Here is a 120021-nt window from a genome sequence, read left to right on the forward strand (position 1 = left end):
CGTTGGGCTCGGCTGATTATAATACTGTACCGGGACTTCGCCCTCGCCCGAAGATTTAATGTACCAAGCGGACTGTGTTATCAAATACCGGTGTGGCGGTCCCAAAACCTGGGCATGATGCAAGTTGCGCAAGCTGACATTTGTTTGGGCGGAGTGAGGGAGTGAATGTCAACTTTATTATTAGAGGAGGTAAGGGAGGCTAAGGTCTCTTAGGTCTCGGAACTGCCCAACGCCAGGCGTTCCCTGCACGTATGGCGAATCCCGCGCTTGCTCCGCTACAGGGCTTCCCGAGAACTAAGGCACAACAAATGCTCGCTGCCCAAGCACCTAGGGGATACGTAGTAAAGAAAAACATTTACTTATGCGGTCACTATATCAAGAAAGAAAATTTAGCTTCAGCTATACTTTTGCTGGACTTTCCAGCGTGCAGCTGAAAGCACCCGCTTTCACAAGTGTCTGTGTCGGGGGAGGGGAGCGCAAATGACATACTTCCCTCCCCACACTTTCGACAGTGCAGTATACATACCCCTGTGAATTATTTTTCTTGTATGTGCAGCAAAAGGTTACGTGATAATTCAATCGGCACACGTTAATTTTTCTTTTAAAAATATTACTGCTTTGAATTGATTGGGATGATTTATGATAAGGAGCGGACTGGGGTATAGATATGTGAGGTGATATCAACTTGCCGGTATAACTCCAGCGTAGCACCCAGCCCGGTTCCCATAAACACTGTCTCATTCAGCACAATGCGTTGGCGGGCTAGTTGGTGCGAATCCATAATTACTTTGTTTAGCGCAAGACAACGGACACAAGAAAGACGACAGGACAAGGCGCTTTGTCCTGTCGTCTTTCTTGTGTCCGTTGTTTTGCGCTAAACAAAGTCATTACTGTGTCATTAATTGAAGAAGCACGTCATTCAGTTTAGACGCCTCTAGTGGCGCAGCTAGGAGAGGAGGGGGGGGGGGGGACTGACCGGGCTTCAGTCCCCCATCCCAGAAATGTTTCCGGTCGCCGCCCTGCTCTTTTTTATGCCTGGCACGTCGCCTATGAACAAATGCACATATCCTCCGAACGTCCGCCCCAGACAAGTACAGGATGGTACAGGCTGACCAAGGGCCGGCTCAAGGTAATAGTAGTATTATTATGCACCGAGCATGGGAATTAATTAGTCTTTTTTTTTTTTCCGCACATGAGATGAACATGACGCTACAATGACGTTCGAAACGCGCGCCCTATCTCATGGTGCGCTGTTGATGATCGCTCAGATCAAATGACGACGTGCTTATTAAGGTGGCGCACAACTTGGCGTACAAGAAATTCAAGTATGGCTCAAACATCGCCTCCTATGTCTCAAAGCACTGCATGCAGTGCAGAAATCATGGAAGAAGGAACAAAACTCCATGGCACATGGCAGAAATGTGAGATTTACACGCGTAGTTCCGGCGCCCAGCCCACTTCCTGTTGCTTCTGAAAGTGTCTGAATGTTTGGTGCACCGACGTTAGGCATCAATAGCTCCATTTTTTTGCACAACTTTTTTTCGGAACACTTGTTTTGCCGCCCCATTTACCAATGTTTAAAATTACCAAAAAATTTGTTTTAGGAACAAAGTATTGTTAATATTAGTTTTATAGTTTGTCCACAGGTAGCGCAATGCACAGTTAAACCTAAAATTTGTTTCAGAAAGTGCGTGACATTTTGATATACAATGTCTGCCAGAGGTGAAGCTACTGTTTTGTTTCATAAATTCCCGCGGGCCACTTGCCGACTTGACGTCTTCGCGCTTTGCGCCAGCTGGCGGCAAATAGCGTGGTTAGCGCACGGCTGCCAGGGAAACCTAGGCCCCACTGCCCCACTCGCTAGCGCGCAGCGGTCCGCGGGGGTAGGACATGTCGGGTTACATTAATTTCGGCTGCCCGAACGGCGTCAACGGCGGCACCGACTTGCCGGACTCCTTCCACCGGGCACCACCCGAACCCAAGAGCCGCGCCAACGTCGTTCTCGGCGCGCAGTGGGGCGACGAAGGCAAGGGCAAGATCGTCGATCTCCTGGCCAGCGAGGCTCACATAGTGTGCCGGTGTCAGGTAAGAGCGGATTCGCGCGCTGGCGGCGACAGCAGCAGCGGGGCTTTCCTTCTGTATGCTGCCCCGTTTAATTATTTTGGTGCACGTGGGGACGCCGCCCGCACCGTTCTTGCCGCGGTCGCAGTAAATTTCCGTTAGCGGCGACCATACCATCCAGCGAGGAGGCAGCATCGCTGGCTCAACCGCTGCGGAGGCGCGTTGTCGGTCTAGGGCAGGTGGCGAAAAAAAAAAAACGATGCGGCCTAGTACCACGTTAGCGTGCCGCGTAGTACAGCTTCGACGGTTTCATCTGTGTGTGTTGCGTGCGTGACCAGATTGTGTTTCTCTCTCTGGTGGGAAGGCTCTGTCAGATGAGCTAATTGCACGGTGCACTGCTGTTTGCGGTCCGATGGAACCGCGCGGACACAACGGTGACACACAACCTTCGCGCTGTTTTGCGCGTGCGTGACCACGTAGATCGAGTCGTCTTCGAGTATGCTTCGTGTATGCATACAAGCCGTTGCCTGGACTTTTCTTTAAATGCGAGACTCTGCTTGTCTGTCAGCGAGCGCGCGATTTTGCAGTGAAGCTCTCGCAGTGAAGACTCCGTCAAGGTGCCGGTGTCGTTCGCCCCAGTTTCTTTAACTCTGCTTATACTCGTCGCTTTCCGGCGATTTTGGCAGGGTTTAATTCGTTCGGTTGCGGTAAAATTGGGCAATGTATGTGTATCCCTTTGAAAGAATCGTGCAATCTTCGTAACTGTATCCTCGCTCGTGATGACTGAAGTCTCTTTCACGTGACCTTGATTGCGGTCGGGCTTTTGCGGCCACGCTATCCGTTTCCACTGCTTCATTCCGGTGGATGGACCCCTCTTTGCTTTCGTGAGAAGAGAAAAAGCGTGGGAGACCGGGAGAAGATAATTTGAAAGCGTGGCGTAAAGCCTCTGTTTGTTTTATCGATTGTGTTAATAGGACCACGGCTTTCGGATTGTGCTTTTTGATGGGAGTGATTGGTCATACCCGGGCCTTGCAAGTGCCTTGGCGCCATAGATCTGTATGTGCGATAGCAAAAAAAAAGAGAGAGAGAGAAAATGGCGCCTTTTGCTGTTTTTGTTCGTTTTATATTGTCTCCACAGCGCGTGTTGAAGGGATGTTTTGAGCTCATCCGCAAATCTGCATTCAACACCTCTTCTACTGTGAACGTATTCACTGCAGCGCCTGTTTGTCTCTGGCTGTTGCTTCTAATTTTAGTGTGCCTAGCCCTTCTGACCAGTTCAACAACGGCGTGGCATTGCCGCCTAGTCATATATTTACGTCTCTACGCTTTGTAGGCATTGCTGAGACTACAAAAGGCGCGTAGGGTGCTCTAAGGGTGTCGGGGAACAGCAGGAGCCAATGAAGTAACGAGAAACTTTCATTGCACTTCACCAGCACTCCTCCAGCACTCCTCTATGATGAGGAGCTTCTTGATAAACACTCCTTTCCTACACCTTTCAATAGTCTCTGAAGGTGCCAGGCTATGAAATTTTAGCACAGGCACTGACAGTGTTACCAATGCTGTGTGGCTGCTTGGTGAAAGAAACGTGGTTCCCTCCTCCAGCCAGTCAAATCTGGGCTAGAACATTTAAACACAAGAGCAATGAGTGGTCTCAAATGCAAGGCCTTTCAGCAGAGTCGTTTCAGTGAAATGCAAAGGAGGCTGGAAGTGCTCGGCTGTTAAAAACACAAATTTCATTTCGATCTTGGGCTCCACAGTGTTAAGTGGTTGTTTATTGAACTATGCAAGGCTAAGGAATAGTCGAAATTTCAATGGAGGACAGAAATTACTGGCTGGCCACACTTGTCTAGCTCGAGCAGCCGACACCTGAACAGCAGCCAGCGAAGAGTGAGGAATGTGGGAATGCAGGACAGGGAGAGGGGATAGCCGAAATGATAAATGATGAGATGTTTAGAAAAGGCTATAAGATTCTATATTACAGAAGTTTGTGGCTGGGTGATGTTTGCCATAGTTCACAAGTGTAGCATAGCACGTAAGGTTCACAGCTACATACCCCTATGTGCTATAGGTAACACGACCTGCTTCTTCACTTCAAAGTAATAGAACTCCGAAATTACCTCTGTACCCAAGATTGTCGCTGAAAATTTTTTACTAAATAGTGCTCAGCCGCGACTGTGTAACAAGTTATCGCAGTGAGTGGCTTTTGGCCTTTGCAACCATGCAGCTTTCATTGCGGGCCCTGTTGTTGACACATAGGGATGTTTTTCATATCACTCACTTGTCCTTAGACAGGCTGTCATTATACTAGACAACCAAATGTCATGGAAATATGAAACATGCGATTGTTTGCCTTTTTGACTTTGTCCAACTTGAATTATCTCATGCTGCAAGCATGGCTCTTTCTTTGACCTCATCCGTTAGCTAAAGCTATGTTACTATCTCTGCTGTTAGTTTTATCCTTCACTTTGCCTGTTGTTTTCCTGAAATAGGGCATAGGATGAAGTCTGCTGACACAGGACAGGGCAACGGATATCGCTGGGAGAGGCCTTTGTCTAGCAGTGGACTAAAACAGGCTGATAATGATGTTGAATTAAAGAAGCTTAATTTTATTGAGGTGCCATTGTACTGATCTGCAACTTGGCTGCACATATTGCAGTCTGGCACAAAGCCATTGCAGGGGGGGGGGGAGTGAAGCCTTGTTCCAGGAAGCATATTCTATCAGACTAAACCATGATAATTTTTTTTAAATTCTACTGCCATTCTTGCTTCAATGTCATTGCAAAAGGCTTATTGCAGCCAGCATAGAAAGTTGCAAAATCTACCAAGTAGATGTCTTTTCCTTCCTTCTACAAGAGAAATACATCAATCATCCAAGCATCTTGTTTGGAAAGTAATTGATCACACCTAGGGAAAGTGTCACTTAATTCTTGAAATTATGAATCTTAAAGTTTAAGTTAACTAGTTTATTCAGTTTATTCCTCATTCAAAAAACAATGAGTAAACAACAAATAGTATGCAGACGACATGTAGACATGTATGTAGACATCTATGTGGACATGTGCAAATAAAACACGTTTAAGAGTAGCTTTAGCTCACACCTGGTGTAAGATAGCCTCAATTGATTTTGCACAAGAAAAAAAACCTCGACCTAGCTTTTTTGCATTACATTTAATAGAGCAATTACTATTTGTGTACATTTTTTTTCCTCTTTGTGAAGTCTGAAAACATTCGATGCACCCTTCAATTAGAAAAGGAAGGATTGAAAAACTCAGGCAGGATAACATAGTGACTGTATTCCAGTTCTTTTCCTTCTAGTGGTTTGCAAGTAGTCTGAGCAGTGGCGTTGGTAATTCTTTTTTTTTTTAGGTTATGACTTGAAATGCTCCATCTTTAACGAAAAATAACCAAGTGATGGTGAAGGTCCTTTGCAACCTCACACAGGTTTTGTGTACGTGGGATCTGGGTACCTATTGGGCCTCTTGGTTAAAAAACAGCATTTTCGCACCTCCAGAGTGGCATAGTGAGTCTCAAAAAGTATCATAATGTAGGTCTCAACGAGACAAGAAATGTGAATTAGTCACAGAGTCGATAAAATTAATGGTACGGTCGTAATTACCACCCGTATAGTTGAAAGTTAACCACATTGCACCATAGACTGCTGTATCTCCGGGATGAACCCGACTGGCTTCCTGGTAAAAGAAAGTGTCAACCAAATTCGACACAAAAAAAGACAACATTGACGTACATGCATTTGAAAAAAAGAGGAAGAGAGAAGGGAAAAACTCTGCATTAATAAAACAAATAGGGGGTCCAGAAAAATCTAAGGTCTGACAATGTAACAAAGCAAATAATGTAAAAATGCAAAAATGTCACGCAGTTATGCAACATTGCATCATCTTTAATATCCCAATTTTAGTTCATAAAAATCGTATACCATGTACGTTGACCTTGTCTTCTTTCGTGTCGACTTTGATTGACGTGCCTTTCTTTTTTTAAACTGGAGTTGTGCCTATATATCTTCCTTATTATTAAGCTGTAGCTTTCAACAACCCCTGTTTCCTAAAGCTGTGTCAGATCTTAAGATTTTATTTTGCATAGAAAAGGGGCATCTTACCCAGATGGCTCACCAATAACCTTTTTGGGGTGTCTATAGAAGTGACAAATGAAGGCATATATCCCCTTTGGGACAAAATGCAGGCAAGACATTGAAGTTACCTAAATTCCTCTGCGGAATTTTACTGGAGCAATTTACTGGCTATTTGCATCACTGGAAAAATTGTCAAGGCTGTACTCTAGGTCACTAATAATCCACTAGATTTAATTACTTTCTCGCTAAGTTGCCAACTCTGCTTAGCCTATGTTATCACCGGGGGTCTTGAGCAGCGGACTATAAGAAATCGAATTGTGCAAAAGGAATCATTACATTATACTGGCCCTGAACTGGTCTCCATGATGTTGACCTGCCAGTGGCCAAGATGAAAAATTTGACAAGAGCGCTTGTTATGTCACCAGTGGCAGGCGAACTCGACAGCAGGCTTCTCAGCAATTTTATGTCGTTTCTTAACCCTTTCTGGTCCAACGATACCTGTGGTAATCGTTGATGTTTAGCGAAAGAAAAAATATCCCACAGGGAGAAAAGCAAACTCGGAAATGGTTATCTGAAATCTGAGCGTCAGCAGCCCTCCTAACATAACCTGTCAACTTCATGCCACAGATAAACATGAAGCTCGCCAATATCTAGCAAATGGCAGCGCATCACGTCAGGCCTCTGCGAAATAGCTTTGCCCAGTCTGTTGCCTAAGCATGTCGCCTGCCTTGGCTGCCACAAAAATGGTCTTCCATAAGCATGTGGTCAAAAGCTCCACCGGGAATATTCTCCTTTATTATGACTGGTCCTTTGTCATCAAGTTGCACATTATATAATTTTTTTTTCATTTCAGGGGTAAAATTCGAACCAAAAAGGGTGAATTGGTCAACCTGTGACATATGAGATTAAATTTGAATTAATGCACGGTCATAGAACTGAATGGGTACTTCAGAAGCAATGTGTTATTGACCGGTCAGCTCTGTCGTGCCGGTCACGAAACACTATGATAAGTTGTATGCGAGGAATTTATTGTCTCTGTTATCATTGAAATGTAGCCACCAGGTCAGTGAAAAGCCTTGCTTAATATGTGTATTAAGGGTAAAAGATGCACTGACCTTTGCGCTCATTAAAGAGTATAACAAAGTACACTTATTTTACATTCACGTTTCCAGACTTGTCGGCAAATGTAGTTTCCATACTTTTTCTTGTGAATAGCTTGTTTGCAGTGGTAGATTACTTACGGGTTCATTCAGCCCCTGAGGTGTCGTATGTCCATCCATGCTATGCTGGAAAACTGTCTACATTGCGCAACCTCCATAGTTGCTTTGGCTGGCAGTTTGAAGGTTGTCTAGATGTTTCTTGGACACTTGTAACAGTTGTTAAACAATGCAAAGAGCAACGAAAATTTCCAGTGCAAAAATATTTCTTTTAACATGTAATGTTGCTGTTACTGCAAAGCCTGTTACCCTTTGTTCAGTTTTGTAGGAGGTCGTGATGTTTTAAAAGTGTTTCCTGAAAGGCGGTTATAGGCGATGAGACTAAGCTGATGAGACTCGACTAGAACTTGAATGGAACAAAGCACTCATATCCATCCTGCAAAGGATGCGATGGTACTGTGGTAAACTAGAAGGGCACACAGACTATGGCTAGTTTTATAAACATTCTGAGGGTGCAAAGCTACTGAAGCAGAACCGTGGTGTTACCACTAAGAAAAGCGGCTGTTTCCCCAGATGATTCCATAAGCATGTTACCATACAACAAGGTAACCAAGGTTCTCTGGTTGTTGTTGTTGTTTATTTTTCCTTTCTATCTTTGAGCACGGAGTAGTGTGTCACTTGGAGAGAGATGCTTTGACGCTTTGTCAGGGACATTTTTGCCTTTACCTCAGCTCCCTGGCAGCTCTGCTTTTGTTGAAACTAAAATAACTTACACGACTTGACAGCATAACAGCAGCAAGCCTCAAAAAGAAGCCATTGCAAAAGTTAAGCAGGGCAACAACTCACCTGTTCCTATATTTGTATGACAGATTTTTCACATTAGAGCACACCTATGAAGCGTGTGTGTACATGCGTGTGTGTTTTATATTCTGTACTATCCTTGTAGCATTCTTAAACAGGGTGATGGATGGAGTCATTTTTTTAGGATAGGGTTTTGTGTGTGAATACGCAGCCTCTCACTTGTATCACCACCCAAATGTAGTAACTAAGTAGCTATGGCATTGTGCTACTTAGCTCAAGGTTGCGGATTCGATCACAGCCACAGTGCCCACCTTCCGATGGGCGGGGAATGCAAAAGACGCTCGTGTATGTGCATTGAATGCACATGAAATAACCCCAGGCAGTCAGAATCATTTCAAACTCCCCCACAACGGTGTGCTTCATAATCATTGCTCGATTCGGTTGAAATTTTGCTTGCACAGACTTGGCAGCAATTAATGGACGTTTAATAGAAGAGAAAATTGGATGAATTGGTAAACGTTGAACATGGTCGGGGGAAAAGGACCGCGTGAACAACAGAAAGCACAAGAAGGTAGAGACGGGGGCAAGCACTGAATGGACGCTGCCATACGACAGCTCGTTTTGCATGTTTGCTCGGCCGGCAGTGTTTACCAACAAAATCGGGGGAAGCCTTATCACCAGCACTCCGCCACACTTGCTAGCCATCCAGATAGAGCGGCGACGGCAAACAGCTGTCTGCATTCATAGCGCTGCTCGCATGTGAAGCTACTCCTGCTTAGGCTGTAAGGGTGTTTCCCAACAATATAAGCAGTAAAAAACAGGCAACTCTCCCACTTGGAATCTTTCCAGGCCGTCTGGAGACTTTCTGCTGCGCACGTGTCTTCTGTTTGAAGGGAGCCCCACTACTTAAGCTTGCTGGACGCCCCATGTGGCGTTTGGCCTTCATACCGGTGTATTGTTGAGCTTTGCTGTTCAGGAGTTCAGTTGGGCAATTGTTTGTTTGTGCAACTTGAATGCTTGGGTTCGCTTGTCCCTGCCTCCCCCTTTGAGATGGAAAAATTTTAGTCCTACCTTGACTAGATCAGCTGTTGCATCTGTTATGTTTGGGGCATGTTGCCTTTTTTAGTCTAGGCACCTGTGCAACTGACACAACTTATCACTTAGATACACAATTATACAGTTAGTAGCCTTACAATATCTACAAAAGCTTGAACAGATAACATAAGTGAATTTTTTGTCATTTACAAGGTGTCAGTACCAGTCTTCAGTTAAACATTTTTGAGGTGTTCCAAAATTTTCTGTAATGGCTGTTCTATCTACAGCCTTGCATTTGAGGCTGACAGTGTCTCTTATAGGAAACTCTTACATAACCTAAACTTTATTTAGGCTGGGAAACTTGATAATCCGATGCTGGCTCTACCTGTGGAGAGCCTCTCCTGATGCCTCAATTGATTTCTGGCGTTTTTATTAACTTTGTTCTTATTTCATTTCATTGTGCCACGCCTCTGCTAAAGCCTTCGAAAAGATACTGAGAGCCTTGCCTGTATAAAATAATGGTGCATTGTATCTACAGAGTAATAAGACCCTCATTGATTGTATGGTTCATTGATTGATCAGCCAGTGAGCCCCAATCTCCACTGCTTTATCCTCCATCTTCATTCTTGCTTAAACAGTTTATTTGAAAAGATACTGCTCTTTAGCAAGTATTGCATTCTAGCATGACGTCGCAAGATACTCGCTTCTTTTTTCCACAGTCTACGTTTGTTCATCATCATACACAGTCTGGCACACAAAAAAGAAGGGCGCAGCTATTACATATTGATTTGACTAGGTCTATTCAACTTGTGTAGGTGTTTACGGGTGTGTAATGAAAGTTTGAACTTGTGTACAGATTGCTTATGCAAGATAATATGGTAACTTGTTTTGCTTCTACACACTGCTTCAGCAAAGCTTCGACAGTGTAGATGTTGTGTTTGGCAAGCAGGCATTGGGGGGGGTCTGCTTCTTAGAGCTGCTGCACCTATCCCTGTTGTCGTCTGCTGCAGTTGTTTTTCAATTAGCAGAGCCCTGTTGACAGGCTGTTATCTCCTGCGTCCTGGCGGTAACGTTTTTAGTTGCCTCAGACGGACATCCTGTTGGTGCTGGCTACTTTCCATTTTCTTTACTTGTAAATTCAAGCATTCTCAAGCATCTGCCGCTTGAACTGTGCATTGTCAATTCTGCTCTCTGCACAAACAAATGTGGCTGAAGGAAAGAGAAATACCAGGTCTGTGCTGAAAAATACCCTAGCATACTGTTGGTATGCTGTAGTGTTATGAGACAGGAAAATAAGTTGTGTGGATTATAGAGGAACATGGGACGGCCAATAATATTCTAGCCAACTACAACAAAATTTTGCTCTGGCTAAATTAGTCAAGAGAAAGTATGTGCTATTGAAGCCATTTTGGCAAAGCTGCATGGCGGGCAATTGTCTAATTGTCTTACTGCATGCAACTGGTGGTTAGCAATTATGTTAGCACTACTTAAATCCCTGTGCTGCCTAATTTTAGTGGTCATGCCAGGGTTCTCAGTGTCTTGGACTTTGCGTCATTTGTGACAAGTGGTATTGGCAGCACTTGGTTCTTCTGTCTCTTTATTATTTTTTTTTTAATCAAAAATGTCCCTTTTTGATGTCTAGTTTTGAGAGCTTCTTTGATGGGTCCACCCATGTTTCAAGTGCAAAATTTTGCACGAAGGCTACTTTATGCTTACTCTACCTGAAACTAGGCATTTTATGCAGTCAAAAACTTTTTTGCAGTTTACCTTTAAGAGGCAGAAATAGAGTTGGCCAAGCTGTGTAATTATGTAGTGGTCTGTTAGAGTTTTGGAAATCGGTGCTAAGGAATGGAAAACACACTCAAGGATGGGAGAGAATTAGGTTGTGTAATGAAACTCTGAAATTCGCAGGCACAGGATGGCATCAGCTGACGCACGATGGGGGCTAATTGTAGTTTGCTCGGAGAAACCTTCGTCCTGCAGTGGACATAAAAATAAGCTGATAATGATGACTGTTGGCACAACGCTGGTACTGGCTTGCAGCTCTCTGTGGCTCGGGGCTATAGCGTCCTGCCACTGAGCCCAAGTTTTTGCGTTCAGTTTTCGGCGGTGGCAGCCACGTTCCAATGAGAGCGAGATCCAAAATGCTTGTCTACTTATATTTGGCGCATATTAGAAAACTCCGGGTGATCAGAATCAATGTGGAGCCCTCCAGTTTAGTTGGTTGAGGGGGGGGGGGGCGCACTAACTAACCAAACTGCAGCTGGTACCACATCTGTTGCCGTTGTAGGGGATTTCCTGCTAGATTTAGCCAACTTTTACTTGTTCATTAGCAAAAATGTCTCCTGAACAGATAGCAGACATGTTAGTAAATTCATCTTATTACACAGAAACCTCCTGTTTCATCTCAAAATGGCAACTATGGTTTTTTTGTGCCTGGCTTTCACATTTGAGGCATTGCATCCAGATAACTATCCATTCAACTTTTATGGCACATTCTGTATCTTAGAACACTGAAAAATTTTTGAAAGGTCATTGCACACTTTGCCGCCGACATAAGTAAGTCGGACTTTCAACGTTTATTGAAAATATGCTTAGCAAAGCCTTTCACCGTTCATTGTGAGCCAATGGTCACAGTGAAGGGGGGATTGCAGGGAAATCACACATACTTGTAAGGGGAGACTGTCTGCCAGTGGCAACACAAAAAGCTTCCTACAACATCCGTGACACTAATTCTCAATCTATAATCCAAAAGTTCATGCCGATCGTAGGGTAGCAAATGAGGGCAGTCCTATTTGGGGGAATTCCTAATCTGACTGAAGTGGCTACTAGAGCTCACTTATCACACATTGTTGCAGTTCCTTGTTGGCTCTTCTGCTCTCACTCAATCTCGCCGACATCATGACCCGACAGCTTGCCGGTATTTACGTCACATGCCAATGAGTGTGTCGCAAGGTCAGTCAAATTTGCACAACGGGAACTTGCCGCTGTGCAATCGCAGTCATTTCATTGCCGGCATCTCCACAACTGCTTCAACATCGCAAACAGGCTGCAACACTTCCTTAGGCTGAAATATTTGCTTTCCCATGCCCCCTTGGACATTGCTCAGGTGTGAGAAACTGTTTTTATCAACTCCAGATGGAAGGGCTCAGGTAGATGCCACTTGTTGTCTTTTTTGTATTCCAGGACCCACTGATGGCAATGCAAGCTAGGAAACACTTAGTGGTCTGATAACAATCTAGCCTCATGGAATTTACAACCTTTCACAACGTACAGCAAGAACGTACAGCAAGAATGTACAGCAAGTGCAGATGAAATAATAACATCTCATGGTGATGAGAATAAGTGCAGTGTTATCCTTGATGATGGTGACAAGTGGTGTTTCCTTGCACAAGGGCCAAGTATGGGCAAGGAGCACCATGCATTATCCTTCAACACTACTTTGCATATTTAGGCCTGCACAGAAATATTAGGCGTGAAGACTGGCGCGAAACAACACTGCAGTGAAGTGTCGCATCCATGGGAGCTTTCAGGTTACTGGGACAGCATGGTTGAGTGATACCGTCAAGAAGCGATAAGGAATAGTCATTTATTGCCGAATGCAACAAGGGAACTCTAGCAGGCACTGAGCTCTGAGAACATGAGATGTGGCATTTCCCTTAATCTACACACCTCAGTCCTTGTTAAATGCACTGTTTTTCATTCTGAAGATTTCCCAGTTAAAATTAAGGCTTTGCGACGTTTAAATCCTTTTCTTTTGCTGGCACTGCCTTTCAATCACTCAGTCTGTTTCAGAATCAAATTAGCATGCGCAGTTATACAGGCAAGGGTCCCATAGTTGATGACTACGCTGGGACCCTAGATGAAAGTTAGGCAAAGCAAACTGATGTAAGCAGCAGTACTGCAAAGAAGGCAAAGTTGCAACTTTCCAAGGAAACACAAAAATATATGAACCTATAAAGAGACAATTAAAGCCACAGTGCACCACAAGATTAATACAGTGAATATAAAAATTACATATTTAAATGCTCCACATATTGTCACATTGCTGATGCTACACAGCCTGTTGTCAATTATTCTCCACGTAGGCTTCTAAACTAAGTCTTATCTCCCCTCTGGACCCCAAGGATTGTGTTTGTCATTTTGCTTGCCAGCTTTCTGGAAGGACTTATTGGCATCCAAAAATTGTCCAGTGCCTTCCCCTATTGAATATGTGCCAAGATATATTACACCATTAATCTTCAAAACAAACGTGCACAAGTGACAGATCTCACCTATTTACTCTCGGGGTCATTCAAGCATTAGAGAAAGCTGCTTATGATAGAGAAGTGCATGACTGTATATAGTGACTCATCTAATAGCGTTAACTTTGAAGTGCAGAGGCTGATGCAATTATGAATGCTGCTTGTTTTTGACATCCTTCGAAAAAGGAACTGGCTGTCAGAAGAGAACGCAAGCTTGTTCTGCATAGTGTTGCACATTTTTACAAAGATTCATTTGCGTAGAAGTTCTTGTCGACCTTCGTAATCCCATGTGCAACAGTACTAACGATGTAAAAAGGATGACATCTATGTCAGCACATCTTTGTCTGCATATACTGACCCTTGATGCCTTGTGAAACCTGATATGGGCCAAGATCAGTTCGTTGCCCCTTTTAAGGAAGACCAGAAATAAGAAATGAAAAATTATCTCCCAGCACATTCCCGTCTACTGGGTCTCAGATATAGCCTGCATCATATCAAGAGCTAGGGCAGTATGCAGTTCAGTGACTCATTGGGGCAGCTGATAGTGTCCTTCTTGAAGATTGTAGTGTGTGGCATGTCAGATTGAGAGCACGGTCCATGATCTCTTCATTTGCTTCAGCACACGTTTAAAAGAAAAGACACAGGGTTCATGTAGCTTCTATATAATGGGCAAAGCCTATTCCAAGGGGCTCCAAACGAAACATTGACTGTGGCTGGTTGCAAAAGCAGCTTCAGTAGCACTTTCAGCCACATTACCATGTGGTTTATTACCACTTCATCTTAAAAGGAAGCTTTAGCTTAGAGCCAAATCCAATTTGCCTATTCAAATGCATGTGAAATGCAGAAATGTTTTTATGAGGCGACCACTCGACCGATTTGAATGACATTTGATTCATTTGAGAGAGAAAGTTAAGTTCTAGTGACTGTATGAAACAGGATTTTGATGTAGGGTCTGGAATTTTTTACAAAAGTTTCAGAAAATTGGCCAGTTAGAAAAATTGAAGCGCGAAGTTTGCAACTTTGCAACGCTGCATCGGTTATAACATTTAAAACAGACACATGGGATATACAAATTTACAGCTTACATGACACTGTTACATTTGGGAAATGTTTGGAAAAGTCTTACAGATTAGTTGCACATGTCAGAGCATGGTAATATTTTTATTTATTCAGAATACCTTACAGGTCTGTTGAAGGGCATTGAGCAAGGGGGTAACAGTTTCTACAGAACAGAAAAAAAGTTAGCATCAAAGAAAGAGGTAACAAAACATAGGTTACATAGGTTACAGTGGACCATCATTATACTATGTTATCAAAGAGCGTATTCAGGCTATCATGAAAGGTTTTGTGGCTTGACATGGAGATGATGTGGTCTGAAAGATTGTTATAATGTGCGAGGCAGTGATGATGAGTTAAACAGCTGCATTTGACCAATGTGTGCCCATGAAACTGAGTGTGTAGTAAAAGCCTCGTGACGTGGGCACACGTGCGTGAATTGGCAGACGGTCAGATTTATTGATATAAATGTACCTGTGAAACAGACACAGAAGAGTGATCACGTCACGAGTTGCCAATGACTCCTGTGAAGTGCCTTTATTTTTTTTTTTATTCAAGTAAGGCTAGAAAGATGGTCGTCCTTACTCAAGATGAATCTCTCTGCTCAATCCTGAGCTTTCAACATGCTGATATGGTACTACATCATTTTGTCAGCTTTAGATGTGTTATTAGGGGCAGCGTACAAAACAGGGATATAGTTTTTCATTGACGAGTTGCAGTTGCTAACTTGATACTTGGGTTTTTGTAAATTTGCAATTTTCAAGTATATTTAAAGATGGATGACATCAGTAAAAAAATTGATTCCTAAAGTCACTAGGTTGTAACCTTTCCTTTTTTAAGCGAAACAAACCTGATCAAAATCGGTGAGGCTGTTGCAAGAAGAAATTATTTCTCTGTTTCCATGTATTTATATATGAGCGTCCGAGCTAAAGCTTCCTGTTGAAGAATCCTCAGAGTTATGATTTAAATCATACCTTTGTAAATTTTTTCACTCTATGTAATCTTTCTACTGGTTACTGTTCTGTGTTATTGAAATAATTTTTCATTTTATCAGCTGACCTCGGAAATGCGCTGTTTTTGTAATTGTGTGTAACTGCAGCATTATTAGGTTTTTCTGCACTATACTAACAGCAGGTCCTCTTTACAGTCTGTTGATTCTGGGAACTCCCTCTTTTATGTGTGTGCAATCCACATTTAGCTAAAACTGAACTAAAAAAGAGAAAGGCCCCTGTATCTACAGCTGTTGGATAGGGCTGGGTAATTGTTATTTGATGGTTCAGTGGGATGAATAACTTGCATCTGGCAGATGGACTTCCATTATTTTACCAGTGCTAAACTATGTTCGTAACCTATGGTGCAGAAGCTCGGGACAGCTGCCGCAGCGGCTTAGTTGCTATGGCATTCTGCTTCAGAGCATGATGTCACGGATTTGATTCCCAGCCCTTGCAGCCACATATTGCTGTGGCCAAAAGGAAGAATACTGTTGTACTTTTGACGTAGCTGCATGTTAAAAAACCGAGGTGATTGAAGTTAATACGGAATTGTCAGGTAGCGGTGTCCATCATATGTCGTGTTCTGCTTTGGGACAACAAACCCCATAATTTGATTTCGATTTCAAAAACTTGGACTGTAGAATACCCTTCGACAGCATCCCTTATAGACAGCTGGGCAGCTTCAGGACACTAGAAGGACAGTAAAGAGAAACACTGAATCACTTTAGATTGTTAAAATGTTCACTAAGAACTCTACTTTCGTTGGTTTTACGGTTATAGGTTGATTATTAAAAGGTAAAATGACATTCAAGGCGTTATTTTTCAATTTCGCTTCGAAACCCCAGGGCCGGTACGTCAGTGTGACATCCATGGATTTCAAAGTACCTTCTCATATCAGGGTCCTGTGGTTAGTTCTGTACAAGTTCTTGAAACAGTCCAAGTTCGGTCTTCAGCTCTTTCAGGACACAGTGCACTCCATTCTTACCTAAAAAGACGTTTAACTATGCCCCAGCAGACGGTGTCAATATGTCACGGAGAGACGGTGCAGGAATTCCAAAGCGACAGCCCCACACCTGTCTTTTTGTTTTTCATTTCTGGCTTGCCAAGGGTCTTCTCTTCGTAGGAGGGGCATTTTTGGCATTGTGGAAGGGTAACTAACTAACACGGCTCAAATCCTTTTTCACTTTGGTGTCCGTCTAAACTTTATAGTTAATTTTATACATTTATCTTCCCTATGAACTTTAGCCTCTCAGCCTGGTGCATTGGCCAACAAATACAGGCATAAGAAAAAAACGTAAATGAATTGGATGAAACGCATGTGGGCAACACATGTCGCTCTGCCGCTTCAGCTGGCCTTTCCTTACTTTTGTGACCTTTTTGGCTGCTGCTGCCTGGAACACATGCCTGACTTTAAGAGGGCGGCTTTAACCTCAAGGCCAACTCCAATTTATTTTTTCAGTGAACATACAAAGCGCAGAAACGCGCTCATTAGACAAGTGCTCAGCTGACTTTATGACATTTGTTGCATTAGAGAGAGCAAGCTCAATTCTACCAACTTTTGGGAGCAGGCTTTGGCTTGAGGCTTGGTAGCTTTTAGAGAAATCGTCGAAAATTGGCAAGTTTCCTGAAACAAGTCTTCAAGCAAAGCTTACACACCCAGAACTCCGCACCAAAAGCAGATAGATCTGAATCCGTTGGAGCTTCTGAACATAATGTGACATTCGTTCACAGCTTACACGAAATTTTGACAATGACAAGCATGCTCGCAAATAAGTGGTGTACATCGGAGGGGTGTATAATACATCTATTTTGTCTGCATTACTTTTCTCAATGAGCGCGGTTTACCGCATTGTGGCATGGTTTTCCATTTCGGAGTCAGAGTTGGAAATTGGGTGCTTGTTTCTTCTTATTATCATCATCATCATCATTATTAATTTCACAATTTTCAGCTATTCTAAGACATTTGATGGCTTAAATAGGAAATCTACTCCCTACAGTTGATAGATTCTAACATTTTATCTTTAAATGCGACAAACCTCACCAACATCTCTGTAGTGGATGCAGAGAGAAACAATTTCTCCATTCCCACGTATTTAACTAGGTCTCCTGCAGCAAAGTTTCTTCTTCCCCTATCTTGGTTGTCAGCTAGTCGGGAGATCCAAGTGTAACACCATATTTCTTTTTTATTATTATATTGGTGTGCCTGAACAAGAAAAAAAAAACTGAAAAAGCGAAATGAGGCAACTGGTGGTATATGACCTACACACGTGTTTGCTGGACCTTGTAGCCTTTGGCCAAGCAAACAGTTGCTTTTCTCTGGGGTTTACACACTACCAAGCTGCGCCTGTAACTAACTCGAAATGTTGCCAGTTGGTGCTCTGCTACTACTCCATGCCGTAAATTCAATTCACTGCTTTCAAGTTTTTCATGACTCCAATGACCAGACATTTTTCTTTCTGTATTAGATAAAATATCATTACATTGTTATACTGTGCTTTATATAACTGTGTTCGCTGACTCGCGTGTGCATTATTTTTGTCCCGCACACAACACTGAGGGTACCAAGCCGGTGCCAATCGCTCATGCTTTTATAAAGTAATAACGCAAGTGCACCACTGAATAAAAGAAGGCATTGGGTGAAATGCTCGTCCAGTTCAGGCCATGGTCGTTCCAGCTGGCCTGTTGTGATTCTGTGGTGCCCCCTCGCTGCTGCATTCCACCTCATTGTGGGGTTGGCACACGCCACAGCTGGATTGCCAGGTTTTATTCTTGGCTCGGGGGGGATGGGGGGGGGGGGAGTGGCAATGATTCAAGAGGAGTAGAAAAGCTGTGTATAATCTGCAGCCCCTCATTGTGGGCTTGGCCTTTCTATTCAGAGCTCTTTGTCCCTCCTTGCGGCTCAGACCATTGCTGGTGCTGTTTGTACTCGGTTCCTGCCCTTGCACGTAGAGGCCATTGCCAAGATTGACAGTGCTAGGCATAGTTGAGGGTGCATTCACGAAAAACGTGCGTGGTGTTCTTTCATTGTAAGCGGTGCAACCAAACGGTGTCTGTGAATGTGGACTGAATGACGGGTGATGGCTGGAGCACTTTTCCAGCGTGCCAATAGGAGTCAAATAGATCTAAAGCTTGTACAATGACCCAATAAGCTGTGCTGCTGCTGACAGTATATTCAGGCAGTGGGATGTGTAATGCCCGTTATAAACTTGAGTGCACTGTTCAGAATCTACGTTGAGTTCCCTATCTGTTTTCTAGTGTAACAATAGTTTTCACTCTGCAAAGTAGTCCACGAAAATGTCTGCCTTCCTAAGCAAAGCCTTGTCGCTTTCACATCTTAACCAGAATACGGTGCTGGAGAATGCCCATTTGTAGTTTCTTTTGGTGTGGGTTATTATTATTATGTAATAATAGTTTGCCCCGTGGCACATATTAAAAAGCAGTAAAATGCAGAAGTCTGTTGTGGGGATTTTATTGCAGCTATTTTTAGCCTGGTGGCAAGTAGTGTTACAAACACTGGTGATTAGAAGTCAAGCCCTATCTTTTTGCTTTTTCTTTCTGTGTGCATTTTTATGTAGTAGCACAATAACAAATTTGCTAGCCTGTGTTATTAGAAAAAGTACTTTCCTAGTGTCTGATTTTGATGCCAGAGATTAATGATGTTGGGACAAATATTTCAGTGGACACAATTGTCACCTAAATTGGATGGCACGCGCGCGCACACATACACACATGCATGCACTCAAGCAGCACACTACTGACAACCCACCACACTGACATAGTGGCTATGGCGCTGCATGGCTGAGCTCGGAGTCATGGGTTCGATACATTGCAGTGGGGATGAAAAGCAAACACCCTTGTTTACTTAGCTTTAGGTGCACGTTAAGGAACCCTAGTTGGTCAGACTTAATCCAGAGTTCCCCCACTTAAGCATGCCTCACTGTCAGATCATGGTTTTGGCACTTAGAACCCCAGAATTTAATTGCTTTCTAGTCAGATAAGTTCAAACCAAGTCTCTCCAACTGTTCTCCAACCACCAAGTCTCAACCAAGTCTCCAACCACAGTGATTGCTGTGCTGAGCAACACCATCGGCCTCAAACAAAAGGCTAGTGTAGACATACCACAGTGATCTCAAGTCTACTAGACTTGAAATGCATGAGAACGATTCTGGTGTATCACAAATATTTGATAGCGCCTGGCGCCTAAATGTTTCGGGGTTGCCTTATGTTGGCCGTACACAAGCATGTGCTCTTATGTTTTAGTTCCTGCAACAAGCGATCGATAGTGAGCAGATTTCCCATTTTGGGGCAATACACAGACGCCGGTCCTCTTAGTTGAATTAAAATCAATAAACCCCAAAAGTTCATAATACATACACACACTCTGGCTGACGATGCGCGTCGCATGTTTGCACCCTCGAGGGATATTTCCGCATACTGTTGTTACCGATGTATGAAAGGCTACACTGGTTCCCCGAGGACCTTGTATGAACAAACATTGTGTAAATTTTGCAAAGCATGTGCTAAAACATCTCAAAATCATTCCACGGCACGCAACTGCAATACTTTCAAGCAGCGCCGTGCCGGATTGCACAAGCCAGAGAGGAGGAAAGGCTCACCGCGTGCCCTTTCCTCCTCGCCCGATGAAAGGGTCTATACCCAATACTTTCAAGCATATGGGATTGCGCCATGAAGTGAAATGCGTGCGTGTATAACTGCTGCAATACATGTTCAGGATTTTCTTAACTGGCCATCTACATATTGTAACCCTGCCCTCTCCCACATGCACACCCGCGCTTCATCGGCTGTTGCCCTCTGGAAGTTTGTGTTCCGCAAGACTGGCTTCTTGTGCTTGTACGTCAGTGCAGACTTGGCACGCTGCTGAAGAATAACAACTTGCAATGCCAAGCAGCCTTACCTGCCCCGATCTGATATTTTGACAGTCGAGTCTTGCATCACATAGCTCACGCAGGGCAATGCATTGAAGGGTGACAGCCCTGTTTAAGTACAATGGTCTTGGCGAAGTTGTGTCGCCTTATTTCCTGTCACCTTTTTCTGAGTTTTTGTTTGTGCGCACATGAATATAGCTGCTGGCTTTCTTTTTCTTTTTTATTCTGATGCATTGCCTGCATCTCGTACTCTGGTACATTGAGTTTACATTAGACTCTCCTTGAATATTGGTGCATGTTGTCAAGGTTTTATGCCTGCATGCATGTCTGCGTGTTCTCTGGTTGTTTTGCTGCTGCTAAACAAAAAAGGGCGCATGTTGACAGGTGCATGTATGTTACAGTTGTCGTACCAAATAGGTCAGCTGGCAGTCAATGCTGCACCTCAGGTCGTTAAGCCATTGTTCCATCTTTGCACTGCTTCTTCACCGACGTGCGTACTTGGCTCTGTGAGCAGTCACTTCATATGTTTTTTTATACAAAGTCGTGCAGTTTTATTTGAACAGTCACTACATTTGTCTGCAGGGTGGCAACAACGCGGGGCACACGGTTGTGGTGGAGAATATCTACTATGACTTCCACCTCCTGCCCAGTGGGCTGACCAACACAAAATGCACAGGAGTCGTCGGTGAGTTGTCCACGTAGAGCACACTGGTTTGTCTTGCACAAACTAGTTTCAAGAAAAAGACTGCAGAAACAATTCATGGTGAATGTTAACGTAAATGAACGACAGAATGCTTCTAGAAAACTATTCGCTTTATTAAAGCAATCATGTGTACATTCGTTACAGTGAAGATATATAGATGGCGTTTGTTGTTTCGTTTCACAATTTCATAGAGGACAGAGCTGTTAACCAGCAGTATGGGTGGTATATGCACAAAAGCCAATTTGTTATGTGTGTGTTGACTCCAGCAGCATGAGCGCCAGCACTGAAAGTGACTGGCATCCTCTCCCACAGCTGCCACAAGGGGAGAGGGGGGAGCAGAGTAGAAGGGGGTGTCCTTCCCAAGCACTTCACCGTAGCATCTAGACCTTCGCCACTCTTGCACAACCGCTTGTGCATCTCAAAGGGCTATGGTAGTCGTCATTACATGACAAATGCGACCCGCAGCTCTTGTCGCGCTCATGTGCCCTTTATCAGCACCTTTGTGTCGATGGCGAAAGCTTAATGACCATCTTCGAAAACGAACAGCGCAGAAAAGACGACAACGATCCAGACAACACGACCAACCGTAATAACAGGCGAAAGGGCCAAAGAAGTGTATTCACTTTAAAAGAAGGAATTGGCAGACGGCAGCATTGCCTGTTGCACTGAACTTGTTCACTGCAGCTAAGGCAGTTGGCTCCCAGAGCTGTAAACCACCATATTCTTAGGAACTTGTCATCACCGAACACCTTCTCTTTGAGCCATCCTTCCATGTCATTCGTAGGCAGCATGGGTGATGGGTAGGCGAAGTTTAAACTATTCGGGTTAATTACACGTTTTGTGGTAAATTACGTATGTGCTCAGAATTTATGCAGCCATTCCAGGAGAACAGTAACCGCCAGTGAGGTCAAATTTAGTGAACATCAGGACAATGTTATGGCTGATGTGCGTGTAAGTTAAATCTGTATCAATGAACCGATACTTTCGCATAAATTTTCAGTTTGCACAATGTTGTATTTGTTTGCTACAGTATGTAGTGCCTGCTCTGGCCTTTGAAGTATATGCACACCACTCACTGTGTTGGACACCAAGCCTTGCAAAAATATTGAATTGAAATTCTGGGGTTGTACTAGCCAAAACCACAATTTGATTATAAGGCACGTCGTACTAGCGGGGGTCTTGGGAATATAATTTTGACCTCCGGGGTTTCTTTAACTCGTGCACAGTTTATAGCACGCACAAATGTTCTACAGATGCGCAGTGGTTATAGTAGGATGCAACTTTAAAAAAAAAGATCAGTTGGCAACCAAGGCACACGGACCACGTCGAGTTTTGCTACTCTGCCAGCCAATCACAGAAGCAAACAAAATCGTCGTCGGGCAACCTTTTCAAAAAATGGTGTCATACTTGATATCTTCGGAGCATGTGCCATTCTTGAGTGTTTTTAGCGTCGTAAGCGATGAGGTGCACAACAGACATGGACAAAGTGTACGGAGTCGGAGCATCTCATTTTTCAAAAGTCCGCAGTACAGTTCATTTCATTGCTGAGCCCGTTTTGCACATGGAACTTCACAGCCAGCTGAAGTGAAACTTGACGATAAATAGTTGCAATGAAACAAGCATTTTATTTCAGTTCAATAAAGAATTAGGCTTTAACCTTTCCACTGTAATTTTCACTCATTAATTATAATGAGTGAAAACATATAATAAGCTAATAATTTTTGTGGTTACTGTCTTATTTAGGTAACAGGGAAAGTGTGAAGTACAAACTATATGGGGCCTCTCGGAGAAACGGTGGCTGGCGGTTATGAGGGTGTGGGCGGGGCTTCACTGCAGACTTAAGTTGGATCCGACTACAGTGGATCCTGCACCACAGTACACATTACTGCAGGGACATGAGTTCAAATCACAGTGATGGTGCACAAGGTTTAGTCTTAAGCACGTCAGTGTTTATTGGGCTACTCCCAACATTCGTGTCTCATATTTGATGTTCTGAAATAATGAAGTTGTTAAATGACATGTGCACTTCTATTAGCCAGTCCGTATGCTTAAAGTGTTGTTGTGCTTGGGATTGCAGGCAACGGCGTGGTCATCAACGTTCCACAGCTCCTCGATGAGATCAAGACTAATGAGGAGAAGGGACTCCAGATCTCGTCTCGGCTACTAATTTCAGACCGATGTCATATAGGTTTGTCGTAATTTTGTTCAAGTGTTTGTTTTTTAATGCGAAAGCATTATATGCCCCATGACATGAAAATCCGGTGGCGGCGGCATAGCTGAAAGAAGGTACCAAAAATGGCCGACACCACGAGCAGTGAAAACACATAAAAAAATGCTTGGATTGACGTCAAATTTCTTGGGGAGGCTCCTGTAAACAAAGTAAATTAATGGCTTTGAGAAGAACATTTTGTGAATTTCAATTTAGGTGAAAATCGAACCTGGCCCTCCTGGGTGCGAGACGAGCACGCTTCCCTGATGTCAAAACGCCTCCACAGTTCTAGCTGACTATGCCTAGTATGTGCGTCATTGGACATGTCACGTCACAGCCATGTTGCTGACTAAAGGTTTTGGCCTAGTGTGTGCATAATTGGGCAAGTGACAGCGCAACCAATGGGAAAGAGGCAGCTCCACATCATGAGTATATAACCTGACTGCGTTCATGGCGTTTCAAGGTCTACAAATGGTACAATTCTTTCGCTTTCCTACACGTAAGCAGTCTTAAGTGTCTTTGCCAAGTGTGTTTGTTTGTTTGTTTGTTTGTTTGTTTGTTTGTTTGTTTGTTTGTTTGTTTGTTTGTTTGTTTGTTTGTTTCAACAATTCCATCATCAGGCTGTGTTTCCCATGTTAAGATTTCAAACATAGCTTTTTCAGCACTAGAAGGCAAATGATAGCAATCAATGGCTTCAATAACAAGTCGCATGCTTTAGTCATAGCAGTCTGTGATGCAACCCGAAACATATATACATATATATAACTGTTTCTAACCTAGTCAGAAGTACAGAACTATCGCCTGCAGCCTGGATAGCTTTTGGTTTTTGCATGCCGTGCATCACGTACAGAAATATGCCCCTCCATTTTTGCTTCTTTTCAGTTTTTGATTTCCACCAGGCGGTTGATGGGCTCCAGGAAATTGAAAAGGGTGCCAAAAGGTAAGCTGATCGCATATGTGAATTGCTTTGCGAGCCGGCCCTGATGGGCCGCTGCTGTTAGACAGTAAAGAGATAAATAAGTTTAGCTGTATTAGTGTATTACACTTCTAAACCACCTCAAAAGCCACTCCCACTGCGAAAGATGGCATGAAGACTGGCAAGGCTGCTTTAGGTTCCTGTACGCAGTTATGTTAGTGGCGGCTTTGAAGTAATATCTGAAAGTAGCAGAAAACTTTTTAGTGGTTCTTAGTTGTTGGGCCACAGACAATACTCGAGCTGCTCTTGTTCAGCTTTCCGTCTGTATTCCATTTGCTTAACAGGACGAAAAATATAGTTATTTTAAAAAATATATGCACTATGAAATATTACAAGTATTGTTAAGTGCCAACAGTTCAACGTTAAACCATATGAAGACTGGTGCGATTATTGTTCGTCAATGCTTGAAAGCTGTCGTCTCGCCCTTACCACGAGATGTTTGTTTGTTTGTTCCTGTTACCTTTTTTGTTCCAAAGTTACACATATGAAAAAAAATTTCAAAAATTTAGTTGGCCTGCAGCTTAGTTACATGCTGACATGTGCTGTTCACCTTTTAATGTTATGATGAACGCATTAGCAGTGGTTTTTTTTTTCTTTTTTTCTATTCATAGCTCCAGTGTTCCATTAACTATTGCTATCTGTTGTATGCTGGGTTGTTCGGGTGTGGGATACTGTATTTGGAATTTCCATCTCCATTCCAGTCTTGGTACCACAAAAAAGGGCATCGGTCCAACCTATGCATGCAAGGTAAGTGAAGACAAATGTCATGTCAAGAATTTGTCTGAATTTGGCGTCCAGATGAGTAATGGTTCATGCAATTTAAATAAGGTTGTGCTTGATGAGATATGCGTACATTACTCAAATGAAACCTCTGATAAAGGAAACAATTTTGGGATCCTCTTCAAGTTCCGTTTAACAGGAGACCACTGTACATATATATTTCTTTTAAACTGAGTAAGCCAGCGTCGGTGATCAAATATGGGGTTGTGCTCATTGGTAGCAAGCGTTACTTCTACACAAAACCATTCAAAGCCAACACACATTGAGGCCAAGGATAGCATAGGCTAAATAAACTCCCCTTTGCTTGCTTTGTTTGTTGGTTGGAGGGGGGGGCACGCACTGACTGAATTGCAGATTAAGATTCAATTTGAAACATTCGTATTCTTTGAGAAAAGGAAATTACACTGGGATGAATGACAACTTAGTTATGTGCAAAGCCAATTTACCTTCTTAAGTTGCTTACTTGATGCATGATGTGAATTTTCAGGCTTCAAGGACAGGGCTGAGGATGGCAGATCTGGTTGGCGACTTTGCTGTATTCGAACAGAGGTGAGTCCAGTGGGTTCCCAGTTCTGCAAGCTCGATGCGTCTTTTCTTATTTCTGCATTCACTCTGTAGGCGATGTGTTTGGCATCACGAGAACATGGTGACGTTCTTTGTTATCGCACTATTTAAAGGTGGCTGCCATTCATAAGCACTCTATTAAGCTGACTTCTCTAATAAGCTGTACTGCTCAAACTCGTGTGCGTAAGTTTCCCCTAGCTTCAGTGGCCTTCGTTACGCCACACTTCATATAGGGTAAAGTTCCACAGTCCCTTCGTGTCCATCTTGCATGAAAAGATCATGACAATCTCAACTCATCATGAGTGATTGTCACTGTTTGGCTGATGACATGCCTCCTCAAAATATGCATGGTAGTTGACATTTTGTCATCATCGCTTTTATTAAATTAAATTTCCCACAACATTTGCCAACATATTTCTCTGTTCTAACCATGTTATTAACGTATATCACATCAAAAAATGAGCCATTGTGACTTCTTTTTAAAAGAAATAGTCCCTAAAAATTAATCATTCATTAAAGGTAATTTTATTGAAATGCTACTGTTAAGGGGTGGTTCCAAATCAAAATCTAGGTATTCAATGGCATTAACAGGTTTGTATAGCTAGCGTGCTATTGGATTTCGGTTACAGTGCAAAAACTGGACGTGAGCAGAGAATCGAAGATAGAAAAAGGCCTGCCATTGACTGCCTTATTTCATTCTTAGCTTAGTGGTTTATGTCCATTCCTTCACTAACACAACTTTAATATTAGTATCTAAGTTATTGGAAACAGAAGTTGCCAAACATGTCACACCATTTTCCATGTTCTGTTGTTTGCTCCCCTGTTGTCATGTCTCCAAAGATATACAGTGCGCCCTGCCAAACTATTGACATTACTGGGCTAAATTTTTATCCCTTTGGTAGTGCAATAGCTCATTGTTCTCTACCTTTTAGACCCCTACAATTGTAGCCAAACAAAAGCGTTACGCTCGTCCAAGCCGCTGCGCACACAGGTGCTTCCCTCTAACAAGGTTGTGTCCAGGACGTACACGCACACACACGTGCAATGTTATCATCTCCTTTACGCAGGTGTGCACGCGAGACGATAAGACCGACGCGTGTACGTCCGTAGTCAAGTCGGGGAGTGTCACAAGCATTTCACAACGAGACCACACTCTTTATCTCGCCTTCGGTTGTTACGGAGTGCACACTTGTTATCTAGCACGCGTCGCCACCAGCTTGGCGAGACGTTGCTGCAGGCCTCATTTCGTGTTGATATACCGGATGCCCGAGAGCAGTGGTCGTCCCTAGATGCAGTTTATTTTTATGTGCATGATGGAGAATTGTGCAACCTTGGAACACAGTGTCACCGCGTTAATGGAGCTTGGGGGCAAATTAGCTTGGTAATTGTTTTTGAACCCGTGCTTGCCGGCGATTACTTTGGCAGAAATGTGGGAGGCGCACATGTGACTAGATTGCAGTTACAGCTAGCTGCATTGCAAATTTGTGGGCTCTTGGCATGCTTCAGTTGTTTTCATGGCAAAGGGAGATGTCAGAGTCCGTGTCGTGCTATTGCACTATAGTGATAAGTGTTAACGAGCAGTTAATGACATTGCATGATGGCAACAATGAATCTTGGCCATTCTGCTGCAGTTGCATCAGCAGGCATTTACATTGCAATTGCATTGTCTCGCATATTTTGTGCAACTTGTTATGGGTAGTACACTTTGTAACTTTCACATGCTTATTTATGTGTGTAGAAGACAAAAATAATGATAAATAGCCGGTCAAGGGAAGAAGAGTTCAAGATCGCCAGTCAGCCTCCAGAGTCTATGAAGGAGTACGCATACCTAGGTTAATTACTCACTGGGATCATGAGAAGGAAATTTACAGAAGAGTAAAAATGGGCAGACATTGTCGGATCCTGACTGGAAGGTTACCATTATCATTGAAAAGAAAGGTGTACAATCAGTGCATTCTACCAGTGCTGACTTATGGGACAGAGACTTGGAGACTGACAAATAAGCTTGCAAACAAGTTAAGGACCACGCAAAGAGTGATGAAACGAAAAATGTTAGGCGTAGCATTAAGAGACAGGAAGGGAGCAGTGTGGGCCAGAGAGTAAACAGGGATAGCCGATATTCTAATTGACATTAAGAGAAGAAACGGAGCTGGGCAGGTCATGTATGCGTAGGTTAGATGACCGGTGGACTATTAGGTTTACGAAATGGGTGCCAAGAGAAAGGAAGTGCAGTCGAGGACAGCAGAAGACTAGGTGGGGTGATAAAATTAAGAAATTTGCAGGCACTAGCTGGAATCAGTTGGCACAGGACAGGGGTAATTGGAAATCGCAGAGAGTCGCCTTCGTCCTGCACTGGACATAAAATAGGCTGATGATGATGACGATGATACCTCAAACACTAAAATACCTTAGTTATATCCGATATTCATTATATGCATATACACAGATATCTGCAAAAACAAAATGACAATGTCTATGCAAAAGAAATGCAATTGGGGCCCTTGAACAAGCGAGCAATGGGTCTCCTGCAGATTTTGATGGCCCGTCGGTATCTTGGCGTGTCGATATGAGACACAGGAACAGCCACAAATTTACCAGCTTCACACATGCACTTTTGATCGCGGTTTAACTCAAACGAGGGTCAAATTTCTCGACCCTGATTGGCTCTTTTCTACACTTTGCGCAAAGGAGCCAGTCACAATAAAAAAACTCGATCCTGACCAGGGTTGATCACTATTGAAAGTGCACCATGTGACACCCGTATTATATACACGCACTTCACCACTACAAATATGCAACAGCGCGCTCTGTATTATCACGTGGGATCAGCACATTAGCTTGCAACTGCAATCCAACTTAGTCAAGCCGCTGGGGAAAACACGTTTGCCTGCTGGCAGTATTTTCGGACATTGAAAGCATAAGTGGGTCTGTACTCTGCTCGTACAGCCGGCAGTCTAGCTTGTGCACCTGATCTCGCACTCAATCGCCAATATGGCCTTTGAGTGCAAACACATTGACTGCACGTTTCCTGCGATGGCTTGTCACCAACTGCTTCATCGGGAGTTGGCAACCAAAGTTGCAGTTTCGTGCCAAGTGACAAGACAGCAACATTGTTCATGGCCACCATGTTTGCGACATCACATTCTGAAAACACCACGCAGTGTCTGAAATATTGGTTAATTGCCATCATATGTTGGTGCCCAGGGGTAGGCGTCAGTGTGATAGGGAAGTCTGAATAATCATTCTGGTAAAAAAAAAATCGGGCATCTGAAAAGTCAGTGAACAACTGTATTTGACATTTTGCTACCAGAACATACATTTTGAGGCATGTGCAAACGAAAATTTGCTTCACTGAAACCAATGCCGTGTCAGACCCTGCATATTAAAGTTCATTATAGTCGGACTCCTTCGAAATAAAGTATGACCAACGAAATTTTATATTTACTGTATTTTATTCATTAATTTAGTATATTCGTGTTCGTTAATGCAAAGCCTGCTGCTCTGTAAAAAATTTTGAAAGTAAGAGTTCTGAGTTACCCGAACAGAAGGAAAACCCCAGAACAAAAGGAGCAAGAGTGCAACACATGCATGTCACCTTTATTTACCGTGTAGCAGGACTACTTGATGTAATCGTCGATGTGGAATTGCTTGGTACGGTAGTTCACTACACTAAGGGTCATAATCTCTAGCCCTCTAATCACGTGCAGCATCTCTCACAGTCATGACTGCTACACTCAGCAATGCTGCGGATGACATTCGGGGACTCGATAACCGTCTCTAAAAGCGGGCACATGAGTGGGCTCACTGTCATCCCTGCCATCGCCTACCGGCACACTTTCGGCAACTTCATGCTTTACATTAACCTACGATGTCGGCACTTCTCCTATGTCTAAGTAGTCGGTGAAGCCTAGTCAGCATAGTTTGTCACTCTCGCCACTGTTTTCACACAGTAATGGAAAATTGTACGGGGCAGCAATTTTTCATGCAGTTGAAAATTGTACACATACAACACACCAGCAATAAAGGCAACAAGACAACACATGCGAACAGCTGGCATTAACGCAGGAAAGACCATAAGAGGGAAAATAAGATTGCCATGTTTATTGAGGAATAAACCGAGGTCGAATTATCAAAGTTTTACTCATTGTGTATCTGTTCTGTGTTCATGTGCAAGTTCTCTAGCATATCATGTTGTGTACAATGCTGTGTGTCGTATGGTAATAGGCAGAGAAGGCTATTGCTTTAATATATTTCTTTATTTTCAATATTTATTGGCAATAAACTTAAAACAAAGCTATATTGGAAGACTAAATTGGCATCATTCAGAATAATTTAACAATTTGAGCTTACTTGTATATGTATTACTATTTGTGGCATCCCTGAGTAATGGAGACACACTCTAAGCAGCAATGCTAGTGGCGTCATCTTGTTGCGTTGGGTTCAAACAGACTGCAAACAACTATTTTTTCAACTAAGAACTATGTGCTACTTAGCTGCATGTGTACAAGCATTGCGTGCAACATTGTTGTGTACATAACAGTGCTTTTCTTTTCGCAAGAGCAGTCTTGCAACAAAACATTTCGTGATGGATTGTGGTCGAACAAGCCACCACAAAGTGCCATTATCAGCGCTACTGTTGCCGTCGTGGTCCCTGCTGTTTCTTAAACTATATTATACACACACTTTAAACCTCTTTTAACGCATCATGTAGCGTGCTTAAGGTTCTTCCCCATTAAAAGGAATTGTGCAGGGCTGGGATCCAAAATTTCTTTTGTAGAAACGACTTATATACGCTGAATGCTTCCCAATTTTGTTTGCGTTATCAATTGGTTGCTACAAATTGTTGTGGCCGTTTTGTCGTGCCTCCTAATTGTGATGGTAACAATGTCTGTCTTCTGGTTGTCACTTCTCTTAGGTTCCGGAGTCTGGTGTCCACGTACCAGCGGCTATTTCCTGCCCTCAAGGTTGATCTCGATGCGGAGCTCGTCAAATACAAGGTGCGTGCACGTGCGCTGAGTGCCCTTTCAGTGAATTTTGCGCTGCTCCAAACATTTTTTATGCCATCTCTGGCACCAATTAACAGCAAATGAAAGATCCAGTAGCAAGAAAAGAATCTATGAAGGAGGAGGCTGAGAAGAGTAATTTTAACTTGTATGGTTGATGTTATGGTCACGCACAATAATTGCAGCAGTCCTGAAGAATTTGCGATGTCCAGGGAGCTTTCGTTGGAAAGATTTATGCAACTTGCTTGCTACATTCATCATTTAAAAGATTAATTAGTGAAATTGTGTTCATCATTTATCGCACAAACGTTCATGTCCACCTCTTCTATGAAGCTTTGATGGCACAAATAGTCACTTTAGCCCAAATCCCGCATTCCTACAGTGAAACTGATAAGATGGGTTCTACCTGCCAGTGCGCTGTTAATGCCTTCAGCGTTGCACTGCAAAGCCCAAGGGCGCGGGAACGAATCCAAGTTGAAGCAGCCACATTGCGATAGGGGCAAAATGCAAAAAAAAGCACCTGTGTACCATGCATTGGGTGTGCATTTAAGAACCCCCGTGGATCAGAATCATTGCATAGTCTCCCCTTCCTCCTTACGTCGTTCCTCATAAGCTTATACTGGATTTGTCACGTGAAACCCCAGAATTGAATAAAATTAAGGGGACTTTCGCAAAGGTTTTTATGAAGTGGCAGTGTGGTCTGTATCAGATGTCAAACAAAAAGAATTACGGGCTCTCCCGTAATCGAGAGCAGACGTAAGCATGAAATGGCAACCGGCAAAGCAGATTGGTTGGAGATGATACTAGCCACAATCTCGAAATGGGTGTAGTACATGTTCGCAGCGGCACACCCCACTGCGCCGCACCATGCCATACTGTGCACTGGTCCATGTGGACGCTGCCCAGCTAGAAGAAATCCGGCTGAATGTAACACGATAGAGCGCACCCTGCTAGAAGAAGAAAATCGCCTGAAAGAGACGGCACGCACATAGTGACATCTCTCGATGCGGCGCAAAACTTGCGCCACGGAACTCGCGGGCCGCTGGCATTCAGTGAGCACAGGCAACCCTGTCTTAGCGCGAGAAGATGACAATGAAGTGTATGGTGCCCCGTATCTGCATTTTGAACGTCACTATTGGAAGTGACAAATAAAACTTCAGTATACTAGAAGTTCCAGCTTGAGTGATATTGTGAAGAAACATTAGGAAAAACTCGGAAGCAATATTTTTTATAACTTGTTTGGTCAGTACCGTAATTGGTGTATGCAATGCAGAGACCACGTTTTCTCTAGTTTTGACTGGTTGCCCGGATGATCTCGTTTTGTTCTTGCAACTTGCTTGGATGTTCTCGTTTGAGTGCTTGGATAATGGCTCGGGCTTTTGGCTCTAGGTCACTTGAAGGTTGCCAACAATGGGTGCTAAAAACGTTTCATACTCACTACAGCCAGCAACAGCCTGCATCAGAGCCCCAAATTTGCTTTTAAACATAATTATCAAGAGTTATGAAATAACAATTGCCTTGCATATACGGCACTCAAGTGTACAACTTTTTTGTGTGGTTTGTCTTAGCCGGTAACCTGTAATTCATTGCTTTTTGTGTCGCATTTCACAGTCTCCATGTCAGCTAGAAGGGGCCAATGTCGACAAACATTTTGTGGTTATCACATCTGCGCCTTTTAGCTAAGATCAACTTTTGTATCTTAAGAGCATGCTTGTGCAATATTATTATTCTTTCTTCTTTATAATTAGGAAAAATTATATAGTGAAACATATGAAAAGGCTAGGGTGTAGCAAAGGAATTGCGCTAGATTTAGTGTATGCAAAGTCTCGAGTTGATTTTGGGCAGTGGCAAAACAGACCCCCAATACTCCTGAAAGTTGAAAGAACTCCCTCATATAGCTTCCCTATCTTAGATGCAAGAGTTGCTTGAATTCACATATATCTGCAGAGGTGATGTTTTTCTTCTTTCTTTGTTGATGAGGCGGTCATTGAGAAGCAATGCGCTACAGTCAATGTCCGATTTTTTGGACTCCCTAGGGACTGCAAAAACGTCCGAAAAATCGGGCAGTCCGAAAAAACAAATGGATGTCATTTACTGCCCCCAAGGGCTCAAATCGCCACAGGCACATCTAAAATAGCTCTAAAGGCCTGACAATGCACTTATTAGGCGTGTCGTCGCTCGCACTGCAATAGGAGACGGCGTGTGCACGCGTGTACAATTAAGGAGTACATACCTTGTCACATGACACTTGCCCCTTCTCAATATTGCTATGCTTCACCGTAATACTTCGCATATGCTTCACTGCTTAAAGGCACAACCGCATGCACGTGATTTTCGAGCGACAGCAACGAGCAACAAGTTTTGCCGTTGTGGAGGACGATCCGTCGCGTCGCCGGTTTTTGGCCAGCCACAAAATATCACTTGGCGTCCGGAAGTCAGCGCGGTGACATCTGGAGGCAGCGATTGCACATCAACATGGCAGCAACCAGTCTGCCCTGGTCTGCCCGCTTTGATCTGGATTCACTCTTGCAGTTTCCTCTCTGCCGTGACAGCAAGAAATGAGTAGTAAAATAAGTCATCGCTTCGTCTCATCTCAAGCTGAGGAAAAAGTATCAGCACTCTCTTGTCGTTATTATTGAGATCAATTGTTTTTGACGCTGTTTGGCCTGAGACGCCACCGAGAGCTGTGAAAGTTTTTCTCACCAGATGGTGCCACGGTATTTTACGCTGGCTGCATGCCTCTGATTTCCATTAGGGATGATAGCATGTTAAAGCTAGATCTAAGCAAAATGTTGACCTCTTCATATGTTTGAGATTTCTTCACGAGCACACAGTAGCATGTATTCACGCAACAATGTAAATGTGTTGCTGTTTTTTTTTTTTTTTTTCGCAATGTCTCATGCATATGGTTGCTCCACCCTGTCGCTTGTCGCAGTCTCTTGAATATCGCATGCATGGGGTTGCCGCTGAGCATTGCTATAATTAGGTGAAGCAGACTTTCAGGAACTAGCATTATACAACACACAGCTCTTTCCAAGCTTCCAAGACATTGGCAAGCATTTCAAACGCATATTGCTAACAATGGCGAATTGCTTCAATGAAAAATACTGCGCTGAATAGAAAAAAGCTTGGTAGCAAACGTCGGAAGTAGCTAGGCCTAGAGTTGCTGCAGTAGTGACTACAGCTGCCAGCAGATCTACGTGTTAGAGCGCCAATTCGAGGAGGCAAAATAATCAAAATGGTAATGGTGGTGGCTACAATTAATGCAGTTACAGATCTGTGGTCATTTCAATACGTCCGGAAAATCGGACGGTGAAAGTTCTTTGTGTCCCAAATTTCAGATGTTCTATGCATTCACTCTTTCGGGTATGTGGAGGTGCCGTGAAGGTGTCCGTAAAATCGATCGTTGACTGTATATGTACCCTTGCCGGCTGTGAATGAAACGTTAGCCGTAATACAGCAGTCTTGCAGTCTGCTTCGTTTCTGTGCCATTTTCTTTGCATGTCTTTTCTATTCCTTCTCATCACTGTGCTCAACTCCGACGCCACTCTTACATCACATGTGCTGTGTGCTTCGCTGCCATCTTTTAACGCAGGATCTGGCAATGAAACTGCGGCCATTCGTCATTGACACTGTGTCATACCTGCACGACGCCTTGTCTCAAGGCAAGAACGTCCTTGTCGAAGGTGCCAACGCCTGCCTCCTAGACATTGACTTTGGTGAGCAGCAGCAGACACCAAAACTTCTAGAAGCGCAGTGTTTGTGCATGTCGACGCACTCTGTTTCAGTGCTGAAAAAGTTGCAGTTTCGTCCAAAAGGCAAAGCATCGATTGCAATAGCTAATTAGTGGACAGCCATACGAAGTAAGGATAGTAGTTTTATTGGCCGTATAAACTTGTAAGCATAACCAACTAAATTAACAAGCATGGTGCCACGTGTGTGAAAGCAAACATGAGCGCATCTTACTCGATGACCGCGGAAACTTGCTGTCAAAACGCTGTCATGAGAAAATGCAGCAGCAAGCGAAGTGATCTTCGTGTTGCCATGGCTTCAACGCAAAGTGGGTGCCGAGAACACACAGCACGCACAAAGCTGGGAGCTGCCAGTGCACCTAGACTCTGCCATCAACACAGATCGCTCTCAAGATACGGCCGGGCTACCGTGCGCAGCCGCCACATACGCAGTTGCAGCCAGGCTAGAACCCTCCTCTTTCTCCCCTCTCCCCGGTGCCTCAGAACGTTGAATGCCTCGCACATGATTAGAGACGGCACACTTTCTGACCGCTTTCGTCTCTCTCACGCGGGTGAGATTGAGTCACGATCGTCGGCTCCCCTTGCACACCTTCACTCGCACGTGAAGTGTAGGGCACACAGCGACTATGTTATCACCCTTGGGCTTTGTACGGAACATCACGGCGACGGTGGAAATGCGCTTGGAGTGTCTATATAATTGCTGCCGCAATAAAAGAGATGTGGTGTCAGACACGTGGTGTCACCGTGGCTCATTGCCCTGCGTGTGCTCATGAAAATGTGCGAACACCTTTCAGTTAACTAAGGGTGATTGAATAGAAAAGTTCTATATATATTTAAAGTGCTCAAACAAAAAGAAATACTTTTAAATTTGAAATTGTAAACAGAGCTCTTGCTCATTTCATAACAAAGGTAAATTTGTGTGCGATACATTTTGTAAGACGAGGGCTTATCCTCTTTATTCAAATATAAGACGAGGTTTTTCCCTTAATGTTTAGTCTTGAAGATACCCCCCAGCCTATGTGAGACTGATATATTTACTATTTCAATATGGTGGCAGCAGCGAAAATTTTAGTTACTGATAACTTAATAACCCTTGGAAGGTGATGCAGTATCATATTGTTGCACATATAACCCGCACCGAGAATTCAAAAAGATTTGCAGTAAAGGCAGGGTGTGGGTTATGTGTTCACCTTGAGGTGGGACGTCACGGCAGCGTAAATTTTGCCTTATGATGTAACTTTGCAGCAGCATGCTGTGCAGCTTCTGCATTTTGCTGTGGAACATGTTATGAACCTTGGTGCAATAAAGTTGGCTGTAATCGCACATTCTGTCAATGTGGATGAAAAAGTTAGTAGCTTACTTCACTAAGCCTCTCTTGAATTCTTTTTAAGTAAACGTTTGATTTTGTTCAACATTCTTAGCCTGCTGAGTGCCATGGTACGCTGTGTGACCTTCACAACGAAGGATTTAGGAGGTCCCAAGCACTTTGTTATAAAGCATTCGACTGTATTGTGTTCCCACGAAACCTTTGTCATTCCCTGTGGGACAAAATATGTGGTACACCACTGTCTGTTGTCGCAAGTATTGGGGACATGCTTTTCTTTCCTGCTTGTAAAGCAAAGCGATCCCATTGCCACTGCATGTTCGTGTCGTTGTATTTTGCAGCTTGTATATAGAAAGGCCCAGTATACCCTGTTTGAGTCTGACAGTCAGACATGCAGGTGAGTGTGCGTGTGTGTGTGTTTCAGGCTTTCTTTGGTGGATAGTATGTATTAGGTTCTGGAACACATTCGAATGAGTTCCCCAAACTCCTTCAATCGCAAACACACTCTTTGTCTAGCGGCATTAAATGTCCCCATATGGCAGGCAACTTAGTGTTTAAGTGAAGGCATCACTAAATACTAGATGTACCTGCCAAGCCTCCTGAATTAGCTGCACAGTGTACAAATTTTGATGGGTTTTTTTTTTTACGGTTTAACAGATGAAAAAGGTATATCTACTTCAAATCGGGCTCTCGCATTCTCATGAGCAAGGACAGTTATTGGTGTTGCCACATACTAGGGGGGGGGGGGAATAGATGTAGCTAGTGTAGCTGAACCAAGCTGACCTGTTATTGTGGAGCCATTGTGTGACTGTAGCACTGTCATTTCACCTACATACATAAGAGCATACAGCATGCAGCCATCAATAAATCCGTTGTGGCCCTCGCCAAGCGCAATGTAGAAATATAGATAGGTGGCCTAACAGATGGCCTCCTAGACCTTTGCAACTGTGCATTGCCAATGTGCAGTGCATTGAGAGTCTCGGAGGCCATGCTTAATAGTAGATTTCTCTGCAGTGTCCCTCCGTGTACAGAGGTATTGGCAGCGATCCTGATTACCACCTTAATTACATAATTTTTTTTATTTACCGAATACATTATTTATGCCAATTACAATTATTTGACATCACAATTAATGGTGGCAGCGCTCTTAGAAAGGTTCATCCTCAACATCAGCAGCAGCAGCCTATTTATGTCCACTGCAGGACAAGGACCTCCCAGCGATCTGCAACTAGCCCTGTCTTATGCCATCCTATTCCTGCAAATTTCATAATTGCATCACACCGCCTAATAATGTGCCTTTCTAGACTGTGCTCCCCTTCTCTTAGCAGCCATTCTGCAACGCTGATAAGCCACCTCCTTCTTGACTCTTGCAATCACCCACGATAGATTTTTGGTAAAAGTAATTAGGTAGTTTAATGAATGGTGCTGTGTGTGTTTTTTTTTACTTGTGCTATTTTCATGGTAGCAGCCACTGCCTCCCCCCCTCCCCCACATTTTACCAACAGGTCTCCCTAATTCTCTTACATTTGGAACTTGTCATCTATTATGCAAGTGACTTCGAATCATCTCAACAGTGGTCAGGCAAGAACTGTCTCAGGCTAGCATTGTGAAATCTCTGGTTCAATCAATGCATTCGCACTGGTGATGGAGAGAGGTCGCACAGCCGACCAAGACTGGTGACCAAGGAGCAACTCACTGCAGCCGATGTTCGCACCAGCAAGCATGATCTGCCTGTTGCCGAATCATTATGCCTCGTGATGGGTGCCGTTCCTGTCCGCTCGCACCACTATTACCACGTAAAATAAGTGCCAGCGTGTACGGATGTCCTGATCGTGTGCCACTACTGGTTCAGTAAGTTTGTAACCGCATTTGCAAAACTGAAAAATCAAGCAGCAAGCGACTCCCCCAAAACCGTCTCTTTTTCGACCATTTGTGACCAACTTCGTCTCACAACCTCTGCGAGTTGCTGGTGTGGGAGAAGTCTCAGTCTCCATCTTCGTGTCAATTTCTGCCATGCTTGCACTCCATGAATAGTGGTGCACTTCTGCCCATTCTGCTTATCTTCTGCTGGCAGCCCCCGCATTGTCATCTTACGTATGGCTGCTCTTTTATTGCCTTGTTAACAGGGACATACCCGTTTGTGACGTCTTCAAATTGCACTGTGGGCGGAGTCTGCACAGGCCTCGGCATTCCACCACGAGCCATTGGCCATGTGTACGGAGTGGTCAAGGCCTACACAACACGGGTCGGCGATGGCCCTTTTCCCACTGAACAGAAGAATGTGAGTAGGTGGCATGTTTGCCTAACACATCTTGAGCACAGTCAGAAACCTTTGCCCATCTATTAATGAGGCTCCTGTGAACATGCAATCCAAATGTTATTGCACCGCATGCTGCAGGAAGTTTACAATTTCATGTCAAGAACAGTGAAATATTGCTTGCTCTCGCTTACGCAATGTCCTGCAGTGTCGTGGCAAGCAGCTGGACCCACTTCAGCTGTTCGCTGATTTCATGATCGCGAGAACATTCTCAGTGATACAATGATTGCTTGTTTGAGTAAAATAAATTAGAAGTATATGTCTGCCATCTCAAAAATTAATAAAAAACCATTTCATCTTTGCACTGCTGGTCTAAACGCGACTGTGCAGCCTCTGAGATGAATATTTTAGCATCGATACGGTGGCCGCCTTTGAGAGTGGCTGGCGAGGCATTTCTTCCTTGCACCTCTTTGTCGTCTCTCCTTTGTAGCTTCCAGCGCACTAGCAGAAATGAGAGAAGCTGGTACCAATAACTTCGCTTGTGTTTGAAGGATCAGAAAAACTTTTGCAGCAGGAGATTCACGAGGTGGCGCAATTTAATGGTCATGTCGTCCTCTGATTAGTTTCGGGGCCCCTTTAGTAGCAGCCTTTTCAATTGGCTGTTGGTGAGCACAGAAAAAGTAGCCTGCAGTCTGGAATGGAAATTCGAGAAATTTGCAAACAGATGGCGAAAAGTCCATGTGTTGGCAAACTTGAATGCAGTAAAACCAGTTCGACATAAAACGCGAACCAAGCATTTAAGGCACCTCGGCAGGCTTGGGCATCTCAAGCGGACAAGCATAAATGCGTCGATCACGCGGTGACAGTCGTGTCTGCACAGTATCAAGCGACTCATAACACAAAAACTAATGAAATCTGCAATGAAATCATAGTGAAATATTTAATGCGCATAATCGACAAAGACACAGTGAAGGGGGACATGCGTGTCCCCCTTCACTGTGTCTCTGTCGATTGTGCACGCTAAATATTTCACTATGAATTTGTACCAACTCACCCAACTATCAGTTCTGCTGCAATGAAAGCTCAGGCACATGGTTTTCAATTGAACTACGATCGGGAAATGAAAGCCGTTCATTACATCGTGGGTTTCAATAAAGTTAGGTTTGACTGTTCATATTTTCAGACAATTGATCAAATATTATGCTGTTCTGTATTCACTTTGGTTCAAATTTCAGTATGCAGAATTTTTGAAGTATTCAAACAAACGAATATGAATTCAAAAACATATATAATCATCAGTTTCGGCTCAGGCAAGCAAGTCGCTTTGCCAAAGACGAAGCATTCGTTTATAGTCTGTCGAGTTTTTTTTTTTTTTTTTAAGCATGTTGAATTATTCAAACATTCCTGGGGCATTGTAACATTCTCTATTGCTCTATGAGTAACGGCAACCAAAGTTTTGAACGCCGCGTGGCGTCTCCCTCAATTATTCTGACGGGATCCGCGCACGCGATGTCGTTAAACGTGGCAGCCATGAAGAAAGACTGCGCCATTCAGGTTGATCCCTGCACTCGCTTTCGTAGGCAAAGTGGTTTCTTGTCTTTTTAAGAGCCGTAATAGATGTGCGTCAACTCAGTGACAACTTTGGTTACCAACACCTGGCAAAGCAGCTCTATTTAGGCTTAACAACCATGTCAGTGTGGCCATGTAATTTAGCTGCTGACTTTCGTGGTATCACGCAGACAGCCATTGCGAGATGCGTGCCACTTATTGGGTGGCTCATCGGTTATGGGCCTGATATCATGTGTACGGCCAAGGGGCATAGGAGTTGCGTTCGAGTCCGCAGGTGAAGAGGCGACAATAACAGCGAGGGCACCTACTGAGTTCTTCTGCTCACTTGCTGAACATCCCAGAACGGGTAAAGCTTGCGTGTAGGCAGATAGCACCAAGCTGAATTTGCACAACAAAGCCTGAACTTCCAGTGTTCCAATGCCAAGGTCACACTTCACAGCGATTAGGGTGACATGCAAAGCACACCGGGCAGACAACGGGCGAATGCGAAAAGTTCCCACGGCCTTGACAATCGCGAAATTTCAAGTAGGCTGAGCCACAACAGCAAGAAAAAGCCCATAAATTAATTCTCTGTGCTGCTGGCACTGTGAAGAAAGGTAAAGCTTGTGTTTTTGCATAACATTAAGTGAATAACACTAACCCTGTAATGACCAAACATAGTTCCACGTCAAGGAAAATTGGAACAAATTGTTGACATTTACTTTTGTCCATGGAGAGTACATTTGTAGAAGAAAATCAAAAATATTTTTTTCAGCTATGACCTAATTACAGTGTGAAATATTTAATTAGCAATTAGCTTTTTAAACTATTAACAACAGAAACTTCGCTCCAGCATATTCATAATGCAACTTTTAGCTTTGCTTTAAGTTTCCAACGCTTAAATTCGCATTTTGAGGCCTCAAGCTCCAGAGTAGCATTTATGATACTTTGGGCATTATATGGTGAAGAAAAAAAAAACAGAGTTCAGAAAATGAAATGCTTTTCATCTTTGCTTTGCAAAGGTATATTTTTTAGATAAGTCAATTTCTGTCTGTTGTATCAAAGGTTTTGTGCAAATCCCTCAGCTTCTTGAGCTATTTGCTTCGGAATTATTCGACTATCTTATATTGCTTTTGACTTTGCTTTCAACCAAAACTTTTATATTCGCACAAGCCTAAACCAGATCAGTGAAACTAGGTTGATTGTAAGTGCAACCAAGTAACTCAGTTTTTCTCCTTGCATGCTGCAGGAAATCGGTGAGCAGCTACAAACTATTGGTGGGGAAATTGGAGTCACGACCAAGCGAAAACGGCGGTGCGGCTGGCTTGACGTAGTGCTGCTTCGTTACTCCAGCATGATTAATGGATACACTGCGTAAGTAGGCTATTTTTCGTGCTGTCTGTCTGTTCATCTGACTGTCTGTCTAGTTACGAGAGAAAATAATTGCATTAAAGGGAGGTCGACCAGTGAAACACAGTCAACGTCCGGTTTTTCAGACTCCCTAGGAGCCGCAAAAACGTCCGAAAAATCGGGCTGTCCAAAAAATTGAATGCATGCCTTTCACAGCCCCTAAGGCACCTCACAGGCACGTTCAAAATAGCTCTAAAGGTCTGCCAGTACATTTATTAGGTATATCAGTGCTCGTACTGTGACAGAAGACAGCAGGTGCTCGCGTGTATAATTAATAGATACATACTGTGTCCCGTGACTGTTGCCCCTTTGCCGCTCCATAGTATGCTTCGCCACACTAATTCACTTACGCTTCACCGCGTAACACTGCTGTATTGAGGTGAAGCTGAGCTTCGGAAACCAGTATTAAGCAATGTGTTGTGCTTTCTGAGGTTCGAAGCTGTTAGGGAGGATTAAAAAGGCAGAGTCAGCGCCGAATTGTTGCAATGAACAGCATGGCACCAAACAGCAAGAAGCTTGGTAGCAAATGTCGAAGTAGCTAGGCCTGGCGTTGCCGCTGTGGTAGCTATGGCTGCCAGTGGATCTGCGTGTGAGAGCGCTGATTCGAGGCGGTGAGATAATCAAAACGATGATGGTGTTGGTGGCTTTGGTTAATGCCATTTCGGACCTGTGGTCATGGATAAAAGTCAGAACAATCAGACGGCGAAGGTTTTTCACATCCAAATTTCAGACATTCTTTATACATTGACTTTATGGGGTATGGGGCAGTGCCACGAAGGCATACGAATTATTGGGCATGTCCGAAAAATGGGGCGTCCAGAAACTCTGTTGTTGGCTATTGTGTGGTTTTACTACTCTGTGCAGAACAAAGGCAATATGGGGACCCCCACATCACAAGATGCTGACCATGTTGATTAATGCTGTTGATTAATTTATCTTTATGTATACGAACATTTGGCATACCTAAACATTAGTTTCAGTTTTAATGTTGAATAATCCTGTTGTTTAGTTATTAAATGTCTTAATGTAAAGGTCCTTTTCACTAATCATTAATGTATCTTAGTGTCAGCCTGCACTCAGCCTATCTAAAAATTTGCCTGAAAAGAGTTTAGTGTGGGTTTACCGAAATTTGGAAGCATTAGGTCCATTCAATTCACCCCACATTTCGTGAACTAGCTCCTGCCATCAGTGCCAGCTATTGCTTCTGCAAAACCGCCACGGCACCTCCTGCATGAACACTGCACTTGCTGTCTGACAAGCGCAGGAAATGCTGTGAACTCATTCTGCATGAAGCCTGCACTGAGTGAAACAAATGCCGATGTGCTGATGCAGCCCGTTGAGCTGGTGAAGGAAATATCAAAGTGCGGCACCCGGTGAACCAGTTCAAAAAGTGCAGAGGAATTGTAATGACCTGTTGTTTCATGGTGTGATAGATTTGACAATATGTCATCTCACTTGCTGCCTCCCCCTACCCGCAGGCTGGCCCTGACCAAGCTCGACATCCTGGACACCTTTGAGGAGATCAAGATTGGCAACGCCTATCGGATAGATGGCAAGGTGTACAAATACCCACCAGGTGAGGTTGCAAACCCTTATGCACATAACGGATAGCACTGACTGCAGACTCAAAAACATGGTGTTTAAGTTTGATGTTAGGGGTCCTCTCGAATTACTAAGCATGTTGGCGCTCTTTCCAACAGGTTCAATACCTAGGGCTTCTGTTTCCTGTGGTTATCCTATGCCACCACTTAGTGCTATAAAGCTGCATGTCTTCACTTGCTAAAAGCTGCTGTCGTTTTACATGCCCCATGTGCTCCATGAGAGTCAAATTCACCGTTAACGATGCAGTAAAACTTCGCTAACTCTGATTTAATTGAAACAAAAAAATGTCCAAATTGACCACATGTCGAATTATCGCATGTATCAAGAAAACGGTAAACAAATGCATGCTACATAAACATGTCCTTCTTTTCTAAAAGAAAAAAATCTGCAACCCTTGTTTATATCTAATGCAAAGTCGGTGCACCAGCTGCAGTTCTTATCTCGTGACTGGTAAGGGCTCATAGCAGCAAATGCCTCGCAACTCTCTGCGCAGTGAGACAGCAGCACAAGACACGCCTCTTCATCCAAGTAGACACGCTCTTCACTACCGCGCACGCATTGCAGTTTAGCCGGCGCATTTGACACTAGTGCTCAGGCCACATTAAGTCACTGTTTACCAATAGCGTTCGCCGTGTTCGTGACATTGCGCACACCGCACATTGAATTAAGACAACGCCACTGGTCACTATCAACGGGATTATTCATGCCAACCATGCCATCCTCAAGATAAGCAGCTAATGTGGTGTTGTGCACAGTAGAAACACAAAGCAACAACTTTTTCCTTTCATGCAAAGCAGTTTTATGGTATCATATCATTTTTGTACAGTTTTCACTGATGACATGGCGATTTGACTATGGCAGTTTTTTTTTTTTTTTTTACGGTAGTCTAGACGTAGCGATGATTGATTATAACAAGCATATTTTTGATTCTTCTTGATGTCGTTATAAGTGAACTGCACTGTACTTAGAGTGTGCAATGTATTCTGCGTACTTATTGAGACTGAGTTAATGGGACCAAATTTGGGGGACACCACTCCCTCTTTATTTTGACACTAGCGCACAATAGTTCCCCAGCAAATTAATGGTTGAGGACTGCTGTGTCTAGTAAATTGTAAGAGCCCTCTGCAACAAGCTTTGCAACTGTTTTTCTTCCAGCGAGTGCCGACGAGATGTCCAAGGTGCAAGTTGACTACATGGTCATGCCCGGCTGGCGGACATCGACGTCTGAGTGCCGGAAGTACTCTGACCTACCTGCCAATGCACGCCTCTACGTTGAGACCGTCCAGGAGCTGCTCGGCGTTCCGTGTGAGTAGTCCTTTCTGGCGCTCTCCACACCTTGCATGCGTTTGTTAAGGGATCGTCCGGTTGCAACTGAAGCATTCCGATATATTGAGCATATAATGTTCTGCTGGATTGGTTAGTTACAAGGTACAGGTGATCTGGAGTCGAGAGAAGAGTGTCTGTGGATTTACTTGGCTTTGAGCGCATTCAGCAGGCACACCCAAGTCGAGAATGGCAGCTTACTGGTGTCCTCCAAAAGCGTACAGTCACTGCATTGTACAAGTACTGAGCTCTAAATTTCAAGGATCACAATGAAGCTAGAGAAGTTAAGAACCAAACTGCCAGTAACTGAACGAAAAAATGGTATAAAATCAAGATACAGGGAGAAGGCATTATATTACGAAGCAGATTGGGGGTAACATTGTACATTCAGTTCTATTGGACGAAAAGCTGGATGTTGAAGAGGACGTATTATATTCGGTACTACACTACAAGTTGTTTCCTTATAAACACTACAGGGCATTCTATAAGGTGGCTTCCCCACATGCATGGTCCAGTGTAGCCATGACAGTGGCCGTGTGGAGTTCATTTGTTATTTGCACTTGTCATATTATTCAGCACCCATAGGCATTATCGTAATGAGATTGCCTTGCTTTACATATCAGAGGAGATGCCATTGAGAACCATAGACAGTTGTCTATGTGAAAGATATTCAGATATCCATGCAATTACCCAATTTATAGGCGTGTAATTCGCTATTAAGTAGGTCATGAGCCACAACGTCAAACGCTTTACAAAAATCTAGAAAGACGCAATCAATGATCTACCTTTTGTCTATTGCTAGCGCCAAATTGTGAGTGAATTCTACAAGCTGTATAGCACAAGAAAAACCCTGCCGAAATCCATGTTGGTTTGCATTTAATGGATTGTGTTTAACTAGGTGCGACATAATACAACTATATATAATGTGTTCCATTAGGACACATTATATACACTGGACACTGACCTATATACACAGGACACTGACCTATAGTTCTCAATGCAGCAAGCACGCCAGGCACGCTCGCCACTTCCGGCAGCAAAGTTCGCAAGGCGAAGTTTTTCTTATTGAGCCAGGTCGGAGCAGGATGTCTACCAACCGGGAAAACCGGGAATTCTCAGGGATTTTGAGTAGTCTGGAAAAAGTCGGGGAAAACTCAGGGAATTTGGGCCTCTATCAGGGAAAATTAGCGGCAATATTATTGAAAGGGTCGAAAGTCGCGGTAATACTGGATTGAGTAACAGACAGGAATCGTAATGAATCGTCTTTGATGCCCTGTCGTCGGCAGGAGGAGTTGCCAGTGTACAGTCAACGAGCGACTTTCCGGATTCCCGATAATTTGGACGGCTTCGCGGCACTGCCACATACCCCATAGAGTCAACGTATAAAAACGTGTAAAATTTCCGACGCAAGAACTCTTTGCCGTCCGAATTTCCAGACATTTTGCCGTGACCGCAGGTCCGAAGCGGCAATAATCAAAGGCACCACCACTGCCATTTTGATTACTTCGCCACCTCGAACCGGCACTCTCGCACGCAGATCCGCTGGCAGCCGTTGCCATCACTGCGGCAACGCTAGGCCTAGCTGCTTCGACGTTCGCTATGAAGCTTCTTGCCATTGGGTGCCGAGTAGTTTTTTATTGAAATAATTAGCTGCTGTCAGCAATGGCACGGACTCCGCCTTTGTGGTCCTCGCGATTGGCTTAGAAACTTGGAAAACACAGTGCGTTGCATAATGCTGGTTCCTGAAAGTCAGCTTTGCCTCTGTACAGAAATGTCACTTGGTGAAGCTTACGCAAAAGTATTGCAGTGAAGCATAACAAGCGTGGGAAGGGGCCACGGAACACAGTATGTATTCCTTAATTATACACGCGGGCACCCGGTATTTCCTGTCACAGTACGAGCACCGATATGCCTAATATGTGTACCAACAGGCCTTTAGAGCGTTTTCGAACGTGCCTGTGGCGGTTTGAGCCCCTAAGGGCAGTAAATGACACGGATTTATTTTTTTCCAACTGGCCGATTTTTCGGACGTTCTCGCGGCCTCTAGGGAGTTTGAAAAATCGGTCATGGACTGTGCAACTGACCAAGATGCTTCAAATGGTCCTTGGGGCGAACGAGTGGCGGAAGGCGGATAAGAACATAAATAACCTACGCATTGAGGAATAAACAGGAATGGAAGCTTGCTGTCGCCATTTTGAAGGAGCTTGAGCTCAAAAAATAAAGTTTTGGCTGATGCCGAGTTGCAGGTGTCCCTCACCCAAACCAAAATAAACTCTTTAAAGCAGTGAAACTCAACACTCGGGCGTCGTGCGCGGGCTGAGAGTATGTCAGGACAGTTGAGGTTGACTTTTGAGCTGTTGAGAGAGAATCTCAATTGTGGCAGAGTTCGGGGCTCATCCCACTGAGGTTGCTATCAGTTGATAGAAATAGCTCATATTCGAAAATATTTGCTTCTATATGCATCTCCTTTTTTTTTTGTATTTGATAATGTCCTACCCGATTTTCAATTTTTTTCGAAGATACTACGTTATTTTCTGTGCATTTTACTAACCCATGCTTTCTATTTTCTTTTTGGATTAAGTCGCGTTTTTATTTTTTTCATGTGCTTACTAGAGAGTGACAGCATCAGGCGATATGGTTTCAGTCCGTCTTGACATAAAACATAGTTCTGCATCACTCCGGGAAATTTGCAATGGCACTCAGGTAAAACCTGGAAAACTCGGGGAATTTGGAAATGTCAACTTGGTAGACACCCTGCGGAGGCAGGTGTCAAATTTTTGGTCGCCGGCTATCGGGCGTTCACCGCCAAGTGGAGTTTGTCGTGCTGACACCGGTTTTTCGCTCCATGTAGCCGGGCTTTTACTTCAGGCATATTTTTCTAATCCAATCACGGTTTAGTTTTCATGCCTGTCGATGTGCTTTAAAAAATATGCGTTTCAGTCTTGCTGACTTGTTTATGGCAGTGCTTCTTCGGCAGCACAGCTTGTATACAACCAAGCAATGAATAAAATATATGTAGTAGTCAGCCCGTACAAGCACAAGTGCTTGTGTGGGCACACAAGTCACGCACAAGTCACGCACACAAGCACATGTGCTTCTGTGCATGACTGGGCAGTACGGAGCTAGCACTGTATTGGCTCATTGTGTTGGGGCAAGCAAAAAACAAAAGGAACAGAATAACAGAAAATTGATAGTCTCACTTATTTCTTTATTCCAGTCAAGTGGATCGGCGTTGGAAAGTCTCGTGCAGCCATCATCACAATTCCTTGATGAGTGGCACAACGACAAGACTGCGCACTGCACGTGTTGACGATGAACTTAGCACACTTAAAAGAGCCGAGCTGTTTTATTTTTTCTCTTTGTTTCCCTGCCCTTGTTGTTTTTAATTCATTGTTGTTTTAAAACGAAAATATCCAGTCATTGTTGTTCACCAGTCATCGTTGATGTGGTTGCCGCTTGTTCAGGTCAGCCCTCAGCAGCAAGTTGCATTCAACAAACGACGTTCTCCACACTTTCTGATGCATTTGTGTGATACACAGCTTGGCAGAATGCTGCGGCGTTAAATACCACCCCACCTGTTCCACAGCAGCCATTTGCCGATGCATTGAATTGAGGGCTGTGTTAAATTTCCCACTGCCTTGCACAAATTTGTTAAATTGAGAACTTCAGTAAATCTAAATTGCCTATAACATTCGTGATAATGTGATTTCTTTGCAAGCTAAAAAGGCCATTTTTGCCTGCACGTGCACCTATTGTAGACAGAGAGCCCTTTGAGCTTGTCTTCTGTTCTATGTGGGAGAAACAAACGTCCTGAACAAATCAATCGCATCCACCGCCAAATTGAAACCTGGCATCTCCGTGTTACCCCTATTTTTCCCCCCAAATCCTTCAGGCTAGACGTAGACTTCACTACATTGCTTTCAGTTTTTAGGTTTTACAAATATGTGTCTGGGAATTGAAAGCATTTTGTTAAATCGAAAATGTTGCATAATTGGGTTTTATTAAATCGAGGTTTAACTGTATAAGGTTTTAGTGACAGGGTTATTTTGCTTTCTCACACATATTCAAGGTCGAACATCAAGCCTGTGATAATGACCAGGCATTGTGCTCACAAGACTACATAAAAGCATTTGCTCATTGGTTGGTGCAAAGGTACCTGCCATTCATAAAAGTGACTGAAGTGATAACAACATGGCCGCCACTTGCAGGCAGCACTTAACGAAAGAGAAGCTTTGTGAACACAGGCCTAGATTAGGTTTCCTGGATATCTATGTGCAGATTGCATTGTACAAAGACTGTCATTGGGACTTTGTGGCTGTTTAGATCGAAATGAAATCAGCTGTTATAATGGCAGTTGAAAACATTAGCAGAAAGATGGTTGCTTTGATGGAGAACTAAAATTTGTGTGCTTTGTTTCTCCACGGGAAATGACATTATCGAGAGTCCAAACCCTTATGTAGCTAGGAACAGGCGTGCATAAATTCGCCGAGAACTGCCAAGAACTTCTATGAATCAAGAACTTGTTACTTCCTTGGTGTGGCATACACTTTATTGGATGGGAGCACCAATAAATATGGGCTGCAACATACCTAGCTAATCATTTGCTGCTATGCCATCCATTTCTCTGTGACTGAAATGTAATCATTTGAGGATCTCCGAGTTTGTACTTAGTAGTATGTACTTATTAGGGAGTTTTAGCATGTCGCTTTTGTTACCAACGCACCTGTCAGCTTTGAGTATGCTACTGAGTCCATGCTAGGTGTATGTGTGATGCGGCATGCCTTGCACATGCAGAACTGGCAGCTGGCAACAGTAGAGCATTAGCAGCATGCTAAAACTCTCTAAAAATGTCTGTAACCACCAGCGCTGCATAAGTTGGCATTGCGCTGAACAGACAGGTTCAGTTACACCGCGGTGATAGAATTACAGCCCAAATGGTGAATACACAGTTCTGGTGGTGCGGTAAATCTCGCCGCCATTCGTCTTAAAGTGCCATAGAAGTGCACCAGAAAGATTATCCACAAAGTTGGTCATTTCTTGCAAATCTTGTCTTATGTAGGAGCACGTGCGAGACAGTTACAGGGATTTGCTTGTGGACGATAAGTTCATTAAGCCACTACTGCAATGTCTACCTGAGGAGTGCCCACATGCTTTCATTTAAATACGTGTCTGTGTGGCAATTGCCTGAAAAAGAAGTGTTCACTGGTAGGTGTTCAAGCACCTCCCACTTATGGCAGTAATTGGCATGATAAAGAGACGATTTCCACAGCAAGGGCCAATTGCAGATTGCACTAACCTTAGAGAAGTCCTCAGAGTCTGAGGCCTAGTCTGGAAAGGAATAGGCCTTTTTTTTGTAAGCCTGGCAGCCTGTGTTTGAACAAAAAGCATAGCCATGTGAATGCAGTACCTCCATATGTCAAATTACACTGGCCAAAGCATGAATCCTGCTTCACGTTATCACTTGTTAGATCTGTGTTAATAGGAAAGTGTGGATGTTTGCTGCAAAACTGTGATGTCGCTGCAGTGAGACTGACCTGGGAAACTCTTGTGTAGTCATCTGTGTGTGTTCATTCTTTGTATAGGGTGTTTCAGTGACAATTCGTAAACTTGCTGCATGTGTCCCCATGCAGCATTGAAATGAGTCGGTGAAACAAATTGCCGCTCCACACAGTTATGGCCTGCATTGCTTGAGAAAGGCATTGTGGGAAAATAATGCCAATTCAATTCACAAGCTCACAGATGGGTATCTGCAAATTGGTGTCAGTGTCAGGAATGATTCCTACTAAGTGGCCATGTGTAAAACACTGACCGGCTTCATTTCGGCAGTTCCACATACAGGAAAACTAGAACAACTTGTTCGCATTTATCTCAGGCCATTGAGAACGCATTTGCACAAAAAACAGTGACTTTTTTTTTTCTATAGAACCTTACTTAGTACGGTAATTAGTAGTTGGCTTGCTGAACTATCCAGAACTGAACAAAAGTTGCTCCAGCTTATCAAAAACATTCATTTGAGTTGTTTCCTGTGCTCAAGTCACATTCATCAGGTATCAAACTCAGCATAGCATTTAAGATACCTTGGACAGTCAAAGGTTAAGGCAATAATTTTTGAAGAGTTAAGTGAAATTTTATTGCGATTGAGAAGCAGTGTTTTCACAGTTTCTGGTGTCTGTTACTGGCCAGAAACTCGGGCCAGCAGAATTTATGGGTTTTTTCTAATTCGATTTTTCTAACCACTGCGGGTGGGCGTCACTGAAACAGCCACTACTTTCTTTAAGCAATTTTCATTAGTGTACTGTTCGCTCTGCACTTTTAAGGCATTGCACACTGTACAGCCAAGAGCCCGAGAGGAACCCTATTTTTAAAGTTTTCTGCAGCGCTTTGTGAACGGTTATGCAATGCTTGTTGTAATCGTAGCTGCCTCAAAGGAGCATGCAAACTACTAGCTGTGATGGTTGCCTTTTTTTGTTGTTGTGCTTGCATACAAACAGCTACAGTTTTGATGTCATCATTTTTTTCCTTGTGCATCTAGAAGTGTGCAAGTTGGGCTTGCCATAGGGTTCACCTTGGAGAGGTGTTCTGTAAAGCCTCAGTCGTGATGCATGAAAAATTATGTATATATAAAAACAGTTCTTTTATGTGGCCTGCAAAGTGTTAGTGTGATTACCGGGGGCTGTTGGAAGGTAGCACACAGGAGACATTATCTGCCACCTCTGTTTGTTGCATTACGAGCTAAGTGGCCTCAAAGGATGTGACCATGTAATAAAGTCGCTTCAAGCCTTTCGATAATTAGGCTGTCTGAATATGTATCTGGAAATCGAAAGCACGTTGTTAAGGCTTGAAACGGTTTCGACTAACTTTGTAGACGCATAGGCTACAGCTACAGTAAAACATTCGCATGTCAATTTAAGTGTTTCATATTAATAGAGCTATGGACGATTACAAGTTACCCTCCTCCCTAGCTATGCTTTTTCTCCTCAACTCATTCGCCAAGCAGTCGGGGCTAAGCTCCACCTTCACTGGCTCTGCATCGTGATGCAACAATGTCATCTACTTCCGATGTGTTGGAGCCAGCGCACAAAGCCTCTCCAACCGCTCCGCTAGCTGCCTGGCCATCAATCCCCAGCGAGAGCTATCCAAGCATCGAAGCTATCCAAGAGCTGGGACGGAGGCGTTGACTAAAACTCCTCCATACTACTACCGCTGTGATGAAGGGGCTTTAGTTTAAATGTGAGTGGCCAGCAAAGTGCAGCCATGTGGTGGCACAGAGCATAACCAGCCGAACACAGAGCTAATGTTGCTTGAAACCAAGTGTAAAACGTTTTAAACTATGAAACAGACAATGTGTTCACAACTACACTGTTGCCGAAAATTTACGCCAGCAACAAAGTAGAATACACTTGGTTACTGTATACTATACTGTATAGTATTAGCTGTATATTAGTATGAGCTTTGTGCCTCCTCCCATCTGGCAAAACATCCAGTCCACCTGCATTTACCGGAATACTGGACACACAAACTATCGCGGTAGTAATCCTCCGTGTGAAGCAATGGCTGCAAATGCATAAATCCTGGTGCCGATCGGATGCCGACAGCTCGACGCGCTTGCAACGGGACACAGAGCCACAGCTTGACATGTCGCCATTTGCTAGGTTTGCAGCCCACAATGCAACAAGGGGGATTCATAGTCTTCATGAAAGGAAACCTCGAGACTAACACTGACCACACAGCTTGCTGTGTGCCGGAAGTGCTCGAGTGCAGCGATACATAAATGGGCGTGTATTCTCTTTCTCTTACTTTTTCTTTTACTGAAGCAAGTTACCAACATTCAAGCTGTCATGAACATTTGTCCACCATAAAGTTGGAACAACTATCTGACGAAACCTGGGTGGCCAATTGGATAGCTCTTCAAACTGATGTCACGTACGCCAGCTATGTAGATTGTAACGGGATGACTGAAAACTCAGGTGGTGCGGCACTGCTGTGATCAGTAGGAATGCACATTTTTGAAACTTTACAATAAATTGCAAGCTTTACCCACAGAACTTAGATATATCACTTAATCAGAAGGACCTACTCCAATGACTCATTATGTTTGTACAAAATCCTCAAAATAGTTTCAGGGTCCCTTGAAATGGAAATTTTATAAATAGTTGATGTGAGGAGTGTGACCAAGTCTGAGGACACCACGAGCACCACTGGCACGCTTTCCTTTTTTTTTTTGCATTAAATGAGGGTCTAGACTCCCAAAAATAAATGACAATCGTCGGAGCACTATATAATTTGCTACAGTACTTGTCTCAACACACCAGTTTCGTTTTTGGTGCTTAGGGGGTGGGTGCATTGTAGCGCGATACATTTTTGTGCTCCACTCCTGGAATCGCAGCAGCTGCCAAATGCAAGCACAGCCAGAAAATATGTGCGCTTGTTTATTATTAGCAATGTCATCATGTCTAACCTCGTTGCTACACATCAGATAATTTTGCTTTCTGTAATGGCTTCATGATAATGTCGATGCCAGCTGTTGCGGCATCTCAAGACCACCATTAGTATCAAATTAAGATGTGCGTTTCCCACCTTCGTACTAGCTAAGCGTCGTTCCTTTACATTTGAGAAGCATGTGATAGTACAACTTTGAAAATATGTGTCTACTCGTTGCGTTTCATAATTCATACTAAGCCATTGACATATAGAGCCAGTCCGTAAGCATATTACGGATTATTACTGTTTACGGAACACCAGGTTTACCGGAAAGGTGTAAAGCTGCAATAACGCTGGTAGTAATCTCTGGTGAAGCAACGTTTAACCAGATATAAGCTAATACTGCAGGGTTCTGCATATTCTACTTAACTGGTTGTGTAAAGCATTGGTGGCAACAATCATTAATGTGCAGTCCTTTTACGGGTCTTATGATGCCACAGCACGAGCATGCCTCGACAGGGCAGAGCGAGTGAAACCAAAGCACCAGCACCAGCTATTGTGTGAGGGTAGAGGACATCGCTACAACACGTCACCCTTGCTCTCGGAAGCCTGTGTTATTGGCGCATTCCCTGTTCGCACAAGCTCTCACCAGCGTTCTGTGCCTCGGTAAGCCCAAATTAAAACACGCAAAGTGCCTAGCTGGTTCCAACTTGCACCTGCAAATTTATTAATTTCATCACCCCACCTAATTTTCTGCTGTCCTCGACTGCGCTTCCCTCCCCTTAGCACCCATTGTGCAACTCTTAATGGTTCACTGGTTATGTGCCCTGCACACTACGTGGCCTGTCCATTTTCTTTTTCTCTTAATGTCAACTAGAAAATCGGCTATCTTCGTTTGCTCTCTGATCCACACCGCTCTCTTCCTGTCTCTTAATGTTACGCCTAACATTTTCCATTCCACAACTCCTTGCGTAGTCCTCAACTTGTTCTCTAGCTTCTTAGTTAACCTCAAGTTTCTGCCTCGTATGTTTGCACCAGTAGAATGCAATGATCGTACACTTAGTAGTAAGCTCCCAGTTGGGATTTGGTAATGCCTGCCGTATTGTGGCCGTGTTCATCATCATCATCATCAGCCTGGTTACGCCCACTGCAGGGCAAAGGCCTCTCCCATACTTCTCCAACAACCCCGGTCATGTACTAATTGTGGCCATGCCATGCCTGCAAACTTCTTAATCTCATCCGCCCACCTAACTTTCTGCCGCCCCCTGCTACGCTTCCCTTCCCTTGGGATCCAGTCCGTAACCCTTAATGACCTTCGGTCATCTTCCCTCCTCATTACATGTCCGGCCCATGCCCATTTCTTTTTCTTGATTTCAACTAAGATGTCATTAACTCGCGTTTGTTCCCTAACCCAATCTGCTCTTTTCTTATCCCTTAACGTTACACCTATCATTCTTCTTTCCATAGCTCGTTGCGTCGTCCTCAATTTGAGTAGAACCCTTTTCATAAGCCTCCAGGTTTCTGCCCCGTAGGTGAGTACTGGTAAGACACAGTTATTATATACTTTTCTCTTGAGGGATAATAGCAACCTGCTGTTCATGATCTGAGAATGCCTGCCAAACGCACCCCAGCCCATTCTTATTCTTCTGATTATTTCCGTCTCATGATCCGGATCCGCCGTCACTACCTGCCCTAAGTAGATGTATTCCCTTACGACTTCCAGTGCCTCGCTGCCTATTGTAAATTGCTGTTCTCTTCCAAGACTGTTAAGCATTACTTTAGTTTTCTGCAGATTAATTTTTAGACCCACTCTTCTGCTTTGCCTCTCCAGGTCAGTGAGCATACATTGCAATTGGTCCCCTGAGTTACTAAGCAAGGCAATATCATCAGCGAATCGCAAGTTACTAAGCTATTCTCCATTAACTTTTATCCCCAATTCTTCCCAATCCAGGTCTCTGAATACGTCCTGTAAACGCTGTGAATAGCATTGGAGATATCGTATCTCCCTGCCTGACGCCTTTCTTTATTGGGATTTTGTTGCTTGCTTTATGGAGGACTACAGTGGCTGTGGAGCCGCTATAGATATCTTTCAGTATTTTTACATACGGCTCGTCTACACCCTGATTCCGTAATGCCTCTATGACTGCTGAGGTTTCGACAGAATCAAACGCTTTCTCGTAATCGATGAAAGCTATATATAAGGGTTGGTTATATTTCTTGTTATAATCCTGTAAATGCGGTACCTGCCCTATGACTGGATGCACTAGTACACAATTTTTTGTTGCTAGATGAGCAGTCGTGTTGTTATGACGTTCCGAAAAAGAGCCGTTCCTGCCACCTATCCCAGTTTTCTCTGCAAGTGGGGGGGAGTCATCAGAAAGGGCAACCTGCGCAGAGGGCATGGATATGACCGCAAGTGGCAAAACCCTGTCCTGGCAGCACATGCTCGGAAGCAACCATGTCATTCCAGTCTGCTCCGTTAGGCAGCACCAAGGGTCTCAGAAGTGCACTGTTCCCACGCTTTAGGCAGCAAGGATGAGGGCTGTGCATGAAACGTGGGTACCAGTGACACCTGCTTAGCCCTTCCCCTCTGTGATAAAGTATGCAAACAAAGATTTTTGAGATTGCCAGTCAAAACCAATACACGTGTGTTGGACTACAGCAACTTTAACATCGCTTCAAGTAACGTGGCAAATCTTTTTCTCTCCTGCTTTAATGCAAACTCGTAAATAAGGCGCCCAGCTGACCAACAAGACATCTGTTGGGTCTGTTGGGCCACTGCCGTCGCACCGCAACTCTGCCGCGAGCTGCCTGCAATTGGCGGCCATTTACAAAGACGTCTGTTGCATTACAATTCACACGTGTACAGATGATGCAAATGTGGATTTATCCATGAGGATGTCTGTATGCGAGAGGCCAAGGCACGTGGTTCACAAAACGTCGCAGTTCAACTTGCAGAGCCTTTTCCACATAGAGCTGCACCAGCCGCCCGCAGCTGGTGACCAGTTGTGAAGGCTTGCGTCGCAATCCATTCCGCATACAACCGAAATGTCGCTATGTCCACGAGGACATCGGTACACCAAAAGGCCAAGGCACATGAATTGCTGAATTTCACAGTTCACCCCGTAGGGCTTTCTTTGCACAGAAGAACCGGCCGTCACTTGCGCTCCACTGACAGGGCCAGCTTTGTCGCCGAAGCAGCTTCGAAGCTGGTTCTTCTGCAAGTACTTTCAGCTGAACATCGCACTGAAAGAAAAGTGGAAAGCAAAGTTTAGCGCACCATGCTTCTAAAGAACTGCTTAGACAAAGGTAACAATTACTGTTACAACAAGTGAAACTTCTGCTGCCTCACAAGTCGCTTCTGTGGAAGCCCACACGATGGAGGAAGGTTCATGAAAGGAAAATTGTCAGCCATGCATGGCTACAGCACAAAGGTACAAAAGAAACCTGCACAGTTGAAAAAAAATCTGTCCTAGTCCAGGTTGTGAACCCAAGACTATCAATTTGGGGCGATCATTCTAGCATCTGAGCTAATCGGGAGGCTAGCAAATCGCAGCACAAGCTCGAACTGATCCGACAACTCAAAGCACAGGGATGGTGATCGTGGCAAATTACTTGTGCAGAGGCCCACAAGGTGGTAGACGGTTCATGAAAGAGGACTGTCTCAAGGTAAGCCACATCCACCAAGCTAAGGCAGAGACGATGCATGATGGACAACTGCCTGTGATACTCAACAATACTGCCCGCAAAGTGGCCCGCAGTGAAAAGCTCCACACGCTTGTTGCGTAAACTCAAGATGTGCGTCAGTATGCATGACAAGTATTACGAGTGATATGTTATCCTTAGTGATGAAAGGTATACATTATTTCACTTGTAATTTTTGCCATATGCACTGATGCACATCTTCATTCAAGCGTGCAAGATAAAGCAAGGTGTGTGCACAATATAAGATTGAGCCATTTGATCCGATATCCCTAGATAAGCTTCCTCACCGCACTGAGTTGTTTTCACTGTTGTGCCTCCGACTGTCGCCACCTCAAGGTTGGCTTTTCTGCATGGTCTAGTCTTCTATGCCCACAGAGAACTTCCTGTGGCAATGAAGGGAAAGCTAAAAGGGCAGCGTTCCTGCATGTGTTACGACACCTAGTATTCCAGCAGTGTCTGACAGCACTTTAGTTTCTTGGAACAGATACCAATTCACTGTAGCCAACACGTGCAACAGTTTCACATATGCCCAAACGTCGTAGATAAGGGATAAATTTTCTTTCCTGTTTGGCTTTTGTTACCAGAGCATTTGTTTTCTCTTCCCCAGCTTAAAGCTGATGAGACTGTCGGACAGGAGTGCTCCTGTGCACAGTTTGCCTCCATAGCTTTCGCTTCATTACCAGAGAAAGTTGTCCACAAGTGTAGTGTAGGGAACAACTTTACCTGTTACAGTCATAGCATGGTGCCTTCTCAGGCTGGTAGTTCAAAAAAAAAAAAAGCTTGCATTGTATTTGTCAAAATGTGGCGAGTGACCACTTATACAAGAGAGGGATGCAAAGATCCAGGCACATAAGGAACAAGTGCTAGTCCACAACATTCAATAGAAGAGGAAGAAGTACAACAGTGGCAAGACTGAGCACGGTGCAGATGACCAATGTCTGGTAACAATGAACACCAAATAAATGAAAATGTAGTGGTGGGAAGTAGGGAATCAGTCAGCTATTGAATGTGGTTTATAATGAAACTCCTCAAATGGATTAGAGACCCACTTTCCAGCAACTATCACCTGCATCTTTCTGGAAATCATAACCACTTGCGAATGAAAATCGGTCAATATTTCACTAGGCCCGAATGCCCACCTTTGCGAATGTTCACCTTGCCCTCTTCCTAGGTGAGCGTCGCCGTTGTGGAAGACTACCAGGATTGTCAGTTTCCATCGCCGTCCAGCTATGCACCTTCGCAGCAGCAGACAACGAAGTCGGCGTCTGTGTCGACCTGGACACACCTTCGTCGTCGATCCACGAAGACCCAATCGCCATGTTCGCTCTCCTGCTAAGTGGCATGACCACCTCTGTCTGCACACCTTTGGCCGATAGGAGAGGCACAGGGCCGTGCACGGCGCAGCTGACGAGCTGTTCCTCTTCATCCTGTAGCAGGAAGGTGTGTCAGAAAAACAAAACTTCCACATACTGCCACACAAAAGTGTTCAGCATGGCGCAACTAGCATGCAGACACGGAGAAACAGGTCACACTCTCTCCTCTGTGTGCTACGTCTGCTAGACAGAACACTCTCTTTGCTCGCCAGCAAGATCAAATAGCAACCTCTATTAGTGCCATATATGGCAGATACAGCCTCGTATTGTGCTACCGTCCTCATAACCATTAACAACTAGCCCAGTCATCAATTCTATTGCCAGTAATTTTTAGTGCTGTGCAGGCTCATTCATGTGTCCTGTTTCCTTCCTTGTAGGCGTACTGTCTTGTGCTACTGCCCTCATTACAGAAACACCTTCATTATATCTGACACTTATCTTAAGCCTATATTGAAGAACACAGTGTGAAGAAAGGGGGTGAAACAGCTAGCTCGGGAAGCATAATTAAGCTGAAGGAGGAAATCTTTGATTTCCCCGACAGAAATTCAGGAAGTTGGTCAGGCCGAGGAGCTGCCCACGGACATAAAAAAAAAAGGCCACTCGGAACTGAGAACCAAAACAGTGCCAAGAGAAAGAGCCGTCACAAATTCAGAAATGTGGCAGAGGAGACACCGCAGCCTAGTAAACCTAAAGCCACTAAATCCTGTGGGGATCGCAGAGAAAGATTTGGAAAGGCACATGTGTCGGTTGAAATGTTTCCGAGTCAGAGCGCATCCGAGTCATCAGACGTTCGGCGTGGAGGTGGATAAAGCCAGGGGGCAATTATGTTCCCCCTCGTTTAGTTCTTTTCGAAGTGCAACCCGTATGACATGAGAGAACGCGGCAGCCAGCCACGCGACGTGGTCATACCAGGCAGTGCATTCCGAGGATAATACCAGAAAGGCAGGTGGACAGTGCGAAAGGTATCGGGGCTCTGCAGCGAGTGGAATGACATAGGTGCCTTTTGTATTGCCGGGTTGACAAGTTTGACAGGAGCTTCCAGACAACGCCCGCCTCGAGTATGGCTTAATGAGAGGCGCATACCATGCGCATAAAGTTTGGAAACTTCGTTTTTGTACGTCGTTTTCTTTTTAGCAGACGGGCTTCTTTTTTTTTTTAGATGCACTTGCACCGCCAAGTCTAGGTTATTTGTTAGCAGTTAACGTTTCATAAGTGGTCGTGAGATTTTTTTCCTTGGAAGAAAGATGCATTCTGCAGCGGAGCCGTTGCTAATCACACAATTTAGAAAGTGTGAGTACTGTCCCTTTGAGGTGTGTCAAGCGTTCGTGCGTATCTCGCACATGTATTCATCAGACGACGGCGTTTTAATATCGCTTAAGAGCGTGTGTGGTAGAAATTAGGAATTAGCTCGAATCTTTGTGCAATTTCAAGCGCGTAATTTACACAACATTTCTTTGTTTTTGCATTGGAGCGGGTCCTTTGTGGACCAGAGAAAGAAAAGGCTAGTGTGCGAGTCACGAAAGTCGAAGATTAGCAAAGCTTATATGGAAAGTGTGGATTCACAGCCTGTGCTTGTCTCGCCAGACTTCTGCAGAGAATGCATTGTCTGGTGTGACACCAGCAATTGTGGTCAAGGTGTTGTTATTGCCCAAATGAACAAAAGCGGCGAAGCACATAGTGTGCTGTACCTCAGTCAAAAACTGATACTGCGAGAAGAGGCTTTTAGCACCTCGGAGAAAGATTGTTTTTGCATGGTATAGGCAATTCAAAAGCTAGCATGCAATATTCAAAGCACTAAATTCATGGTCGAGAGCGACCATGGCACGAGAAATGTGTTTGGCATGAATCGCTATCAATGTTATGGAGAAAAGCAACCTATTTCTGTCTTGCTGAGAGCTGATCACGACTAGAAAGGAGAGAGACAGAGAGAGAAGTAGAACATTGTAGAGCGCTACGGGGCCATAGCGTCCGGCAGGCATGTCGCCCAGGCACGCCAACCAGTGTGTGTGTGTGTATTCCCAGGGAGGTGGACACAATGAAACGAGGGCCCTCAAGTAACCGTGTGGCATCAGCCATCACCACTCGAATCTCTTGGCGGCGGAGGTGTCTGTTACATCTCAACACCACAAAGGCATTAATTCGACGTTTGCAGCAAGGCAAACACCCGCCCATCCGTCGGCGCCAACCCAGCGTGGACTATTGACGGGTCCCAAAAAAGGCCACAACCCCACCATTACTTGACATCCTGAACTACGGATGAAAGGGTGGGGCCCCACCCAATGCTACCAAATGACAGCAACCCTGGATTCGCAGGCTGCGATCCTGCCACATATCCATACTATCGGGCTTCAGAGGAGGAGTTATTGCAGAGTGTTGCGAGCATGGGTGTGGTATCGCAACAGAGTCAACGACTGTGATTTGCTCCTGGACAGTCTTCGGATTCCCTAGTTGACTCACCTAGGGAAGATGACAGTATTAACAGCGGAGACTTCTCAAACAGTGGGACAGAGGGTCCTGATGTGAACTCGGACGTTTAACTTGCTCCTGCATGGTGTGGGCTTCCATAACTGGAGCCATGTAACTAATCTTCTACAACTTGACGTAGCAGCCGATGGGCTTGGTGGATTCCTTGCCCTAACACCACCCTAAGCCGCAACATGCTACATGACTAGACTACCAGAAACAAATGACAGACTGCAAGCAAAAATTGCAAGTTGTCAAGCATATGTATGCTGCAAAACCATAAACAAAGCTTGCATTACCCAGTAATGCCCCATTAGGGTCTTTAAAGGGGCCTCAAAACACTTTTCTCACTAATCGTAGAATGGCCTCACTATTAAAGGACATTGCGTTATGAATCTCCTGCTATAAAAATTTTTCGTATCCTTCTAGTATAGTATAAGTGCAAGTTATCACACTGATAAGTGCCGTTCACTCTCTTTTCGTCTCCACTAACATGCCAGAAGCTTTGCAGGGGAGGTGGCAAAGGGCATGGATCTGGCTAAAAGTTGAGCCTCAGCGGCGAGAGGGCTTAACGCAGCATCTCTGCTACGCAGCACACCACTGCTACCTCATAGGCCGCACAGCTATGCACAATTGTCGTGTGCGTAGACGAGCAGTGCAGAGATGAAATGCTTTTTCTGTCTTTTTGAGATTGCAGACAGACTTATTCTTCGTTTGCCTCAAAATTGGCAATAATAGTGTCACTGAGAATGTTCTCGCAATCACAAAATCGGCCTGTAGCTGTTGGTGGGCTTTGCTGCTTGTGATGACAGCATTGCGAAGGCTGGAGCTATCAATTTTTCACCATTTTTGACAAAAGGTTGTAAATTCCCTGCTGCATGCAGTACACTAATATTTGGCTCGCTTGTTCACAGCAGCCTCTTCTACAAATGAGCACATTTTTGTTCCAGGTTCAAAAAGTAGGGCCCCTTTAAGGGTAAATAAATGTTGATTTTGTTTCTGCATTGGTTTGAAGACTTGTCATTGTCTCATTTCTGATTATTTTCGATACTTTAACAGATGGAGAAACGTAACCAGACGTAACAGTTGAAGCAAAGCCATGCTGTCGCATTCATGTAAATGCAGCTTATGGTTGCAACGCCGAAACATTTGTCGCATCATTCCACCAACCGTGGAGCATGTATCAGAAGGATGGCAAGCAGATGCCGAGAAGACGACGCAGTGCAGATGAACACATCTCGAGGGGCATTCAGCCTTACTATTGGCTAGGGGGTCCTGCAGCTTCTACAGTGCTACAAACGACTTCCGAGATGAGTATAGACTATCTATACGCAACTACGGTGTTTGTGTAGGGTGGCTAATTTGTGGTGGGGTCTACGGATGGCCACAGGCCCCTATCGCCTATCCATTGGACAACCTTTCCGCACAACCATTTTGACACTTCAGACAAATCGCAACTGCGAATCAACCTACGCTCTGCCAAAGCAAAGCCTTCGCTTATTGCCTCCACGCGTCCCACTGCCACTGGCGGCCACACTTGCATGCACGCAACAGGACAACCACTACTGGAGACACAAGTCGTTCACTGACCGAACTGAGTATTGTCAACCATTCAGGTATCTGTGGGCACGCGTTCCCGTTACGTCTGGACAGCGAGGAAACGTTTCCCGCTTCTAGGGAGTCGCGACACGCCTTGCACAGCACAAAGTCCGCGACGTTCTCGTCGGGAAAATCGCAGCCGAGCAGTTCGACGTGTCGCGGGGACACCTTGGACACGTCCTGGCGGAAGCACAGACGGTCGCACGCGCTGCACAGCTGTCCGAAGTCGTCGAGCACGAAGTCGCCGCCGCGATCGTCGTCGTTCTCGGCCGCCCGCACCGCTGCCGGCGACGGCGAAGCCGACGTCTGTCTTCTCTCGGCCGTCAGCCGCCGATCTCGCCGAGCCGCCGCCGCTTTCGCCCGGCGCTGTCGCCTAGACATCGTCGGTCTGATTCCCTCGGCGAGTCGCCGTTCTCTTCGTCTCGTTCGTTCGGCAGCCCGCAAGTGGGGGTTTGCCCGGCGCTTTCGCCTTGCTTCGGCATCTCGCGCCCGCTCGGCCGCCCGCACTTGCGGGTTCGCTCGGCGAGCCCGGTGTCGTTCGCGTTCCGCCGCCCGCTGCTCTTCGGTTTGATGCAGCCGCCGTTCGCGAGCCGCGGCTGCGTTGCGTTCTCGCTCGGCCGCTTTCTGTTCCTCGCTCAGGTTCTGTCGCCGCCGTCGAGCCGCTTCTGCGCGTCGTCGCTTGTATTCGCGCTCTTCTTCCTCGGTACGCAGAGGCTTCGTTGACCACATACCATAATCCTGCATGCTCTCCAATCCTGCTTTGTAAACATCAAATGTATGTCACCTTCTGTCTAACACGCAGTAGCACACCGTAGGAGTAGACCATCCAAGCAAATACAGAGCTAAACAGCATAAACTGCACGCAGATGTTAAAAAAAAAAAAGTGCAATAAAAAAATTGTACCTTGCTTGACATGGCTTGGCAGCTCCCCGACACATACACGCGATTGCACGCGATCGAGCGTAGTCGCCGCCTGGCGGACAATGGCTGAAACTTTTGTTTTTTTCTCTTCTTACTAGCAACGCCTTTTACTAGAAAGACAGTCTGCTTGTCCTTTCTTCTTTTTTTAAATAAATGTTCTTCTTCCTCCTCCTCCCAATGCTATTTGGTGTTGTCCGTGTTGTCTTTGTAGCTGCGCAACGCGGGGCACCACCAGAGAAAGTCTGCTAAATTACCGCATCGAGGGCAAGTGTATGTAGCCAAGGCTTCGGGAAATATTTTGCTTATTAATAAGGTTTTGGAATAGGCACCCGTCAGCAAGAGCCTCAGGGTGGTACATAAACATTTGTTGAAAGCAGTTGAAAGTTAGCGCCAGTAGTGGCGCCCTCTAGATAAACAGACGCAGGCGGCGCCTACGGACGCTATGTTTTCGCCAGTTTCGCCACTTTCGCTGGTTGCAGCACGTGACAGGTGTTTGGGTGTTCTGAGACATGCTGGGTCTGTCAGATGGAGCGGTAGCAGCGGCACTTTTTAAAGCACGCCGGGAGAAAACTCGTGCATGTGCGTTAAAACCGCTTATATCGCATCACTGGGCGAACCGGTCGAACGCAGTGTAGCCAGCGTAGCGTAGTTAACGTCGCAACCAATAAATGGAGTGCTCGAACGGTTACCGCTAGTTGAGATGCCTCGACGGCCACTTACTGCCGAGCAGCGCGAAGAGCGTAAGAAGCGTAAAGCTGCTGCAGCACGGCGTCGTTATGCTGCCAAGACTGGTGCTGAGCGGGAGCGGCGTTTGGAGCAGATGCGCCAAGCGACGAGTCGTTGGCGGTTGCAGGAACAGCTAGGAACGCCTGGATTGCTAACGTCGATTATGCGGGCAGAGAAACGCGAAAAGCGCCTGGCACAAGCGCGAGAAGCGGCCAGTATGCCGGCAGAAGAGTTCGAAAAGCATGTGGCACAAGGGCGAGAAGCGGCGAGGCGTCATGCGTCGAATAGGTCGGCAGAAGAGCGTGCACGTCTCTTGGCGCAGATAAAAGTTAGTAAGCAAGAACAGGTTCAGCGACGGACACAGCAGCGCGCGCCAATATCTACAGCGGCAGGCGACAGGTACTACTTACTGAAACACTTCCTAGCCGTACTGAAGTTCAACACGGTGCGCAGTGTCTGTACGTGATAGCCGTGCTGCGCCTAGGACGTGTCCCACGTTCATGCAGGTGTTTGTTGCCATCACAAAGTGCTTCAGGCAACATTGATGCTGACAGTGTTTTTTTTTTTTCTGGTGCTTTTCATTGTGCAGCAATATTGCATTGTGCTGATCCAAATGCCGAGCTCACATTTATTCTTTACACTTTCCACTTGCCGTGCGTGTTGTGCTTGCTCATTGGCTCTTACCTTCAGTGTGGCTTAGCACAGCAACAGTGAGTTCAGTGTTGGGAAGCAAATCCTATAGATAGTTTGCACAGACAGCATCGCGGCCGCCATCTTTAGGTACTAGCACGTCGACAAGGAGTGTAATCGAGAAATGTGACAGCATGACAGGACGATGGGTCCATCTTGTGTCGAACAGCAAAGCGATAACAGTAATAAACCGCTGAAAAACAGTCACGGTCAATAAGCAAAACAATGCGCACATGATACAATGCACACCCGCCATGTTTGGGTACTAGCACAGTGAGAGCTGCGTCCGTGACGTCACATGAAAACTATCTATACTGGCAGAGGACACCGATCAACGCAAGAAACGCCGTGCAGCTCCATAACGGTGTCATTATGTATGCTACTAACAGTGGAGTTGGCAATAGATGCTGAGAATTGAACATGCCTGCCTTCACTTGATTCCAGTAATGAGCATTCATATCATTAATGCTATATCTCATAACATTGATTCCAACTATGCATGGAATCTGCATAACATCCTCTAACCCACTCCGAGGACATATGGCAGGCCTTGATGCGATGCCCTTGTTAGGACTCAATAGGTGGCATCATAATGCTGCGCAACCTAAAGATCCCTAGAAAAAATAAAGAAGCACCATCTCCACCTTTTCCCTCTTTAAACGCACCATCTAGAGCGCCTACAAGGAAGCACCAACTGTGACTGTACTTTGCAGACGTAGTCCCCTTGTTGCTTCGGAACAACAGCACAAACTTGAGACAGAGGATGCAAGAGAACACAAGTGCTAAGTTTTAACAAATGTTTATCTGAAGCGGTACATACCCATATACATGCATGAATGACAGTGACCGCGCATGATCACAAAACTTTAAAATTATTACAAATTAATGTAGGTTCTTTTCCAGATAAATTTTACTGTTGTATGCCAAAATGATGAATTAAGAACTTGCCGTAATGCAACTTTTGTTGTTGTTGCGTCTCTCGAAATGCAGAGCGTCAATTTCATGCTCACATGGATTGTGAGCGTTTTTGTATTTCTTACCTCATATGAATTTGGAACCATCGCCAAACTTGCTCCATGACCAATTGGTGGGAAAAGATCGCATCTGTGATGTCATATTGCGTGATCAACAATGACATTCAGTGAGCTTCACGGCACATGCCACTAAAGAGACTATGAACATACTAAAAAGACCCCTCTAACACCTGTGGACAGCGCTGCAATTCAGTGTTCCTTTAGAGAAGTGTACAAATACACAAATAGAATTGCTACATTATGGGCAAATAGAATAGGCAAGGTAAAGGTGAATAGCTTAACGTATTAGTTAGGTTACGACTATGTCACTGTATGAACGGTCCAATTTTCTACGTGAAAGCACAGGAATGGTAGTGGAGCCAATACCAGCAGGCCTTTCAGAACTGGTTATTTTTCTAGATATTGACCATCAACATTGTCATCATTGGTCACAGCTGTGTCAGCTCATGTTGAACATGCAGAGGTAAAGGATGGGCGCACAGAAACAGCAGCAGTGTGGCACAACCCAGGCGTCTCGGGTCACACAGCAGCAAATAATGAAAGTTTTCCTAGCTACGGGATTGTGCCAGCAATGGAGCATTGTTTTCCAAGTTGTAGGTATTCTCTGGTGTTGTTCCCAGTAGAATTCCTATACATTTTCAAGACATTGGTTGTACACTTTAACTTGGGCAGGCATTCACAATGACCTATTCTTGGCACAATCCTCAAGTAGGCTTGAAGAGTATTTTGGAAACACATATTGCATTCCATGCTGCAGACTTTACAGACTTATTTACCATTGCTGACCTTTTGTACTACAAACATCTGTATGCAGCCACACACCTTCCCGCAAGCTTGAAGATGTCGCCATGCCAAGAAGGCACGTGGCAACTGACACAACTCAGTTTCAGCGGGCCCAACAAAATGAAGATGGCCAATTAACAACGAGAGAGCATGCCACAGCAGTTCTGAAAGCTTCAAGTGCTATAACGCGGCAGGCTCATTGCCATGACAAAGCCGGTGGACAGTCACCACAGGCATCAGACTTGGCAGAACACAAGAGCAGTCAAGGCCTTATGGACTTGGCCCCTGTACATGGGCACTTCAATCTTCGTGTACCAGTTACCTCTCAAATGGCAGCGAAAGTGAAGTTCAGTGAGAAACGCGGGTCACGCAAGCTTAACGTTTCTGTTGTGGAAGCAGCTTTACGACGTAGCGGCTTGACCAGGCCTCTCTCGGACTATGCTATCGTCTTTGTTCCAAATGCATCGATGGCCAACCCAGTTAAATTGGATGCCTCCGATGGCACTCCTGCTGTTTGCGTAAGTATTCATTGCTCTTCATGCTTCCAACAGCTTCGTCAGAACAGTTACTTGTGTAGCCACTGCACCCAAACCCACAATATATTCAGTTGCATGCGTGGATCAAGGTGACATAGAAGGAAAATTAGGCAAATGGCCAGAAAGTTGCCATACAATGCACGTGCACAGATCATGTAGACCGGCCAACACCGATTCACATGCAGCGATGAAGCAAGCAGCACAGCTGCCAAGCTTCCACGTAGATTTATTTTAAAGTACAGGACCAGTTTGATGTTACAATTCTTTTTACCTGGTTCTATTCCTTTGTCATGCACCACTAATGACCAGCAACTTGCAGTGATAGTGTAAGTGGAACCTTGGTCAAACAACTGACAAAGCATAAAATGGAAGTGTTAAGATAGACGTTACATTATCATCAGATTATTCCAGCCAGGCACACCGAGTAGGTGGAAAAAGGCAGGTGAAAAGTACATTGGGTGCTCAAGGCATCTTGGAATATTTACATAAGCTACCATATCAATTTGTTATACAATTTTGGCTGCATAAGTGAGTGAATATGTGCTGTCGGCAGATCTGCATGGCTTTTGGTCAGTGGCACACGCCACGGGTGTGTGGAAGTGAGAAATGGGAAACGAAGCATGTCGTCTTCTATAAACAACTATATTTACTTAAGTATGACTACATTGTCACAAGGCCCACCAATGCGAACTGCGGTGTTCCAATGTCCCATGACATCAATGCTTAGCTTGCTTACCTGCCTCAAGGCTGCCAGCGTTCACTACAGGTGTCTGTTTTAGGTACCTTAAACTCATATTAATATATTGGTGTTCTGAAAGTAATATAAAGGTAGGCATTATGTAATACATATGGCTTATTGTCATTGCCATACAGCAAATTTGAGTTGACAAAATATATATAAGGTTAAAACAAGTACCCAGGGGCCGTATTCTGAAACCAACCATTTCAACGATACTACCGCCTCGCCGACAGCATTGCTGTCAGGAACGCTGATGGGCTGGTTGAGCAAAATCACATGACTTAGTGCTCAACCAGCCAATCAGCCCATCCGATTTTGCTAAAACAGCCAATCAGCCTACGCTGATGGTGAAAGTGATAGCTTCAGAATACAGCCCCAGAATGTTGTTCAGTCAAAGAGAAGAAGTTTTGACATCCATCGTTGTAATACTGGATAGAGAGCTGTACTGGGGATGCCTAAGCACAAGATTTTCTTCTAGTATATCCATCATGGAACTCTATGGCCTAGATTTATGTGGAACACATTCCAGATTGAATGGTGTGCTCCCAATACCGCTGCATTTTGTCCTGGTTCAGAAGCACACTGGCAAAAATTAACATATTGTGTTTATACTATAACATTTTACAGCTGTAATTGTGTGTGTTAGTCCCAGTTGACTGAGAAAAACACCAGCAATAATCCCTGGCAGGAATCTAGTAGTTGGGAGCAGTACTGCTGCACTAAAACCATCCATCTCAGTGCTGCAATTTTGCAGACATCACTCTGATCAGCTCTTTGTCAGCAGAGTATGAATGAGAAACGCTGGAAAGGCACATTTCATTATGCACCACCTGCATCAAGGCACGTTAAAAAATTTTCTTCGAAAATATTAGCGATGCCCTTTAATATGGGACCTATTTCTTGCCTTTCTTAAATCTTGTTGTAGTGTGCCCTTATTGGATTGGATAAAAGATAAGCTGAACAAGTGCTGGGAGCTATTAATAGCTGTAGGTTAAAGTGCATTTTCTTTAATACACACTAGATATTTCATTCACAACTGAGCGCTCAATTACATGCTCTTTCTTCTTGGTTTCATTTATTAAGCTCTGAAAGTCCTTTGTAATATGCGTTTTGCTTGCACCACTACGACTCTTGGCTGCTCTCCATTAGAGGGTGTGTACCAGGACCTGTGAAGCTGTCACCGTCCTGAGAGTGCAAGGCATGGCTACATGCCAGGTTCTTCGCACGAGATTCCGCATGCTGGTTCAAACCTAATTAAGAACTTGTGAATCTCTTCTACAACGCACACAGTATGTGTTTATTTGTGAACCAAATTCATTTTTGAGAACACATGCCTACGTTTGCATACCCGACAGCTTGTATTTGTGCAGGCACAATTAGCACCTTTAACTGTTAGTATTCAAGAAATCATTCCGTTTATAGGTCTAGGTTGTCACTCAAAATTTAATTTGCCGACATTTTTCCCAGTAACACTAATTTGCTGCCCCCAACATATTTGAATGTCCTTTTGCAAGACTATTTGGCCCATTTTCCAGTAAATGTAATAGCGACTGATGCTTCCTCATGTGAAGAGAAGGCGAATGTGGGAATCTACTCACCAACCCTCGATTGGTTTTATTCACTTTGCTTGCCCGAATATACATGAACTTTTCAGGCCGAACACCTGGCAATAATTCTTGCTTTGTGAAAGTTACCCTTTTATGCTACATTTATTGTCACAGATCCTCCTTCTGTATGCAACATGCTTATTGCATCTACAAATCTGGCAGCTTTGAACATATTTTATCCATTAGCTCCGCTCCACTCAAGTATATTGTTTCATTTAGTATGTGTACCAGGCCACCAAGACATTCATCTTAGTGTAGTAGCCGATTCTCTCGCACGAGATTTTTTAAATGGTCTGTCGATATCTGTGCTGCTGGCAACTGCGCATATCACTGCAGCTAGATAAGGGCAGTTTTCCTTGACCAAAGACAGAAAAAGCCTCTCCTTAGAAAAATTTATGGACTGTATGCGTCTAAATTATTCTTGGAACCGACAGTGGTGTCCTAACTGACAATTCGAAGTCTCATTTACAAAGCTGCATTGTCGTATTCGACCACTTAATTTTTAATTGCACAAATGTGGTCTGGCAGTATCCCCTTCATGCTACCTCTGCAATGAGCCGGAATCCGTCGATCACTTTTTACTATTGTGTTGGTGGTTTTCTACTCGAAGAAAATGATGTTCGGAAACTGGACTGGAAAACTTTATTATGGTCCTGCATGACGTGCCTAGCACATAGCGAGCGTCTTCCGCGTAGGGACCGACAGGGAGTACCTGGCGGCCACTTCGTGGGCCTGCTGGACGATACATTGCTGGTCGGCGAGTAGTGAGCTTCTGAGGGACTTCTCCCGCTTGTCTGAGGTAGTTGGGAAGAGCGTTTCTACACTCCCAGAGAATGTGTGTGAGTGTTGTCATGTCTCCGTATGAGGGGCACGTGTCGCTGGAGTACGCGTCGGGATAGAAAATGTGTAATTTGGCGGGGTTTGGGTACATGTGCATCTGTAGTAAGCGTAGTGTTATCGCCTGCGGCCTAAGTTCGGGGTGTAGTGGCGGAAAGATGTGACGCCCCAGTTAGAACTGTTTTGTAATTTCACTGTACGTAATGAACACATCCCAATTGTCCTCTAGCTCGACAAGATGGGGTTGCCCGGGGGCGGCGCAGTCAGTAAGCGCACACGCTGCGTTGTGGGCGATCTCGTTGAGGTTGGGCAGGGAACCAGATCACAGTGTGGTGCTTGAGGGTGCTTGGATCCGCACTACAGAGGATGCGTAACACCTGGTCGGACATGCCGCCAAGTTCGAAGGCTTTGATGGCCAGTCTGGAGTCACTGCAGATCACTTCCTGTTTGCCATCGAGCACGGCCAGAGCTATGGCTACTTGTTTTACTACCTCGGGGTCTCAGGTGAGGATTATGGCGGAGTTGAGGGTCCGCTGCGTGGGCCCTCAGCTTTGTAATTTAGGGCTGCCTTTAAACAGTATTGTTCTACTTTCGCTTGAATCATCGGTATTAGGATGATGTTTGCTGAGCCATGTATAATTAGCCCTGTGACACAGAAAGATTACCATATTAATATTTCCCATTTTCCATGATTGAGCAATTCCTCCTTCGATAGATTATCAAATCAGAAAGTTCAAATCGCAAAAACATGAACTCACAGTAATTAGGTTATTATTATGGTGGGAGAGGAGGAGGCGAGAGGAAAAGGGTATATAAGAGAGGGCATGCCCATCGCACCATAGATCAGACTTCGTGCCATGTACGCTGAACGGTTAGGACGTCCCAGTGCGCTCGCCGGTAAACTCCAGCCTGTACCCGCTCGGAAAACAGCGGACTCCGAACGGCTAGAACGTCAGCGCGCACTCGCCTGGGAACGCCAGTGCCGTCGAAGAGCGACTAATCCCTCGCTTCGCGCTAACGGAACAGCAGCGAAATGCCTGTGGAGAGAAGCGAACCCCGAGAATCAGAAGAAAGAAGCGGAAGCTCTACGCCAGCGTAGAACTGCAAATTCCGAACTTGGGAACAGCGGAGGCACAGAGCAGCCAATCCCGAACTTCGAAATAAATAATAGTGTGAGCTACACTGGCCGAGGTTGCCCAGTTTCGTGTGGCTCCTGGAGAGCCGTGCTGCGCATGCGTGAGCAGTGACGTCACGGCGCACAGCTGGCGTGCAGGCCTCGCCTGTCTGCGCATTCCAGAGGAGTGACATCATAGCCGCGGCAGACGCACTGGTGCAGGGGGGTGCCCAGCTGTGCGCCTCCGTTGCGCAGTTGACGCTGCGCCAGAGCCGCGTGATAGCGCCTCTCATTTTGTGCAAATGCGCAGAGGTATCAGTGGGGGCAGTGCCTCTGTGGGGGTATACATATAGCGGGGCGTTTGCCAGTGTGGTATAGCCATGGAGAAGGAGAGCGAACTTGCTGCTCAGCAGTGCAGAAGAGAGGAGAAGCTTAACTCATCGTATCCCGAAGTAGCTGCCTGGCAATTAGCGGTTGAGCGTGGGAAGAACGAACATAAAAAAGGCTAAACGTGCTGCGGAGACACCGGAGCAAAGGGAGGAATGTCTAGCAAAGCGGTGTCGCCTGGAGGCTGAGCCACATGCCCGACCATCTCAGCAGCAGCAACAACAAGATGCCGTCGATGATGTCAAGGCTTGCCAATTGACTCACTATACAGTTAACCTTAGCCCACGCAACTTATATCCTGGCATAGCCAAGCTAAGCCACTGCTAATTTTTTGTAGCGTAAAGCTACACTACGCGGGTTGGAGCCGAGCTTCGCGTGTTCCTGCGCCTGCCATACTGCGCATGCGCGAGAGCCGCGTGACGTCACGAGAGGCGCAGCTGCGTTGCCTCGCCGCCGCCGACTGCGGCGCATTCCAGAGGTGTGACGTCGCAGTCTCCGCAGACGCGCCGGTGCTGTGTGCGCCCGCTATTGGCCCGCTGCTGCATTTACGACTGCGGCGCCGCGCAGCACTGCGCATGCGCGAGGAGGGCGCAGCGTGCGTATAAATGCGCGGGAGAGACGGTTGATGCAGCGCGCTCGACATGGAAGTTAAGGAGAGTCGAGCCGCTGCCAGTAGGCGCAAAAGACTGGAAAACCTAAATTCTTCGGACCCCGAGGTTGTCGCTTGGCAGTTGGCCGTCGAGCGTCGAAAGAACGAGCGTGCCAAGGCAAAACGTGCGGCCGAGACACCGGAGCAACGCGAAGAACGCCTAGCGAAAAGACGTTGCCGAGAAGCTCAACGCCGTGCTATGGCCTCCCAACAACAGCGGCAGGATCAAGACAGGATCAAGATCAACAGACGATCCCAAGACTCGTCGGTGCACCGTACCTTTACGCTACGTATATCCTGGCATAGCTGGGCTAGGCCATTGCCAGTTTTTTAATCGCGTTACTCCACCTGTCTGTGCAAGGCTGACTACCTCATTATGCAATATTTTGTTTCATTTATCGTTATTATCGGTTTCTTTCTCATCTGCGATTACTCATTTATTTTCCCTTGTTTTTTCATCATCCGGTTCGTGGCGTGTCGCTCACTGTGGGTTTGTGCCATCATCATCATCATCATAAGGCGCGTTCGAACGAATTCGAAGCACGTAGTGTTCGATGGCGTTCGCCGCATGCGTTTCCCTGGAAGGATAGGGCTGCAGTTGCTGGGAAGCGGCAACTGCAGCATACGAAGCAGAGAGTGACATCACCGCACTTTAACGCATTAAACGAAATACGTGTCTAGCAACTGAATTCATTCGTGTTGTGACAGCGCCATGGGAAGGCCGCGCATAGTTAGGACTCCCGAGGAGCAGCGTGCGCGCGATGAGCGGCGACGCGAACAGCAACGTCAGTACGCACGACGGCGTCGGGCCAAGGCCAGGCAGGAGGCAGCGGTTCCTGCCCAAAGCAAGCGACGCACATTTAGGACGCCTGAAGAGAGGCGCGAATACCGTGAGCAGCGACGGGAGCAGCAGCGCCTATACGCGCAGCGGCGCCGGGCCCGGGCTCGGCAGGACCCCGTGTTTCGCGCCCAGGAGGCTGAGCGCAAGCGCCGGGCGTGGCAACACAACGCGGAACATCGTGAAGCGGCAAACGCAGCCAAGCGACGCAGATACCGCGAAAACAAACTTGAACGCATTGGTCTGTCGAGTCAGGTGAAACAGCCTCCGCCGGCCGACCACCACGCAGCGTGGATTGAAGCTAATTTTTTTTTCTTTTTTACTTATACGGATTTTTCTCTCGTCTGTCCAGAACAAGAGGAAGCAACCTGGTCGCTGCAGCAGGCGTGGAAATGTGTCTGTCGAGTCTGCGAAAGCCGTGCAGACGGAGGCCACAGGGTGTTTCCCCGGCCGTGTGGACGTTGCAGTTGGGACATCGAGAATAGTCGACAGGGATGTGTGCAAGTCAACCCAGACATCGCTTGCTGCTGAGAAAGTGCACGTGTGGACACAAACTGTGGACCTTGATGCCCAGGACAGTGGCCCCCATGTGCGAAAGATTTCAGGTAAATGCTAACATTTTGCGGGATGGTTAAACTCTGCAAGTAAGCAGGTGGAACTGGTTTGATGAAACCCTGGTCACTGGCTTTTGGTTGGGGTTGAAAATTCGCTTCACCATTACCATAATTACCACGTTTACCTGTGGTTAGCATTACCAAAGCTCATTGTGATGATGGACAATATTGTGGGTACTGCTGCACACCAGTGTGTCGGCGCAACTTAACCACGGTAGGAATGATGGAAGCTAAGGGAAGGCCATGAGTGTGTGGGACCATTAGATTAATTGGCACTAGCCTCTCGTAAAATGCATGATCCAAGTTTTTTTGTCAACAAAGGTCTATAAACTGATTTACCCTTGAATGAATATGAGGCACCATTTATACCTTTCGAAGTTTTTTCCAGGCTTAAAGGGACGCTATAAGAAGAAAGTTAATTTGAGCTGTATCAGCAAGTTGCCATTCTCCAGTACCAAAAAACCCCCGCTCTTATCGGTAGAGCGGCCTGTAAGCTAGCGAAAACACAAAAAAGAACAGGTGCCGACACCGCCTTGATGATGTCAAACCAGCTCGTGGATTTTGACAGCCTCTGCTCAGACCTAGGCCATTTTTTATCAGTAAAGATTTACTACGTTGGAATTCTAAAAGTGCCAAAGGCTGAACTTGCCAAGTTTCGAGAACATAGTTGCTGGGCCGTAACGACCCATAAACAAAAAACAAAAGTGCTTCAAAATTCCTGACATCACAGTGACTTGCTGGTGTTGGGGTTTTGGCGCGAAAAAAGAAAGAAGTTTGATCTCCATGTTCTCTTCTAATAAATATACATTTATTCATTCATTTATATACTCACGATTCCTTACAGGCCCATTGAAGGGTGTTTGGTAAGGGGGGCAACATATTATTCAGAGCAGAAAAAAAAGTTAACACCCAATGCAAAGGTAGGTAGCATTTGTAGTACATACAAACATTAGAAACAGAGTTATAATACACAAACATTCTTGTACTGTATTAGGGGTACAGGGCATTATTGTGGAATGTTTCACAGTTCAACATGGATGCTATGTGGTCTGAAAGATCATTCCAATGTGCAATAGCTTGTGGCGATGCAGATGAGTTAAATGTTTGCATTTCACCGTGTATGTGCATGAAACTGAGCATATTGTGGAGATGTCACAATGTACATTCTTTTGGATGAAGCAGTAGAGTGTCGTCACTCCCTAATGCGAAAGTTGAGCGCAGCTCTGTCGCTATATATATTGGCTGGCACGGGCAATCTCTTATGTGGCACACTGCAAATGGAGCGAAGTATGGCGCGACTGCCTCGCTAATCGGGAAATCGTGAGAGACAATGCATGGGTGACAAGGGGGTGCAATTCACAGCAGCATGAATATTATTTTTCTTCCGGATTTTGGCATTTCACATTTTCTTCTCTATCGCATTCACAAATCGAAGTGTTGGTGTCTCATGAATATTGGTCCCTCATGAATATTGGTCCCTCACTTTGTTTTTTGTATCGGCAGATATTACAGTATCGAGTTTAGGAGTGAATAAATTTTGAGAAAATCCCTTCGTAAGGTAATGCTCGAAATGTTTTGCTCTTTTTCAGAACTGTCTAGCCCACAGAAGTTTGAAGAGAGCTTATGACAAACAAGATATATTTGTGCCAGAGCCAGTTATGTGCAACTGAAGCTAGTCCTCAAGAACAAATTCCCCTGAAGCCATTTATTTGATATGTGCAAGCCGTTGCAATGACCTTACCTTCAGAAACACGATGCTGGAGGAGTTTCCAGAGGAGGCCATGGCTACCTGGTTTATTGCGCTCGTGTTTCACTTCTACATTAATGGCAAGTCGAGCTAGGCAATTAAATATCACCTCGCTAAGATGCATCAAACCGATGACCTGTTCATGTGATAATGCTGCTGCCACCTGGCCTTCGGTTATTGCATTACGCCAAGGCTGACCAGCCACAGTGAAGATGTCAGATCTTGAGTCAAGTTAGCCGACCCAGGATTGGCTTCTTTTTTGCATGTGCATGGCTTGAAAGCACTGGAATGGTAGGCAAACATTTGTCCTTACGCTCCAGCTTTTCCTTTAGCCAGGAGTTTCTCAGAATGCGACATTTCATGAAATTGGGCTCATTAATACTCATGCTTCTAGCAGTTTAATTTCTTCTGACAAAAACTGCACATGTTCATTTTGTGTGTGTGTGTGTGTGTGTGTGTGTGTGTGTGTGTGTGTGTGTTCCGGTTCACAAGTCTTGCAAGACCCGGTACCTCAAAAAGTCGAAATTTTTTTTTCTGCATTTACTATTTATATGTTAGGATTCATTCATGGACATTCCTCTGAAGTGCTTGATGTTTAAGGTTGTCTTTCGAGTGTGCGTCTCCTTAATAAATTTTTCACTGGCAAGAGTGGACTGTTTACTGTGCTTGTTTACTCATTCTGTAAGGAGTGCATGTAATTTATTTAGGAACAACTTCTGAGCACTGTGGTTGTTTTTATTCTGTGGATTTATAGTGCCATGTGTATATATATTTATGCAGTGTTAATAAACTTGAAGCCATTTCTAGTGCAATGAAATAAAATTGTGCTGACTTGGAATGCGTGCATTTTTTTCCCTATACAGTACCTCTCCATTTATTGCAGCCCTGTCTAGGTACAGGATCGCCTGTAGTGCACGTTCGCTGACCCAAATTGGGTGACATTGCTTACTGCACTGAGGGACAGACATGAGGTAATGAACATCAGTTTGCAGACAATATGCTCTCTCTGCCGATTCTGTCATTTTCCTTATGTGCACTCTTTGTACAATAAGCTACTAGTCCTAGCCAACTTGTCAAGAAAAATTATCTTCTACGTCCATGTGTCAGTAAACCAAATGCAGCAGTCCCTGGAATCCAACACCTGAATGGAATTGACACTGTGCATAATTTGTGCATTTTCTTTTAAGCGAAACACTGCTTGGATAATTGTGATTTCACCCTCCCCTTGTATGTTTATCTTTATCGCAAGCTTCTTTTTGAGGCACAGAGAGCAGCGCAGTACGAAAGGCTTGCACAGAGTTTGACAGGGAGACGAATCTTGGATGACATTGGAATAACCTACGAAGCACAGCACGGAGTGCGGAGGAACATCCCAAGGAAAATAGGGGAACATCTACCCCCAATATACCCCCAATCCCCAGAAACATGCACCCAGAGTTTCACCAAGATCGAAGAATCGCAAGAGCTCTCAAAAGAGTCCGTAGTGCCAGGGACGTGGTCTATGTGGACACGGCGAAATACGCAAATAGACAGACTATGTCGATAGTTGGTATGAATCTAGAGGGTGACTGCAGAGTAAGTGGCACAGTTAGAACAGGGAAGGCAGAGGAGGCTGCCTTAGCACTGGCAATATCCTCCAAGCAGGCTAACATCGTAGTAAGCGACTCCAAGACAGCCGTCAAGAACTATGCAAAAGGAAAAATCTCAGCAGAAGTGCTGAGAATTTTAAATAACTGTCGTGAAGATCGAGACATTGACATATATGGGCACCCGCACACTCCTGCCTTCCCGTGAACGAAATGGCGCACAACCTGGCTCTAGAACTGACGGGCCAAGCACATGACAAATACTGGGAACGGAGAGAGACCGGATGATCGGCTTTTACGAGGTCACCAAACACTAAATTGGGAATTTCCCTCCCTGGCACACTCCTTTCTGAGTAGACTGCATGGCACCTCTTAAAGACACATATCCAAATCGGTGGCCTACCATTGCTACTGACCAGACCTTTACACGGATAGATGCAGATGCTGTCAAGAAAGGGCGGACCTACAACATATGGTTTGGGCTTGTCCTCGGACGCCGACACAGAATAAAATCGGACCAGAGAGCAGTGGGTGACCGCATTGCTCAGCTGTGCACCAGAAGACCAACCCAAGGCAATCCAGCAGGCCGAAGTTGCCGCAAGGGCTCGAGGCCGTCATCTAGATAGAGCCTAGGTCTCAAATCTGCTGTGCACAAATAAAGTTTTTTCCTCCTCCTCTGTAGGTGGACTCTACATACCATGTTTTATCACTAAAGTGGGGGGGGTGCCCGCAGCCGTATGGGAGATTGACCTTGCACTATCTTACCAGTCTAGCTCGTACCCAATGTATAGCAAAGCAGGGTAAGCACTGTGCCATGTTGTAACTATGAAGAAAAAAAAATCTGCTGAATAGCTTTTGCAGCGCATAAGTGAAATTGCACCAGGTATTGGACTCCCACTACTTCTCGTGCTTCTCGTATCTCTCGCCACGTATATCTTCTCGCAGCGCAGATGTGCATTTCCTGTATATCCACAGAGAGAAAAAGTGAATGGAGGTCTTTCACATTGTGCGCCAAATCTCGTAGGTGTTGGGGAAAGCTGGACTTAGTGCTTGCAGGAGATGCACCGGGCATGAGTGGCCAGCGCACTTTCACTGGTGTCTGAAGCTCATTTGACTGCAAATGAATGCCCAGTGGACAGTACATGGGTGTTTTTTGCATTTTGCCCAAGAAACGAACCCATGGCCTAATTGCAGAATTCCAATGTGATGAGCATTCTTTGGAAACTTCCCTGACTTTTTGGTATGGCCATCCGCATTAAGCTCTTTCATGCCAACTTGAGCATCTGGGTAGATAAGCAGAGCAAGGAGTGAAGTAGTCGGCGTCAAAAAATTCACCGACGGTTGCGATACTCCATAATGCGGAATTTTAGCACAGCTCTACAGGGTGTCCCGCGTAACTTGAGTCAAACATTAAATATATGCAAATGTCATGTAGCTGGATAGAACCAAAATAATGTTGTTTGCCGTCGCTTGGAGATACTCGGATTATTATTTTTTGTTCCATCTGATTAGATATTTATTAGTTATTTAATCAACTTCTCAAATATTTAGATGAAAAGTGTCTATGAAAAAATTGTAGAACAGCATGAAAAATTCCCGATACAGATTTCTGTTGCTCGATACGTGCTACATAAGTTTTTCGAAGCGTGAAAGAAGCCCGCAAATACACAAAAAATTGCCATGTGACTGGCCGCTCGAGGCACTTTGCATGTATTCATGGGCTTCTTTTGCACTTATAGTAACACCCAATAGTGAATCTGCCATTTTAATTAAATTTATGAACAAGGACATCACACTTGTGGCAGTGCGATACAGCCATGACAACATTGTAACGCCTTGATGTTAAAAGGGTATGAATGTGAGCTAGTTGGTACAAATTCATGTGTTAAACGAGGAACACAGGACAAGCGCTGTCCTGTGTCCCTCCCTTCTCCGTGTTTGTGTTTTTTTTTTGCCCCAATATATTTTAACCAATACCAGTGACAGTTTCTGGCTGTTCAGAGGTGGCCTTGGCATTGTGAATGCAAATCGGCATTGTGAACATACAGAACTTTCAATCAGAAAATTGCTGAAGAAAAACTTGGAGGAGGCTTAAGCTTCGCCTTTAAGAGCAGACCGCAATAGATTTCAAGAATCCCCGATTGCTTCCTGGCAACCGCAGCTTTCTTGCGGATGTGCAGAAACAAGTGTAATGGTGTTGTTGCTAGGAGCCGAGCGGGCTGCGCCTTTCCGTAAAAAGGTTTGTATTTGAGTTTCTATGTAACAGAATCATGTTTTCTGGTATATTCAAATTAAACTCCAATGCTATCGTATCTGTAGGTTGTGTTTAGGTCGTATTCAAATTAAACTCCATTGCTATCATATCTGCAGGTTGTGTTTAGGCCGTTTCGCTTCCGCCTGGGAGGGAAAGGGAAGGAAAGGGCTTCGCGCTATCATATCTGCAGGTTGTGTTTAGGCCGTTTCGCTCTTCCGCCTGGGAGGGAAAGGGAAGGAAAGGGCTTCGCGCGCATCGCCAGCTTCGGTTCCGTTCAGTTTAGTCTCGGAAAACGTATGGGTCGGCCACGCGCTGTGCGTTCCCCCGAAAAACAGGCAGCCTTCGACGAGCAGTGGTGAGAACTCGCCTGCGAAAGGGCTCGCCGTCGGCGCGCCGATCCAGCCGTTATAGAGCCGCCCGAGGCCAGGCAATCCGACAGCAGCGAGAAGATCCCGAGCTGAGGGAGCGGGAGGCCGAAGCAATCCGGAACCATTACCTGTGGGTTACTTTAACCGTGACTAAGGTCAGGTCCACGCAGGACAAGCTTCGCTTACCCCATGGCTTACCCCCATTTTCCGGTAGGGGAAGGGTTGGACATTTTTTCCTTCTTTCCATGGACGTTATGCGGTGCTTGTGGAGAGGAGGAGGAAACGGCTGAACACCTAATACACCTTTCTGTAAATGGCTTCACCCTACAGTTCAAAGCAATGGGGCTGACTTTTTTCAAAGCATTGGGGTTTAGGGACAGAGAAGGCAAAATAGACTTCAAGCGGGTAGAAATAACCAAACGGTGGTTATCTGATTGGCGTCTAAAATCAAGGCAAGAGTACAATTTCACCCTCCATATGAACAAAATATATGACTAGTCACGGCTAGGTGGCGCGTGCTACCGCCCGATTTAAAGGGTTCAGCCATAGCCTTTCTCTATATGGTTCAGCCTTATCCATCCAGCCGACTTTCTCTATGATGCATCCATCAATCCGCGGTTTTGGTTTAGCGTCTGGAGGAGAGTGGAATTCGTGGCAGTGATTGCGTGTGTGCTGTAAAATAGTAAAATATAACGATGAGTGCTACGAGTGATACTGTACGAGAGCGTCGACTGAATAATGCCGAGGCTATGCGACGAAGGCGTGCAGCCGAAACGGACGCGCAAAGGCGGCGCCGTTTGGCAGCTGTAGCAGAGACAAGGCGTCGGCAGCGCGCAGTCGAAGCGGACGAGGAGCGGCGAGTGTGTTTGGCCAGAGCAGCTAAAGCGAGAGCGGAGTCTCGTAAAGAATTACAACATCGTTTGGCCGCTGATGCCGAAGCCAAGCGGCAAGAGGAGGCGACGAGGCGGGAAGCAGAACGCGCTGTGGAAGCGGTGCGGATGCGCTGGGATCAGCTGTTACTGACGGTCAAGAATAGACAAGAGCAGCAGCACAGAGCCGACGCCGCGCTGAGACCCCGAAGGGGTTCCTCTCCTCCACGGCCCAATCTTTGCATGTCGTTGCAGTTTGAGCATTGGGACCCCGTAGTCGCTATTGCCTGCAACGAACAGCGCCTCGCTCTGCAAGTGTTGCTTGCTGCCGGGGGCCGACCAACAGGCCTCTGCGTTTCTGCTAGGCTGTTGTGTGACAACCAAGAAGGCCGTGGGACATCCGTGTCCGTCAGCCAGCATTCCGTAGCCGATGAGCAGGCAAACTCCTGGGACGGTGTCAGCACAGCGACCGTCACAAGTGGATACGGCATCTCCCATAGCAGCAAGGTCAGTTTGGCAAGTATTGTTGTGGGCATTTATTAATGCGTTATCATTAGGAGTCTCAAAGTAGGAAAAAAGTGTATGTGTGTGTGAAGCCGGTCCTAGGTGTGTGAGCCGGTCACGTGGCAGAGATAGAACGGGGATGGGAGAATTTACAAGAGCTTACCAATGGGAGAGTTTAGAAGAGCGTGGGCTGTCTAGAAGCTGGGAATTAGGGAGGGAGAGCAGCGCAGCTGTCCTAATTAGAGTGTACTAGAGTCCAAAGTCTCCCCATAAAGTGGCGCCATCTGGATTTGAAATGCCTATCTTGAAAACTGTTTGAGTGCTGCAGAAGTGATTTTGGGAGCCGGGTACATGTCATATATGTTAGGTTTTAGAGACCACCTGTGGGGCACTTGAGAGAGAAAAAGTCGGAGCTGAGAAGGAGGTTTAGAGAGAGAGAGCAGTGCAGCAGCATATGGGTGCACGAGGAAAGGAAAAGGTGGTGGCACTGAAGCGCCATCGCCTCAATCTGTTACAGACAACCCTCATTTGTACTTTGCTCCTCGAAGAGGCAGGACATGCGTCAAGTGAGCTTCTGAGCCACACTTTGCAATGTGGTGAACGCGGTTAGATCGTGGATGGATCCAGTGACTTCTAAAGACACTGGAGAAGCATGACACGCCGAACTAAAACATCTGAGAAGACAGCCACAGTGCCTGTCCAAAGACCCTGCAGAGGTGAACAAGTTACAAGCCAAGTTGGAATGCAAACATTCGTACACACGTATGAAATGCAAAGTGCAATGTGCATAGTCGGTACTGCGCTGCTTTAGCCATAGACATTTCAATTTTGTTGTCGCCAAGCGTCATAAGTACATCACAGAAGGCATTTTATGCTGCCTTCTAGAAATCGAGTGGTCACTGTGGTGTGATAATGTGGCTCAGTGCAGCATAATGTGGCATTAGGTAACGGTGTTTTGTGGTCAGGCATTATTAAAGCTGAACTTGCTGAAAAGCATGGTGAATTTGTTCAAGTTCAAGCTTTGTGTAGTATTTCATGCTTCTTTCACTTACAAGGAAGATTCTCTGCATTTCATATAAAGAGTGGTATTTGAGGAAAGTATCGGCGCATTCAAGGAAAGTGTCAGCGAGTTCCAATGCCAGGAAATCAACCAGAATCCCAGTGAAGTGCTGTCGTTGACATACAAGGGTCTACCAACAACTTTCATTGACAGGTTTTTGGTGGTTACAAATTATCTAGAACCTCTTGTCAAGACAGATGGAATTAAGTGGCAAAACAAAGTGACAGTCGTGTGTGCCAGTGTTGACCTGGTGAACGGTGTATAGAGCATAAACATCAGTTGTGGCTTCTGAGGGGCATGAACATAAACGTTACATGATGCTGCACATTGCAATATGATGAATATAAACACAATTGGGTGTATCACGATTCGCATAGTATTATTAGCTTCACATAGATTCCAACGAATGCATTGAATCTGCATAAGTGTTTTGTGTAAGCGTGTTATATGTATTTTAAGCTATAAGATAATAAAATTGAAAACATTGAGCTCCTTAATGCTTAATGAATTAAGTGAAGTGTTAACCAGACTAAAACGGGAAAGGGGAGTAACACCAACACAACAAAAAGGTTTTGTGCACTCGGGGTCGCCTTGAAAACAGTTTGCTTTTTTTTTCTTTCTTATATATGTTATTATTTTTATTTTTGCACTAAAGAAGTAATGCTTTGCGACTAATTTCATGTTTCCTAACTGTGCATTGAACAGAAATATTTCCATGATGCTAACAAAAGCAAATAACATTAAATTTTCAAAGTTAAATTCATCGTAAGATTACCGTGCAGAAAGATAGTGTAAACTATTCTTTAGTATTGTGAAACATGACAAGACAACACAGTATATCTACTGTCCGAGAGTAACCACTTGCTAGAGAAATAATGAGATGTTCATGTGAACAGTAGCCTCATTTATGAAGAACTAAATGAGGGGAATTATGAGCTAAATGTAAAATTTGTAATCAACTACATTGTGGCTTATTCGACATGCTACTTTGCAATTGATTGGTATTTCACATGAGGGACTTCTCCCGAGGGTGATGGGTGGGGCCATCTGTGACGTTGTTTCTGGGGGACCACCTGCCCCTCCCCGGCTAGCAACAAGGTTGCACACTGCTGCCAAACAGATTCATGTGTGAACGCTGGGCACTTCTCTCCCCCTGGCGACGGGGGAACATTTGCAGCTCTCCCGCAAATGCTACCTTGTCGGCACGAGGAGCTCCAAGACGCTGCACCTCCAGACAAAAGCATGCATGCACTCTCCGTACTGTGAGGGCATGGATTTCTCCCTCTTGTGAATACTGCTTTAAGATCATGCTTCAGCTCCAAAGCTGCAGACTCGAGTTCCTTCGGCGTGATGTTTCGACGACTGAGTTGCGAGATCGTGTCCCTGACCATGACAGGCCCTGTCTCATGGGAGACACATGAAACGTAATGTGTATTGGCCTAGAAGTATCAAAATTTATAAATTTACACCCAAAAACAATATAGACAGTAATTAGTGAGTTCTGTGCCATGCGAGCACACAGTAATAGTGGCAGCAAATGAACGGAAAAGCAGCTGTTCTGGCCGGAGCGTATCAGATGGAGAAAGCGAGTCCCCCTGCTGACATTATCCGAACACCATTCACAGCGCCGTCATTGAACACACGTGAGGCCAAACGCAGTGAGACAAGAAAGGGCATAAATCTTAAAGGTAGAGAGGCGGAGTGCAAGCAGTGATTAGAGTAGATGGAAAATAAAAACAACAATAGAAAACCATAAAACAGGACTGCTTTATGATAACTGGAGGAGCAGTACACTTTTTTTTTTTAAGCTAAGGCAGGTTGTCTAAGAAAGCAGCATTATAAAAAGAGATTTACTCAAGATGACTAAGTTTGACATAATACTTCTGTGTAAACCCGCAAGGTGGAGAGAAGTAATTAATAAAGGGAAAATCAGACATCCACCCATTCGTAGCAATTGCTACAAAGGAAACCCATACAGGTTCCTCGAAAGAAAAGCCTCCCAGTTGAAGAAAAATTTGTCCTGGTCTGGGACTCGAACCCGGGACCACCGCCTTTCCAGGGCAGCCGCTCTACAATCTGAGCTAACCAGGCGGCTAGCAGATGGCAGGGCAAAGTCAAATTTGTCGACAACAGGAAGCAAAGCCAAGAATTTGACGTACTACTTCTGCAGAAACCCGCAAGGTGGAGAGAAGTAATTAAGCCTGGTTAGCTCAGGTGGTAGAGCGGCTGCCTCGGAAAGGCGGTGGTCCTGGGTTCGAGTCCTGGACCAGGACAAATTTTTCTTCAACTGTGAGGCTTTTCTCTCAAGGAACCCATATAGGTTTCCTTTGTATAAGCAGTTGCTACGAAAGGGCGGATGTCTGATTTTCCCTTTATTATAATCAAGATGACTATTGTTTAGCACAGTAAAAGCTCGTTAATTCGAAATTTCGGATAGTTCGAAGTAGCCGCCGTGGTCTGTCCAGCAATGTATTGAAAGCATTATGTAACATATCCCGCTAATTCACACTGAAATCTGCACCGCCACCGATAATTCGAACTCTGCGCCATCGTGGATAGGGAGAGTGCTAGTGCGCGGGAGCACGTTGGCGACGCTGGCTAGGGAGCTTGTCGCCGCGTGCCATTTTTAAGGCGAAAGCGGCTCATGTTCTCGGTCGCGTCCGTCCGTGCGCTGGAATTGTGCCAACTGTGGCCTCTCCTCCGCGCAGCGGCGCAACCTTCTCCCCTCCTTTAAAGCCCCTTAAAACGAAGGGGCTTCACCCTCCTTAGCAACTGGCGCGCCGGTGGGGGGCGCATAGCAACCGTGACGTCACACAGTAGCAGTAGAACCGAATGGATAGATGATTGAGGCTCAACCTTTTGAATCGGGCGGTGGCGGCACGCGCCACCTAGCCTTGAATGGTACTATATGCATGCATGCCTATGTATTTACTCCTTTACTTTTGCCTTGATATTATCCACCAATCAGATAGCCTCCGTTTAGTTATTTCTATCTGTTCAAAGTCTATTTTACTTTCACTGTCTTTAAAACCCAAAGCTTTGAATAGTTCCCCGTTACATTCAACTGCAGGATGAAGTTGTTTACAAGCATCAGGTGTTCAGCCGTTTCCTCCTCCTCTCCACACGCCCCACACAACAAATCTATCTCCTGGTATCTGGCTCGGTATATTTTTGTCCGCAGTACACCTGTCCTGGCTTCAAATAACAATGAGCTTCCCTTAGAGTTACCGTAAATATTTTCTTTGGCTATTTCTTGCTTAAACGTCCTGTATGTATCTAATGCCGATTTGGTTTGCATCCTTGATTTCCTCATACCCCTCTCTGTCTCCTTAAACTTTTTCTTGACGGATGATTCCTTACCTGTCCCCCCACTGCTGCCCAAGTATTTGCTTGTCAATTTTCTAGTTCGCTTCCTCCACCTTGTGTCAACATTCCTCGTGTATAAGTAACTGAAAACCTTCCTAGCCCACCGCATTTCCCCCATTTTTCTCAATCACTCCTCGAATGATACCTTGCTACTAGCCTCTCTGCCCTCGAAAGAAGACCATCCCAGATCCCCCTGCACCCCGAGGTTTGGTGTCTTGCCATGTGCTCCCAGAGTGAGCCTACCCGCACCACGTTGCCTAGTTTCCAACTGTTGCCGGGTCTCTGCTCTCATACATAGAACTGCATTGGCAAAAGTCAGGCCTGGAACCATTACCCCCTTCCATATTCCTCGTACTACCTCGTACCTATTGTAGTTCCACAGTGCCCTACTCTTCATAATCTCTGCACTTTTGTTACCTTTAGTCGTTAGATATTTTTCGTACTCTGTCAGATACTCAATGCTATTATTTATCCACACCCCAAGGTACTTGTATTTGTCGACTATCTCCAACGTGGCCTCCTGTATCTTATGCTCGCCACAAATGTTATCATTGAAAATCATGACCGCTCATTTTTCTTTGCTAAACTTCACGCCTAATCCGTTTCCTTCTGTACCACATATGTCCATCAATTCCTGCAGATCTTCTGCAATGTCAGCCATTAATACAATATCATCTGCGTACATCAGTCCTGGTAATGACTGTTGAATCAATTTTCCTTGTTTGAAATATGATAGGTTGAAGTCGAGTTTGCTTTGCTATATTTTGGCCTCTAAACCTTGTAGGTACAGCATAAACATCAGAGGTGACAATGGGCACCCCTGCCTAAGCCCCCGCTGAATCATTGCAGGCTCCGAAACCTGCTTTTCCGATTGTATAATCACCCGGTTACATTTATAGATATCATTTAAGAAATTGGTTACTCCATCTTGCACTCCTAAAGTTTCCAGAATGCCCCACAAGCCCTCTTGAAGTACACTGTCATAGGCTCCCTTGATATCCAAGAAAGCCAGCCATAGGGGTCTCTGTTCCTTTTCAGCTGTTTCAATGCACTGTGTCAGTGAGAACAGATTGTCTTCTAGCCTCCTATGCTTCCGGAACCCATTTTGTAGCTCTCCAAGTACCCCCTCGTTCTCTACCCATACCTGCAGTCTGTCCTTTAAAACCGTAGAACGAGCGCGCGCGCGCATTGGCGGTGGCAGCTGCACCGCTGCTCGTTCGCCAGACGTCTCGTTGCAGTCGAGTGTGATGCATGGCTCCGAAGCGGCAGCGGACGCCAAATTCCCCCAACACCAAACGCCAGAAGAACAAGGAGCGAATGCGCATGCGACGACTGAACATGTCACCAGATACGAAAGCAAGGGAGGCAAAACGGAAACGCCAACAGCGACTGATTAGATCGCCGCGTACCAAAGGCAGGGAAGCAGAACGAAAGTGGCAGCAGTGACAGGCGATGTCGCTGAACACCAAAGCGAATAAATTGGAGCGCAGACGGCAGCAGCGACTGGCCATGTCACCTTGCAAACAGCAAAGCCAGGGAAGCGGAGCGCAGACGGCAGCAGCGTCTGGCTATGTCACCGAACAGCAAAGTCAGGGAGGCGGAACGAAAGCGGCTGCAGTGGTTGTCGCAGCCAGGCCCATCAAGAAACGTCTAGTGCAAGTGGCACACCCCTACAAGAGGGGGCAGATGACCGACAACCAGGCCCCAACACAGACAAGCACCTTTGGGTAATTCAAAGGGATATCAGCGAACACTGTCGCCATTCCACTGGGGCGCCATCTACAGGGTGGTCATAAAATAAAGAACCAACTTTGGGGTGGTCCTTTATGAAAGGGAACGCGCGAGCGCATGACCCGTGCTCTGCGGAGGTTATGCGGAGGCTGCTTAGAGCACTAGCAAGTGGCAACAAGGAGAAGTGCGTCCGCTTGGCTATGAAACGGGAGATAATCATCCTAGGGACATGAATGTACATTTGGAATACTTTGACGGGGTGACAGATGCAACAGGGCAGTGGTTAGTAGATTTTTGTGAGGCCTATGACTTTGTAATAGTTAATACTGAAATTAAATGTGACGGGAAGATAACATGGGAAAGAAATAACTCCTGCTCGACAATCGACTACTGCCCAATGTCCCACAAACTGTATGAACGGTTGGGAGGTATGGAAATTGAAGAGGAAGGTACAAAGAGCCTGGGGAGTAATCACAAACGAATCAAAATCAGTTTTGGAAGGACTATACCACTGATAGAAACTAAAAAAAGGAAAGGTACGAGCAAACTGAATGACAGGTAGCTACAAGAAGTGGCGAAAAACATTGAAAACATGGTATCCAAGCAACCGCAAAAGGCCTGGACACATGACGAGTTAATAGGTATTTTTAAACGAGGGCTAGAGAAGAGACAGATAAGGAAACTAGGAATTAAGCAGGGAAAACATAAACCAAAATGCTGGTGGGACCGAGAAGTTAAGGAGGTAACAGAGCAATGCAAAGATGCGAGCAGAAAACACAGAGCAGCAAAGAAAAGGGGAGCCCCACGAGAAGAGGTGGAGACAAAATGGGAGAATTACCTTGCAATGAAAAGAGAAGCATCGGCATTAATTCAAGAGAAGATAGCAAAAGTTGGGGTACAGTGGTTGTTTGAGATACGAAAAAAAGACAGAAAAGCCTCTAAGAAGTTTTGGGAACACATAAGGCAACAGAGTAAGAAGACAGAGGTGGTTCAGCACTCACTGACCACACCAGAAGGAACAGAGTTAGAGGGAGAGGAAGCTCAGGAATATAGTAGGTTAACAATAGAGGCAGCATTTGCAGAGCAAGAGGGTAGCGAAATGGAGAACAATGACAACAGCAGGACAGAACTAGAGGAGGAGAACAGAGGGATGACAAGTAAGAAGGTCCTCATGGGAACAGTGACAGGACCTGATGACATACCTATGAAATTGATAAGCATATTAGGCCAGAAAAGTAAATTAAAATTACAACATATTGAAAATATAGTTGTAGAGGGAGATGTTCCACAGGACAGGAAATCAAGCAGAATGATATTAATTTACAAAGGTAAGGGAAGCAAGGACAACATCAAATCCTACAGGCCAATAACTGTCTCATCAGTCATATACAGAGTAGCAATGCAGATGGTGAAAATGAGAATGGAGGAATGGGAAGAATGTGAAGAGATCTTGGGAGAGCTGCAGAATAGATTTCGAAGCAACAGAAGGCTAGATGATAATTTACTTGTTATAACACAGTGCATAGAGATAGCAGCAGCCAGGCAGGAACCGCTATGGATAGCTTTTTTAGACATTAGAGGAGCGTATGATAATGTAAACCGAGAAAAGTTATGGAGCCAGTTGAAGGAATATGGTCTAGATAGAAAGTTGGTTGGATTCCTACAACAAGTTTATACAGATAATAAGGTAGAGATAACGTGGGAGGGGGAAACTACAAAGCCAGCTAAAATAAGAAGTGGTCTCAGGCAGGGCTGTCCATTGTCGCCCCTGCTTTTTATGATTTACATGAGCCAAATGGAAAAGAGGCTAGAACAGAGCACAATAGAACCGACATAAGGTATATGCTGGAAGGGCAGGAGGTAGCTCAAGTACGAGCCGGACTGATGTGTGCAGATATTGTACTGCTTGCTGACACCTGAGTAGGGCTACAGGAACTAATGAGGATATGTGGAGAGGAGGGAGAAAAATTGGGACTGCAATTCAGTAGAGAGAAGTCTGGGATAATAGTATACAATGAAGAAAAGGGGGAAACCATTGGAAATACAAGGCACTAAGATTGATCATGTTGAAAAATACAAGTATTTGGGCATGTGGCTAAACGAGGGCAAAAAGTACTTGGAAGAACATGAAAAAATTATGATTGAGAAAGTGAAAAGGAACTCAGCTGTAATGAAACACAAGGCACTGTGGAACTATAATAGGCACGAGGTGGTTAGAGGGGTATGGAAAGGGGTTATGGTACCTGGCCTCACATTTGGAAATTCAGTACTGTGCATGAAATCGGAAGTTCAGGCATGCATAGAAACAAGACAGAGAAGTGTAGGCAGGTTGGCCTTAGGAGCGCACGGGAACACCCCTAATGAGGGAGTGCAGGGGGACATGGGATGGACATCATTCGAAGGTAGAGAGGCAATAAGTAAGCTAAAATATTAACAGAGACTCGCAGCACTGGGGGAATAAAGGTGGGCGGGAAAAGTGTACAAATATCTATACATGAAAAGTTTGAACACGAAGTGGACACTCAGAACTAGGAAGCTGAGGATTAGATACCCACTGCCGAGGGAGGGGGTCCAATGTGGTTCTAGTGTGGAAAAGAAGGTGAAGGAGCTGGAAAGAAAAATGTGGGAAGAAAGAATGCTCGGAAAGCCAGCGCTAGCTATGTATAGGACACAAAAACAGGAGATAAAGAGAGAACTCTTGTATGATAACTCGCGGGACAGCTCACTATTATTCGAAGCTAGGACGGGGGTTTTGAGAACGAAAACATACAGGGTTAAATTTGAGGACGTGGACCTTTTATGCACAGCTTGCGGAGCCGAAACTGAGACCACAGATCATATCGTGCTGAGATGCACAGACCTTTGCCCGACTCTGGCTGAGGGAACAGTGACAGATATGGAAGGGGCATTAGGTTTTCCCGGGGAACGAGGGCAAATAGACGAGAAAAGAGTGGCACTAACGAAGGGGAGGCTAGAGGATTGGCGGAGGGAGTCAAGGGAGATATAATAGTACCATAAATCAAGGAACTAATGTTTTCTATACTATCTTAGATGTTTATTTTGTGGGGAGGAGGGGAGTGAAAACTAGTTTAAGGAGAAGGGGATATAAAGAAAAAAAAGATTGGAGGAGGAGCAAAAGGCTAGGTGGCGCCAGCCGCCGCCCGTTACAAAGGGTGTAACCGCCATCCATCCATGTGGCGTCATCTACTGGCCGCCAGAATAACCAGGCATGGCCGATCGTGGCCTCCGCGATCGGCTCCGGCGGCGCGCGGCCGATAGGCCAACGCCTGCTAGAATTAGCCGGAAACCCATTCTCTCTCTCCCTCGCATGACTTGCGCAAGAAGCGGGGCCTGCAGCGCAACGTCTGCTGCTAGCAAACCGCGTATGGGTGTTCTGTGACCGCGTTGGATACGCAAGCGCACTGGAAACGCGGAAGCACCAACGTACGCCCGGTAGTTATTAGGTACTCCTGGCGTACCGATGTTAATTCGTAAGCATTCTAGGGCTACTTCTCTCGGAGCTCAGTCCATCCGTGCGCCCGTTATGAAGCGAAAAGCTTCTCGTCAACACCGCGCTTCGCGCGAGCCGGCGTATGTCGGAATCGGCTAAGCGTGTTCGGAGTCGGCGCAGGTGGCCGCCGCCGACTCCGTGGCCTGGCCTTTCGCCGCCGCCGGGCGTGACGTCACGCCCGGCGCAGGTGGTCACTGCCGCGCGCCATGCGTCATCGTTTTTGACGTTCGCCGCAAGCCCGTGTTTATCGCGGAGGCCGACTATATAACCGCTTGCCAGAGAATAGGCGTGCGCATTCAGCATGGAAGGAGAAGAGAGGGATACTGCCAATACAGAAGTGCTACCACGGGAGTTGGCCGATAGGGAGCGAAGAAATAAAAGACTGAAAGCTCAACGAGCGTCCGAGACACCCGAACAACGAGAAGAACGTCTCGCGAAACGACGCAGGAAAGCCGAGTCCGAAACGCCAGAAGCACGACAGGCGCGTCTCGCCAAACGGCGTGAAAAGGAAGCCAAACAGCGACGTTCGGCCATGTCAGCTGAGAGTAGCCAAGATGGTGAAAGTTGGGGAATCGCTGAGCAGTTGCGAAGGAAGAACGAAAAGGCCAGAGCCAGACGAGCTAGTGAAACACCCGAGCAACGAGAGAAGCGTCTCGCTTATAAACGACGACGAGATGCTCAAAAGCGCCTTCTGGCCGCCAGTTCCAGCAGCCATCAGAGTGACGACACAACGACAGAAGAAGAGGTAAAGGCTCGCCGTTACACAGACTATGCGCTGAAACTTTTTTGTCTAACGCGTGACATGATGCACTGCATGCATAGGCATACATGAGGTGCTATGGAGGTGTATATTAGAACGCCTTATGACTGCATATGACTATAATGAGATTTATGATTACAACTATATATAGTGAGTACTGAGAGGGATAAGGGTAATTAAGTAAGGTTAATAAGACTGAAAAGATTGGTTACAATAAAATTAGTTAAGCAAAACAGGGATCGATTGAGGGTAATTAGAAATATGAGGCTATTGAATTTATCTTAAATTATTACACTGGTCAAGAGCTACTAATTGTTAAATTATCAGAGCCTAATTAAGAATAATTAAAGGTACATTGATATTAGGTACACCTCATTAAGTAATCTTAATTATTAAATGTACAAATGACTCAGTCAACGTTAACTAAGGCTAGTTAATGAGGTAATTACACAAATGTCACGATTATAAAAATAACTAAGCCTGAATAATTCATTAACGAAATATCTATGTTTATTTAACTAAGCTAAAGTTTCACCTGCGTGTACTTCTCTCGTAAACTGCTCTGAATCAAGTGACGTCTATTCATGCTATGGGGGGAGTGGGGAGCTATAGCTCCGTACTGCAAAAAAGCAAGCGGAAACTACTGGAGTTGTAAAAGCGTTGTAAAAGCCTGCCTCCAAATTTCAACTTGGCCTACTACCAAAGTTAAGTTGGCCCACCCCCAAATTTGTTTGCCTACATCCAAATTTCAAGTTGGCCCACCCCCAAATTATGTTTCCCGACACCCAAATTTGAAGTTGGCCTACCCTCAAATTTAAGTTGGTCCACCGCTACTATAGGCTTCCCCAATACATATACTGCGGACCCTATGTATCTCTATGATTATTCTCTCTAATCAATATTTTTAAATTTTTTCTCGCCGCTTATGAAGATGCCAATCGTCTACATTTACACTATTATGATGATTAAATGTCGCAACTTCCCACATTATGCATTTTTGTGCAGGTACAAGGCGTTAACTTTTTACTTGGCGGGCAGATCTTGCTACGATGCTTGCCAAAAAATGTTTACGCATTAAAATACGCTCGGGAGTGTGTATTGACTAGCGGGCATACGTTGGTCCTTAAACGTTTCCAATGTGCTAGCCTACCGAACACGGTGTGTTTAAAGCCCCTCCACACACATTTCCGCTGACCAGGTTAAGTACTGCCAACCTGCCCTCCTCCTCTACGCTCCTCTCCCACTCACCCCTTAGCTTCTGGCGTCAAGCGGAACTTACGTAGCTGCAGCTTCCTGTTCCGAGTGGAAGTGACGATATGTTTTTTAACGTTGTTTACTTTCGCGTCGCTGGAGAGGCTTTAATTGCACGAGCTGCGGTTGAAACTGTGAATGCGATTCCATCCAAGAACCACCGCCTATTGTAACCGGCGATCTGCTCGTGTTCGCTGCTTCGCGTCAAACTGCGACGGGTTGTGGCACGGGAGCCAACATACAGTGGAACGTAGTGCCCGGGCACTTGGAGACCACTGCCGTTTTGCATGCATATGGAAAACAGCGACCGTGAACTACAACTTCAGCGGAATACAACAGCTTGTCCCCTTTGCATTCTTCTTATGGTGACTGCCACAGCTCTGCTAAGTACGCGCGGGCGTCTCCCTATCGTCTAACAGCAGTCAAAGCGGAAATTCCCGCAGCGGAAACGCCGGAACCAGAAATGCGAGAATCGGATTTGGTGTGAGGGGAAAAGGCGGCGCACAACAAAGGTTGGGTCGCTACTTAAGAAAGCGGCGGTGGTGCGTGGATGGAGGGGCTTTAGGTGTGCTAGCAGCAAACTCAGCATTGCAGGCCCCGGCTGTTGCACATCCACCTGGCGTAGGAGGCAGTCCAGGAGCCACTTGCCTATCAGCCGTCTGTCTCTGCTTATACCGGCCACCAATAGATGGCGCTACAAGCAGACATGCTTCCCCTTGCTGCCTGTTGCTGGCGCTCTAAGCAGCCTCTGCAGAGCACACACGTCCCGCACACTCTCAAGTTCAACAAATGGCCACAGAGGGTGAAAAGATCGACTGCGCGCCGCTGCTAATAAGACCAGCATAGTAGAATCACTTCCGGGTGCTTACGTTAGTTACAATACTTCCAGCTAGAGGCGCCATAATAAGCAGAATTTTATTTTACAAACTTCCTCCTACAATTATTGAAGCATCTTTATTACATAAAATATATGGCAAAATTATCATTCCTAATTAGATATTGTACTGTTTATTAGTAAGTTTATTGTTTCTTTGTCATTATAAACTCAAGTAGCATTCAGCATCATCGATCTTTCACATGACCTCTGGCCTGGATTTAAAATTTTTTCCGGTATTTTCGAGTGCACGGCGGCACAGATTCATTTGTTCGTACACCTAAACTGGTTGCTTCTTTGTTGCTAAAACTAGTTTATTGCGCTTGGATGTCTCGCATTATTTAACTTGGGGTGAAGTGACGTGTTTGCAAGCGGACGTGTAAGCCTGAAAGCTAGGTTTCGTTCGTGAGCCATTCGAAGGACATCTGCATCGAAACGGGAGCTGGATTCTGCTGTGGCTGACAACGGCAATAACAGTGAGTCGTTTAACACCGCTGCTTGAATCGTTATATAATATTAATCTCATTAACTTACAGGTGGAGACAAGTTGAGGAACTGGATCCTGCATTACATATGGGCATTCAGGATCCTCCGTTGCTGTTTCCTAAATAAACCTTTAGTTGCGAGGCCGTCTTTGTACACACAATCAGGAAAGAAAGAGAGAATGATATAGGAATGCGCGACACATTTTTCATCTTATTGTAGCCGTGGCCGTAGGTGACTGAGTAGCCTTATCAATATACATACAAAACGTTTTTCCGAGTCCGCCGGCAACTTCTTTCGTGCACAAAACCAAATAATCCTTTGGTAAAATGAAGTGAAAGTACAGAATTTAATATATTAAACAGTTGCAAGCATGATAATTCACCCATGTTTCGTACTTGTTGGTTCCAAATGTTCTTGCTGTTCAGCTTGGTTTACCGTAGGGCATTTATTTTTGCAGTAGTGAAGCGGTGCATCACGTTCGTGCAGAAAAATAATGCATCAGTTCTAATAGCTTCATGACTTTCATGCATTTGCTTGTGGAACCAGCAGTGTGATCTCTTCTAATGTATAAATGAGTGTACAAATGTTCTCATTCATGATCTTAATAATACTTAAGCTGTTGACATGCGTTGTAGTTAGGCAGACATCAATTTTATGGACAATAGCAATATTTATTTAACATGCTGCTAAAGCACCCTAGAACAGACAGTGTACATTTGCATGTGTTCTGTAGTCCCAAACCAGTACATTGTATATGTCACACCTTTTTGCATTTCATATTGCAAAATTGTGCTTTTTCAATTTCTGATGCAGTCAGAATTTCCGTTCCAGGCATGCAGTAATGAGGAAGGCACCAGTATAATAAAGCAACACACTCCATGCACTAAACAGAAGTTGCTGCCTGCTACAAGGCCATTGTGTGAACTATGGCTGCTACTACAAGGTAAACAGCACCTGGTTAAGAAATAAATATGCTTGAGATATCTGTATTGGCTTGCTATTCTTGGGATATATGTCATTTGTTTGCAGCACTTATGAATGTTTGTTCATATTTATGGCCCAGTATAATTGGTTCAAACATAAAAGAAAACACTATATGGGTTTGGCTAATCTGTGCTGTATCTCATGTGTCACTGTTCTGCCCCAACAGAGTCTGTGCCAAGCACATCTTTGTCATCACAGGACCTCCCATCTACACCAACAGGAAAAGGGCTGGAGCTGAATTTGCAAGGCTTTTTTACACTACGAACAAAGAAGCACATACAGAAGAATTTGGATGAGATATCGAATCTGGAGAGGACTGTTTCAAGACTGAAAAGAGCTTCAGCTACCATTCCACCAGCACGGACATTTGGCCGAGTCATCCAGTTAACTCAAAAAGGACTTTCCAGAAATTCTTCGTGTTCAGGTGCACCTGCAACTTCTGACCAAGCACGGACGACGCTGGCCAAAAGAGTTCCATCAGTTTGCCCTTAATCAGCTTCCTGGCCATGTCAATTCCATTTGTGCCAAGTGTAATTTTTTTTCTATAAATGCAAGCTCTTTCATTGCCCATTCTCGTTAGAGATCATTCTTCCTCATCCAAACATAAAGGTCATACTTAATACCAGTCGCTGTCATATCTGTAGCAGTATTTTCTAATGTAATTTTCCGGACAGGCCGCCATTGGAATTAGAACCTGGCAACGTTTAACGCTAGAACATTATCTAGTGAGGCAAGTCTACCAGTGCTATTGAAAGAATCAGCGAGCAGTAAATGGTATATAATAGGGCTCAGTGAGGTTAGGAGGACAAAAGAAGCATATACAGTGCTAAAAAGCGGGCATGTCCTGTACCGAGGCTTAGTGGAGAGACGAGAACTAGGAGTCGGATTCCTGATTAATAAGGATATAGCTGGTAACGTACAGGAATTCTATAGCATGAACGAGAGGGTGGCATGTCTTGTGAAAATTAAGAGGTACAAATTGAAGGTCGTACAGGCCTACATCCAGTCATGATGACCAGGAAGCCGAAAGCTTCTATGAAGACGTGGAATCAGCGATGGGTAAAGTCAAAACAAAATACACTATACTGATGGGCGACTTCAATGCCAATGTAGGCAAGAAGCAGGCTGGAGACAAGTCAGTGGGGGAATATGGCATAGGTTCTAGGAATAGCAGGGAAAGAGTTATTAGTAGCTTGCAGAACGGAATAATATGCGGATAATGAATACCTTCTTCCACAAGCGGGATAGCCGAAAGTGGACGTGGAGGAGCCCGAATGGCGAGACTAGAAATGAAATAGGCTTTATACTCTCCGCTAACCCTGGCATCATACAAGATGTGGACTACAAGATGTGGATTTGAAACAATGGGCAAAAAGATGAGACTGCTGCAGCAGAAAGCGGACTTTTCGCAGTGAAGAATGAAGGGGGGGGGGGGAGGTCATATCTATTTCCAGGTCAACCAGTGTAACTCACTTGTGATCATCTCTTCTTTTTCATCTTTGTCTAATTGTTTCACTGACAGAGCATGAACTGGCCTTTACAGCTTAATAAATTACTGCATGCTTTTTCACATGTTTCCTCTCTGGCTAGGTTATGAGGCAGAATGTTGCCGACTGGAGTACGTACAAGTCAGTGGCTGCAGGATCCACCACAGTCATGCAAGGAGACGCTGCCACGCAATGCGACCAGAGAGCAGATGTTGCTGTCCAGTCCACATGGTGTAAGGAGGGCGTGTCCAAATCAACACAGGCTGAGTTATTCACTCAGAAGGTCTCCAGGTGGGCGCAGTCCAATGATCTCGAAGAAAGCTACAGTACCTCTCCACTGCTGGAACAGCCACAGCCAAGCAAAGGTGCATCCTCACAGCATTTTAATAGTATTATCGCCATTATGAATGACTAATTTAAAGGGACACTAAAGATGAATGATAAATTAAGGTGGGTTTTCAATATCGCATATCTGCAATGCCTCAACAAAAGTCAAACACAAGTATGGTAAAACTGAGACATGGGCTTGAAGCTCTCAAACTAGCTTCTTGTGACATCATAAGTAGGAATAGAATATTCCATGCTATTTGATTTGAGAATTCCCTGTTTGAAGTTGTTAAATATCCCTTTCCGTTCAGACGCAAGGGGTAAGTAGCAACACTTGTTGGAATCTCGAGGGAGGGAGGTCACTGGGCATGGGAACGGTTCCAAATGATTCTTCACCAGGAGAGCCACTCTTGGTGTGCAGGTGCATCGGTTGCTGAGCAAACACACGGGGTCACTAACTTGTGCTCAGTAATTCCTAGTCATACAATAAGAATGGCTCTCTTTTAGGCACCCTACATATTGTTGCACATACGTGTGAGGAAAACAAAGACCAGTGAGCTGAGCAGTTGCATCCCACCGTTAAGACTTGGCTCACCTGTTTGTAGTAGACGAGCCACTCGTCGGCATCTTGTCCCACCTTTCCTCCGAAGGTGGATGGCGCTCGGTAGTACTGCAGTGGATTGCTAAATGCTGCCCTCGAAGCAGCTCCTTCTAAGGACATGTTGAAGATGGTCACGGCAGATGGTGGAAGGCCGGCAAGTCGACTGCTTCGCAAAGCTGCAGCAGTGATGATTCCGCTGCTGTGAGTGCTTTCCCAGCACTTTTACCACTTGGTTACGCGCAAAAATGACCGTTTATCACCCTTGCGACTGATGTAACTGTTTATGTTAGGTCGCGAAGGTGAGCTCAAGAGCGGCCAGCTGGTTGAAGATCTCAATGTTACCCTTCTATTCTTTCCCCACCCGGGACCACAAGCATGCTTGCCGGTCTTCGTTTTGCTCACACGTATGTGCAACAACAGAAGTGTGTTTCTACATAGGCAAAGCAAATGATTGTTTGACCAGTCTTGCCATATTTGCATCACTTTAAAACAGTGCATAGTGATACAGTGTCACACTTCTCTCCTTAAACAAGACCAACACTGTGTGTATGTGTACAAATTTGTCAAAAGCGTGCAGCCTATTCTGTGCCTTCACCATTTATGCCATTCTGCTGTGTGGTGTGGTTTTTGTATAGCTTACTACAGACACCCTGGACTTATGGATGGTAATTGCAAGGGCTCTCTTCATTCCCAAAAGTATCGAAACTAATGCCACACTACAGGAAAACCCTTGCAGAGCCTGTAGTAAGTCTGGCAGTTGCAGTCAACATAGCCTATACACTTTTGATAAAGACTGTAGGTCTGATAATGTGCTGTTCCCATGTTTCACTAAACATTTTCGCAGTGCGCCAGGCAATTGAAAGTAGGTCTTTCTTATTCACGAGCTCCTCAATTGATCGAATATTCGGTTGTTAATGGCCTTACATACATGTATGAAACATTCTATATTCGGAGGTCATATTTCTTGAACATTCATATTCAATTCAGAAATTTCACAACTTGAACACTGAATCATGAGATATTTGACAGCATGTGCTCAGCATTAATGTTTCATGAATGACCAAATATTATGCTGCATATTAAAGGAACTAAAGACTTAACATAGTGAGTTTTGAGGACCTTTTCTGAACAATAATGAGCGCTACATATAAAATCTGTGATGTCTTATAATGCATGCTGGTGCAACAGTTATAGCACAAAATTAAAAGTTAAAAGGGAAACTTTGCTCTTTAACTTCTTCAGTGATCATAATCTGCTAAGTAAATGCATATCAAGTCTGGAAGGAATGCTTCGCTGTTAATAGCTTAGCTTATCTTAATGCCCCTTTCGTTTCATCGCAAAATGAAAAACTTTGTCTTTGGTAACTGGTAACTACCTAACTGCACTTTCAGTTGTCCAGTTCTTTCTGCGCAGCACAGAACACTGGAGACGCAGGGAATGTAAAATGCATGCAAGTATGTGTCTTATGTCATCTGCGTCACACACTTTTATTTTGTGTTCATGTGTGCGCTAGGACAGCAAAACAAAAAAAAAAAGGAAAGGACAGCAACCAGCAGAATCTTAAACATTGCATCCTTGGCCTAGATATTTCCCAGTCTCATTTCCCCATCTGGTCTTCTGCTGCCCTCGACTGCGTTTCTCGTCCCTTTGAATGCAGAATCTATTTTAGACCAACATTGCTTTGATGCACTACTTCCTCAGGGCGGCATGACATGGGAAGAAGACGTGGCAGCATCTGCAGGCAGATATGGGTTTTCAAAATTTAAATGTTAACAATTCAAGCGACTGTTTCAAATTAGATAGTGACATTCAGAACGACTTAGCGTATTGCCTTGGTATGCTACCTTGGCTTGCACATTTTTGCCAGTATGATTTTTACCAGCTTTCACAGCAAATGTTGAGAGCACCATTGCAGTGTAGCATACTTTCCATTCTCTTTCAGCAATGCCTTTAGTCCTGAGCAATTCAAGGAGCGACCATGGTGTCCCGGAAGAAGCAAATGTCGATGGTGTCATAGAAGGTGACAGCAGATTCAGTGCGGGCACTGGTGCAGCTCGCTGTGAAGAGAGAGCAAGCTCTCTCACAGTGAATGCAGGGTCACCATTTGTGGCCTATAGCTGCAGACTTTGCTCACTCAAGTTCAGTGAGCTGGACGCCTTGGCCTCCCACGTAAAGACGTGCCCGTGGCCAGAGCCATTCCAGTGCAGCCTGTGTTCGCAGACGTGTTCGGACTGGAGTGCGACCCGGCGTCACCTTGCTTCTCACATCAACAGAGCCGCACCAGAGTGCCCATTTTGTGATCAGACTCTTGAATGTAGGAGCTGGACCATCATGAGGCATATGCAGCGGCACCACGTACATGTCAAGGCGTTCAGGTGCAACTTCTGCTGGGGCACATTTGTCATGAAGCAGGACATTCTCACACACACCCATCGGTGTCGTGCAAGGGTGATCGAGCTAGGCAAGTGCTTGAGTTCGACCAAAAAATGCAACTCACAGGCCCACGTTTACCCACACTTGTACAAGTGTTCCATTTGCTTGGTAACATTTGCAGATGTCTCAGCAGTGGCGAGTCACATGCAAGTTCACGTGAATGAAATGCAGCACAGTCAAGCAGATAGGGTAAGTACGTCTTGAAACTGTGCACCATAGTTGCCAGTCAAATTCTGGGACAAACTTCGAACTACTGCCTAAACCCTTTGTGATAGAGCGGCAAGGCATGGTTTTGGTAGCACGGCAACAGAAGGGCAAAGAAAATGGGCTGACAGTCTGCCTTCTTTGCCCTCCTGTTGCCCTGCTACCAAAGCTCACTATGAATTCACTTCCACTTGTCCATTTTTCTATCCTTCTGCACTGTAATGCTTGCCTAACATCTGTTATTAGTACAAATTTGTGGCAATTCAAAAAAGAATTAAGGGTCGTGCACTGAACAATGCAACAAAATATGGTAGTATTAAGAGACAGCAACACAGCAGTATTGTTGACATACCGGTGTTGCTGATAAGTCTAGTCAGGATTGAGTGGAATAAGTGGAATTTGGCAGGTCATGTATAATGTGTAGAGCTGATAGATTGGTAGTTTGTTAGAGGCAGCGGTGGGAATCCTGCTTTCCACACAGTTTCCGAGGCCACAGTGAAAAGGAGTTGTGGTCAACACCAGGTGGCGTTCGCCACAACCTTATGCAAAGAGTGCCATTGCATCTCCATAAAGCTAAATGAGCTGAAGGGTCACTGAGCTAGTCCAGTCGAATTCGCATATGTTCACAGTCAGCCATCAGGAAACTCTCCCTATGTGCCATATTTGTAGGTTGCGCATAGTTTAAGGTAAAGTTCTGTCAATCCTATAGTATGTGCTCAGCCCATTTCACATTGTTGGCGTGTCCCGCATTCATACTAGCGGTAGGACCCTGGTGAACACGGTGTTCCCCAACTGATGACACCCACCTCGCACATTTGGCACGATGGCTGTGTCATGGCACACAGTGCACTGAAACTTACTCCCTTGAGTGTTATTCCATAGCTCCTTTGCTGTGTGGAGTTTATCTGTGTGTGCTGGTGACGCAGCGGATTTGTAGCTCAGCCATTCTACTAGCTAGGCGACTTTAGGCCTAAAATAAAATTACTCGAATGGTTATCCTCCATACCATGCGACTCTATTGCCAGGAATTCTTTTTTTCTTTTTTTACCTTTGTGCGGTTTGTTTGCTTTACCACTGGAGGCATGCAGTGTTTTCTTTTTCGAGCCTATAAGTTGACTCAATGTGGCCACAGGACGATTGTAACTTGTTCGCTAGTGGTGGCCTACGTGGATTGTCTTCCTCAAAAATATGATGTGTGCCAGTACTTTGGAACCATTTCTGAATTGCGAGAATAGTGTCCGGCCGAGAACTATTCAGAATCATCATTGTTGACTGCTACAAAATCTGTTCCAAAATGCTCTTGGCCATGCCCACCACTATAAAACTGTAGAGGTCCTTTTAAATTGTCGTTGTGAAGGTCCTAGGACTATCCGATTTGTTGCCTAATATTGACGTGTGCTGTATGTAGACATGTAGATGACGATGAGAATAGTGCTTTAATGGACTCCGTGTAGTGGGACAGTAAATGCAGAGACGAAGAAGACGTCTTTGTTCCGGTGGATCTGCAACAGGCCGTTCCGCCGTCTTGCTCAAAGTGTTGTTGTCTTGTTCACGTTGAACCGCGACAATATTCATTTTGTCCAAAAAGCTGTGTCCAGGAGTCTGAAAGCAGCTGCACAAAATTTGTGTTGATTTGAAAAGAAACTAAGAATCATGCAAAAACGATAGAATAGAAAATTACCATTGTAACATTAAGAGATGAGAACAGAGCGATATGGTCTAGCCGATATCGTGGCCTAGGCCAATTGCGTGAGGTGAAACCGAACTTCGGCTTTTCGAACGCATACAAGATAGCAGCCCAGGTGTTCAATTAGAGATGAGTTCGATCCGTTGTCCTGGATGTTCCAGGACTATACCCAAGCTGCTGGTTTAGTATAGACCGTATGTAGGTCCTGGGCAGTTTGTGGCGACACTCTTGATGGTAGTGATGTCCAATTGGGGATACTGCTTTCTCCCAGCCCATAGGACTGCATGGGATAATGTTTCTAAGTTCTGCTGGAACGGAGCAGTCATGAAGTGTGCATTCATGAGAAAGTTTCTTGGGCATCTTAGAAGAGCACACAAAACAGAGTAGCAGTTTTTCAAATCCAGTGTATATTTAAATCACACATGGCGGGAAAAGCACACTCTAGTGGAAAACAAATTCTTAACTGTGGATAAAGAAAGGGGGGGGGGGAGGGCGGAGGCAGTGTTAGGGCAGAGAATTCGCACTACGACAAACAGTGGAATGATGATAACACATTGCCGCCTGCTTATCACACCTTGTCTCTCTTTCTAGGTTGTAGAGGAGCGTCCCTCCGATTGCAGAGGGCAGCAGTCACTGGCAACAGGGTCCACCAGAGTCTTGCAAGGAGATGCATCTGCACAGTGTGACTTCAGAACAGACATTGCTGTCAAATCCATGTTAGCTGAGGGCATCTCTAAAGCGACAGAAGCTGATTTGTGCACTCCGAAAGCCTCCAAGTGGACACAGTCCGAAGATCTGAAAGTCTGCAACGACGCTTCCTCATTGCTGGAACTGCCACTGCCAAACGAAGGTGCACCCCCATGTATTTTGATGTGATCTATATTAACACCATCAACAACTTAAGTTTCGCTAAAAAGGAACGTTAAACTGGACTGGTAAATTACTTCAGTGGAATAGCACGTGCACGAGTCTTCCAACAAGAGGAGTCTTGGTAATTCAGACCGGGATACATAGCGCAAAAATTACACAGGGACAAGCAGAACACAGGACGAGCGCTAACTTTCAACAAGACAGCACATACCGCAGCACAGGCTTTATCACGGTAAACACCCTGTGAAAGCACCACGAAACCCCCTTCCTTGTCCGCAGGCAGGACACATAGCCTGCGTTCCCGAAGTGAAGCCGCCACTCGGCCGATACGGTCACCCGTGCGCTCATGTCCGCCACAAGAGAGCACCTTGACTCCCTGAGAAACACAGGCCTCACATTCCTCCACAGGCGCCATCGTTCTGCTTGTCCCTGTGTAATTTTTGCGCTATGTATCCCGGTCTGAATGCATCCTACCAACACGCCCAAACTTCTTCCCTGCTAGTCTTGGTAAGCCAGAAAGAGGGTGAAAATAAGATTGGCTAAAAGTTCTTGCACTAGCTCCCCATCACATCATGCGATTTGAACACTGTTTGCTTAGTACTATAGCCAATATAACAGTTTATCCATAAGCGAGGATCACCATATAATCTTGAGTAAGGGCTGCATCCTCAACTTCGCAGCTGAAAATAATCTGAAACACAATAATCCAACCGAGAAGCAATTGCGTTTGGTGCCCTGATGCCATGTGGGCTCATCAGCGAATTTTCGCATGCCGCTACTAGATGGCGAGAGCTGCCCTTCGGCTTCTGAAGTCCGAGGCGCAGCCATTCTCAGCTCCTCCGCATTTCTCCGTGGCACTGCAAATCACCGGTGCCATCGTTTCTTTGCACGGTTAGTTTTTGCAGCCAGCTCCTTTGGCTCATCTGTCAGCTGCCGGGAGTCTACGAAGGAAACAAAGTGTTTGAGGATGATGTATGATGCTGCATTTAAGCTCAAAGTTGTCATGTACGTAAAAGAGCACAGCGAGCCAGCAGCTAGCCATAGCTTCGGCATTGATGACAAGTGCATACGTCGGTGGCTGAAGCAGAAAGAGGAGCTCGCTGCAGTTAACAGATTGAGAAGCGTGTTTTGTGAAAAAGAGTGCAAGTTCCTGAGACTCATGCTTGGAAAAATTTAACAGGAGGCCTGGTCTCGTGCAAGAGCCGTACATAGTGAAAAAAAAAATGATGCGGCCCTTACACGAGTCTATGTGGTTCATTGCATTGTTTTAAGAAACCAAAGACTCAACATAGGGAGTTTTCAGCACCAAGTTTGCCTTACGCTTTACTAAATTACCCTTCTGTTTGGTGCCTTTTATGAGTGTCTCAGATATAAAGTCATGACTGTAGCTCAGCTGCCTGCAGGTACTGTACAATTTGTGGAGCAACTAAGTTGAAGTTTGGTATGGCTGGGTTTGCTGTAGAACTGAGTTGAACATTACTTATGTGCACAGCTTTCGTCAGGCATTGTGATGTGGGTAGCACACGTCATGGCTTCCTTGACAATCCTGCATTTAGGGACACGAGACACACAAAAACTTTATTTCTTAAAATAATTTGAATAAAATTTGTGCAGTTAATGCATATTCACCAGCTGATCGCAAAAATGAAATAATTTTTCTCCGTGATAAATATTTCTTATGATATCCAACACAGAATGTTTCGTTTAAGGCCTAATTAGCGAATTAACAGCTGCTTACACAGCAATGTATGCTACATGGAATCGATTTGATTGTTCATGGTGTGTCATAAGCTATAAATCATTGTTTTAGGCCATTTTGAAGCAAAGTTATAGGTTGTCAAGCTTAATGATGACAATTGCCCAACTTGATATTTTTCTATTACCAAGGTGGGCATTGTTTATGGCTAAGTTTGACAACATATAACTTCGCTCAAAAATGACTTACAACAATGATTTATATCTTACGACATACTGAACATTCAGAATCGATTCAGTGTGCTGTACGTTACCGTGCAAGTTGCTGTTAATTAGCTCATTAGGCCCTAAACAAAGAACATCCTCTTTTGGATGTCATAAAAAATATTTGTCGTAGGAAAAAATAATTTCATTTCTGAAATCACCTGGTATAAATACATTAACTGTGTAAATTTCATTGAAATTGTTTAAGAAAATAAAAAAAAAGTAATTTAAAGTGTCTTGTCCCCCCTTAAGCAGACAGATCTAGATTTGAAAAAATATGAGCTCTCACTCTAGGATTCGAGCGACTGTTTCAAATTGCACAGTGGAATTCTCCAACTTTCCTGTGCATAGTGCCTTGACACGCTGCCTTGTATTTCACGTTTTTTTATGCAGGGCACCAGTTTCATATTTACCAGCATTTGTCGTCTATGTTGAGAGCACTTTCTATTTTTTTTCAGGAATGCCTCTGGTGCTGGGAAATTCAAGGAGGACCAGCAGTGGAATGCAGGAAGACTCGGAACTTGATTGTGTCGCAGAAGGTGACTGTGTACTCAAAGTGACAACCGACCCACCTTGCAGCGAAAAGGGACAAGGCTCTGCCACAGTCAGTGCAGGGTCAGTAGTCATCGCCCATGCCTGTGGACTTTGCTCAAGAAAGTTCCAGGGCCTGGATTCTTTGACTTGCCACGTACTGACATGCCTATGGCCGGAGCCTTTCCAGTGCAGCCTGTGCTCACAGAGATGTGTGAACTGGAGTGTAACGCGGGACCACCTTCTCACTTCTCACGTGAACAGAGCCACAGCAAAGTGCCAATTCTGCAAGCAGCCTCTTAATCTCAGGAAGGATTGCATCGTGACGCACATGCTGCGGCTGCACGTGGGCGTGAAGCTGTTCATGTGCAATTTGTGCAAGGCCACTTTTTACGGCAGGCACAGCTTGCTTCTGCACCTTCGTCGACGCCACGAATGCGGGATAACGCACGAGTGCGATTGGTGTGCGAGCTCATTTGCCGACAAACATGATTTGCAGGCCCACATTCTCCAGCACTTGAGCGCGTGGCCGTACAAGTGTCATATTTGCTTGGCCACGTTTGTGGAGAAGTCGGACATTGCTAGACACATGCGTGATCACAAAAATGGGAGGCGTTAGTGTGCCTTGCAGTTGTGCAAGATTCCCCAATGAGGTGGCTGCTGGCCTTGCACGTTTCGAATGCTTGGAGCTTGTGGCAAGCTTTCAGGTGTGTGAACAGCCTGCAGGCTTGAGTACTTTCAGCTCTCTCGTATGTGGTGTAGTGGCACCTTGTGAAACCATGTGAATGTCATTAAGAGCAAGCTTTACCACAGGTCCTACTCCAGTTTCCATACTCAAATACATGCAAAGCAGAGCAGTGCTCTTGTTAGACAACTCTGTATCTCAGCATCAAATGCAGATAATGCAGTTCTGTAAATTGCATCTGTTAAAGCACCTCAAGTGGACAGATGTCATCTGCAAGTTTGGATGAAATTGTTGCAATGTTAACAAGGGTTTCATAGAAGTCCTATCCACAAATCACTGGCATGTGTCACAGAATGGTGCATAATGTAATTACTAGTATAATACCTCCACTTTCCAGATTTATTTCAGGGTGCCCACTTTATATAAGCCTGCCTCGTGTAAGGCGGGCTTACAACTACTCACTGAAGGCTTGAACTGTGCTCAGAGTGCTGTGCAAAAAATTTGGAGGACGCTTAAGCTTGACCTTTAACAGTGGAACGCGATAGCATTCAGAGATCCCCCAACTACTCACGCTTCCTGGCAACTGCACCTTATGTAACCATTGTAATGTTTTCCTGGAAACGCTAGCAGTGAACGCTATGCATGAATGCGAGCTTTCTGGTTCAGTCTGAATGGTGTTGCAAGGGACCGAGCAGGGCGTGCCACTCCTACTAAAAAAGACCTCAAACAGCAGCTGGAAAAGGGGCTTGTGTTTGAGTTTCCGCAGAACAGAATTGTGTTTTCTTGTATATTCAAATTACAATCCAACACTATCATGTCTGGCGGTTGTGTGTAAGTTGTACTTTACGCATTATGCACCACGCGGAGGGCCTGCGTGGACTGGAATGCGTGGTTCGAGATGATTTTTCTCACACGGACAACGTTGCTGATGCCAGATTTGCTGCAACACGATGCCCTTAACACTTGCATTAATACTGCAGCCACTAGTGGCCTACTATGATGACTTTAATTCACTCGTCCTTGTCGCGTCTGCTGCCCTCATTGTTTTGACGATCTTGCCTCAGCAGTGCACACCCAAAGCTGGTGGTCTTTCATGCCTTCTGTTACTATTTCACATTCGCATCACTTCGAAGCTCTTGCTGAGTCTCAGTCAGAACCATATACCACATGTTCAGAATCCATGCCCACTATTCTTGCAGGAATTCCCTCTCAATACACCTGAAAGCATGATGCACGTAAACAGTGCACTTCAGCGCAGTCAGTATCATTGAGGCATGCTGGACAATCTATGATCACGACCTTGCGGGAAAGAATGACACGGCTATTAATTGTTATCAGAACAGTAATGAGTGCCATGTAGTACAGCTCGCAGAAATCTACCACCACGTGGTTATGGCATCCGAGAATATGCACTGGTGCAACCTCGGAGACCACGCCTATGGGAATGCACGTGATGCTTAGTGAAACAGTGTTACAAATTTTCGGGCTCCAAAGTGTTGGTGCAGGCCTTACACGAGGGAGGTCCTCATGCATGTAAATGCATCCATTTTCTTAATAGGCGCACTTTACAGAACTGTGATTATCGTCTTTTATTGCCAAGTTACGGAGTTGTAAACTAAATACGCAAGTTCCTTCGATTACGATTTTAAAATCTGAAAATATTCATGACCTAAATTGAAAATCTACTTTCTAGAGTCCGTAGACAGCTTTCTTTTCAATGCAGCAAACCTCATCAAGTTGGGGGCTGTGGATGCTAAGAAAAACCATTTCTCCATTTCTGCGTACTTAATCAGGAGATGTTGAGGTAAAGCTTCCTCTTAAAAGAACAGACTGGTGGGCTAGTTGTTACTGCATAAAGTGAAGTATAGTACAGACGGGCAAGTAGGACTACAGGGCAGCACTGTCCCTCTGTCTCCTCTGTCGTCCTGCATGCCCATTTGCGCTATAGCTAAAGTTATATTTCCTCTTACATATGGGCAATCACACCCATGTGCGGAAGTACAGATAACATGAGAATGACTGAATCGACAAGCAGAGTAACATCATTGTTAAGATATTACATGAAAGAGGTTACATTGAGTATATTTTTGACCACTTAAATTTGCAGCATTTGTGATTTGGGGTGTCATGTACATTGCTAAAAAAAAAATATGCACTCTTAATGCACAGGACTGTGTAACTTTTTAAAACTTTAACAGCCGCAAAATTAAAGGGTTTTACATAAGCCAATCAAGCCACTGTGTTGCAACGGGTTGAAATGCAGATGTGCATTTCACCTTGCAGTTTGGACGTGCTATAGTGGTTGGAGAAGAGCACAGGTTTGTTATAGTGGCATGCAAGCAATACAAGATGGCATGATTACTGTATCACCACGAGGAAATACTACTAAAACCAAATCACTCAAAATTGAGTGCCAAGGTAATGTCAACTGTATTACTTTCGGTTCATTAAATCTGAAGAGAGAACCATGTATGTGCTCACTGTGGTGCCAGTTTCAGTTGGATATTTTTTTCCATTCATTACTTGTTGGACTAGACATCAGCAAGGACTACCGTGTGACCTGTCGTAGAAGTACCAGTATGGAAGACTTATTTTCCAGAAAGCTTTACTTGACACAGTATGGCCGTGTCTTGGACAATGCCGCATTGAAGATGAGCCAGATTTTCTGTATACTGACAATCCCAGGGAATTGCAACACCTTTTATGAAATTCACCGAGACAGTAGTGCCAGATTATTGTCCAGATAGTGTTTAGGAAACAATGGTTACCACATTTCACTGTAATGCATAAATCTAGACTTGCTGAAATTTGCTGCACGAACAACAGCCATGAATGGCGAACATTGATCCAGAGGTCTACACTGCGGAATGATGTCTCGCTTGTGGTGCCACGTGGAGGCACCCTTCGGTCTCTCTGGCGGCACCACATTCCATTACATGTTGACAACAATGTTTCTACAGCCGCATGGCCCATCGCAGTCCCTGCTTGACCTCTTATACCCCGCCATGAATCAGTTCTAATTCAAATTGAAGATGGTGGGCTGATTGCTGTAATGTTGTTGCACTGTTGCACAGTAACCGGTGGGAGCTGTACCGTGAGCATTTGGATGGCAAAAGAAATTTTCTGGCTGAGCCAAAACTGGCAACAAGTGATGGTGATGGTTTGCCCTCAGTGACCGCAAGGCCAGTAGCCTGTCTTCGTCACTTGAAAATCGTGTGCATGTTGGTGAAGCTGTATACCACACTTCATTTTATGCAGAGCAGATCACACTCAAAGGCTTTTGTCAAATTCGTGACCAAAAATTAAATGCACCATTGTGTCGTACCTTTATGTCACAAAATATGACATTTACTACATGGAAGGTATTGCAAATGTGAACGTGTTTACCATGAAACAAGCAGAGAGACTTGTTTGTGCAGCCAGCTGCCACAGTGCGCCACTTTCATTCGTTACCAAAACATTGTGTTTTGCATTTGAAGCGCAAAGGCGCACCATTACGTAATTTGACCTAACCTTATGTCCACAAATTGTAGTTGTTATATATGAAGTGGATATTCCATAAAAAGATTTGCAGATCAAAAGGAATGGCACTGTGACTGTGACGAGTGGGCCTTGTGCGACTGCACTGCTCGTGCTGCTTCCAGTGTCTACTGTTATATAGGTGAAGGAATTGCCAGGTGTTGGCTTTTTTTTGGTCTGTTTAACTGCAATGCCTTACAGCATATAGATATATGTATATAATTTTTGTTTCCTGTTTTCTAGGGGGCCATGCTGAACTGGAGAGTAACAAGTCATTCCTCGGCAATGGCGCTCCGTCTTGTGTCTTTCTCTTTAGCGCTGTTTGCTTTCGAAGTCATTCCAAACTTGAGTGAAATTCTGCAACCCCCTCAGACAGAGATAGCGCTGTTGCAGGCATTTGTATGATCCAAGACGTTATGTTCTGAAGGAATCGCCTTGAAGGTAGGAAAAAGGTCCAGGCGACGAGAAGCCATGTCATCAAGGGCCCAACGTTCATGCCATGAAGCAAGCTGTGATGAAAGCATCAATGCTACAAACATTGCTGCTGCATTTTCACGATGAGCATTTGGGAACTTTACCCAGTTTGCGCTATGTGTCTGTCTTGTCTGTCCACGTCTAACCTCTTTCATGCCAACTTAGGTCACTGTGTATTCCATGGTCTCAGCACAGCTGCATCAGGCAGCTGTGCTGAGGGAACAAAGTTCCTCGAAATCATGTTGGACCAGCTTTGCAACTTCATGTTGGACCAACGAAATCAACCATTGGACCAACTTTGCTCATTGGGTATGCGCCACTCTTCAACACCAACTTAGCTCAGGGTGCTGCTCTTTAATGAGAAACAAAAAACTTCAAAATTTATCTGGTGCTGTGTGGAATTGAACCCAAGTCATATATATTCAGACAATCTTGTCCAAGGAAATATATACGCGTGCACCACACGCAGACTTTGCGGCTGCGTTGCTATTGGCGTAGCATGTACAGAGGTAAGCGCAAGAGAGAAACTTGGTTGCAGTGTATGCGTCATACACATGCGCTTCCGCAGTAGCAATGCAGTGTGTCGCTGCAATGACGTTGCTTCAGTACTAATAGCATTAACGTCAACATTAATCGTGATGGGTCCTGCTGGAATTTTTTACATTACTGTTTAGTCGTGCATCGTGTTGACCCACTTATGTGGTATCTGTGGAGGAGGCAACTGTACGGGGTCCTCAGACCTGGTGCCATATGTTTGGGTGGAGGAGCACACAGGCAAGCTTGCGCTTCAGTGCAATAGGTCAAGTGCAATAGAGCAGAAAACTTAGTTTGTTGGGTTTCTAGATTATTTTAGCCATCAATGATCACTTGAGTTGAATGAGTGAAGCTTCTTTTGTTATTATCTAAATAACATTCTAGGGTATTAAATGCCAGGACCACAATTTGAATAGGAAGATCACTGTAATGGGAGACTGTGGATTAATTTTAACCGCACCCAATGCACGGTGCATGGGCATTTTTGCATTTTGCACTCATCGAAATGCAGCATTTGATCCCGCACCCTTGGGCTTGGTAGCGCAATGCCAGAGCCACTCCGCCACCACAGCAGGTCTTTTGCTATCTGTGAACGCAATAAAATGTGTCAGTCAGCGATTGGCACCTTTATATAATAAAATCAAATTTCTCGTCAACATTCTTGAGGTGCCTTTTTTCTCCCCCTACACCTCTTGTTAAGTTATGACTGTGAGGTTATGACTGTTGCAAGTGATTTTATTTACAAATATGTTGGGTTTATGTAATATGATTTGCAAGTTTGCACTTGTCTAGTACTACTCCCTCGTGTGCTTGTCTATTTCATGCTGCATTTTCTGGCTCAAGCAAAATTGGGGCAGTAATAAGTGTCTGTTGCAGTGCAATTCTGTAGGTCATGCATATACAAGATTACAAAAACTCGGTGAAGACACTTAAAAAACACTGCACGTACACGATGGCTTTCGGTAGGGGTTGCAGACTGGACAGCAGTTTTATACAGAAATGTGTTGAATCAAGCAAAAGTCGCAGTAGCAATTTTAAGGGATCTGAAAGAGGCTATCAGCTGTGCAAGCTTCGGAAGGAGTGGTGAAATTTTTGTTTATGCAGCTGTTGGGTCACCAAACCTTTCGCAACGGTCAAGTAGCATCTTTCATGCTGCTTTACCATTCCCAATGTCGAGCCAACTGGCCCAAGCTTCCATTCTGGCCCTCAAGCCATACCATGCCTATAGACGCTGACATAGCCAGACGTCACCACTAGCACTGCTACTGTTAGCCTATACAAACTTTTATGTTCATGTGTTGATTTGGGTATTCTGATAAAAAAAAGAAAGAAACTAATGCCAGCGCATGTATACATACCAGTTAACATGCCCAGTATTTAAGTTGTGTTGCTGAGAATGAACAGTTAGGGTATGTGTTGGTATACCATTTGAATGGACATATGGATGGATGTTATACGTAGCGCCTTTGGAGTGAGTGGTTATCCGGGGTACTAAGATTCTTTGCTTTTTTAATTAATAAACATCATCATCAGCCTGTTTTATGTCCACTGCAGGACGAAGGCCTCTCCCTGTCATCTCCAATTACCCCTGTCCTGCGCCAACCGATTCCAACTAGTGCCTGCGAAATAGCTGCACTTTTCTGCAAGTCGATGTCTATTGGTCATGTCTTCTGTAAGCATCTTGGAAACCTTTCACGCCTCGCAGCACTGGAAGGCAAGGCGCTTGCCTTCTTTACCAAAGGCACTTCACCTTTATACAAGAAAGCAACACCTGCAAATCTCACTTTTTTTTTTTTGCAAAATGCTTTTAAAGGCATCCACAAATATGTACATTGTATTTCTGTAGGTATAATATAAAGACGAATGGGCAAAGCACTTTGACTTTTCACAACGACACTGCTTTTGCAGCACGGTGAAAATATGCGTCCCACAGTTCTCGACTGCACACAACAGAACACCGCCTCACTTGTTGTGAAAAAGAAAGAAACAGTCATTCTGCGATGACAAGCAAAGAAAAACTCTGCACTTTCTGCATCGAATTCTACACTTGGACGTGCACCCTTCTCTCCTGCAGCGCTGGGCACACGAAGTTGTCACATGTTCTGGCCAGTGATGAAAGCCGTCGTACCGAACGCTATTTGGCGGCAGTGATTTCCTTGGAGTAGGCAACAGGGACTTGTTGCTTGATCTTCCACACTCCTTTGGTGATGCCTTGTTACATGTGATGAGGCTGTGCGCTAGGTCAGACTGGAAAGCTAACAAGTCCATTATGCTTTTCCGAGGTAGCTCCGCTTTACTGCAGTCTCGCACGTATTCGATCCAGCTGTTGCACAGTGCGAAGCCCACCAAGTGCGACATTACCCGCACTGGCCATTTCCTCGTCCTGATGTGTAGTGGATACAGGGACATCAGGAAGTCGAGTTTGTCCACCCCGACTATGTAAGCATTGTACTGTGCAATTGCTTCGGGACAGTCTATCTCGACATACGATTTTGTTGCTTCTCTCCATCGCTTCACCTTTCGTGGGTTCCCGACTCCTACGTGGGTCGACACCACATTGACAACGCTGTTGTCCTGCCAGCGAACAGCAGTGATGTCTCTGGCTTCGGAGACTTTGGCGTCGGTGCTTCCCCTACCCTTCTTTTTCATTTCTCTTTCAGACTTGAGCACGCACCCGGGCAAACGGTCAGGACTAATAGCACCAGTGGCAAGGATACCGATTTCTTTAAGTTGAAGAAGTAGGCCCACCGAGGTAAAGTAACTCCCCATAAAGCACTTCATATTCATTCCTTTCGGCAGGCCTTCAACAAGTCTCATCACAACCGAGCCTTCGTGCCCCAAGTCGGTGTGCTGCGCACTCACACCAGTGCGTGTGCCTTGGTAGAGCTCAAGATCATGTGCAAGACCATCTGCACTACAGCGAACAAACATTTTAAATCCTTTGGGATGCCGCTTGCCTTTAGCCAACCGTTTTCTCGACACACGGCCGGTGACAGCAACGTGCTGCTCATCTATGCTGCTGTGCTCAAGCGGCTCAAGTTGTAAGCAGCGCTGCCGTATTGCTTCAAGCATGGGGCGGACTTTCCAGAATTTATCCAAGCAGCTGCCGTCTTTTGGAGCATTAGAGTCGGCAATGTGAATTGCCACCCTAATCTTGAAAAATCGTTTAGCACTCATGGCATCTGCAATGGCCGGTATTCTGGTTGAAGTCTGCCAGTACATGCGGACTCTGGGGAACTTTAAGACACCCATAAGCATCAGGATTCCAAAGAACACCTTGAGTTCCTCTTTAGTTGTCACTAAATCACCATTTCTTTGGAGTGCATACAGGTTGGTGAACTTTGCTAGACTGTCAAAAATCTCGACAGAAAAATACTGACTAAAATACACCAGTGGTTCTCGTGGTAGTGAGCCAATCTGCGGTTGGCAGCTGCAAGCTGTGTGACTGGGAGCCAATTCTCCATCGACCCATTTCACCGAAAGCTTAGTGGACGGTGTGCTCACGTCAAGTTCCATATCTGTAGTGTTCGAAATTGCCGGTTGTACCAGAGCTTCTGCCATTATGGCACTGCTGATGTTATTGTCCTAAAATAAAAGGAAAAAAGAAAAGTATTTTAATTTCCTTGGCGCAAAGCAAAAAGAAAATTTGCACTCACAACTTCCTCAACATCAGAGTTGTTAGAGTCATCGTCTGAAAAGTCCACGTCCGAAATATCACCATTGCCAATCTTCAGCAGCACTGCCTCGGCACTTTTATCATCGAGTTTCTTTCTTCTCCTGGCATGCTTCTCTACACCTGTCAAACAAATTTTTGATAAATATTAGGTCATTTTAAACAGAAGCAATGTGCTCTTAAAAAGCCTGGCTGGACCACCACAAACTGCTTTAGGGTGTGGCATCCACAAATGTAAATGTGACAGCTTGAATGCCTCATTACAACTATTTACACTTCAAAAAAAAAAAAAAATGAGCGTGTGCAAATGTTCAAAATTTTTATTATGAATCGAATAGCAAAGACTGTAATGATTCATAGTTACTCTGAGAATTCACTATGACAACACTTTTCTGAAATGAAAACAAAACATCATCGAACGGTCTCTACGTAACCCTTATACTTGGTTTAGAAATAAAGTATTCAGCATTGAAGGGTTATTTTGTTGAATATTCAGTTTGAAAATTTCGCTATTTGAACACCCCTAAAAATTTTAATGAGAGTGGATGCACAGCCAGATAACACGCAAACATTTTATTAACCAAAGGTTTTATAAAGTATTACAACCGCAAAAATGCAAGGTGTGACAGCTACTTACTCATCGCTCTGTAAAATGCCAACACATCCATTTTCTTGTGCTTCATTTCTGAAACATGAACTATATGGCACCACAGATCCATTCGATAGCATGCAGGTAGGCAGCGTAGACAGTTTATATGTGATCAGGTCGTTGTGTGCTCGCATCTTCAGGGCCAGAAGTTTACACAACGGCTAAAGGAGATATTTAAGTGTTTCTAACTGTTCTTGAAAAAATCACGAGGAAACACGAAATTTAACAAGAAAATGGTGCTCAGGGAACATGACTGTTCATGAGACTTAGGATCTTAACAGACTGATGTGAACAACATGACAAATGCAGCACGTGCAGTGCCGTGGTTGGAATGTAGCAATGAGGCTGTACGCAAAATCTGTTGGTACAGAGGGTGGAAGAATTTGGGGGGAACAAGGTCAGCTGAAGTGTGTCGGGAGAGGTATTTGTCTCGTAGTAGACAGAATTTGGCCAAACAAAGTAATAACGGCAACAATGAACTATTTTGATTCCCAGTTGAACGCAGGCAATCACTGTTTTATATTAGTGTGTTGGTTCCTAGTCACCTATTCCCCATGTTCCTATTCTTTGCCAAATAGTGAATAAACAAGTGGTTAGGCATCAACAATAAATTTTAAATTTAACCTGGAGAAACTTGTGCACCAGAGTCACTGTCCTGGAAATTTCGGAGACCTGTGACTTCTGTCCACAGGTGCGCTTTCTCTGCGGCATGCGAAGCATGAGAAGGCTTGGACATGTCTTTGCAATCAATTCCAGATGTCCCGAAAGCGGTATCCACACTGCTCCTGGTCAGCAATGTGGCCTCTGTCTGGACAGCTTTTACTGACTCCACAGTTACATGCACGCTGCACCGAGCATGTTGCTTCTTTATGTCCTGGAAAGATGAGAGAGAATTGCATGGGTGAGAAGGGGTTCAAAGTCCTGTTAGCACCACAGATGGCAGTCAGGCGGGCATCAAACACGCGAGTTCTCTGCTGAGTTGCATTATCATCATCAGCCTCTCGAATTCACTTGCAGCACGGAGGCCTCTTTCGGTGGTCTCCATTTTTCTTTTATAAACCAACTTAATCTATTGCCTGTAAATTTTCTCATCTGATCACACAATCTAATTCTCTGCCTTCTTCGACTGCACTTCCCTTGACAACAATTATGCAACTACAACAGACCACAGCTTATCTGCTCTACGCATATACATGACCTGCAAAACTGCGCACTACTTCCTCTCTAAATTTTCAGCTGCGTTGATTCACCCTCTATTTTGTACTACCTTGTTCCTTTCTCTCAACACTACACCTTCCATTTCCTGTTCCATGGCTTATTACGTAGTCTTCATTCTTGGACTGTTATAAATGACCGTATGGGCATGTTAAGCAGGCACAGCAGTTCTACTCGACGGGTGCCAAGCTAATAGCCTCCTTCGTGCCCCCAAAAAACCAACTTGGGTGTTTGGTCGACGCGTGCAACAAAACTGTGCAGGAGCCATCATTGATGGTTTTCACTGTAAAACGAACAGCTGAGCACTTCTAGAAAGCTATTTGCTTCATTAGAGGAGTGATGCATTTCAAAGCACACGTTTGTTGCAGCGAGGACATTTTGGTAGCATTTGTTTCAGTGCATAATTTCGGAGAGCCAATTCGTCATTTCTCGCCAGCAGCTGCTGCAAGGGGAGAGAGCAGTGGGAGAAGAGGAAGGCTGTCTTTTACAAGTGCTCCACCACAGCACCTAAACCCTCAGATGCCCCAGAGCTCCCATGACACAGCATGTTCATCTCAAAGAGCCATAATAGTTACTGTTTGGAGATGAACGCACTGTGCAAGTCAATTGCACGAGAGCACATGCCCTTTGCATCAGCATCTTCGGGGAGGCAGTGAGAGTCCTACATTAAGCTATTCCCTTCAGAAAACTCACCCTGCCTACACCGTCTGCAGGAAGTACTCACCCCATCTACTTGTCTGTTCTGTAATGCGGTCAGTTTGCGATTCCTATTCATGTTGAAAACCCGTGGTGGCACGCATGCATCTGGTGTGGTGAGAGGAAAGAGACATCAGTTTGGTGACCAAATACTGAAGATGGCTACAAGACAATTTGAAGGTGACACTACACTTGCATCTCTGAGGTAACGACCACTGTTCGTTTTACTGTGCTGGAAAAATTACAGCCTGGAATCTCGCTTATATATCTTGCATACAGGCTAATCCAGTCTGGAGGCTTGGTGGGTTCAAAAGCTCTGATCCAGCAGCCCAAGCAAGCACTTAAATGACATGTTACATGCTGTAAATGTTAGATATATATGACCTTCAGTTTTTCCACATAAATGTACAAAACAAAATTGTAAACACTGAAAATGTAAGCAGCACCATGCACCTGCGACAAAAGGAACAAACGAACGGCCTTGACGATCTGCCTCAAGGGAAAACTTACAGGGGCTCAGAATTATCTTTTAAGAAAAATGTGAAACAAGGATACGTAGTACTCAAAACATCTCCTCACCTTTCCCAACAATAAATCTTTCCATTGTGCTAAGTTTGACGGTAATCCAATGGGGCCCAAACCATTGAAGCCAACATGCACCTTTCATCATTTCCACTACGCTCAGCCAAAGTGCAGCTATACCCATACTGCTTTGTTGATCATTAAACTGAACTTCAGTAATGTTAAACATAATAATGATGGTGCCTGTGAACTGAATTCCCACCCACAACAAAGTGTGCACTGTTTTTCTCATACCAGTTCTATTTACTTACAAATGGACTGTTCAGATGTACAGAAAAACTTTGAACAGTCACCTGAAATCTCTTGTGCATGAGGGCCGCCGTCCCAAACATCAATATTCGTGGTTTCTGTCCACCTGTGCACTCTCTTAGCAACAGGCAACGTCTGGGTTGACTTGCACATGTTTCCATCGATGGTTCTCGATGTCTCAACTGCAACGTTCATGGTGCGATTGAAATGCCCTGTGGCCTCTCTCTGCATGGCTTTTGCAGTTTCAATGGGCGGGATTCCCCGTGTTCTGCAATGGGCAGGTAGCGCCCTTTTGTCCTGCACAGATTTAAATAAAGGTGTGCGGCTGAAAACAGCCTACGCACAGAAAATGATTGCAAATGGGTTAAAAACCGTGCGGGTAAAAATCAGGGGGTCATGGCTCGAGCCTTTCATTAGAGGTCCGCAAGTGTGTTTCAAGATGGGATCTTCAACAAAGGACACATCAACTGCACCTCTTTTACATACGTTAGAGGGATGTGCGGGCACACACACACTAACTCAGACTATCTTGAAATTAAAATAAGAAGCTACAGTTTCATCTTGGTGAGGAGCGCTTGCGAAGTTTCATTCCGGTAGGCATTGGCAAGATTGGACAGACAACAGTTTTCTCCTAAAGTGTGTGTTGTTATCAACAAAATTAGCAACACTGTTTCTTCATAATTCAGCAGTACCTGACTTTTTCATTCAGTCGGCGCCATGCTGAGGAAAATTAGGGGTAAGCAATGGAGAAGCCTTTCTTTTGGTGCGTTAACGTGGCTCCTAGCTTTAGCTGACTGCATAGAGTTGGTGATAGTATACTGTGAGGAGTGGGCAACTAAGGCAAGCAAGAAGCAGCGGTGACCACATATTTGATCATTAGAGGCCTGTAACTTTACAATCTGAATCATTGCAAAAGATTATTTCGGATATATGCTCCTTGTAGAGTGGTACACAGGTGCCACTGTACACAACTGCCAGTTTTTCAAATGAAGCTGGGGGAGCTGATTTTTTATTTTATTTATTTTATTCAATACTGCCAGCCGCCATTTGGTAGCCAAGGCAGGAGTGGAACAAGCATACATCGCTGTACAACGCGATGCAACAAAGCGAGCGCACACACAATAAAAAAGCGAGCACAGGAGCAAGAACAAATATTTTGCGTTTCTAAAAAAAAAAGCAAAGAAAATAAGAGCATGAACAAACACATTGCGTCTATAATAGAGACACGACAGCAGATAAGAAGGAATCTTAGTTTGTCAAGGTTACCACGTCACGCGGAAGCCCGTTCCATTCTGATATTGTTTTTGGAAAGAAAGAGAACTGGTAAGCTTTAGTTCGGCATCGTGGCACTACTATTGTCGAGTTGTGTTTGCCGCGTGTTGGGCGAGAAGTATTATGTTCCATGTAAGAGCCAAATTAATGTTTCTTAAATTATTAATAATGCCATGCAGCAGTTTTAAACGGTGTAACTTGTGGCGGGATTGAAGCGTCTAGAGTTCAGATTGCCTTAGTAGATTAGTGACAGACACATGTCTACCATATGCATTGTAGATGAATCTTCGTGCTTTCTTTTGAACGCCTTTGATGCGATCTATATCTACTTGGGTGTGCGGATCCCAAACGTCTGCATATTCCAGCAATAGGCGTACTAATGCAGTGTAGGCTGTTAATTTTGTTTTAGTTGTGCAGTGCTTTAGGCAGTTTCTTAACAGCCAAAGCCTGTTTATTTATTTTATTTATTTATTTCATTTATTTAGGAATACTGCAGGCCTTAGAAGGCCCAGGCAGGAGGGGAATGGTACATACAAAAAATAAAACACAATAGATAGACGGAGTAAAAAAAAAAAAAAGAAAAGCTCCGGAAAGAATGTAATAGAAAGTACAATTGCATAATGAGTAAAATACCTAAATAATGCATAGAGAGTGGCAGATACAAATTGAAACGCTGTTTCACAAGCACAATTTCAAAGCACAGGAATGTAACAGAAACAAAGGAGGAGTGCATAATTAAAGATTACTACAACGTGCAAATCAATAAATATTGCACAACAATACAAATTGAAACGAGATTTCGTAAGAACAAGCACTAATATGAGATAGTTATATTATTAGAACAAGCACTTAGATAATATAAGGTTCCGTCAATGCAAGAAAATTGCTTTCATTTGTGCCATGGCCACAGCATTTCAGGCAGGCAACGGCAGAGGCTAACATCCACAATTACTTATTTTTATTTATGTACTCTAAGGGCCCGAGGGCATTACATAGGGGGACAACGGGAGGGTGGGGGGTTGTTCACATAGATGAAATCAACACTTAAGGCATGACATACACAAAGAAAAAAAATTCTGGCGGGAACATATATAAGCTAGTAAAATGACAAAATGCTCTAAGTAAGAGTGATTGCGTTGCCACAGCTGACTCCACGGCGTCAAACTGTGGTGACGCCATGGCGCTGCCATGGCCAACTTTATCTGTGCCTTAGTGACAGCCTCTTCACACGGCATGGCTGCTTTTGGAGCCACGTGACTGCGTTTCGTGAATGGGAGCACGAGCGGCGAATGGAAAGCTGAGTCGCAGCTTTGGATCTCTAAGAGAGGACATGTGCAGTAACTCTACCGGTAACCTGGTATTACACTAACGTAACTGGTGGAAGCGCCGTTGCCACATTAGTGTGGATAGGCAGCTGGTGGCACACGTTACAATGTACATGGCAGCGCTTTGGCGTGAGCAATTTGGGCTGATTTCCTGGGAATTAAGCACGCTGACTGCAGTGAACTAATAACATGCTACCCTTCAATGCCACGTACATTATTGCATGAAACACACAGAATTTTCCTGTAAAAGAAGCAAAAGCTGGTATTTAATGGGGGATTGTCACTCAGCCACACAGTCTGTGTTTTTGCACTTTCTTGGTGCTTCTTTGTACAGTGTTTATCTTGCTTTCCTTTTTTTTTAACTATGGTGGCATGGCTGTTGTGCAACACAATTAAAGCCTTTTCTTTTTTGCTTTTTATGAACTTGTTGTAAAAGAGCCTGTATTCCCGCTCGATAAGGTTTCAGTAGCAATTTGTGCATTCTACTTAAGCCCTTGTATGCATGCATATCTGAATTTCTTTATTTTCAATTCCCTGTGATACGTGAAACGGTTTTGAAGTTATGTTGTGCAAGCTATAGGTCACTGTGAGTAATTTAGCAGTATCAACATGGTGCTTCACACATGGTTATTTGTATCTCAGTAACAGAAAAAAAACGCAGCAGTTGAACAAAGACTTATCTTCGCATGGTTATGTGCCCACAACTGTGCAATGGGAAAGTTCAAAATAGTTAATGGGCCGGGAATATGTTGTTTTCTTTAATTATGCAAATGATGACCACCACCTTCTGTCAAGCAAATGAACTAAAGCGTGAATTATAACTGCCGTCGAAAACTTAATTTTACGACTGCCACGTCACACGTGATCCTCGTGTTTCGAATCTTTTCTGTAT

The 120021-nt window shown here is 44.9% G+C and overlaps 4 protein-coding genes across 8 annotated transcripts; 3 read left to right on the forward strand and 1 right to left on the reverse strand.

Moving 5' to 3' along the window:
• The first annotated feature begins 1788 nt into the window (after positions 1 to 1788).
• Adss (adenylosuccinate synthetase) lies at positions 1789 to 50559 on the forward strand. The gene is made up of 13 exons (XM_075675012.1): positions 1789 to 2085; positions 20902 to 21004; positions 23100 to 23210; positions 24114 to 24171; positions 24909 to 24954; positions 25475 to 25536; positions 30467 to 30548; positions 34150 to 34273; positions 37757 to 37911; positions 40685 to 40809; positions 42324 to 42421; positions 43603 to 43752; positions 46988 to 50559. Exons 1-13 carry the CDS (start codon positions 1891 to 1893, stop codon positions 47038 to 47040), a joined length of 1362 nt encoding a protein of 453 aa, XP_075531127.1. The 5' UTR covers positions 1789 to 1890; the 3' UTR covers positions 47041 to 50559.
• Positions 50560 to 54427: 3868 nt separating this feature from the next.
• LOC142564152 (uncharacterized) lies at positions 54428 to 62232 on the reverse strand. The gene is made up of 3 exons (XM_075675024.1): positions 61323 to 62232; positions 57036 to 57323; positions 54428 to 55437 (listed from the first exon to the last, which is right to left on the reverse strand). Exons 1-2 carry the CDS (start codon positions 62073 to 62075, stop codon positions 57048 to 57050), a joined length of 1029 nt encoding a protein of 342 aa, XP_075531139.1. The 5' UTR covers positions 62076 to 62232; the 3' UTR covers positions 54428 to 55437; positions 57036 to 57047.
• Positions 62233 to 62549: 317 nt separating this feature from the next.
• Positions 62550 to 75391, forward strand: LOC142564151 (uncharacterized). 3 transcript variants are annotated; one of them, XM_075675021.1, is made up of 4 exons: positions 62550 to 63377; positions 65517 to 66003; positions 72545 to 72797; positions 74396 to 75391. In XM_075675021.1, exons 1-4 carry the CDS (start codon positions 62953 to 62955, stop codon positions 74431 to 74433), a joined length of 1203 nt encoding a protein of 400 aa, XP_075531136.1. In that variant the 5' UTR covers positions 62550 to 62952; the 3' UTR covers positions 74434 to 75391. The 3 variants fall into 3 exon arrangements, with proteins under 3 accessions (XP_075531136.1, XP_075531138.1, XP_075531137.1); XM_075675023.1 differs by lacking the exons at positions 62550 to 63377; positions 65517 to 66003 and adding an exon at positions 71292 to 71622; XM_075675022.1 differs by lacking the exons at positions 62550 to 63377; positions 65517 to 66003 and adding an exon at positions 71659 to 72447.
• Positions 75392 to 79343: 3952 nt separating this feature from the next.
• Positions 79344 to 112812, forward strand: LOC142564168 (uncharacterized). 3 transcript variants are annotated; one of them, XR_012824509.1, is made up of 6 exons: positions 79344 to 80137; positions 95748 to 96009; positions 98515 to 99194; positions 101488 to 101746; positions 104184 to 104963; positions 108704 to 112812. XR_012824509.1 is itself a non-coding variant. In XM_075675057.1 (5 exons), the coding sequence occupies exons 1-5, from the start codon at positions 79457 to 79459 to the stop codon at positions 104873 to 104875; spliced, it is 2574 nt and encodes an 857-aa protein (XP_075531172.1). In that variant the 5' UTR covers positions 79344 to 79456; the 3' UTR covers positions 104876 to 106813. The 3 variants fall into 3 exon arrangements, 2 of the variants coding, with proteins under 2 accessions (XP_075531172.1, XP_075531173.1); XM_075675057.1 differs by lacking the exon at positions 108704 to 112812 and having other exon boundaries at positions 104184 to 106813; XM_075675058.1 differs by lacking the exons at positions 79344 to 80137; positions 108704 to 112812 and adding an exon at positions 89708 to 90547 and having other exon boundaries at positions 104184 to 106813.
• The last annotated feature ends 7209 nt before the right edge of the window (positions 112813 to 120021 follow it).

The sequence above is a fragment of the Dermacentor variabilis genome, chromosome 11 (genome assembly GCF_050947875.1).
Source record: "Dermacentor variabilis isolate Ectoservices chromosome 11, ASM5094787v1, whole genome shotgun sequence".
Lineage (NCBI taxonomy): Eukaryota > Metazoa > Arthropoda > Arachnida > Ixodida > Ixodidae > Dermacentor > Dermacentor variabilis.

Coding starts and splice junctions, on each gene's coding strand:
- Adss (XM_075675012.1), top strand. CDS start 1,891: ATGTCGGGTTACATTAATTTCGGCTGCCCGAACGGCGTCAACGGCGGC. Junction 42,422..43,602: donor GGTGTACAAATACCCACCAG/GTGAGGTTGCAA, acceptor TTTTTCTTCCAG/CGAGTGCCGACGAGATGTCC. Junction 43,753..46,987: donor GGAGCTGCTCGGCGTTCCGT/GTGAGTAGTCCT, acceptor TCTTTATTCCAG/TCAAGTGGATCGGCGTTGGA.
- LOC142564152 (XM_075675024.1), bottom strand. CDS start 62,075: ATGCAGGATTATGGTATGTGGTCAACGAAGCCTCTGCGTACCGAGGAA. Junction 57,324..61,322: donor GGTTGACAATACTCAGTTCG/GTCAGTGAACGA, acceptor TTCCTGCTACAG/GATGAAGAGGAACAGCTCGT.
- LOC142564151 (XM_075675021.1), top strand. CDS start 62,953: ATGCCTCGACGGCCACTTACTGCCGAGCAGCGCGAAGAGCGTAAGAAG. Junction 63,378..65,516: donor TCTACAGCGGCAGGCGACAG/GTACTACTTACT, acceptor ATCTGTATGCAG/CCACACACCTTCCCGCAAGC. Junction 72,798..74,395: donor CCATGTGCGAAAGATTTCAG/GTAAATGCTAAC, acceptor GCTCTTTTTCAG/AACTGTCTAGCCCACAGAAG.
- LOC142564168 (XM_075675057.1), top strand. CDS start 79,457: ATGAGTGCTACGAGTGATACTGTACGAGAGCGTCGACTGAATAATGCC. Junction 80,138..95,747: donor GCATCTCCCATAGCAGCAAG/GTCAGTTTGGCA, acceptor CTCTCTGGCTAG/GTTATGAGGCAGAATGTTGC. Junction 96,010..98,514: donor ACAGCCACAGCCAAGCAAAG/GTGCATCCTCAC, acceptor ATTCTCTTTCAG/CAATGCCTTTAGTCCTGAGC.